Source organism: Rhamphochromis longiceps, linkage group LG13 (genome assembly GCF_057381845.1).
Source record: "Rhamphochromis longiceps isolate RC_006_pf linkage group LG13, R_longiceps_female_GT1.1, whole genome shotgun sequence".
Lineage (NCBI taxonomy): Eukaryota > Metazoa > Chordata > Actinopteri > Cichliformes > Cichlidae > Rhamphochromis > Rhamphochromis longiceps.
In genome coordinates, this window is record NC_140569.1 from 25,021,017 (window position 1) to 25,125,597 (window position 104,581).

The 104,581-nt window shown below is 43.6% G+C and overlaps 2 protein-coding genes across 13 annotated transcripts; both read left to right on the plus strand.

Moving 5' to 3' along the window:
* The first annotated feature begins 6,589 nt into the window (after positions 1-6,589).
* On the plus strand, positions 6,590-27,448 carry klc1b (kinesin light chain 1b). 12 transcript variants are annotated; one of them, XM_085428652.1, is made up of 16 exons: positions 6,590-6,697; positions 12,620-12,887; positions 13,209-13,439; positions 14,309-14,390; positions 14,614-14,842; positions 14,934-15,021; positions 15,579-15,680; positions 16,220-16,393; positions 17,015-17,114; positions 18,586-18,635; positions 18,895-18,962; positions 19,176-19,293; positions 19,655-19,807; positions 25,615-25,739; positions 26,048-26,105; positions 26,198-27,448. In XM_085428652.1, exons 2-16 carry the CDS (start codon positions 12,639-12,641, stop codon positions 26,270-26,272), a joined length of 1,902 nt encoding a protein of 633 aa, XP_085284778.1. In that variant the 5' UTR covers positions 6,590-6,697; positions 12,620-12,638; the 3' UTR covers positions 26,273-27,448. The 12 variants fall into 12 exon arrangements, with proteins under 12 accessions (XP_085284778.1, XP_085284784.1, XP_085284782.1 ...); XM_085428658.1 differs by having other exon boundaries at positions 19,655-19,780; XM_085428656.1 differs by having other exon boundaries at positions 19,176-19,284.
* Positions 27,449-29,030: 1,582 nt separating this feature from the next.
* Positions 29,031-104,301, plus strand: ptk7b (protein tyrosine kinase 7b). Its single transcript, XM_085428665.1, has 20 exons — positions 29,031-29,654; positions 82,659-82,955; positions 89,113-89,215; positions 89,316-89,500; positions 91,066-91,213; positions 94,950-95,080; positions 96,386-96,652; positions 97,064-97,200; positions 97,316-97,451; positions 99,337-99,456; positions 99,761-99,910; positions 100,284-100,431; positions 100,878-101,005; positions 101,736-101,936; positions 102,229-102,390; positions 102,485-102,717; positions 102,822-102,902; positions 103,214-103,365; positions 103,462-103,640; positions 103,729-104,301. The coding sequence occupies exons 1-20, from the start codon at positions 29,534-29,536 to the stop codon at positions 103,887-103,889; spliced, it is 3,240 nt and encodes a 1,079-aa protein (XP_085284791.1). The 5' UTR covers positions 29,031-29,533; the 3' UTR covers positions 103,890-104,301.
* The last annotated feature ends 280 nt before the right edge of the window (positions 104,302-104,581 follow it).

A 104,581-nucleotide genomic window follows, 5' to 3' on the forward strand; every position in this document is an offset into this window, starting at 1 on the left:
TGTTCCATTAGCTTCAATTTTTATCATTTTAACAGTCTGGTCACACTGGAGCCCATGTTCAGCATGTGAACGTGGCATGAAACATATTTGAACCATCTTAGCTGAGGTTTTTGGGCACATTGGCTTTGTGTGGCCCTCTAACCCACAGAGGTAACAAACAATCTTTTTTGAATTTTTTAATGGTCTGCCAGCAAACTGGTTCTCACCCACAGGAGTTTTTTCTGCTGACAATGGCCTTTGATGATACATCTGGGCTGATTTGGGGCCTTCCTTTGGCATTTTATTTGCATTACAGGTCCAAGGTTGCCCTTTCCTCCTGGCAGCTACAAACACTTCTGCCAGCTCAGCTGCCTTCGCTGCAGAAGACGGATTGTGCTCTCGAATCCAAACCTGTAGCTCAGGGGACAACATTCTCAAATATTGTTCAAGGATGATTATTTCACCAATTTCTTGGTTCGTTTTACCTTTTGGCTGAATCCATTTCCCGTACAGATCTTTAAGTCGAGCATACAACTCCTTAGGGTTCTCATCAAGCCTGACTTCCAGTGAACGGAATCGCTGCCTGTAGGTCTCAGGGTTAACATCATATTTGGACAAAATTGCAACTTTAACTTTGTCATAGCTGAGAGAGTCATCAATATCCATATGAACGTATGCCCCTCTTGCCTTGCCCGTTAGCAGTAGTATTAATTGAAAAACCCAGTCTGTTTTTTCCCAACGATATGCTAAGGCAATGCGTTCAAATGTAGTCAAAAAAATGCTCAATATCATCACTATCAGTCAACTTTTCCAGTCTGGGTTCATGCAATGAAAACTGACCTGATAATGACTGACTGGATCCAGCTTGAGGAGAACTAGGAATGTGAGGTAGCTCCCTTGACTCTGGTGACTCTGTGGTAGGTAATGGTAGCTCTGGTACTGGTGATGTCCGGGACTGCACCTCTAACTGTAAAAGCTGAAACTGATGTTGCAATGCTTTGAATTTTTGTTCTTGTCGTGCAGTTACCTCTTCTTGCCTTGCTTCCCGAGCCTCCTGTTGACCCATATGAGCTTGCAATATTGACATCAGATCTGACAGAGATGGCTCCCTTTCTTCAACCTCAGTGCTCTCCACCATTTCAGAGACTCCAATTTCCTCCTCAGCATCAGCTTCCTTCTGAACAGTTACTCCTTTCTTCTTTTCCACCTTTCCTCCACGATTAGGGTTGCCAACTCCCTGAAAAATAAATAAGGGACACCTCGTGGCCAGGGCCGGGCGACCCAGTTGTCTTCACCCTTCCCAGTGTGGTGAATTTTCTAGCTCTTTTTTTGTGTGTGAAATTATTTTTTTAACCATTTGACTTGAAGTTGATTTAAGTAGATGCATATTCTATTCTTTGTGATATGAACACATGTGAAACAAATGATCATTTAGCCATTTATTTTTAGCTCAAAATGACAACATTAACACAGTAAAACAGGTCTCTTTCTTAAACAGAAGCCTGTCATGCTTAACTTTTGAGAATATAAGTAAATCTTTCTTTAAAAGAACTCTGTCCTGCTTAACTTAAAATAATAGAAAACAATAGAAAGAAAAATATTCTTGTAACAGTGCACATTTAGTGCATTTAGTACAATTGGCTTCAGTTGAGGTATTATTTCAGCTTTTCTAATGCTAATCAGCTGCTCCTGTTTGTAAACCCGCTTGTTCCCATGATTACGCATCATAACTCATCATCATTATTCATCTATGTATTACTTTTATGTATTAGTCATCTATTTGTTGTAATCATCTATCCTTGCAGTTGTTTATTACACAAAATAAATTATATTATCACACTTCTGGCCACATAGCGCTGATATTCACTGCACATGCCCATATTAACGTTTTCCAGCCAGGTGTTTTCCTTTTCCCATTCTTCCCTTTCTCTGAGGGGAACAAACATTGCTGCTCTAACGCTGGGCTCACACTGTGCGATTTTAGGCCCATTTTGAGCCGATTTTTGAGTGATCGGACCGATTTTGGCCTTCATCGTGCATCGTGTAGTATACGTGGGGTAACGAGAAGTGATTAACACCTCACGACCAGCTCCCGATCATCAATCGCTCGTGAGGGTGTCACCACAGGCGCTCACACTGCTCACGCGCAAACGTAAACGTTGGTGAAAAAGACGGCGCAGCACGGCTGTGCAGCGTGTGATCTGGACACAAGCGACGGAGGCACAACTTGTAGAACTTTGGAAAGCTCATCCGAGCCTTTTCGATGTGGCATCACAAAATTATCACGACCACAACAACCGTGAAAATAGTTGGATTACATTGCTGCTCAATCACAGCTGCCTGATCAATGTTTTTCATTAGCAATTTAGCAAAGTTGATGGTAGTGGTGTGTGTGTCTGTGTGAGTGAAAGACGGAGAGAGAGAGCGACAGATTTTCTGTTATAACCTTCATTTTATGGACGCACAGTGTGAGCACTCAGGTCGCATCAGAGCATCGGGCCGTATAGTGTGAGACCCTGCATCGTGACCTATGAACGTCTAACCCCTGTGAGTCAATCGTGCAGTTTGAGCAGGAGCTGAATAACGTGACTGAAAAAATCGCACAGTGTCTGCCCAGCTTTAGGTGTACTGTCATCCGAGACTTGCACCGCAGAGTCGGCGTTTGTTCCCCTGTTGACCATGCTTCTTGTTGTGGTCATCTGTTGTCTTCCGGTATTTTCTCCGCAAGCGACCTTTCCTCGACCAATGAGATGAGCGGTAATCTGAATTGTCATACGTGTGCTGTCAGCTCATTGGTCACAAAGCAGGAGAGGGGCTGGGAATTATGTTTTCAAACAAAGTGTTAATTCCATAAACATTTATAGACTACTTTTGATTCTCACTGTATTACGGGACAAAGTGCGTCCCTTATTAGCTCAATACGGGACGTGTACTTTTGTTTCGAAATACGGGACGATTCCATATTTTAAGGGACGGTTGGCAACCCTATCCACGATGCATTTTTCTTTTTTTTTCTGGGGGTGAAAAAGCCTCAAAGAAAAAAATACTGTGTCCTCAACTGGCAGATCCCACTGCTGCCACCAATTGTGAGGGACCAAGCAGCTAAAGCAAAGAGGACACAAGCAAAAATATCTTCAAAAAGGGTTTTCTTTATTTTAACCCTCAAAAAGTCCAAAATTAAAAACCATACTTAGCAGGCCCATAAAACAGGTCATATAACTCTACAAAAAGTAATTTCCAAAACTTAAACAACAAAGTGAGACACAACTTAACTCACAAACTGACCTAATTAAAAAGACACATGAGGGTAGCTTTTATAATGATTTGGCCAAACCATTTGAACACAATAGGGGGGAAAACAAAAACACACACTAATATTAACTAAGCACAGAATAACCTAACTAAGCCTAAAACACCCCTGCTCCTGGTAAGCCCATGGTTGGTCCTGCTGAGCAGGCATTTTGTCCCCAGAGTCCTCAGCCACGCCTTTTGCCCAGACAGGAAACAGCCACCGCCCAAACCCAGGTAACTCAAAGAAAGAGAAACATAATTAATATAACAAAACATTTTAGAAAAACCACACAATGCTACTATGTGCGCGCCTCATAATACCAGTGTTAGGTTTAACCAAATGATTAATGAAGAAAACTGCAAAGCAAACTAATAAAGTGAAAAATGGACTAATTTACCCCTGTGTGGCTGATGCCATCACACCCCTATGAGCAAGCACTTTGGCGACAGTGGGAAGGAAAAACTCCCTTTTAACAGGAAGAAACCTCCGGCAGAACCAGGCTCAGGGAGGGGCGGCCATCTGCTGCGACCGGTTGGGGTGAGAGAAGGAAGACAGGATAAAAGACATGCTGTGGAAGAGAGACAGAGGTTAATAACAGATATGATTCAATGCAGAGAGGTCTGTTAATACATAGTGAGTGAGAAAGGTGACTGGAAAGGAAAAACTCAATGCATCATGGAAATCCCCCGGCAGCCTATGTCTATTGCAGCATAACTAAGGGAGGATTCAGGGTCATCTGGTCCAGCCCTAACTATATGCTTTAGCAAAAAGGAAAGTTTTAAGCCTAATCTTAAAAGTAGAGATAGTGTCTGTCTCCCGAATCCAAACTGAAAGCTGGTTCCACAGAAGAGGGGCCTGAAAACTGAAGGCTCTCCCTCCCATTCTACTTTTAAATACTCTAGGAACAACAAGTAGGCCTGCAGAGCAAGAGCGAAGTGCTCTAATAGGGTGATATGGTACTACAAGGTCATTTAGATAAGATGGGGCCTGATTATTTAAGACCTTGTATGTGAGGAGCAGGATTTTGAATTCAATTCTGGATTTAACAGGAAGCCAAAACAGGAGAAATCTGCTCTCTCTTTCTAGTCCCTGTCAGGACTCTTGCTGCAGCATTTTGGATTAGCTGAAGGCTTTTCAGTGAGTTTTTTTGGACATCCTGATAATAATGAATTACAGTAGTCCAGCCTGGAAGTAATAAATGCATGAACTAGTTTTTCAGCGTCACTCTGAGACAGGATATTTCTAATTTTAGAGATGTTGCGCAAATGGAAGAACGCAGTCTTACATATTTGTTTAATATGTGCATTGAAGGACGTGTCCTGGTCAAAAATGACTCCAAGGTTCCTCACAGCATTACTGGAGGCCAAGGTAATGCCATCCCGAGTAAGAATCTGGTTAGATACCATATTTATAGGCTTTTCAGGGCCGAGTACAATAACCTCAGTTTTATCTGAATTAAGAAGCAGAAAGTTAGCGGCCATCCAGGTCTTTATGTCTTTAAGACATTCCTGCAGTTTAACTAATTGGTGTGTGTTATCTGGCTTCATGGACAGATAGAGCTGGGTGTCATCTGCATAGCAGTGAAAATGCATAGCAGGTCAGTTAAAGCTGACCCTTTGTTGCATTTGTAGCTTCTCTTGTTTAAATGCTTGCATTAAGGACAGCTAGATTAAACTCCGCCTCTAGAGGGCAGGCTTGCCTTCATACAAATATCAAACCATATGACAAATATGCAAAGTTTTGATTAATACATTTCTCTGTATCTGGAGAAAATGGAGTAGACATTCCTTGCCTTTAAGTTTATTTTTTAAAGCACCTAATAAACAAAAATAAAAACAGAATAAAGTTTAAAAAAAAAATTAAAGCAAGTATTAACAATACAAATAAGATTCTGAACAACAAAGAAGTGCAAACAATGTCAGCTGGCATTGGTGTCAGAAGCCTTACCTAACCAACTGGCCTCAGTCAGTCCCACTTGGCCCCCACCCTACCCCCTTCTGTCACTATGCACCAGATGCCTGCTGGGCCACGTTCTCAGCCCTGTACACCAACCCAACCAACCAACGTCATCATCAAGTATGCCAATGACACCACCCTTTCTGATGGAGATGAGACAGCGCACAAGGCAGAGGTAGAGAACTTGTACCACTGATGCTCAGAAAATAACCCGATGCTTAACATCCTTAAAACAAAAGAACTCATAATGGACTTCAGGAGGCACAGACAGGTCCACTCCCCCCCTGGAGAATGGGTAGAATCTGTCTCCAGCTTCAGGTTTCTGGGCACCCACCTCTCCACCAATCTCACCTGGACCCACAACACCAACACCCTGGTAAAGAAGGGCGTTGGTTCTGCTGCTGGCCTTCCACTGTTCTTCAGTGGAGAGTGTGCTCTCCAATGCCTGGGTGTTTGGTACGCAGGGGCCCTACTGAGAACAGGAAGGGTCATTGAAACCGCTCCAAAAAATCACTGGCTGCCCTCTGCCACCCCTGGAGCCCATCACCAGATCCTCCTGTCTCAGAAAAACCAGGACCATCATAGGTGACCCCGTGCACCACGTACAGTTTGACCCACTGCCCTCTGGTCGACGCCTCAGGTCAGTCAGGTCCCACACCTCCAGACTCACTAACACTGAGTAACCCTAATCACTCAGGGCACTCACAGACACACGGACTCTATTCAGGCCAAGTCTTTTTCTTTGCACTACCTCCAAGCACTTTGCAACTTTTTCTCCAATGTGTGCCTTTCTATTGCTTGTATATATCCCTCTTGAATGTATATCTCCTGTATGCTACTTATTCTTGCTGTCTGCCAATTATATTTAATTCCAACATAGTTGGTGTGGAGCAAACACAATTTCGTTGTACATGTACAATGACAATAAAGGGCTATTCTATTTTATTCTATTGTAAAAGCTTGGGAAATGAACTATTCATCCAGCCTGACAACGCACATATTTCTATCTAGTGTTCAATATCCTTCATACTGTGATTGAAAGAGACCTATTTGTCTGTCTGTGTGTCTTTTTCCTCAACAAATTCATATTTTCAGCTTCTTCATCTGACCAAAAATATACTAGAAAATGTTTCCAAACTGCTACAGTTTAAATACTCATATCCACCAGGTGGCGCTACATCCTAATTTGAATTCTGCTGTAGAGTCATTTATGGGCTTTCATAGCGTACTGGGATTTCTTTGTAAGTAAAAAAAATTAAGCCGAACAAACCACACTTATGTCCATTTGTTGTTCTGGGGTTATATGGGTGACCCTATCTTGTTATGTATTAGATAGATAAACGAAAAGTGACGAAAAGTAAGCATGACGTCACTCTCGGTCTGGCCAGTCGCAGAGGCTTCTGGGTAGCTGCCGTGTCGGAGACATTTTGGATTTAAAGGGGCTGAGCTAGCCGTCAGTCCCAGCTCTCGGTAAGTGAAAAGCTGTATTTCCTCCGTGAAACGTTAGTGTTGTGTGAGCTTGTGTGTGCGCTTGTGTGCGGTTGTGTGCTTCGGGAGCATGGATTTTAGATGCTGCGTATAGAAATGAGCAGCTCTGCGCTTTGAAAAGGATGAACTTGCGACATTTAGCCGGGGAGTGGTGACGCTATCGCTGGCTAGCTGAGAGCTAGCTGGGCGCTGAGCGGAGCTCTACACAGATCGGGCAGTAAGAGCTTTCAAAACTAAAGAGTCTTCGATCATTAAAAAACCCACGGTAAACCCATCAAAATTCAAGTGTGACCCTAGAGATCATAACGAAATTGGTAGGTGAAAGAAGAAAATGTCATGGATGGCTAAAGCTATATGAAATTGTGTTATTCTAGAAAAGCGTCAGATGTCAGATTACCTGGTGTGTTTTGCGCTTTGAAGTGATGTCAAAATGTACACAGAGCTTTCTGTCCACATTAGCGGCAGTGCAGTGCTATTAACATGTAACTACCACGACTTTAGGATGGCGCCTCTGTTTTCAGCTGTTTCCCGTCATTATCTTCTCGGCTTGTTTGTGGGGAACTGCGATCTCGTCACAGGTGTCTGATTTTCCTGAATAATACTCCTCGGCATGGTACGATGCTGAAGTGAACATCTCTTCTTTTTTCCTAGCAATACGCAGGCATATTCATTTGTCAGACAGCCATTAGTGGGAAGCAGCCCTCCAGCTGCTGGTTTTGTGTAGTGATGGATGACTGAGGACAGTCAGTGGCACCTCCCTGCTGGTTGTTTCCAGGCCCTGCCACACCCTCTGGGTTGGCTGGCTCTCCTTTGTGTCTCTCACAGTGATACCGACACTGTGTTGGATTGCTGTTTTATTGTGCAGGAAATAAGGATTATTAATCCGGTGGTGTCAAACTTCACCAAGTGGACAGGAAAGGCGTCCCCTTGGGAGATGGCTTTGGTTTCTCCCACTGGCTTGGCTAGGAAGTTGCTGACTCCTCTCTGCCGTTTTCCCCCCATTTCCTCTCCCAGTATGCATCACACCCTTTCTCAAAAAGGGTAGGCTAGTAGGATTGTTTACAACTAAACACAGACAATTTTAAAGAAGACTAGATTATTATCTTAAGATGAGAGTTTTTAACCCTGCCTCACAGACAAAACAAAATGACTACGAAATTAAAGTTGGTAGCAGAGCGTCCACATTTATGCCAGTTGTTATTGCGTTAATCCACTGTTGTGATCTCAGTGGGGGGGGGAAAGCACTACCTTCACAAGTGACGGTAGTGATGATAGATGGGTTAGAAGAAAAGAGACGGAGTGAGGATGGTGTTGGCCGAGAAGTAAAGTAATAATGTGAATCTTAAGGCATCCTGGGAGATGGAGACGAATGAAGGCTGTAGCTTCTGGATGAAGGTACGAGGCCCAGATTTCCACCGGTTAGAGGGGAGTGAGCCAGTCAATATGGAGTACGCCGACCTCTGTTTAAATTGTATTTCATTCAATACATTGTTCCCTGCTCTCATACTGGCCTCGTGGTGGGAAGTGCTGTAATTGCAGTTGTATGACCTTTGAGCCTTCTTCAAGAATGACTCATCTAACTTGTCTTCCCGGTCCAAGTTGGGTAACAAGAGCTAAATCGTGCCTATTCTGTTTATATTTTTCAGATTATTTTTAGGCTGCGTCTGTACATATGAGTGTAACTGGTGTGAGTCACAGTTTAAAGTCCACACATCACATCTGTTGAGATCCTGGAGTTTGTGAATTATGATTTTCTTTAATCATAGTATTCAAACCATCCAGTGCTCAACTGCACACCCCTGCTGCACGAGTCAGCCTATGAACATCGCTCGGGCGAGGCGACTGTGTGAGTGACGTATCATGGCAGTGTAAATATTTTCTGACGTGCTGAAGGTAAACGGTATATGAGGCATTTCATTCTTAGTGCCATGATGAGTATTATATGTAAATAAGCTCAGTATTGATATAAGAGCTCCTAGGATGCCAGACCATTTTGAGCCTGTGTCACTGAGGCTGTTCTGTTGTGCCTCATTAGGTCTCTTCCTTTGTGTGTGATGAGTATAGAGGAGAGGAGCAGGCTCTAGATCGGGATGACTCCCTCCCCCATCTGACCTGCTCCTCTGCACTCCTCTGTTTTTGTCCCTCTGTGGGCGGGCCCGTCTCCCGACGTGCACCCAAGCTGATGCTGGTTGTTCTGACGAAGCACTGGGGAAGGTCACATCATCCCGCAGGCAGCTCCTCGTCCTCATCCTCACCAAAATTAGCATTCGTCACTCTCATTACTGTCCAGCTTCATTTCCATTCGCTTCATTTTCACACTGAACGTTTATTGTGTTATTTTGTGTTTGTTTGTTTTAAAAAAACAAAACAAAGGATCTCTCTTTGGATTAGGAGGGCAGGTTTATGATGCCGTTTGCTGGTGTGTAGCGCTTTTCCTCAAGGAGGAGGACATTATTTCACCAGCTTTTCCCCGTGCCAAACTGTGAGGTTCTGCACTGCTTCTGAAACCCAGGTTTGTTTTCTGGTACAAGCTGTAGCAGCAGAAAATATGATGAATGGCTTTTAGCCTTTAGCAGCTATTTGTCGCTTTGTTTAATGACTTTGTCATGCATCGCTCTATTATTCCTCTATATATTCCACCTCAGTTTTTGTAAAGCTACATTTCCTTAAAAACTCCATCTGCTTTACCATGGAGCGAGATGAACGTCTGTTAAAGCAATGCGTGTCGTGTGCTTATTGAAATGGCAGGTCATGTAGCTGTGGGCTGGCAGTTTTGTTCAAAATGCTTTCCTGGTATGCATTTTCTAGCAACCTGACTTAAGCTGGAGAACCTTCGGTCATACTTGACCCTCATTATTCTTGAACCCAATGATGAGGTCACTTGTATTGAAGCCTGCATCGAGTGAATGTATACTGCTGCGCACAGTAACGTGTGCATCACGAGGGCACGTAAAAGCACCGTTGGCCTTTTTGTTGGTATAAGAGGTCATAAACTAGATGTGTTGTCTTTCATTTATTTTGCTAGCATACTGCATTTTTGTGTTTCCATTTGATGATATCAGCTATTTCCCTCCCACATGATCTCATAAAACAAAGTAAATGTTAAAGATTAATCCAAGGGCAGAGAACAACAGGACTGCTGGACTTCTCATATACCTCTTTAAACACTTGGGGAAATATTAACTCGAGCCGTCTGAGGAAAGAAACTCCCTAATTGGAGTGCTTTATTAAAAGTAAAGATGCTGGCTCACATGAAAGCACTTCTCTTGTAGACCCGGCTTTCATCCATACAGGTGTTAAACAGCTGAGTCGGAGGAGCTCTACAGGGTAATAAGCTGTTTGATCTGCGAGCAGTGTTGATCTTTCAAAGAAAACATTTCATATCGTGCTCGCAGGAGTGAGGCGTCTCACAGCCAGACTTTCAAACGACTGCAGGCACAGATGAAAAATATAAAGCTGTCTGACACGCCTTCATGCAAAGTAAGGGTCTCTGCAATATTTGCTTTGGCTTTAATGAAGCCTCAGTCCTTTGGCATCTCTGTTGATCGTGCAAATAGAAGTTCTAGTTGATTTGTTTTTGGCATTTGAGTTTCATGGAACTGAGTGAGGGTTTTTCTTTTGTTTTTGTTTTCTTTTGAGTCTTTTCTGTTCGCTTTCATGTTTGCTTTCGCCTTCTAAAACCCTTATCTTCTAACGGCTTATTATTAGATTTTATAATGCATATTATATAATGTATTATATAATTATATAATGTATATTGTGAAAGCAGTTCTAAGCCAGCACCAAATACAACACTACAGAGTTAATATTTCTGTAGGATTGCTTTTGTACTTTTAATTAGAGTTCAGTCAGTTTGGGATAGAAAAGGGGGCTTCTCTTAAGAGGTTGGCTGTCTCTTTGAATTTTCCATTGTACTGCTCCCCGATTAGAATAAGTATAGAGGGGGTGGTTATATATGAAGTCGAGCGTGCTCCCCTCGTGGTACCATAGCTAATAAGCTCAGCATTGCTAAATACCATTGTTGAAGTGTTTTAACAGCTTAAACAAATGGCTTCATGCTTTACCTGGGCTGTGCAGAGAGTTCAGTCATTTCTCTCCCTAGAGATAAATTTGTCACAAAACAGAAAATTTTGCTTTTTTTTTTTTTTTTTGTATGTTTTGAATTCGCAAATTAATTTAATCTGTCGGATTCATGAGGATAGCAAAGGTTTTAATTAGAGAAAAATGGGTGGTGGGGAGAATTAAGACCGTTCTGTGTCCCCCCCATAACATATAAAATAGTTTTAGGTCACCCATCTCTTATCGGCCCCTGCTGCTGTCCTGCCCAGCCGGAGACCCCAGCAGTTGCTTATTTTGTTGTACAGCAGCTGACCCCTGGCTGGCTGTTCGGCGTGGTACATATTAGTATAATGAATAACACCCTCATGACAGAGCCCAGCTGCGGTTACATGATGTGACATGCACAGGAGGGACATGATTGCCCAAAACTAGCTGTAAACCAGCTGGGTTTGTTTACCATGTTTGATTTAAAGCTGAGTCAAAGTCCTCTGAGAATATGCAAGCAGATAAAGTCATCTTTACAGGAGGTTTAAGGACATAAGAAAGCAGCAGTTAGTCCACCAAGAGAAATTAATCAGCAACTATCTTGATAACTCATTAATGGTTGTGCCTGAATTAAGCCAAATACGCCCCCGCCATCATGCTTCCTGTTGTCACAATACAAAATAAAGAGCTCTTCACTGCAGTTCTTTGGGCCTGTTTTTAGTCTGTTTATTTTCTCTGCTGCTTTAAAAGACAATTGGAAGTGGTAAAGAAGGGAGTGGCTCACTAATGGTGTATTTTTATTTATTTATTTTTTACTGCGGATGGGTCTCAGCTGGTGTTTTTGTTACTGCAAGCTCCCGTTTTTCCTTAACTATTTCTCCTCAGTGCTGTTAAAACGCAGAATGCAGTAGTTCCAACACTGGCTGCACCCCAGCTGGAAGGGCAGGGCTGCGTTTTGCACTGACATTTGCATGATGTAGCCAGTAGTGATGTGGCTCATTGAGTCATAAGTTATCTTTATGTTATTTAGGTAAAGTGTTCCATGGACTCGCCCGAGGGCTGACATTTCTAAAAACGACCATCACATTACTAACTCGCAGAGGTGTTTTTAAAATCTGTCGAGTTGGCCAGCTGCTGTGCTGCTGAAGCTTTTGCTACATCATTCTCTCCTTCAGTCGCCAGTGAATCATGCACCAAGCATGGCTGGCCTCTGTTTGGGTGCTGGCACCAGAGAGAAACCATACTGCAGAAGCTGTGTGCCCTGTGTTACACAGCGAGCTGCAGCCCTGCTCCCAGCCTGAGCTTATTATAGGTGCCAAGTCCCAGCAGTCGCTCCATCAGCATGATGTGTCCCATGGCTCTCAGCTAGGCAATATAATATATATATATGTTATGTTTTATGTAGCCACCCTTCTTTCTTTCTGTTTGTGCTCAATTTGTGTGCTTATACAACTGCTGACGTACTTCTCTTATGAAATTTGAATCTCTAATCTGAGCTGTAGCAATAAACATGCATTCATTTCCCCTTTTATTGCCATCACCTTGCTGCAGGATGAGGTTGTGATCTTATTAGCAGAGTAGCATTTGTCAGAATTAGGAACATACATAATCAGAGAATGCCTTAAGTGCTAATTGTGTAAATGATCATTAAAAACTAAAGATGCATTTGGTTAAAGAGAGGAACTGTACTGAGACGTGTTTTGACATTTGCAGTGAGCTGAGCCAAATCAGCTGTGCTCTTAGGTTCTGTTCTGTGTTAAGCAAGCACAGCTGTATGTTTGACACATCATTATGAAATTGTTACAGCTGCTGCTGGAATTTTCCTACAGTGTCTCAGGCTTTTCCTCCAATCTTTTACAGGTTTCCCTGAGCTAAAAAGATGTCCACCATGGTGTACCCACGGGAAGAGAAGCTGGAGAAGCTTTCTCAGGAGGAGATCATCTCGAACACAAAGCTCGTGATCCAGGGTCTCGAGGCCCTGAAGAACGAGCATAACTCCATCCTTCACAGCCTCCTGGAGACCATCAAGTGCCTAAAGAAGGATGAAGAGGCCAACCTGGTGCACGAGAAGTCCAATCTTCTCCGCAAGTCAGTGGAGATGATTGAATTGGGCTTGGGAGAAGCACAGGTATGACTGAGAAGTTACAAGGATTTACAGAATTGTATGTTTGAACCTAAAGAGGAGATTCAGTTTAACCACGCTGATGATATGAGTGAAAGAAAAATTTGTGTGTTGTCAGACAAACAGAAGGGTTTCTAAAGTGGTAGATTTGTTTTATTATCTTCTTTGGTTGTTCCTGCTTCCTCACAGCTTCCTCATTCTATACTGAGCCTGTGCTGTGATCATGATTCACTGAAATTCAGACCCAGTTTATACTCTGCCGCCCTGTCACCGTAACATTTTGTCCTTGATAAATATCGCTGCTCTTCAATGTTGTCTCTATCCCAGGTGATGATGGCCCTGTCCAACCACTTGAACGCGGTGGAGTCGGAAAAGCAGAAGCTGCGCGCACAGGTGAGGAGGCTTTGCCAGGAGAACCAGTGGTTGCGGGATGAGCTGGCCAACACCCAGCAGAAGCTGCAGAAGAGTGAACAGAGCGTGGCCCAGCTGGAAGAGGAGAAGAAGCACCTGGAGTTCATGAACCAGCTCAAAAAATACGATGAAGATGTCTCACCCACTGTAAGTAATGATTATACAAAGATTATAGGCCTTAATGTGGGATTAGATTGGTACATTGAAGAGAACTGATTTTTGTGTGTATATGGTCTGTATTGCAAGAGGCATGTAGGAAATATATTCGTCCTTATTTATGTTCTTAACTGGAACATTTTCAGCTAAATAGATTCAAGTTGGATTTAGCATAAGAAGGGAAATGGAAAAAGACTTTAGTTTTTCTTGTAGTTGCTGATATAACTCTGAAGGACACGAGACTGTCAGCATAATTGGCCGCAAGGAAAAAAAACTCACTGTTTTCGTTAAAACAAGAAAACTTTGCATTCCTTCCTGGAATGAGCCATTCTGGTGTGGTCCTCATTGATCTGGTGTCAAGGATAAATCTCTCTATTTTCTTACCATATTGTTAGTCACAGATAGTGGATGCAGGCTATTACAGCCTCTAACTGCTTAGCTCAGCAGGGGCCCATCCAGCCAGAGCCGGAAAGTTCTTGTCTTCCATTTTCCACATTAAAGAAATCTTTTAGTGAAGACGGATGAGTGCAGTTTATCCTTAAGATCTCATTTATCCTTTCAAGGGGAAATAATTCTTGAATAGTCTGTTTAATGTTCCCATCCTAATTGTTTATGATGATGATTATTACCATTTTTGTATTTGTTAAAATAATTTGTTTTGTTCATCTTTGAAATTTACTCCTTGTGATGTATTATTAAGGATGATGGTAAATGAAATCTTCACTTTTCTAAATAACAGGCTCGCCTCATCTCTCCCTGTTAGACGTTAACACACATTTCACATGTCTGATAAAGGCAACTCTTGAATTATACCTGTTGTTCGTTAGAGAGTCTGACTGGCAGGTTTTTCATCCTCTCAGCAGGAGGAGAAAGACAGAGAAACACCAAAGGACTCCCTGGATGACCTCTTCCCCAATGATGAGGAGGAGCACGGCCAAGGAAGTAAGAACAAACGGCAACAACGACTCATCTGATTATCTGAATAAGAGAGAGCTGTCTTTCTTGGTTTGCTGTCGGGATAATATTGAATAAATTGTGTCATGCATGATCTCGGTGTAAAATAACCTGGCTACCTTATTCCAGGACAGTGGTGTGTGTTACAGTTTTCTACTCACTAGAGCCAATCTGACCTTTTGATTTTGCACGTTTCCTTTGTCCCCCACAGTGCAGCACCAACATAACAGTGCAGCCGTGGTCGCAGCCCAGCAGGGAGGCTATGAGATCCCAGCACGTCTGAGAACCTTGCACAACCTGGTCATCCAGTATGCCTCTCAGGGCAGGTACGAGGTGGCCGTGCCCCTGTGCAAGCAAGCTTTGGAGGACCTGGAGAAGACCTCGGGGCATGATCACCCTGATGTGGCCACCATGCTCAATATCTTGGCTTTGGTGTATAGGTTAGAAAACATACTGTGTTTGGCTTTTCGGTGCCGTGTATCCTGTTTTATTTGAGCTACACATGGTGTTCTCTGTTTCTCCTTTGCACAGGGATCAGAATAAATACAAAGAGGCAGCCCATCTGCTCAACGACGCTCTATCCATCCGTGAGAAAACCCTGGGCAAGGACCATCCTGCTGTAAGACTTCACGGTTGCCATGGCTACCATATCTTCATATGGACTCATCCATGTTTAGACAGATCAGATTAGTTATCTTTTGTTTGTTCATAACTCCCAAAGACTCAATAGGAAGGCAATATTCTTTTTTACTGTCCTACTCAATCAGCCTGTATAGATTTTTCTGACTATTAAAGTATGGATTTCTGACCATGTGCCTGCAGGCTTGAAGAGATCAGTCATCAGTGTTCAGTGTCTGCCTGTACATCCGGCATTAACCATTGAATCCTTGCAGTTTTAATACAGCAACCAAAAGGGAAACGTTAAAAGACACAGTTTCCTTTTTGTGCACAGATGTGTAAGACTACTAACACCGAAGCACTAAAACTCCCCACAAAGGAAGCCTGTAAAGCTCAGCTGCACTGTGGCCTTTGCAGTTTGTCACAAGGCACTTACTATCTAGGTTTTTCTGAGAACACTGAACAGCATACATTTTCGGACTATGATAATTCCTTGAAAACAGTGAATTTTGAAATCTAACCTGCCAGTACAGTCATTCTGGTTTTTATTTTTTCCAGGTTGCTGCCACCCTGAATAACTTGGCCGTGCTGTATGGAAAGAGAGGGAAGTACAAGGAGGCCGAGCCTCTGTGTAAGAGAGCTCTAGAGATCAGAGAAAAGGTAGGCCATATCCCTGGATTGCACCAGCAGGGCACTGCTATCGAGGTCTCATCTCAAGGCTAAACCAGTGAACAATTAGCCCATTGTTATAAAATAATTAACAGTGGTAACATTTCCAAAATGTCAGTCAAAGCTAGTGTAATACCAGCTACTATAAATAGGAAAAAGAGCAAATGATTTTCTTAAATTGTCTGTGAAGTTTCCACTGGGGGCCATTCCTTTGCCAGCAGGGAATTAGGGTTTAATTGAGAGCGCAGCTGAAAATGGATAGCAGGCGTTGGGGGAGCGAGGAAGGAGATGGATAGGAGACATGACAAAACTACCGAGCTCAGCATGGTACAAAGAGTCTCTCTTTGCCCGAAAGCTCTATTCTGTAGCCTCGCTATTGATCGCCCAGCCTTTTATTAGATCTCCTGAGTGCCTGCAGCAGGCTGACGTGCTGCCTGGTGAAAGCAGCAACAGGATTTGGAGCTATAGAAAGGAGAGATGCACTGAGGCAGAAAGACAACCTGAACATATACTTTTCTGATATCCATCAGGTCCTGGGGAAGGACCACCCAGATGTGGCCAAACAGCTGAACAACCTGGCCCTGCTGTGTCAGAATCAGGGCAAATATGAGGAGGTGGAATATTACTACTGTCGTGCCCTGGAGATCTACGAGTCCAGGCTGGGCCCAGATGATCCAAATGTGGCCAAAACCAAGAACAACCTGGTGAGCGAGAAGTTGACAGGAAATCCACTCGCATGGTCCTTTTTCTCGTCTTTCTTTCAAACCTTTCACTTCTAATGCTGTACTTGTTGATAAGAACTGCAGTCTCTGTTGAGCTGTGAGTGTAACGAGGTAAACGCAGGCAGAGTTTTCTTTGGTTGCCAACAGACTCGATCATTTGTTCTGTCAGCCTTGGTCTCTGCGGAGGTGTTGAGCTTGTATATTGGTGCCAGCCTGCAAAGATTCCACTTGAAATGTCTTTTAAACTCAACTGTTTTTTTGTTTTTTTTTTCCCCTCCCTTTTTCTTTCAAAAGGGCACGACTTACTTCAACACAAGATTTTTATAAAAGTTAGCAATCAATTTACTCTTGCAGCATAAGATTTGTCACCTCAAAAGGTGTTTAAAGAACTGTTTCGTGTCACTTAGCATTGCTTAAAGAGCACAAGGTTAGTAGTCTTTTATCTGCTGTTCTGCTGCATCTTCAAGGCTTTCCTTTTCACTTATGTCCGCACTGCCTCACTGATGATGGAGAGAATTTATGTACAGCGAGGGAGGCAAAATCTGATCCAGTAAGCCCGTTTGGTTCAACACTAAAATCCCCTTTTACCTCTTTGTTCTTCAGGCATCCTGCTTTCTCAAACAGGGGAAATACAAGGAGGCTGAGATTCTCTACAAAGAGATCCTGACTCGTGCTCATGAGAAAGAATTTGGATCTGTTGATGGTAAGGTCATATAATGGCTACTGGAGCGTGCATGTATAGCAGTAAATGTTTAATTATATTAGTACAAATGAGAATTTTTATTCTTACCAGTGAATGACTATAAAATGATCTCAGGAGAACTGCAGCTCAGTAATTCAGCATTATTTTGTTGTTGTTTTTCACTTTTCTTATCCATCCACTGTTTGTGCCACACCAGCGAGCAGTGATGGACAGGTGGTTAAAAAGTGGACTTGTGTCTAAGCACGGTACCAAGCTTCACCATTCAGAGGACTCGATCTTTCTGAAGAAATAAAGAGTTTGCTTTGAAAGATGAACTCTTGCAATTTTCTTCTCTTTAGGTTTAAAGTAAGCTTTTTTGTTGGCTTTCCTCCATGGATTAGACTGACTGCTTTGAAAAAGGAATAAAAGTCACTTGGCACAAAGCAGCGCTCTGACGCCTTTTGACAAAAACATCCAACTTTTTCAGAGAGGTTTATTCTTTGTGTGTCACTTACCTTGATAATATTGTAAGATTTTTTTTTTCTTCTTTTCTTTTCTTTTTTTAATACTAAAGTGCTTTGAAGGTTAAGGTGACGCAACTTGAAGCAGCAACAGTTAACCATAAATATTCTTTCTTCTTAAGGTGGCAGCACTTTATGCAATAATCATGTTTTATCTTCTTTGTCTTTATTACCTCAACAGTAGTATCGTCTTCCTCTCTACACCATTAAAAACAATTTTAATGGTGCTTTTGTACTGTCTGTAATTTGTTTGGGGACGAATCTGCAGTAAATTTATTAAAGCTGTTACACTCGTACTCTATTACTAAACCACCAGCACATCAAGCAGGTGCAGATGTTTGCCTAAACCAGTAATGATCTTTTAAATGAGTTGCAAGTTTGCAAACAAAATGTCATAAATAAATTCCCTTCTTTACACCACCTGACCTGGAAACCCGAATCAGCCCAATATTTGATGTGCTCGCACATGCACAGAGGTATAAGTAACTGTCCCAGGGTGTCAGCAAGATGGGTGCTAGACTTTCCTCAGAGTCATGACCTCACTTCCTGTTAAGTCTTATTTCTGTTGGCTTAAATAGTTAAAATAATGCTTGACTTTTTTAATGCTTGGTCAGATCTACTGTGCCATCAGTCTAAAATCTTAGATGGATTCTGGTGAATACTTGGAAAAATATGAAGCCTCAGAAATGTTATAAAATCCATTATGGTAGTAACTGGAATAACCCGTTGAACCCACATTCATTTTCGACCCACTGGTGGCGGTACAGCACTTGAATACTTAATAATTCCTTTACCCCTTCGCAGCTCTGCCTCCTTCTGAAATGGCTCAGTCACATGTTTCCAGATTCACTCTTTAGCCAAAGCGACACACGTTCACTCTTCCACCACATGTAGCTGATTTCACTTTTCCAGGCATGAGGCTAATTATTTAAAATCCCAACGCATACACCATCTCTCCTGTCTGTCTGCAGCTGACAACAAGCCCATCTGGATGCACGCCGAGGAAAGGGAGGAGAGCAAGGTGAGCGGCTCTCTGTAACCGTCCTCGCGTGAATTTGAGCAAAAGCTAAACAAACAAAACTTGTTTCAAACCGCTTTTCTAACACAAGGCTGAGAAATGAGTAAAGCATGCCACTTCGTCATAATAGAAATGCAATCCTTGAACTAATCCCCGGAAGTTAAATGATAGTTAAACATAAACACAGGAACACAATATTGCTCATTCATTTGAACCACACCCCTTCACGTTTTTCTTCCTCTTCTCTCTTATTTACTTCCAGGGCAGGCACAGAGACAATACTCCATACGGAGAGTACGGAGGCTGGTACAAGGCCTGCAAAGTCAATAGGTGAGGCGGAGACTGATAAGAGTGTTTTATACAACATGGTCACGTGACAAAGGCAGAAATTAATTATTTAATTTGCTTTGTATGTCACTAACTTGTATCGGAAGCTTTTTTTTTTTTGTAAAAATATTATTATTTTTAGACTTGTGTAACTTATGTAACTTACTTTATTTGCTTTGTTCAGATTCAAATAACGAAACTTGTCTGTGCATCCAGCCCTACAGTAAACACCACCTTGAGGAACCTGGGGGCTCTGTACCGCCGCCAGGGCAAGCTAGAAGCTGCTGAGACCCTGGAAGAGTGCGCTGCGAGGTCTCGCAAGCAGGTCAGCATAGTTTTCTACGTGAAAATAGTAATATGTTCCCCATGTTAGCACAGTGAATCTCATGATATTTCTTTCCCTTTCCCTACATTGCTATGGATCCAGAGCAACACAGTAAGTTGATTTGTCTCTAACTAGAGCCTCCACTTCTCTCCCCTAACATCACTCCCATCTCACAGTCATTTAAAACGTGTCCCAGTGCTTTGAAAGCATTAATAGGGGAAAGGAAACATGAAATCACGTTTAATTCCTCCATTTAACTTTGCACTCCTGCCAATATTGACATGCTGACGGCTACATCAGTGCTACTTCTGACTGTTTTTGTTTTGTTTTTTGTTTATTTTTTCTTGCATCTGTGTGTTGCACCCATCAGGGCATCGACCCAATCCACCAGACACGTGTGGTGGAGATCCTGAAAGATACAGAGGGCGACAGGCGGAAGAGCAGGGACAGTCTCGCCAGCGTTAAGTATGAGAGCGGCTCTGAGACCGGCGAGGAAGTGAGTATGGGCGTGGAGTGGAACGGGGTGAGTACAAATCCACTATGGTTGAGTCAACGTGTCCGCTGGCCTCTCTGGAAAAACGAGGCTGTGTTGGTAATATCACAGCGAGGGTGTACTGGTACAGGATGCTCAGAATAAAGGACAAAGACGTGTTATGTGTTTAAAAGGAGAGCCGAGAGGGTTCCTTTCTGTTAGGTTAGTGCAGTGAGGACAGCGACTCCGCTGGCTCAGAGCCCGTCAGGAAGCCCTCAATGAGTCCAGACTTTACCAAATCACCTGGATGACCTTGTAATTATGCGAGTCATCACATTGAAGCACACTTTATTTTGATTTAGTGGATTATCCACTCAAAAGCCTGTTCTCGATTTGGGCTCCACCCAGTGAGCTATACCTGTACCAGTCCACCATCTCCCTGTGAATATACCACCATGAGATTTAGCTGCAAGTTCAAAGTGTAACGCTGATTGAGTGTCTTGGCATGCTGCACCCTCTTTATTTTGACAGCATCAAAACTCAGTTTTGGACTCCATGTTAACCTTTTTAATAAAGGCAATTTTTCTGGCGATGCTTTTGCACAAGTGAAGCAGTAACTATGAGGCACAGGTTTAGACTGTGGCACCCTGGCAACACATTAAACATTCATATGCTCAGAGATATAGCCTGTCTAAATCTCTAATAGGATGTGTCATGTTTCTGCCATTAAGCACAACTGACAAGGTTCCTGATATCGTCGGTGCTCGTGCCTCTGCTTGTCCCTCTGCTCAGTAATCAGAGTGGATGATATGTAAGAGTTCATCCTGCTGCCTTATTGTAATGTTCACTCTGGCTGTTAGCTGCACTTTTGGCCTTTTACAGTGAGAAAATAGGCTATAAAACATGGCGCTCTATGCAGTCAAATTGGCACCGCTGTTGCTGGGGCGCAGTTCACCCCCAAATAATGAGACTTGCATAAGGCATGAGAGCGTTGGCAGGGATGCCTCATCTGAGCCTGTGCCTCACCCCTCACTTAAGTGCAGCCACGCCCTCCGCTGCGCCAACCCAGTCCAAACATGCATGCAGCAATGCCAGCCCGCTGGGCCTCCCCTCCCCTTAACAACACACACTAACGCACGTCATGTGTTCAGTGTGTTTTCACTTAGTTGAGAAGTGTCTTTTCTTTAACCTGATGTCTGCTGCTCTGCACATGTTCATAAGCGTAACACGGCTACTCCACACTGCTTCACAGCGCACTGCAGCAAATGTTAACGGCATGTGTGTCTGCATCTGAGCGTGCACCTGTCTGTCTTTGAAACATGGCCTGGCATCCAGAGGTGTCTGTGTGTGTGCCTGCATTTCATTAGCCAGCGTGTAGCTATAGCAGCAGGAGTTAAACTGACTCAGTTCAAACAGAAAATGTATTCATGACATTCTCATGCTTTTTCTGACTATTTTCTAGTCATGTTAACTTCTGCTTTTTGACTAAGCAAGTTTTGTTTTTATTTATAACAAATTCCATCCATCCATTCGTTTTACACAGCTTAAAATGGTTATTGTCTTTCAAAGATTAGTGTAGGAAAGAGTCTACTTGTGTCTTGCCGCGTGGTGATGTGGTTCAGAGCTGTCACTCACCTTTGCTTAAAGTCTCATCTCCTCTTTCTTCTGCACTCAGTCTGCTGTGTCATTAACGTTGTGGAAGTTGTTTACATGCTTCAGATGTCTCAAAAAGCACTTCCTGTTTTGCTATTAAAGTGGCGCTTGTCTAGGAAATAACCATGAGACGACAGCTTGTCAGCGCGTTTGTGCTTGTGTACAGGTTAATTACTGACGTGTATGTGTGGCTCTTGTTTAAAAAAAAAAAAAAAAAATGCATGATTCCACTTCCTGTGTGTCTGTAAGTGGTCTGCTTTAATATGCTGCCTTTTTAGCTGCATGTTTTCCAGATTTCACCTTCTGACTTTTTTTTTTTCTCATCCCCCTTCCCCCCCTTGTGTTTGTCAATAACGTGCCTCCATGTCGATTCCTCTTGCCATGACAACCAATCAGCCTGTCAGTCAAATTTGCTCTTCTCATTCAGTGGATTGTACTCTCCCCCTCTCCACACAATAAGCTTGGGTGGGTTGGTATTTAGGTACTCGATGAGTAGAATAGATTAGTTTGTTAGTCAGGTGAGGACGTAGGTGGAGGATCGTGTGTTAGATGCAGCTTCTGTGAAATGTATACTACTTAGGTTTATTCATGTCCCACCATCAGTGTGATAGTTATCGAAGTATTCCCATTTCAGTGCTGCTGCTTGCAGATGTCTCACGTCTGCAGTGCACAGTCACCGGCTGGGCACTGTGTGCCAAGTTCAGCCTTTCTGGTACCCCAAGAGGAAAGAGAAACAGCTGAGTCACGGTGACTGCAGCCAGCACCTACTGCTTCACTTACCTGCTAGTGTAGCATCTAAGACAGATGTAATCTTTCAGAGAGAATCGGAGACTGATGCTCCCGTATCATTTACCGTTTACTAAATTAGGGTTTAGAAAAAGAATAATCAGCCTCCAATCTGCAGGAAGTTACTGAATCTAGTGCAAGTCATGGGTAATTTATCAAAGCGTAGATGTCTAGAGTAGGAAGCCCAACCCAGAGCTCTTAATCTTACGATGTGTGCCTTCTTTTTTTTCTTTTTCTTTTTGTCTGTTTCTCTCTTTTATCAGGCCTAAGCCATCAAGACTATTCCTCCATCCTTCTCTCCTTCCCCAACACAATAGCAAAAGGATGTGTGTTGTCATTCCCTCTGGCCTTCTCTGTCCAACAGCTCCTCTGCCATTCCTGATGCTCCCCCCTCTCCTGCGGCAGAGACTCAGAAAGCCCCCCTCCTGGTTGTCACCTCTCTCCCCTGTTCAACTGACAGCTGCTGGGACGTTTGGTCTTCTCACCTCTGCTCTGTTTTCTCCTCCTTACTTTCTCTCTCCCTGTCCTTCCCTCTCACTAACCTGCGTCACCCCTTCCCCATGTCGGAACTTCAACTCTTTCTGTCACAAAAAAGACAAAAAAAAAAAAAAAAGAAAGTCATTGTGTGTAATCTTTCCACGTGAGGAAGTAACTCGCACATTTTTCCTCTATTCAGACCCGTGTGTCTTTACCACAGGGGCACAGCAGATTTATTTATTGGCTCATAAGAGGAGCAGCCATTTATTGAAACAAGGCAGAATAGCTCCAGACATCACTCCAGCACATAACCAGATAAAGCGCTACAGATAATGAACTTCCACGGTTACTCTGCATTGTTCTCACTCCAAATTTGTTTGCCTTGAGCACTACAAATGACAGCTAACATCAAAGCTAGCATCCAACCCGGTGCCTGTATTTAGCCATAATTGTATCTTTTTGGGTTTTTTGCTAGTGTGTATTTGCCAGTTTGAACTAACGCCTGCGATCAAATGCTTAACAAGTTTTAAAATGAATGGTACTGTATAGTTTGACACGTTGACAGTCAGCGGGAAGAGTAAAGGGAGTGTTGCCAATTTTGTTTTGGGGTTGTTTTTTTTGTGTGTTTATAGATATATTTGCTATTAATTTGTTTTGGTTTATTTTGTATGAAATTGTTTACATTTTCTAAATACTTTATTATTATGTGGCTCAATATAAAGGCAGTAGTATGTCAACATTGCGTTGCCCGCTGTGACGGGACCGGAACAGGATGGAGGCCAAAACGTGACGGCAGATTAGCCAGATCACAGCAAGCTGTTGTGTCGCCATGGTAATTTCTTTTCAGCTTCTGCTTACTCGCTTCAGTGTGACTGTTTCAAGCTTTAGCAAAGGCTGTACAGTCACGTGCATTTACAAAGGGAATTAGCAACATTGGCTGACACTGTGAAGCCCACACAATAGCAGAGACCTACTAGCACAAACACTGGCCACCTGAGTGATCTCTATATAGTTTAATAAATGGGCATAAATGCCCACAATTGCCTTGATCTGTTGGTGTAGCAGTAGAGGATAGCATCGTAAATCAACAGAAACCTGGATCCTACAGTAGTTGTAGTGTGTATTCATGTGTATGTTTGGTGGTACAGTCGCAGCGCCCACTCTGGCTATGGATGCTGTATTTTGAACACAGTTTGATGGACTTTTTCTCACACAGTTGTTTGCAAGTAAACAGTCGGTGAATCATGTTTTTAGACACCAGGAGTACAGTGCGAGTGTTTCCTCAAGATCAACATTATTTCAGATGTTTAACTAACTGAATGTAAATGATTTCACATCTTGGAAGTGTAATAGTAGGCTGTATTAATAGTTGACAAGTGCATTCACTATATGGCTTTTCATCATGCTACTCGCCTTGATTCTTCATTCCTTCCCATGCGAACACCTATACTTCTAATGCAACTATGAACAAAATAAATAAATAAATAATAAAAGACTGTCCATCACATAATTATGGCAATATTGTTGTGTTAGTGGAATGCTTATTTATTGAACTGTCTGTTCTCGACATATGTAGTGTGACTTTCAGTTTCCTAAAGAACATAAATGGAAAAGTCTATAACGCACTTAGTAAGTAGGATTGCATTATAATTACCATTCTGCATTGTGAAGGTTATTGCATCGACACTTGTTGGTATTCTCAAATAAAGTTTTTCCATTTGTGAATTCTGTCTTTTCTCTGCTTCTGATGCAAACAGACACACACACTCCTGCTTTGAGGTTTTTAATGTCAGCTGCTGAGCCAAACAAGCAACAGAAATCGCATCTGTACACACAGCTCCCTCTGCTGGTACTCCTGTAGTAGTGCAGTGTGACAGCCACTTTATAGAAAAAGTTCCGTTTTATTTATATTGCACCAAATCACAACAGCAGTCGCCTCAAGGAGAAAAGGACACACTGGGAAAGCAAGACAAGTACATGTTGTATTTGCTGATTAGAAATTAAAACAGACACTTTACAAGTTGGTTGCTATTACACTTAGACACACACGCACAGGAGAATCTAACAAATGAATGAATGGATGGATTATTGCAATTAACTTTAAGGTCATTTTAAAATTTGTCTGAATAGAACATCCGGATTTTTATTAGTATGCTACTGACAAAATAAAACTGTCATATTTAAGTAAATCTTACAAATAAAGCTATTCGTTTAAGGCAAATACGACAAATTAAACTGGTTACGCTGGTTTCTATTGGGCTTATGTAGAAGTGTGTCACAGTTTGTGTATGAAGATCATCAGATGTTTGCTGTGTTACCAAGTCCCAGGAACCTAAAACTGCATATCTACTCCACTCGTGTAACCATGGTTACATATCTTCTTAAAATCAATCTCTGCTTTCTTTCTGCTGAAAATGAACTTCAGATTATTCAATTTATCAGACTGCAAGGTTGCCGATTTCCTTCCAACATGAAGTTTCATGTTTGTTTTCCTTATGAATCAAACCAGCAACGATACGACAGATCTCTGTGTGGGAGTGAAGTAATAAGTGCACAGTGAGAATATGAGGTGTCAAGAAAAGCAGCAAAAGCTAATTGTCTCAATGAAGATGTGCCATGTGTTAATAATGACTGTATATATATATATATGGCACTCAGCACAACCTTTGGATCAAGCTATAAAGACTTGCATGTAAATGGAAGTTGACTGATTCTGGGTAGATGTTTCCAGCTCCGTGACACCTAATTTAATTGTGTGAGGCACCACGAACACGTCGTTTGGCTGGGAGCAGCCGATTAGAACGCGTCGTGATGTGCTACACGACTCAAGCGAAACACAAACATGCATCTTGATAATTGATGATTACTGGCTAATGATAAGAACAGGCATGTTTGCAGCGGGGAGTGTGGATGAGCTAACGAGCATCTGTGTGTGTCTGCAGGATGGCAGTGGAACCCTCTATCGCAGTGGCTCTCTGGGGAAGCTCAGGGATGTTTTGCGTCGCAGCAGCGAGATGCTGGTGAAGAAACTGCAGGGCAACGTACCCCCTGAACCTCGCAGCACCAAGTAATAACTCAAGCAATCCTCTCTTGTGATGGATGTTTTACTTTATAAATGATTCCAAAGAAATGTACTGCTTCTACAAGTTCTCAGAGGGCTTTTCTAGTCTTAATGACACCACAGAGCCCTTTACATGATAAGCCACATTAAACCTTTCAACATATGTTCTTAGTGCAATTTCTCTCCACTGAATTTAATTAGCAGGTCACACTTTATTGGACATTTACTCCCCAAACGTGGTCAGGCCTGGTTTTGTGTGTGTGCTCTCCTCTCAAAGAAACAAATGCCTAATCTTTGTTTTCTTTGTCCATCAGTATGAAGCGAGCCTCTTCCTTGAACTATCTGAACAAATCTAGCGATGAAACGTTCCAGGTGATGATCAGTTTTTGTAAAGATTTGCATTTTGTTGTTGTATTTATTTATTTTTGAATGCTCCACTTGAACCTGTGTTGTTTCCTTGCCAGAATCGAGGGGGCAGTAATTTCAGGGAGAGCCGTGGGCTCAGCTCCAGCACTGTGGATCTCTACTCTGGAAACTGAGCAGCAGGCGGTTCTGTTCACCCATCCAAAGACACTACTCCCCCTCCTCTTCCTCCCTTTGGCCTTCGGCAACAGAACCGTCGGACAGTGTCGAGTCCAGCACGCATTTTGTCCACACGCCTGACCCAAAGATCCTCTTAGATTCCCACTCATCAGGATGAATACCTACGTAACCAGTCTGATATTTTTCCCGTTGCCACATTTCTGCATTTCCCTCGTCGTAGTCCTAATGTCTTGTTGCCTTGGAGCCTTGGTGCATCCTAATTGTGGCCAAGAAAACCTGCCGTACCTCATCTCTGCCCTTAATTCATAATCACTGACTCTGCACTTTGAGTTCGCCTCTCGCCATAAATGCCACCTTTTGACAGTAATAACCGATTTTTAGTTAAGATTACGTTTTTCTTACATGTAAATAAAAGATACTTTGTAGACTGTAGATTTATTTTTGCCTTCGACGGTAGATAAAGATGAAAAGGTTTTGGGTTTGAAATGACGACATGTAACGTTTTCCTTTTAATGATTTGCCCGTTGAGATTTATTGCGATGTTAGGGGTGTAGCTTCAAACTTTGGGAAACAGGGTGAAGATGTTTATTCTACTGACGTGACTGTAACTGAAATTATAGCTGCTGCTTTAACCACTACAGTTGATCTCGTGCGTTGCAGAGAAAGACACAGGTGTAATCGTGTAAACCATGGAAAGCACTCCTTAAAAAAAACAACAACAACTTGTGTATGTACATATATGTGTGTGAAAAAGTAAACCAATCAGGACTGAACTGTTCATCCTGAACAGTGGTGCCATGCAGGACTTGACTGCTGTATGTTAGTCCACTCTGCAGGTTTGAGTTGCCAACTCTGAGCACATCTTTCTGTAATGCTGTGATTGGGGATGTGTGATTTGAGTGTGTTGTTTGATTGTGTTTTTCGTGTCGCTACTCAAAAACAACTGGAATGGGTTTTTTTTCTAATTCCCTTATTTTGCCTTTGTTTTCATTTCATTCTATGTAATAAATATAAAGGATAGAATATGATCAAGTGCTCAAATTTCAACAAGTAGAAAGCGCTTTTCATTTAAGGGGACAGTTGCACACGCGTCTGTTTTGATCTGATACTTAAAACGACCCCAGTTGGTGTCTGATCTTGATAAAAGAAATAAAACCATTTTCTACTCAGAATTGAATTCGCTTGAATATCTTCGTCTTATCCACTTACGCTGTTCCACCAAGCGAGATCTTACAACGTCAGACTCCAGTGTGAGTGTGGGAACTCGGGGAACATAGATGTCTTACTAAGATGCGAGACTTCTGAGTTTTCCTCCTCCCACCTGGTACAAATCAGCGTGGAGGGGGTTTGTCTGCTCGCTGCTAATCTCTCAGGATGTCAGAGCTTTAATGTGGAGCTTTATATGAACCCATACTCGTGGTTTTGGGTTCTGCTGAGAGCTGCCGGATTCCCTTTTTTCCTGTTTCTAAGAGGTAAGTGACTAGCAGCAGAGTTAATTATTGCATGGGAGCTGACACCATGCCCTCAGACACTTCAAATAAGAGTGGGACTACTGCCTCTCTTTCCTCCCTCAGGAATTCATTTTGTGAATGAACTTGTTTTCTATATCTGCCCCCTTGAAAAGGTTTTACTAACCCTCTATTAATCCTCTAAAGTGTTTCTGTCAGCCACAGTCATCCGTGGGCCAAGTGGACCAGCAACGTGGCTCTGGGCCCACACATATCCCCAACGGTGGCGCCAGCAAGGGGCCGTCACCTCGTGGTCAGAGTGATGTGAACTCACAGAAGGTGTTAACAGGGACATGCATTCCTGCTGAGGTCTGTGAGGTCCCCTCAGTATTGTAGAGTCTTTACTTTAAGCTATAAAGACGACTGTTGTTGTGAATCGATGCTTTTTGTATGCATAACACCGAACTGAGAGATAGTACAACATTAATTAGGTTAGTAATATGCAAACACGTAAAAGCGTGCAGGAATTACAGAGTGAAAAAAATCTGACATGTGTTTCTTTTGGACCAGTTATGTTCAATTTGTAAATCTTCTGCATAAAAACAACTTTAAGATATTGAAAATATAAAACATTTGAATAAAAATCTGAATTATTTGAGTGATATGTAAGGTTTCTGTATAAGGTAACAGTGCTCAGGTTGAACCAGAGGGTCGCGGTGTTGTATTCCTTATCCCACATCAGGCACGGCCACCGGAAGCTGCACCCGAGGAAAAAGATGGAATAACCCGTGAAGTAACCAGAGTGATACGGGAAGTTTAATTTCAAAATAATATACATTTGTTTTTCCATGCCGGTTACTTAACAGCATCAATGGCATAGAAAACAGTGTCTCGATAATATTGAACACGTAATTATTTAAAAACACGAGTAAAGTTAATAAATAATAAATTATTTATTAACTTATTAATAAATAAGTTAATAAATAATTAACTTATTTATTATGTGCAGTAGTAATATAAAAATATTACTACTACTACTACTACTACTAGTAGTAGTAGTAGTAGTAGTAGTAATAACAATAATAATAATAATGATAATGATCTATTGGACTATTACTGGCCTCACCCAGCATGAAAAGACTGATAAACTAAATTAAAATACATGAATTAAAGGTTAAAATATACAAATGAGAAATTGTGGAAAACTCTGTATTTAAAGTGGTCCTTGTTGTTACATTTATTTTGAAAATTCCGACAGGAACTATCGTATGTTGTTTCCGCCCACTTAACTCTGGAGTAAAAAAATCACCCAGGCGAGTGGGAGGAAGCCAACTTGGAAACACGGCGGAGAGAAACTCCCTCTTGTTGGAGAGCGAGGTGGTCCAGCGGCTCTAAGAGCGGGCACACGGCGGGCAACACAGACCGGGCTGTAATGAACCACCGCAGCCTAAATTCACAGCAGCCCTCCCCTGCGAGCCACCTGGAAGTTTAAACTTCGCTTCAAACTTTCGGCGGGGCATCTCAGTCTGAACTCGTTCACTCGTTTTGTGTGAGCAGCCTGAAACCCGAAGCGTCCACCCCACATGTTTCTGTTGTGCTCTCGCTAGTCTCCGGAACAACCAGGTGAGCAGGCCGTCTCGCTTTTCCCGGGAGGAGCCGCGCAGGCAGCGGTGTTGGTTTACCTGTAAGCACACGGTGACGCACGGATCTCTTTGACGCTCACCCCCCTGCTCCTGTGTTTCGCGCTGCGGCTCTCCCGTAGCCGCCGGAGAACAGCAACCCAGGAAGCCGCCGAGCACCGGAACGGTCATGGATCAACGAGGAGGGAGCGAGACCCGGCGGGGGGAAGGCTGGAGAACCCCCGCTGCGACTACCAGGAGGAGAATGCCGGTGGATATGATGTATGCTGTGGGCTTTATCTGCCTCCAAGGTTGGTAACAAGCTCCTCTACACTCCTACTACGAGCAGAGCACATATGGGTTTTATTTACTCCAGAGCATCCAGATACTGTAACTCCAGAAGGAGTTTAAAAACATAAATAAGTGCTGGTGGAGCCAACATGGACCTCCATGCTTTTGTGACTACTTATGTAGCTGGTTGAAGTTGGTGCACTGTTGGAACTCCGTGCAAAGAAGGGCTGCTACAGAGAGTCAAAGGTGATGCTTGATGACTTTTTCATTCATGCAAGGAAAGTGTTTGTTGTACGTAGTGGAAATTTAAAGAAGTTAAATTTTGTTGGGCAGGGAGCGGTGGTCAGTGAGGAAAAGGGGGGTACCCCTCCCCCACTGAGCCCGTTTTTTTTAAGGGGGGGGGGAGACTTGATTTTATGAGTTAGAAAGGCAGTTTGTTCCAGGACTGAGAGAAAACTTTAGGGAAGTTAGAGTGCGGGGGGGATGAAGAGTAAAAATGCTTTTAAATTGAAAGGTTTGAAATTGTTAAACACTTTCTTTTTCTCACAATGCTGCAGCTCTTCTGTTTGCATATCACTGTAATTACACAGTGATTAAATTTCTCATCTGCAGCAGCAGAGGGGAATGATGGGATGATAGCTGGTTGTAATCTATCACTGAAGCAGCCCTGCCATGTCATTATGTGTTCCCTTGAGTATACTTCAAACCTCACACAACACACTGGATACGCCATTCCTTGATTATCATATTCATAACTCTGTTTTGGGTGTTTGAGCTGCCTCTCAGCTTTGGCACGCTCCATCATGGGTGACGGTGGAGAGGAGCTACAAAAAGTGGGGTAAAAAAAGATAGTCACGATCCTTCTCCGTGGCCTCCCATGGCGTGAAGCCTCTCCGGAGTTCATAACCTCAGCCGCAGAGCGAGAAGAAAGCCGCAAGAAGATCCTTCCCGAGTTTGTGCAGAGGAATGCTGCTATCCTGCCGGGGGATCGGGATCAGAGACTCTGTGTTCCTCGTGTCAAAACCGAGTCAAGTTTTATCTGATCTGCACAGATTGGGCTTTTGCTCGCTCTGTCGGCGCCGCAGTGATGGTCAAAAGTGGCTGAAAAATTCCTTGAAGTTGAAGTGTGTCTGGTGCCCACCCCCCTCCGTCCCTTCCAGTCTCCTCATGGTGCCCGCTTTGGGGGATGAATGTGTCCTCTGTGTGCAGGCAGCAGCAGGGGAGACGGAGGCAAGCAAGGCAGTGGGTTTATGTTTATAAAATGAATGAATAGAGCCAAGCCAGGTACCTTCACGACAGCCATGCTTTTTTAACCCAACCTTAGGAATGCCCTATTTTTGTATTTTTTTTTTAAAAAAAGGGGGCCTCTGAATGGGTGAAAGCGCCACAGAGATCTTTACTCCCCACATGAAGCAGTCCGCACCAAACACTCCATGTTCCTGTGGCCAAATATTTACTGAGATCTGTCTTTATTTTGACTTGGCAGTCATAACTCTTTGCTCGGCTCTCTGCTCCTCTGTTGATCTGGTTTCTATTTGTAGCCGACGTGACGTGGCAGCCCTCTGGAGTACATGAAAGCCACTCATCCAGTCAATGTCCATAACGTTAATGCAGCATCTCTCTTATCTGCTCATCTATGGTGTATTTTTCATCATCTTTGCCTCTTTGTTTCTCTCCCCGTCCTGAAAGATTTATGTGAAAAAATGACTGGGCTGGTTGCAGAGGAGCGGCTCTTGTCAGGCCCTCGTCTTTGATCTTTCTCCCTCTCTCTGTCTCGGGCAGCTGGAGAAAATCACTTTATCACGCTAATAATCATCATTTTGCGATGATTAATGCACATCCTGTCCAGCTTCTTCTTGGGAATCACTTCTGAGTTTAGACTTTGTTTACTGTGTGGATGTTCTCTCCGGCTTTTAGAATCTGCTATAAAACAAAACGCTGTTGCTACACTGCGCAAAGCACAGAGCACGGCACTGGATCTGTTCATCTCTCAAAAAGGGGAAGAAGGTTTCAAGTAGAAGGATGCAAGATGTCAGTATCCCAAAGCTCTCCTATCCTGGAAAGTCGACCAGTGGCTGTGAGGATGCCTCGCTGGCGTACCCACCTGCTGTTGCTCTATTTTAAAATCCATACGCTTGCCTCTTATTAGCCCTGCTGGGGTTGAAGGCTGTTTGGCTGCACACAAGGCGGATTCTCCGAATGCTTAAAGTCAGAGGGGATGGAGGGATGTAGACTAAACAAAGACAGAAGTGCATTGTGTTGAATTTGGAATTTGTCTGTTTACTGTCAGAGGCGTGCGCAGCTGTTTCTAATAACTGTGTTGAAACTGAGCCATTGAATGTGGAAAAAAAAATAAAAAATCCATATATATTTGATTGGATTGCAGTACAGACCGCAGCATGATTGTCTTCATGCATTTTGAAATTTCATCACAAGATGATATTGAGAAAGACCGATGAACATCTGTGCTGTGCAATGCATCACCTAACAGCAGCCTTTCTACACGTGTTATATTATTCCACTTATTTAATGATCTGATGGTAAATTTTCTTTTCAGTAATAAAAAACTCCTCATGCCTCATTTTGTAGCTGATGGGTGTTTCAGAGTTCGTTTAGGTGGCCTTCTAATGTAATGTCATTACCCTGTTTTCTGTCATCTCTATTAACAGTATCAGTCACGCCTACACAAAAGTGCTTCAGTCGCTCTCCTTGAAGTTTAGAAAACATTAAGTTGCGTTGCCATTGGTAATTTGGCCTGTTGTCGTTGAATGGCACTGACTTTCTTTTGGTCTCTGGGTTGCCTTGTTTAGTCCGATCCCCCGATTTAGGATTTTTAAGACCCATACTGATATTTCTTTCAGTCGCACTTAAAATATACAGAGTTCCCTAAAATGTATTATGTGTAGTTATTTATTTACTTGTTCACACTCTGTTGATCAGCCAGTTGAAACTTCCCAGTGTCCATGGCTGACCTTTATCTGTGTGCCTTCAGTTTTGCAGTTAGGTAAGATATGATGAAAAGATTAAACACTCAAAAAATGTTCTTTTTTTTTTTTACTCTGTCAGAAATAAATATCAGCAAAAGCAAAATAAACACAGAAAATACAAATATTTGTTCATCTCCTTTTTATCGTAATTGATTTTTGAGAATCTCCCAAATACCCCAGTGACAAAGACAAACGATCTGGGTTTCTCTTCTCCAATTTATGTTATTTATTGAGCAATATACTCTCAATATAAGCTGATGGTTATCAGTTATCAATACCTCGTGTTAATATTGGCCACAATACAGCCCCAGCCGGTTTACCGGTTAGTCAATAAGAACAAGAATCAAGAACAGGTCCAGTCTGTGACATTCATATGCCTGTAAGTGTTATAAATGGTGGCGTGTCACAACAGTGAAGCTTTTGCTCATCTGAGTCACACTCGCACCTTTTTTTCCTACTATTTTCAGTTTCTACTGTTAATTAAACAGTTGTGTTGACACTGAGAAGCCTCGATGATTCCCGATCAGTTTTCTGTGAGTGGGAGGGGGGAAAGGGAGCAGCTGAAGTATTGATACGCAAATGGACCCATAAGCAGACTTGATAAAACCCCTTGGAAGCAGTGAAATAGCACAAACCATTCCTGTTAGAGCATAGACCAGCGATACAAAGCAAAGAGGAGAGGAATGTCCCAGCAGCCGTTTAGACCTTTAAAGAGTAGGTAAACAAAGGCGTGCAATGAAAGTAATGAAAGCTCTGCTGTATTTAGCTACCGGGCCTTAATGAATATAATGAGTAACACCTGTGTTTATCTACGCTCTCGTATCAAAATGTCTTCCGTGGATTTTGTCTGTACAGATCGGGGTCTCGGCGCGTTTGTGCATATGGGAGACTTTAACTGGTAGCACTGGTTGTGTGAACAAGGGGGGAGGATTTCTCAGCGTCTTCGGTGGCTCTTATTTCTGGTCGTTTATCAGCCGTGTTTATTCAGGTTTAGGTGAAGCCTTTTGAACTCCACGGTCCCCTGTTTTCCTAAGCCGGCTTGCATTCACTCCCATTATGGAAGGCTCTTTTCCCAGGGGGGAGGATCTTCTTGCACTCTTGCAGAGGCTACACTCATGGCAGCCCACTGGGGTCCATGTCATTTTTAAATTGATGCGTCTTCATCATCTCGGTTTTCCGTCCTTCCAGCGACCCCGAAATCGATCTAGGTGTGCCAGCTTTAAGGATGCTGGGAACTGGAGGCACACAGCACTGTTGAAGATTTGTCAGCTGGCAAACGCATGTCACTGTGATGCCTCTGCACATGGTCTCTCTTGTGTCAATAAAAGCCTTCTTTTTTTTATGTTATTTTTCTTATGGCGAATAAGCTCTTTTTCATTTTAGTTTTCCTGCCAGCTAAATGAGTTGTTTGGAGTCATTTTGAAGTTATGGATCAGTGGTTGCCAAAAACAACACTCTCACCAGCCCCAGAGGGAGAGTAAAGAAAGAAAGATGGATGTGATAGCTTATAAGATGTAGTGTTGACTACTATTTTCCAGGCGCTGACATTTAATGTTTGGTATGTGCGCCTAAGGAAGCTTACCTGCTGATATGTGCAGGTTTATTTTCTTTATACTGACCACTGCTCTTTGCAGCCCCTGTTGTTTCTGTAATGACCCACTGAGTGCTGCGTGCATGTCTCTGTGATGCTGTGCATGCGTGTGGTTGCGCTGGCTCCTGCTGCAAGGCCCTGTGGTCGTGATTGGAATCAACCCTTGTAGCTCTCCCGTCTCCTTTTCCTTGTTTCCTGTTGCATTTGGTTTGTTGCTTCTTGTGCTCGACCGTCTCATGTGGAAGGATCGCTCTTGTTTATCGACTCGGTGCCTCTACGGCTCTGTCTCCTGTCTGGACTGGACTAGCGGTTAACCCCCCCTTTACTTATTTTGTGTTATGCACAGAAATTATAGCGTTTTCAATTACTTGCCTACCCAGTTGAAATCTTCCAATCAGATGGGCTTTTTTGTTAGTTTATACACACACACACACACACACACACACACACACACACACACACCCCTAGAAAGCAGTGATGAGTGATTAGTCACCAATCAACAATCAATAGACAGAAAATAAACTGCAAGTCTTAATTGAGTTATTTTCATTGGTCGCCATTGACTTGTTATAGATCCTGTAATAAATGAATCTCATTTTGACTTCTTTTATTTGTGTAACCAGCAGACATCTGTTTGGGCTCTACTGGTAAGTCTGATTAGCCAAAGCAACACTTGTTAAAATGTCTTATTTTAGAGGATTGGATCTAAATTAGAGGTTTTTAAGATTTAAGGTGGGAAATGTTTGAGTTTGAAAAGGACAAGCACACACGCACCTACTCAGCTACACTTTTTTCCCATCTTTTATGATAATTAGGCGTCATCTGGAATGAGCTTTCACAGCCGGTCGAATGCCTTCACACATTCCTGGAGAGTTACTTTCTAACAAGAACGCTAACTTTGTGCTGTTTGTCTTGCAGTCGCTGCAGTGAAAGGGAAAGTAATCACTGTTGTGACAGAGTCTGGAAAATCCACCTTATAAAAGTAAAAATGTGCAGGGTCTTTTGTTTTTTTGTTGAAGGTTTGGCCCACATGAGGCCTGCCTGAGATTGCATTGAGGGTGTTTACGTTGGGGTGTTGTATATTATCTTATCTCCTGATCCTTTTCCCAGGTCCGGTCTCACTTGTGAAGGAAAAGGTGAAAGAGTGAACTAACTAATCTAATAAATCAGATCAGGTTTTCTTCCCTCGTTCACTTGATGTCTCACTAATGTGACATTATTATTCTCTTATCAGATGACGTGCGTGACATCTTCTTGCCATCCTTCACCTCCACCCTGTCTAATCTGCCGTGGCTGAAATCACCCTTCTGCTTTTAGTGATAACCTGTAGTATCAAATTTACCTTAAATGATGAAATACATGTGTTTTTACTAGCCTGACACACTGCAGCTGTAACCCGCTCAGACGGTTGTAAATCCTTACAACTTTTCCCCCTGCAGGGCAGGTGCGAGGCCCTGGCGAGGGGAGGCTTTGGAGTGAAACAAAACCCCTGTTTTGTTCTCGCATTGGTGCCAAAGCATGCGCGGAGCTAACGTCGCATTCAAATGCATCTGATTGAAACGTGCAGGAATGCCTAATTTGGCTTGCGCCCCGTTTGAAGGGGAGTTGGGGAAGAAAAAGGAGGGCAGGAGAGGAGAAAAGGCGTCTGGGGCGCCATTGCATAATCCCAGCAGCCATTAACTCTTTGCGTCCTGAGGCTGAATGAACTCATCATAGCGATAGGCCACAGGCAGAGTGACACTGGGCTCTCAGTCACCCCTCAGCTCCTCCTTGGCACGGCAGCGGATTTAAACAGATTGACAAGGCCACTGGTGTTTATTGAGAAAGGCCGTTAGCGATGTTTGATCTTCAGATCTCCAGCTGGCTCCGACTGACCCTGCGGGCAGACCAGTTGTTGTTTCTGAAGACTTTCTTTTCTTTGAGTAGATTGCATATTTTTGTTTCTATCCTAATTTCTCGTATCGTCCAGCCTCCTCCTGCTATTTTTGGCCGTGTTCCTGCTGTTGCCGTTTCATCTTCCTGCCGTGGCTTCCAGGAGGGCCACGTCTGTCTCCATGGCAGCCTGTACAGTGTTAACCTCCTGGACCCGGTACCTGACTAAAGCTGAGCAGCTGGGATTTACTGATGTAGCCAGCATAATGTATGAGTGAAGCTGGTGGCTTTATCAGCTCTTGGCACAGGGTGGCTGTGAATGTTTTAGAGCTCCCCGGTTCCTTTGAATCCGCGCTCATACATTTGAGGTGCAAACTAGAGTACCGCTCATGTTCTCCGAAGCTGTGAAGAGTAGAAGAATATCTCAACACAGCAGTGTTTCTCAAAAGCGTTTTCTTTAATACCGCACTGAAAGAAATATGGGGACAAAGTTGGGGATGTCTCACTTAGAGATTTATGTGTGTGTGTGCAGACGTGTTTACAATTAACTGTAAGAGTTATTGACCCAAAGTGACAAACAGGGACAGCTGGTACTCCTGAGCACCAGGGCAGTCCTTGTTAATTGAGTCTTTGAGAGCTGAAGACATTTAGATTATATTACCATGCATCTGTCACAGTTCGCTCCAGCTTTGCTTTTATTTTTGTCTCTGACTTTGTTTTTGTCTTAGTTTCGACTCCTTTTGCTCTCGTTGTCATTCAGCGCTTTACTGTTACACACTGAGGTTTTTAATGCAACCGGTTCGAGTTTCTTTGCAAAACAGTGGCGACTGAAACTGAGCTGATCTCACTGAAGCTAATCGATACTGAGCAGTCACAGCGCTACGGGAGCAAGAGAGACACATGTGGCTACATTAGCAGGATGATGGCTTGCATTAGCATCGTGCAAGCCAGATGCAATTACAGCCCATTACACATGACTATTTTGATTAAAGGAGGCATCGCATTTAATATGCTTACCAAGTGGACCAATCAAACCGACTGAGGTCTTTGTTGCCGTGACTCGTATTTACATTTCTGGCAGGCGGACTTCAGTCTGTGGCGTAGGGCGAAGAAAAATCCAGCTGCTCATTTCTGTGTGTTTATTACTGTCCATCTGTAGCTGGTTTAAATATTGCAATGGATAGCGGAAAAACTAACTGGTCGTTGCCTTTGTTTGCATCTTCTACCTCCAGCCAAAGTTCTGCTTAATATATTTGCTTATGGTTTAACTTTACAACAAACTCTTTCTTAGTAATTGACCTCTTTAGGTTTGTGTCGTGTTAGTATGAAAGGAATTGGTTTGTATTTTCTCATAAAGTCTAGCTAGTGTTCAAAAGAAAGGTGACTTTTAGCCAGAAGTGTAAGAAAGCTTTGTTGGCTTTAAAGCCAAACATCAGAACAGCCCCCCCCCACCCCACAGGCCCTGTGAGTAATTCATTCATTTGCCCTCTTGCAGTTGACGCTTTTAACCAGGATTAAACCTCTGCTCTTTGCACTGCTTTGCCGTGCTCAGTGGGTATGACACTATGGGCTTCTTAACAGCGTGAAAATACTTCGAATTAGATTTAATCTTTACTCTGTTAAGGCCTCTTTTTCAGGATTGCACACACTCGATTAACTTTTGTTCATTTGCGTGGGATTTGCCCTGTAATCAGACCCTTACAGCGAAGGCGGTCGTTCACTAGATTTATTTAATGGCGACATAATCGGCCAGTGAAACCTCTGCTGACCGGAGTCTCGGTACGCAGGCGTGCATAATTACAGCCGTACATCCCCTCCTGCAGCCGTGCACGCTCAGGCAGCATTTGCACATTATGGCCCGCATTGTTCTGTGTTAGCAGACAGTAATTGTCACCGCTAGTGAGAGAAGCTCATTACACAACAAGCGTAGTTATTTTGTGGTTTTTAATTATGTTAAACAACCTCCACGGCATCCCCAGCTTCATCTTGTTCCTGCTCTGCTGCTACTGCTGCTGTACCGTTTCACCCTCCTCTGCCCCTTTTCACTTTTCTTCCTTCCAGTCGCACAAACTATGCCAAATGCTGAAATCCCTTTAAACCCCCGTCCTCCTTTCTGCTGTCCTCTATCTGAACCTCCCTCCGAGTCTACGTTAAGCCAGACTTCAGTGCTTTTTTTTAAAAATCGACTCCGACAGAGGGATGGCACAGCACAGTCAGAATAACTGAGTAGGTTTGCAGCATGATGGTTTTTTCCCCCTCCCTGTAAAACTATGCCTTTGTTCGATGTTTCCTCAGCTGAAATGAGCGTGCAGCTGTGTTTTATTCAGACAGCTGCTTTGGGGATGTTGTTTTTTTTGTCCAAACAAATTGTCTGTATTGATTCAAAGGCGTCTGGTTCCTCACTCTGTTTCGGGGCGCTGGCTCATGTCCTCCTGACCAAAACACCTCCAGGCTGTCCAGCAGCGAGGTGTCATGTCAGGAGCGGAAAATTCAGTCGGTTCGCTTGTTTTCTGACTTGTTTTCACCAGTCTGGAGCATCTGCTGCAGAAACATCCTTCCTGTTAGTCTACACTCCCTCCTTCCTTCCTCACTATTCTAGCTTTTACTGAGCAGACTTTGTGATGAATGGGTCAGCTCTTGAAGTTTAATTAAAATTTAATTCTGTCTTGTTGTCTTACTGTATATTTAATGAAAAATTCTTGTGTTTTCAATGAATTAAAAACATCTCTGGGTTTCCCTGGATGCCTATTTTTCACCAGTCTAAAGCTGTTTTTTCCACTGCCAAGAATAAAATTCCTCAGGGGCAAATTTGATCCGAGTATCCCTTTTTTTTTCTTTTAGGAATTGTGCTGCATTAAGAGAAAATAAGAAGTATACAGAATCTCTTCATCCCTACTCCCAAATACACCAAAAATTCATAAAAGCTTTCCAACATAAATTACTTCAGTCCATCTCTTCTCGGTTATCTACACTTGGGGTCTTAATAGTTGGATCGGAAACCTTTTTTAACAGGTAGTAAGTACTGAAAAAACACAGTACCCCTTATGCTCCGTTATAATTTCACAGCCCAAAATAAATGGTTTGAAATCTCATTTTTCTCTATAATACTACAAAACATTACTGGCTTTGACAAAATGTCACTATGATTTTCTTTTTTGGACTTATAACTGTACATACATCAATGTAAAATCAACATTTCTTCAATTAATTTCATTTTCATGATGCAAGAAAATATTAAACTTTGTAATTTCCCCCAAAACTGCAGGAGGTTACAGGGTCTTCTCTCAGTGGTTTGTTACTGTGCACCCACTGTTATGCTATATATGTATAAATAGTTAGATTTAAAAATTGCTGCTTTGGTCTGATGTAATTTAATCTGGTTTCTTAAGCTTCTTTCCCCCAACTACAGAGAACAGCTTCTCTGTAGGGCCATGAATTCGAAAGTTTTCCTCATTGTTTTGGGCTTATCAGTGCTCATATCAAGGGAAGATAGCAGGGCCTGCTGGCCTTTGTCTGTCTCTGAGCTCTGGCTCTCCTTAGCTACAGCCACTTTCACGTTTTATCTTCCTCAAACTGAGCATATTCAGCTGGTTGGTGCTGTTTTAAGTGAATGATTAGATTTGTTGTCCTGAATGTTTTTGTGGCAGTTCCCTCCTTGAATACTTGCACTTATTACAAACTTTGTGTCTTTTAACAGCATGTTGGCATGTGGGTGTTAGCGTGCACGGACTGTGACATTGCTAGCGTCTCACAATCGTGAGATATGAGAAGATGAGAAGGTGCGTGAGACTGACCGCTCAGTCAGGCAGAGTGCCAGCTAGGGCGCTGAGCATTGACCCTGGATGGGCAGTCAATGCATCTCTGTGAAAAAGGAGGATTAAAGTTATCATTTGTAGAGGCGGGGAAAAAAAATCAGTGCAGCATTACTGGATACACTTTCTTAATTAGCTTAGCTTGACAAAGCGAAGCTAATTCAGTGCAAGCTAAGACTGAGCCACAGGAGTAGAAATTGGACCGCGCAGCTGGCCTGGTAAAAACCAACCTCTCCGCAGACAGTTGCAGTCTGACTTGGACTGACTACAGTCACCCTCAGAGATTTTTGATGCTGTTTTAAATAATCGAAGCCTAGTTTATAAATGCATACAGACTGCCAACGTTTGTCAATGAACACAACTCGAAGGGACTCGAGTCAACTGGCTGCCAGCTGGTTGTGTTCTGGTTATATTTTACAGGGCAGGAAGTTGCTTGTATCTGTTAAATGTGAATTTCTGTGTATGCAGACAGCAGCAGATGTACAGTTTTTGATGATTTATAACAGTTCATTGCTCTATTATTAGAAATGGATCTAATTACCAGCATGTAATTTCCGACTTGACCCCATTTAATCGCAGACTGATGGCAGACCTTTGCAGCAGTCCTTGCACCTTTTAATAATACCAAGCCCACACGATGAATGCTGTGCATGCACTAACAAATCATCCAATCTGCAATGTACCATTATGTGCCCATTTAATCGCAGACGGACGGCAGTGCGAGTGACAGTGTTGTATGCATGACAATCTTATTTTGCACCAAATAAACCAAGAATTGAAGATAACTTTGTCCTCTTGGATAAAACCCCCAATAATATCGTATTATGAGTGAAGTGTTGTGATAACATTGTACCATGTGGTGTCTGGTGACTCCCACCTTTTATTTATTTGGTTATTAAAGAAGGTCAAAACCACCTAGTTCTTCATGAACACCTGCAAAACAGTGCTGTTATGTTCTAGTAGAAAGTATGCACTAAATATTTTGGCACCAACTATTCCTTTGTTCCTTGTTTGTCAGCTGTCTGTGGGTGAAATGAAAATGGAAATCTAGACATTGTTATTACCAGCCTCAGTCAAGAATATCTGTATTTGCCCTGAAAAACCCCACACCACTCAATCCCTACAGAGGACAAACATTATACACACCACTACAATAGGCTGCTCTGTGCAGGTGCAGCCAGCCGACACAACCTGGCCGATTATGGAGCGCAGGACAGTGTTTCCTGTCCTTATCTGTAGAGGTGAGGATAGACAGAAATGCCCATGTTGTGTCTGACAATTGACAATGGTCCTGGGTTTGTGCCAGATAGCAGAGGAAATAGATGTTTTGTTGTGGTTGCTTCCTCCTGGTGTTGCGTCAGAGCGGATGAGGATCTCCGCAGAGTCCTCTCTGTCCCCTGCTGCAGCTTTCACCTTTGCTCTGTGTCCTCATCCAGGTTAGGACCCAGACAAAGGACCAAGGTCCTCTCTTTCCTCGCTGAGCACTGTGTGGCTTTGGTTTTAGCCTGAGCGTGCGTGTGTTGTCAGGGTGGCGGGCGAAGACTGCAATCTCCCTACGGGTCTGGCCAGGAGCCGTGGTGACAGGAGAAGGCCAGCGGCTGTTTGGCTGTTGACTTCCTGTGGTGCAGATGGGGACCGTGTGCTGTGGGGTTTCCACTGCCACTGGAATTTTTAAACTATGTAAACACAGACAATAGACTTTTTGTTTAAGTGTGTGTTTTACATCACCGCATTCATGTCGCTTGTGCACCTGCGAATATTTATCTGTATGTTTACATCAAGAGCTTTGTTTGTGTTGAAGCAGGTCGGCGGAGGAGCTTAGTTCAGACTTGCAGTTTTCAAACTGGACACCTACTTTGCTCTTTTTTTCTTGTTGCACTGAAATGATGTGTTCTCAAATAATCTTTTAGACCTTTGCAGCAGTCCTTGCACCTTTTAATAATGTCCAGCCCAGATGATGAATGCTGTGCATGCGCTAACATATCATCCATGCGTTGTAGCATTATGCGCCCTTTGCTTTCTCCTGCTCTCCCTGTCTTTGTAATCGAATGCTCCTCTCACTCGTTATTCAGAGATGGAGCCGCGTATTTCTGCCCGTTGCGTTTTTGCACCATGACTTCACCGGTGCTCTTTCATCTCCCCATGGATGGTTTCCAGGCAGACATCTTACTCTGCCATTGTGTGCACACATCCCCCCTCCCTCCCTCCCTCCCTCCTCTTGTCCTGTCATTTTGCAGGAAGCAAAAGAAAAGGTTGTAGTGAAAGCTACACCTCTGCCTTCCCTGCAACCTCCCGGGTCCATCTCAGAAATGAGGTCAGATGACACACGAGCCCTGGGTGAACCTCCTTTGCTATCCCTCGCTCAGGCTCTTTGAACATTCTCACAGACGGCAGCATGCTGTCAAGGGATAAAAACCAGCCCGGCTCTGCAACCATGTCTCACGCTCTTGATGTAAAAATGGCGAGAAATCCCGTGGCGTGCTTTCAATAAATGTCATGTTCGTACTGTAGGTGTCTCGCAGAACGATCAGAAACGCCCCCGCCGAAATCTTTCAAAGTGGAAAAAACAGAGCTGTAGTATTTTCCGGTTGTGTGCTCCTTTTCACATAGTGTTGTTGGGATGTTGCAATCGCAGCTCCCTCATGGTGATTTATACAACACCTCAAGGGGAAGCTGGCACACCTTTCCACTTAAATAGTCAGGTTTGACAGACTGTTGCGCTTTAAATCGATTCCTTTAAATGTTAAAGCGCGGCAAACGCACTGTATCCTGATGAAACCTCAGCTATCTTTACATCAGCTTCACTCATTAGACAATCAAGGCTTCAGATTTTCAGCCTGCCGGGGCCAAACTACGCTGCACCTTGCAGAAAAAAACGAAGCTAGTCATGAATTAAACAAGCACTGCTATTCATAGACACAAATGTTTCTCATTTCTTAGGAGAGAGAGGGAGAGCTGGATGTCCTGCAGCTTTTTTCTCCACCTCACATCCTTTGTTTGATCTTTTTTCTGGCATTGTAACTCTTCCTAAAACTCTGCGCCTTTTCAAAAGGCATTAAACATGAGCGAGTTCCCCAAGAGCAAGGAAACGTTAAGAGAGGTTCAGAGAATATGCTGAGTGGATTGAAGCCATACGACGGGGCCTAAGTCTCTCAGAACCGCTGGTCTGTGCGCCCTGTTTATTTCAGTAAACACACACATCTACAAACCCACACTCAGGTTACTTATTTTAAGTCCAGCCTTGTACACAAATGTTTAGCGAAGGTAGCAGAAACCCCCAGCAGGCTTGGGTTTTATTTTTACGCCTAGTGGGAACACATTGACAAACAGCTGCATAAACCAAAAGGCTTAAATATGTCTCATTTTGTGCAAAAATACATCGTGGAGAGCTGGATAAAGCACTGATTTTGATGTAAATCTGGATATAGTTTTTTCCCGCCTCTGAAATAACAAGCGGAGCCTTTTAACTGACACTTCAAAACCAGACAGCCACAAAGCAAAGCCGCCGCCGCCTCCTTTTCATTCCACGCATGGAAATCACTGTGAATCATAGTGAAAGCCGTTAGTCGTTAGGCCATAAATTCAGACAGTGTTTTACCGCGCTCCTGTAAATGTCCTAATGAAGACTTAAATTTGTGGCAGGAGTGTGGGCAATCTGGCCAGCCGGAGGATATCAGGCCACGAGAAGGTGGAGGGTCAGGGAGAAGCTGAGGTCGCACCCCTAAAGACCTGCTCAGGTTTCAATGCAGATGGACTCTAATGAGCATTAACCAGCTTCAGAGTGAGGAAGAGCTGCAGGTTTTAAACCACCACAGATGGAAGTGGGAGCTCCCGAGTGGCACTCTGGAAGTTTTAAAAAAAGTGTAATGAATGATTAAAGGTCGGGGTCACACACCGGGGGATCCGCTTGCTCCAGATTCACTTTGTTTTACAAATGGCTTCCTGAAACATCACATTTCAGCGGGCGCTCTTTGGGTAGGCGGGCTGCAGAGGAAATGCAGAGCAACTGGTCAGCGCAGCTGTGAGCTAACGATAGGGGAGCGATTGTTCTTGCTCGGATCAAGGACTGTCCCAAAAACACGGATCTGTAAAGGGAACTAACCTAATCAGTCCCATGAAGAACTGCGTGTGTGGGTCCGAGTAAACAAAGGAAGTCACTCACTCCGCCGAGGCGATCGTATCTTGGCACTCGCCAGCTTCGTCCTGTGATCCTGATCTTCTCCGCGGTCATGCGATGCGACAGAGATAGGGCCCGTGTTTCTGTGCTGACAATTAAATTAGTTAAGTACAGGCTGTAAAATTCGCCCCCTTCCAGGTGTTTTCACTGCCTTTTTCTCTGTTGAAACTTACAAGAGGGGGGAAAACTCAACCGTACAAGACGAGAAGCTTCATGTTTAGTGTCGCCATGATATCATGTTGCTCTGCGGTTACAGCGTCATAAAATCACAGCACTAATTTGTTCATTACAAGAGGCTGCATGAGTTTACTTGTTGTAAGTAAAAAGAGGACATCGCCACACATTGCAGGTTAGCGCGCTATAACTCTGCGCTCATGTAGGACTTGCATGCAGGGTCTTGCTTCGGCTTTTCAGACGCAGGATTGAGTAGTTTTAAAGCACATGTGGGTTAAAAAACAGATTTTCATTCATAGGAAGTCATCTGTTACTAATCCCACGTTTCAGTTTTATTTAAGTATTTGTAAGTCGACAATTTGAATAGGATTGGACGCTAAAATGCAGTTGTGATTTATTGCCGTTTTTACAGGGAGCTCAGTGGATTGACTGTCCTCGCTGTGAGTCAGACTTTAGTCATTTTTTTCTGCTCTATGCCCACAAGCTCTACGTTTCACAGGATCTTGTGGTGCGTCTGATGTCTCTTTAAGGTCTGTTTTTACGAATGAGGTCTGCTTTAAGGTGGCTAGTTCCTGAGGTCGCTATGGGCTGTGGTGAGATGATGCCTCAAGATGTTGTTTAGTGGAGAACAAGTGGTTCTTTTAAAATGAGAGCTGGAGAGAAAATGGCAGTAATTGAATGTGAAACCATATGCTTCTTATTTTGGTAATATTTTTTTTAAAGATCTTGTTAGAGTTAGTGCCAGCGCACACTACTCGTTTAATAAACAGGGGCCTTTTTTAGGATGTCATGGTGGAATATGAGGACGCTTCAGTGAATGAACATGAAACAGTTGCTGATTTTTCCACTTTGTGATTTAAGTGTCCTTTTAGCTCCGTTCACTCGCAGTTTGAGCTGTCGGCAGTCACAAATGTCATCAGTGCTGCACTTGGGTTCTGTTCGAGCTTGCCGTGCACCTCCATGGTTTTTTTGAAACTTGGCATGCGCAGTGAAGTTACAGTGGTGAATGATTTAGCCGACCTTAATAAATGGACATATGGGGAGTCAGATGAACAAGTAAAACAGGTGTCAACTGTTAGATTTGGTTCTTTATTCCATTCATGTGTAAAAATAGTTAAGAGGAACTAAAGCTAACAGGATACACTACCAAACTCAGCAGCTTTAGCTTTTGTCTTTAAAAGAGTTGGTGTCTCAGAAGATCAGACCTCTGGGTTTGGATGGATCCAAACCCAGATGGATCCATCCATCCAGTTCAGGGTCACCAGGGTGCGGGAGGCTAACCTGCCTTCCACCCTCAAGCTCAATCATTTGGGAGGGACTCAGAGCGGAGCTGCTACTCCTCCACATTGAAAGGAGCCAGTGAAGGTGAACATCGACCTTCACAGACATCTGCTCTTAGCTCGCGCTTGGAGTTTTCATGTGATTTCCATCCTCGCAGCACACGGTCTTATCAGACCTTATCTTATCAGTTTAACATCAAAGACAACAACACCACCTTTGACTGTGCTCCAGTCTTCAGACCGGAAACGACAGGAAATTGCTCGCAATGCCATTTTCTCTTAACTCGTTTAGCGCACGGAGCAGCGAGCAGGTGGCCGCGTGAATGTGAAAACAAGCTGACTGAAGGTATTTGAGGAGACTGATCTCCAGCGTGCTGATCTTCTTTTTTTGGTTTGTTTGTTTTTGGCCTCAATCCAAGAAAGCTCTGCTAATCCAGATGGAATCATGGCTTCATGCAAAATCAACAAAACATCGCACATACCTTTCAGCCAGCCTGTAGGTTTTTTTCCCTCCCTCCCTTAATGTCAAGTGTTTTCTTTGTAATTTGTCCGTTCAACAAAACACTGATGTTGCAAGAGGTTTACATTTTCTTAGCCTCAGGAAAGAGGCGGGTTCTTGTAATAGAATACATTCAGAATATTGAGTTGCAAAGCTCGGATATTTTCCTTGTTGTAATCCACAAGTGGCAGAAAGCTGTTTTTAATGAAAGTCACGCAGGGAGGCTGGGTGTGCCTCAGAGTTTAGTTTGTCTTTGTTACAGCACGGGAGAAAACCATTATCCTGACCCTCAGCTGTAAGCCACGGCAAACTGTAACTGACATGTAAGCCAGAGTCGGAGTCTGTGTAGCAGGGCTGAACGATTATGGAAAATAATCTAATTGCGATTTTTTTTGCCCCAATATTGCGATTGCGATGCGATATGCGATTATTTTTTAAGGTATTTGTCTTCTGTATTATTAAACAAAGACAAGCAATACATCATATAGTATGGCCAATACTATATTACATTAATTTTAAACTGTTCTTTCCTGGAAGACAGACCTCTGTTATGATGACATGAGGTGATGCATGAATTGATGACTGACATTTTTATTTAACTTCTTCAATCACAACAGTATATTTGAACATACACAATAGTTTATTTTTAGCTTACAAACATCTGAGCATAAAGTGCTGACAAGGAACCCTGGTGTAAACATTAAAATGAAAGTCAGTACAATGTGCAGATTGCAGAAATATACATAAAAAAAATCAGTGGCTTTACCACACTCAGTTTTTCGACATCTGTGAACTACTAGACAGTCATTCAATTAAAAAATAATATTAAATAAATAAAACTAATAAATAAAAAATACACACATCTTACTGATCTCTGCAGTCAGTAACATTACACATAAAGTGCAAACATAATAGCAATTGTATAAACACACACACAAACACACCTTTAAAGTTTAAAGGCGTGAAATTGGACGGTCTAGTTCTGATTAGCGTCACCGCTGTCTCGGTGGAGTTTAATAAACTCGGCCGTCTGCTTCTTGCTATCTAAAATATAACCAGACACTGGTGTAAATTCTCGACTGTCTCATACTTCTGTTTAATAAGTTTTCTGTTTGACGTTTAGTCAGCTGTGTGAAAACCAAGGAGGAACCCACCCGGGGGATTAATAAAGTTTTATTTTATCTAATCTAATAACTTTAATCTCAGCCAAACCGATTTACTCACGAACAAACAAAACACTGAAAAAAGCCCAACAATAACATTTTTAGGTTGTCTAAGTGACTTATATATTACGTTTAACCCGAGCAGCGAAACTCCGCGGTGATCTGAAAATGATGTGCCGGGAGTTGTGCCGTTCTCGGCCGCATCAGTAACCCTCGAGCTCCCGGCTAGCTGTCGAGCTGGTGGGTAGCAGACGCCTCTGAAAACGTCGAAGCACTTTTGCAAATATGGGATATCTTGATAAACCGAGCAGATATTTGATGTTTACACAACTACTTTCTCGCCTGAAAATATGTTAAAAGTTTATTTTGTGACCCAGAAAGATTAGTATGAGTAATTTTAAAACTTAGTAGCGGCCGCCATTGTTGGAAACTGGAGTTTGGCTGGGCCGCGCTATGAATTCTGGGATATGGTAGTAATTTGGACAGCCTTCGGCGCGTCGCTGTGACGTAATCGGTCTACAAATGCGGCCTCAGGAGGATGCAGCCCATGAATTTGGACATGTCCAGAGTATAATCGCAGCCTTTGCGGTTAGAAAATTGCACTTGATCATGTCGCGATATTATCGCAAATGCGATATATCGTTCAGCCCTATTATGGGTACATATTTGCACATGTACTGTGCTTCATAAATGTGTAACAAATGTAGTACATAACAATAACCTACAGCACACCAGAAAAATAGATTCAGCCTACCTTTTAGGCTCAGGTGCAGCGACACGGCTTTAACAAGAAGAAAAGTCAGTCATTCACCATCTTTCTCTTCTTCCTGCGCTCTAAAACCACCAAAGTCCTCTTCTCCAGTGTCGGAAACGAACAGGCTCAGGATGGCTTCGTCATCCACTCTCAGCTTCTTTCCTTCGTTGTCACTTTCAAAACAAAAGAAATCCTCGTTGTCAGTGTCAGAGTCGAACACCCTCAGAAGGGCCGTGGCGGTGTCCTCCTCTCCATCATGCAGCAGTCCAGCCCTTCGAAATCCGTTGGTGATCGTGGATGTTTTCACACTTTTCCACGCTGTCAGATTCCACCGGTGGAGTTGAGCATAACTTGCTTTTCGCAAGTTTATCGCCGCTGGTCATCCACGACTCCCGCTGAACACGTAGCGCTACTTTGAAGTTTGTTTTTCGCGCTACTTGTACGGCACTATGTTGCCTGGCGGATGGACATGTGACCAACATACCACTCTTGAACCCCGATCCTTCCGCCAAGCAACGTAGTGCCGTACAACAGCGGAACAAACAAAACAAATCGTCTTACGATATGACAACAATCATGGACAATCCATAGAAAAGCCGCACCTGACTAAAAGCCGCAGGGTTCAAAGCTTGTGCAAAAAGTAGCGGCTTATAGCCCGACAATTACGGTAGTTAAGAGGAACTAAAGCTAACAGGATACACTACCAAACTCAGCAGCTTTAGCTTTTGTCTTTAAAAGTGGTGTCTCAGAAGATCAGACCTCTGGGTTTGGATGGATCCATCCATCCATTTTCTTCCATTTATCCAGTTCAGGGTCACCAGGGTGCGGGAGGCTAACCTGCCTTTCACCCTCAAGCTCAATCATTTGGGAGGGACTCAGAGCGGAGCTGCTACTCCTCCACATTGAAAGGAGCCAGTGAAGGTGAACATCGACCTTCACAGACATCTGCTCTTAGCTCGCGCTTGGAGTTTTCATGTGATTTCCATCCTCGCAGCACACGGTCTTATCAGACCTTATCTTATCAGTTTAACATCAAAGACAACAACACCACCTTTGACTGTGCTCCAGTCTTCAGACCGGAAACGACAGGAAATTGCTCGCAATGCCATTTTCTCTTAACTCGTTTAGCGCACGGAGCAGCGAGCAGGTGGAATGTGAAAACAAGCTGACTGAAGGTATTTGAGGAGACTGATCTCCAGCGTGCTGATCTTCTTTTTTTGGTTTGTTTGTTTTTGGCCTCAATCCAAGAAAGCTCTGCTAATCCAGATGGAATCATGGCTTCATGCAAAATCAACAAAACATCGCACATACCTTTCAGCCAGCCTGTAGGTTTTTTTCCCTCCCTCCCTTAATGTCAAGTGTTTTCTTTGTAATTTGTCCGTTCAACAAAACACTGATGTTGCAAGAGGTTTACATTTTCTTAGCCTCAGGAAAGAGGCGGGTTCTTGTAATAGAATACATTCAGAATATTGAGTTGCAAAGCTCGGATATTTTCCTTGTTGTAATCCACAAGTGGCAGAAAGCTGTTTTTAATGAAAGTCACGCAGGGAGGCTGGGTGTGCCTCAGAGTTTAGTTTGTCTTTGTTACAGCACGGGAGAAAACCATTATCCTGACCCTCAGCTGTAAGCCACGGCAAACTGTAACTGACATGTAAGCCAGAGTCGGAGTCTGTGTAGTATAGGATGACCTCTGACCTTTAAAACGAGGCAAATCTGCTCCTTACAAGATCATTATCTGATTTTTTTCGCCTCTTCCCCACCTTGTTATTTCACACAGGAAACCCCATTGCAACAAGCTGCATCCCTGTTGTGTGTTTAACAAGATTTTAAATTCTGACACAGTGTCACTATTCTGTAAAACGGTCTCAGCTGCTTTTAATCGTGCGTGTACTCGGACAAAAGCCGCACTGTTAGAGTGTTGATAACTCTCAGGATGTAAATTTTTGGGCTCTTTGTGCCGGGGGGCAAAAGTCTCTACAGAAATTGTAGTTTATTCAAACTTTACAGAACGAACGCCGCGCTGACGCAAACGCTGTCAGCCCACCTTGACCCTATCTCTTTCTGTTTGTGTGAAACTCAAACAGAGGCCGTGTCACCTTGCATACCTTTGCGAAGTTTAATTGATTTTTTCTTTCTTTTTCTTTTCATCACGTTAAAATAAAACACATCATTCTCAGGGCCGAGGGAAATGAGGCAGAGGTGAATATAGGCGGGGTCCTGGCAACGTGTTAGTCTCTCTTTGGCGAAAGGCAGCTTTCCTGGGCAGCTTTTCAGCGTGGAGGTGTGAGTCGGGGAAACAGGCAGAAAAACAGGTTCCAGATTGATAAATGGCAGGGCTGCTTTGGAAAGTGTCTCCTTTCTGACAGAGGATTGAGCTTTGTCTTGAAATGCGAGCTGCCTCTCTGCAGCCAGTGCCAGCTTCTCGGGGGCTGCGACTTTCAGCAGCTTAGAGCGACGGGTGGAGAGCGAGATTTATGTTACAGGGGATGCCTCGGGGTGACATGGAGGGATGAAAAAGATTTGGGTAGCTGTTGCTGTCTGTTAAAGGGGATTACCATTTAATTAGAGCCCAGGTCAAAGATATCCTAATCGGTGCATTTCAGCATGAAGAGCTGTTTCGGTGTCCTGTGCTCAAACCCCGAACATTACCAAGATGCAATAAAGTGTAAACTACTCTTTAATGCATCCACAGGCTGTAAAACCACCTGGCTAGCTCCAAATTTAATAATGTATAACATTTTCTTTTCTCCTTCAACAATCAACAGCATCCAGAGTCCTAATGTGGGAAATTTTCATGCTATAATTGAGATGTACACTGTAACAGCTGCTGAGCTTAAACTTGCCAGACTTTGCTTGAATTTATGACTTTTTAAAACTTTTTTTCCCCCATTCTGTTTTAGAAATCCCCTTTAAAAAATTTAACTAATCAAATGACATGACACAGATTATAGAGCTGGGAACAGTTTTCCTTTCTTCTTTCACACAGCTACACCATTTGGAAGAACTGGAAATTCCAGCGGCTTAGGAGCTTCATCTGTCACTCAGTTAAAAAAAAAAAAAAAAAAAAAAGTGCTCTTGCCTCTTTTAAATACCTAATGTGCAGAGGCCAAGTCGTCCATTAGAACTGGCAGTTATTATGGACCACTTGGTCCTTGCAGGAGATGTGTTGAAGCAGACATTTGTAACGAATAATTCGGGCAGGGAAAGGCTGACCTTTCGTGTCTTGAGATCTGCGATTTGCCTGATCCCTGTCTTTGCTCATCCTGTGCAGCTTTTTGTGCACGGTGACTATACATGTGATGTTCTTGCATGCAGGTGATGGTTGCTATGCCAAGTAACAATTTGAAATAGGGATTTTTTTTCATTTATTTTTTTGGCAGCGACAGGCTGAGTACACAGCGTCCCTTTTCATGGGTCACAGATCTAATTTTCTAGTTCCTATGCTCACAACTGCCCAGAAAACACTCACAGATGTACACACAGAGGAGGGAAACTGAGTGCTCCAGATCTGGTTTCCTTGGAATATAAAGCCTGTAGGAATAGCGTGCATTGTCAGGTGATGGATGCAGTCCATCTAATCCGCCCCCTGTGTGTCACTGATGGATGCAGATGACTGGTAAGGAGATTGTGTGGGCTCATTACCAAGTGTCAAGAGTGCCTGGACTCAAGCCTTTTGTGATCCATGCATGCACATACATGCATGGAATAGCATTTGTTTGTTCTCGCAGCGGGCTTTCATGTGCTAAATGCATGACACGTAGGTGTTAGATCCGTCTTTGGAAATGCATGTAAGCTTAACAGAGGTGTGACTCACAGGATTCAGTGATTTTCATTTAAATGCCTTTTCTGAAGCCATGACTTGTTTTTTGGTCACTGTGAATGTTTACCCCCCAGCGCGCCATTAAAACACAGACAGAATGAAACACTTAACCTGTGGCTGATACAGCTGGGAGATCTGGGGGAGCTGTGGGAGATAGAGGCATTGTTTGTCTGAGATTCTTGCCAGTGGGAGTGTGGTTTCCTGGGCCTATTAATATTAGCTGTGAGGTTAGAAGATTACAGTCTCAGCTAGTAGAAGACTTTGATCAGCCAACAAGATCCAAGAGAGAGTTTAGCCAAAGTGGACCGTCCTTGACTCATCAGAGCTTTTAGTGAGTAAATCCCATTTGCACTAACAGAACAGCATGTTGCAGGCATATCACCACTCTGAATTATAAACTTCCTATAGGAAAATATGCAAGGTTATTGGGTTTAGCTATGCATGCAAAGGAAGTGTGGGCTTTCTTCACTGGAAGAAGAATAAAGAGACTGATATCTAGTTTTCAGCAGCATTTTTTAAAGTTTTTTTTCAGACTCGCTGTGAAATCTGCCCCCCCCCCCTCCCCCCCCCAATAGGAAAAAAGCACTCCATAATAAAAATGCAAGAAGAATAATTTGTAAAGTTTAAGTATAAAGTCCTTCCACTTGGTTAAAGCTCCTTTTGCAGCAATGTAACCTTGAGATTTCTTGGAAGTGATCCTACGAGCTTGGCACACCTTTTTTTTTTTTTTTTTTTTGGAGGTTTTTCTCGTCCTTCTTGGCAGAATTGTGGGGAGCGTCAGTTGAAAGCCGTTATTAAGTCTTTCCTATGTGCTGTGTGGTGACCAGGTTTGGATCTATTCTGGGACTTTCACAAAGATTTTCAGAGGCACTGTTTTTGGGCTGCTGTCTTGTTAAATGTTAACTTTTGTTCCAGCCTGAGATCCTGAGCACCCTAAAAATATTTTCCTTTCAGTTCTGTCTGTTTTGGATCCATTGTAATTCTTTTCCACATTCCCTTTGCCGAAATACATATATTACCTCATACATTACCTCAGTGTGAATGTTCCTGTCAGTCCAAAAACTGCTCTCAGACACAGTTTAATGATTGCACTTTGATTGTGACCTGATGATTTTGTGCTACATGTAACGTTGCACCAAATGCTATCCATCAATCGAATAAGTGTTAAGATATTTCTGAGAAAACTACAAGTAAGGGGGGGGGGGAGTCAGAGATTTACCAGTGTTGCATCACATGGGTTAGCTGTCCAAAACATAATGGAAGTCATGATACATTTTTCTATGCAATCCTAGATTCAAAAATGTCAGAACGTTGCATAAAATGTAAAGAAAAACAGAACAAGAGAGGCAAAGTTCCAGAGAAGTACAGAGGCTCACCAATTTGCAAAAAGCTGTTGCAGATTGTGGAAAAATTTCAGAATAATGTTCCTCAATGTAAAATTGCAAACAGTTTGGAAAGAATATCTCATCATCTACAGTTCATAACGTCATCAGAAGAATCAGAGAAGGCGGAGAAATCTCTGTGCGTGAGGAACAATATTTGATATCCACGATGTTCAGACCGTCAGACGGTGCTGCACTGAAAACAGTGACCACTCTGTCATGGAAATCACTGCGTGGGCTCCGGAAACACTTCCACAAATGATTGCCTGCGAACACAGTTTGCTGCGCCACCCACGACTGCAGGTCAAGGCTCTATGATCCATAGAAGCAGCATGATTCAGAAATCACCATCTTCTCTGGAATAAAATATGAGATGGTTTATGAGATTTGCATTCTGTTTGTATTCATATTTTACACAGCATCCCAATATTTTTGGATTTGGGCTTGTAGAAGTCGGTCTCATTGTTTTCAACAGACTGAAGGAGTTGAAAAGGGGCTCCAGAGCGAATGTGGCTAAAGGGTGGTGCGATTTAAACTAGAGTGGGACCATTAATAATGGGCTGCTGTATAATAATCCCTACTAATCCACATTATTCACATAGCAACACACACACATGCAAGTTGTGAGTGAGCAGAACATCATCATACATAAGGATTTAAATGAACCATCAGCACATTTTCCCTCATTAATCAGTAGTGGTGATAAGAACGTATGATCTGATTTTGTAATTACAACTTTAATTTATTCACACAATCTTACGTGTGTACTCAAACCGACGGCGGTTTCTGGAGTGCTGTTTAATTGAACCATTTCATTAGTGCTCGCCAGCCTCGTTTCCTCTGCGCTGTTTTGTTTCTGTCATGTATGTTGGCCGTCCCACTCTGAATGAGTGGCTGTCCATACTAATGTCGAACGGATTTTAGCGGAACCACTGCAGAGATCTCATTCAAGGCGGGGTTTTTTACTGGGGTTTTTTAGGGCTGGGGGTTGGGGTAGCTGGGTTTCTGCAAGCCTGTCACTCTCTCATTGAGGAGCCGAGAAGCGCGCCTCAACACATCTTACTCCGATACAAAGAGAGGCTGTGATGTACATACAAATGAGCCTATAATAGGTGGTTTTGTCACTCAGTTCCTTCTTAGTTTAATCTGACAAACAGCCCCTCTGTGTTCCTGCGTCTGTGTGTCATTCCTGTGTTCAAGCGTGCACATTTCACACACGCATGTTTAGGAGTGCGGTCATCTCACGCTCCTCGGCGTCTTCATCACGTCGCTGCTGACACGGAATCCCGGGAAAAAGCAAAAACATTGTTCGTTCTCTGCAAGCATGACCTGCAGGAGATGGTGTGTGTGAAGCAGGAAGTTATTAGAGCTAATTATTCTGCTTTAATCATAGTGAAAAACTCCACCGTTGAGGCCTTACCGCTGTAGCTGGCTAACCAGCGTCTTCACCATATAATTATTGCTCATAAGCGGTTCATTGTTCAGTCAGAGGCAAAGGCACAAGATGCCCTTGGTTTACAGCCACTCGGTCTTCTGAAAGAGTGCCAGAAATCTCAGATAAACAAGCTGGTATCAGATGGCAAATAATTTTTACATCCAGTAATCTTGTTGTTCTTGCATTTGTCTGATATTATCCAGAAACCTGCAGTCACAGTGCATGTGTTAATAAATCTATAGGGAACATTCCACATTGCTTAATTATTTGTATATGTACTTCCCTAATGGTATTATCTTTGGATAGGTTGCCAAAGCTGTTTTTCTTACTAATATTGGCCTCCTTTACTTCCCGTTGTATCCAAGTAGTGTAAGTACCAGGGAAACAATCCATCATGTCCTAACGCCCTGTAGACAACTAGCGGACGACAGGTGGAATCTTGTCCTCGTGCCACGGCTCAGTCGCAGGAGAGTCGGCCCCCACGGCTCGTTCACAAGTACCTGGGGGGGAAGTGAATCCTAATTGCCAGGGGAAATGGGACAGCCTTACAGGGAGGTTTCTATTGTAGCCAAGGCAATTAAGTTGCCTGCTTTTATCTGAGCTTCTCCTTTGAAAAGAGACATTGTATTGAGCTTCTCAGTGAGCACCGGGATGGGACCGAGCCGTTAGCAGCTACATTCCACTGCAGTGCCAAAATGAGAGGTGTGTGTGAGAGCGAGAGAGAAAGAGAGAGAGGGTGGGGGTCTTGGGATTGTTGTTGGGACGCCACAGACTTGATGTCCCTGATTGCCTGAGCGTGTCGCGTCCCTTTGCTTAGTGAAAGAGACCTCCAGTTCTTCAGAGCTGTCAAGACCAATCTGCTTTGTGATCCCTTAGTTAAGTCTGTTTTGGCCGTGGGCTGTATGTTTGCTCTACAGTATTTCACCTCGGAGCAGTTAGCACAGAGTCTGAACTCACTTTACAGGCCAGTTGTTGCAGTGCACTGCTTGATCTTCTGCCTGAATTCTTATAGCTCTTTTTTTGAAGCCAGAGAACTGTTGAAATGATTGGATATATGCCTGCAGGGACTTGGCTTACTGTAACGAAGCCCGGACCAAAATCTGCCCAGCTCTTTACAGCTTTGAAAGAAGTAGATGGGGTGTGCTGAACCAGGATTGAGCTGGTACCAGGGGGGTCTCGGCACATCACGCCAGACAGTAAAACCAGGTTAAGAGAACAATGGAGAGCTAAGGAGGAGGAGATGAGACTGCGGTCTGTGAAGTCTTGCAGCCAAGCATTTACGACAGTCCTCTGCATGTCTGCTTCCCAGTGGAGTGGAAAGGAGGCCATGCAGGGCTGAAGGGGAGCCAAGCTGCGCTGGGCCAAGGCATGTGGAGGAAGCGGTGGGATCCAAGGAGAGGTGGGGGAAGACGCCCCATACCCTGAACACTACACTGTGAAAGAGAAACTGACAACCGCAAATTAATTCCAACTTTTCACTGAATCATCTCTTCATTTAGTTTCTCTAATCCACTGCTCCCTTATTTTTCTCCCCCCTCCCTTTACTCCCTCTTCTATCAACCTCCTCCTGCACCCACGCAATCCTTTATTTTTTATTTTTTTCACCCCCTTCCAACTATTCAAACTCCTAAAGCTCCGGGACCCCCGGAACGAAAATTGCTGCAGTGTTGCATATCTTTTTCTTCCTCCTGCTCATCTACATTTAATTAAAACATCAGAGACAACAGACAAGAGTTTAGGAGTGTGAACAGTGCTGATCTTTTGGGAACATATGGCACTGTAGTCCTCTGACCTACTTTTTCATTAGCTGGTATACCCTGCAGGAATTTTATATTACTTTTGGATAGATACTGTAGACAGAAGACTGATTAAGCTTTTAATGTGTTTGGAATAAAGTTGGGATTTTGACTTTTTCTGTAGAGAGCACCCTGCTGTTTGGCTGAAGCGTTGCTTTTGAGAAATAAAATGACTTTAAAAAAGATGAAGCGGGAAAAATGAATAATTCTCTCCAGATTTTTAGAAATCGGGATAATAAAACGCTGCATAATTTATTTATTTTTTACTGTAACATTAATCACCTTAGCAAAGAGGCAAACTGTGAAAATGTAAACAGAACAGACACCAGTAGGTTAATCTAACTCACTAAAAACAGATGACTGCCTTGTTTTTTGTTTGGTTTTTTTGGCTGAAATGTTGAAAAAATACCATGCTGGAAACGACTGAAGGCAGTTAACTGAAGGATGTACATTGTGGCTTTGTTGCCTGGCTGGGATTTGTGCTTGTGTGGCTGCACGGTGCCAATATATATGTCGGAAGCGTGTCTCTGTTGAATGCTTATGGCGGCCAAAGTGGTTCTTTAGACCTCTCTTACCACAGCCTGAGCCGTCTTCCTGCTCTTATGCTGCTCACTCAAGGAGAGGAGCTTGACGGTCCAGTGCCTCTCCCTGTGAATACCTATCATTGTCCCCCTGGTCCGAGGGAACTCTAGAGGCTGGCGTTGGACACGCTGGCTGGGGTTCAGGAACTCTGCAGGGCCAGAGATTAGCAAGGCATGGCAGGATCCCTGATAACTGACACCCTCCACGCAGGCATCTGAGCCCCTCTCCCATCCTGCTAAAGACTACAGCCACAAAGACGCCTTTCAGCGCTGGGCACGGTGGCGCTAATCCCCTAAGCACAAAGACCCGAGCCACCGATAGCATCTAAATAACTCCTCAGTAAATGTCATTTGCCTGAATTAGCTGTATAGTATCTCATGATGTTGGTGGATTGTGCTGCAGGGCGTGCAGAAATATTTGTGCCTGTTGTGATTTTTCTTGATGTGCTGTTGAGCGCTGGCGGTTTAATACGCCTTGCATACAGGTCGCCCACTGAGCTGGTTGGCCGCTGGCTGCTCGGCCCAGGGCTTTAGGTCAGTTTAGCTCTGCGGCTTTGTTTAAAAGCGTCCTTAGCATTCATGTGGCATCTAGGAGTCTTACTGTTGGCCCTCACTGACACAATAGCATTTTAATCCTTAAACAAGTGCGTCTGGATGGGGCATGCCCGTGTGGGTGAACACTTAACCTGCATACAGTCGATACCGCTGTAGATTTCTCATATGTGAAACGCCTGTGGGCATCGCTTCGACTGTGGGCTTATTTAGGTCACCGAACATGGTTAGATTGTCCTTGTAGTGCTGTTGTCATAAAATGGGTAAAGAAGTGGTGATGCCCCAGAGGAGATTGAGGGCTAACAGTGTAAAAAAAGAAGCTGCCCTTTTCTGCTATCGTTTACAACATCTGTAGTACAAGGAATTTGGGGAAGTATTAGGAAAGCAGCATTGTATTATGCACATATTTTAAGGAAATTTGGGAAATGCGCACTGAAGCGAAAGTCAGTCTGCTGAACCAGAGGGCTTCTGGGTAATGCTGCTGTATTTTATTGAAGCAACAAAATACAGCAGCCAGAGAAATCAGTCACTGGTGGATGTTTGAATATCAACACTCCCTTTCAAGTGAAAGCATGCTAGTAGGGTGGCTCGTTGAAGATGGAAAGATTATTGATTTTTCTCAGCAAAAATGTATTAACCTTAATTGACCTTTGACCTCAGGCGAGGCGTCTTCTCCACAGTTGCCATAGAAACGCCTGTTGAAAGATGAATGAGGGATGTTTTGAGTGCTACGCATTGTTCACCTTTATTGCTACCACACACAAACCACCACCTCCTTCTCGTCTTTTCTTGCAGAATCTACATATATGATGTATTTATGTGGACATTTATCACCGGTGGTTCGCCGGTAGGAGGATCTTTTCCATCTCTTGGTAATGCCGCTCACATCCCATCCTTGTCAAAAGCTCTCAACCCATTGCAAGGGCATGTCTGGGTCTCTGTTAGACAAGACCTTCAGCTGCACGGGGCTGCGGATCAATACATGCCATCGAAATGAAGAATAAAAACAAACAGGCTGTGTGTACAAGTCTACAAGGGTTGAACGATCCCTATCCTGGTGGTTTTGTTCTCCTCCCCTGCTGTCCCACTGGTCCTGGATCTGTTTCAGAATATGAAAGGAGGCGGTGGCCCGTCCCGCCTGGCTTTATTTCAATAGGACTGACACCTGAGAACTAGACTGGGGCTGTATTAGCCCCTGTAGGCTGGCTTCTGGGGTTAGCCCAGATGGAAAGATGGATCAATCTGAGGTGGGTAGGTTTGAGAGCTGAATTTAAGCATGCACATGCTCCTGTGTTTACTGTGTAATTTGATCCATTATTGTTTGGCATTTGCTGGTAAAGCATGGCTGTTTTTCTGCTGGGAAAGATCATTTTGGTAGCAGCAGGCAATTTAAAAGGCCAGGCAGGGCTCAGTTACTGAAGCTCACCCAGCCTCTGAAGCCTGAGAAAAATCATTAAATCACTAGGTCTGGAGGCAGCGGTCATCATTGATGTGAAAAGAGGCAGAGCTGCTCTCTGGGCTACTGATGCAAGGGGTGAGGAGCGAGCCAGCTGGTGATGATGCTCGAGAGCAAGAGTTTCCTTTTCACCTTTGAAAAGCTGGCTGAGATGTAATAGACATCCTTTCTTTGAAGATGCGTAAAGACAGGGGGAGTGGGACCAGAGTTTAACTGGGGACAGTGCGGTTCACTGTACACCGCCTTCAACGAACTCTACCCAGACTTCATCCAAGGTCACGTAAGGCTGCATACATGTGCCGCATTGTCCCTGTAACAGGTCCTCCCCTCAGGCTGTGAGTGCTGGCAGAGACCAAAAAACCCTCCTGCTGTCTGTCTTTCTTTACTTAATCCTCTTATAAATAGGCCACTGTGTCTATTTTACAGGCAATAAAGCAATGTGTTCACAGGGTGAGCAGAGGGGCATGGGGTCTCCCATGGTGGCAAAAGGTCTGGTCTTAAAGAGTCTTCAAAATGGATATCCATGCATGTCTCACTTTTTGGATCTGCTATCTGTTATGTAGCTTTTGCTTCTTTCTTTTTCCATCTTCCTGTGGTGTTCACACTGAGCCAAGATGAACCCAAAACAGTGGGGAGAATATAAATGTGGAGACGGAGCCAGTGAAGAGGAAAAAAATGGATTTATGTTTCAGTGCTTGTGGGGGCTTTCAGTATGTAGTCAGTGCACCTTTTTATAGATTGTTCCTTTGAGGCTGAGAGAACTCAAGAGAGGAAGATGTGTTGACCTGAAACACCCCCCCCCCCCCCCCCTCCTCCCATCAACCACCCCTTGAAAGCATTACCCAGAAGCCCTCTGGTTCAGCCCACGAGACCACTCCTGTTGTTACTGCCGAGGTTTATGCCGCCAGCAAAGATCAACTGTGAATCCATTGCAGCCATTCAGTTTTGTAGGAAATGGATGAAGGATGAATAGATAGCTTTATGTTTACACCTGGATTGATTTATTTTGTCCTGCTTTCCATTTAGGCGCTCAGGGGGCTTCTGTGCCAGGAGGCTTCACGCTGTTATAACAGTGTTTCTGTACAATGCTTTTATATTTTTGTACTTTTGATAGAGGTACAATGACAAAGAAAGGGGCGAGACTATGGTACGCCACATGCTATACCAGGAGAGCGCCTGAAAAACATACAAAATATTCTGGTTGCCTCAAAAACGAACAAAATAAATCAAGAGGAGAAAGTAGAAGCGAGCAGGCTGAAACCACCTCTTTATTGTGCCGTTAAGTCTGTGTTGACATTGAGCCCATGGTTAACATTCTTGTTTTCTTTCCTTCTCTCCTTATGTCTGCTTGGACATGACTGATGTTGGCATTTCCATCAAAGGTAAGCTTAAATATATTCCTATATTTCCACTACTTTTTTTTGCACTGCAACCCAAACACATTGACTTTGTGGTCATGGGAAATGGCCAGCTGATTGCTTCCCAGCAGAACTTGGATCAGTAGGATTCCCATACTCTTGAATAGAAGTACCGACTTTGTTTACTTGCAAATTATATGAGTTTGTCCATCATGAGTTTTTTCATATGAGTTAATGATTAGGCTGATTAAAACCCTAATTAGATGTGTGTCATTTGATTGGGAATAAAAGATGGACTCAGCCATCATAATGTCACCCAGTGGTTAGTGAAGGCCTAATTTGAAGCCTTGAGCTGAGCGACTTGGCTGAACTTGGGGTGATTAAGGAATACAAACAACATGTTTACATGGTAACAACTTGCCAATTGCAAGGTAACCCCGCCTTAAAGTATACCCACATATTTTAATCTCCTATTTAATTGTAATGCTAACTAGGGCTGGGCCATATTATACCGTTCACGGTAATACCGGTATAATGTTAGGCAACGATAGGAAAATGAAATATCGCGATAGAATATGAGTAAAACGCACATGCGCAGTGCCTTTGTTTTCATACGCACATGGCCGATTGTTGAGTGAAACAGATGAACCAGAATTGGTTTGTAAAAATGGTGCAACTTCAGTGATGTGGAACTGGTTTGGTGTTTGTCCGTCAGATACACAACAAAGCACATTTTTTTGCAGAACATGCAAGCGGCCGTTGTTATTGTCATATTTGTCGGACTAAGATGCTCTTAAATGTGGGAGTAATCTGGGTCCTAAACTCCGTATGCTTCTGGTCAAACGAACACTGCAGCATCACTGAGAGTTAAAAACTGTCTAAATTCTTTCATCTTTAATAAAACGATCAGCATTGCTGCTTTACCAGGTGTAACTATGAAGTTTAACTTCCAGGCATCCATGAAAACAAAATTTATTACATTTAACGGAGTTAGAAGTTAGCAGGAAGCTAGTGGAAGTTAGCTCGCTAGTTTCGCTAGTTACCTAAGCATGATATAGCATGTTCTGACTGAGAGATTTCTGAAAAAATTCAAACGTACAGCTCTGCTATCACTTCCAACATAAATGAAGACAGGAAACTAAACAGCAGTGACGTTTGTAGGGTTACTGAAGTTGGGCTAATTGGTATATAATGATGTGCTACGTGATCGCTAGCGACACAGCTATGTTAGCATAACATAAACAGTGAAGCTGGAGGACGAACACTAACACTTTTCCACTTATAAAAGTTAACGTTAAGGTTCCTGATAGTTAGAGACAAATGCAATCGCATGGCAGGATGCTGTAAACGGATCAAACTTCAGTCAGGAGAACAACTGAGATAATCCATCCACAATACGAGGTTAGTCATTAATATACTGCAACAACATGGGAATAGAGCAGCTGCCAGAGAATTCAACATTAATGAATCAATGGTACAGAAGTGGAGGAAGCAAGAAGAATGAGTTTAATAAAGTTTGATTTATCTGACTGCTTTGTTTCGCTTAATGTGCCTTATAATCCCGTGCACCTTATGGTCCGAAAAATACGTACTGCACACTGCAGTTTAATGTTGCAAAGCACCTCTTTTTAACTTCAGTGGATATTATACATGGTTATGCTCAGTATATGTCAGCCCATTTCTACTGGAAATGCCTTTTGGTTAAACTTTCAGCAAGGAATTTGCATTTGCACTGTTAAATTTTTATAAAGCTTTAATGTACATAAAAACCAGCTTCTTGTTTAAGTGAAAATAAATGGAAGGTTGTCTTTTTGCGCTAGTAAGGTTGTGGAGTTGTATTTTGTCTCGCATCAATTATATCGTCGGTTAAATCGTTATCGCAAATTTTCAAATATATATCGTGATAAATATTTTTGGCCATATCGCCCTGCTCTAATGCTAACCATAATTTACCAAATGAACAACATGATGAATTCAGTAAGAGATGAAGCTAGTGCTAAAGTGTTTATTAGATAACAGGAATCTGATAGATGGGTTTCCCTTTAAGCCTGGATTATACTCTGATATGGACACAGACAGCTGCAGATCTGACGGCTGAGTAGCCATTCCTGTTTTCCTTCTTTGAAGTTGGGTAAAACTCAATTATGCAAATTGATATTTAATTCCCCCTTTTTTTTCTTTTTTGTAGGAAGGTTCAGTAAACACTCAAAAATTAAAGTTTTCTGGCACTTATTTCATGGTTCAGGCTTTAAGACCTGTAAATCTTATGTATACAGTAGTCTGTTGATTTTAGGCAGTGTTGCTGGACTTACAGAGTTGATGTTGACTAAAGAAAACTGGATTAAAAAAACAAAACAATAACTAATCTCAGGGTGACTCAGTGGATAAGTGCATAAAACATGAGTGCCAGTGCCCTGAGCAGTAAGTCCTCAGCTGGACGCCCTGCATGTTCTTCATTTATTCTCTTCCCTCATATTTCCTGACTCTCCCCCACTTTACTGTACATAAAGAGGAAGAACATGCCTAAAAATGTAGCAAGTAAAAAGAAAGAATTAAGAAAATAAAAACGAAACATTCAACTTAAAAAAAAAAAAGTTCTGCAAATGACTCAACCTAGTAGGTTTATATGCCAAAATATTCTCAACTGGGTAAATAAGATGACACAATAACAAGTCACTTGTCAATGCGAAACAAAGCAATTACAGACATGAGAGGCAGCAACATTTTATATGCAAATGAAGTGTCTGTATTGATGCTGGGGGTGAATCTGTCCTTGGTTTTGATTCTGGGCTTTCTGAAGACACTTTCTGACAATCTGTTCCATCTGTGATCTTCCCTTCAGCTAACTCAAATCATTGTTTATGTGTCTTTGCTCAGAAGTTGTTGATTTGTTATTCATCAGTTAGCACCTCCGCTAATAAGACTTGTAAAGAATTCTTCAGAGTCTTATTTCTAGCAGCTACATGTCTAATCATTAAAAAGAGCTGTTTTTCTTTGCACTGTGGAGTGTAGCTTAACTCTTTCTGCCTTGGATGTAATTTCTCTCATATTTAAGACCTGCTTCCAGAACAAAAAGACTAGATGTGAATGTGAAGTTAGTGAGGGGGATTCTTGGAAAAACCCAGAAAGTTTGCAACATGTTTTTACGATTAAGTGAGGAAAATCATTCATCCGTTCTCTTCCGCTTATCCTCGTCAGAGTCCCAACTCCGGGTGGTGGACCCCATCCCAGCTATCATAGGGCGAGAGACGGGGTACACCCTGGCTATTACAGAAAGACAGACAACCATTTGCGTTCACACCTATGACCAATTTAGAATCGCCAATTAACCGAACCACACTAACTGCATGTGTTCTGGTCAGGAAAACCATTCAAACCTATATTACACATGGACAGGGCACTTTTTCTCTTCCATGATGTCAGACTGTCGCTGTTAAAAAGGGGTCAGAATGCACTTAGGTGGCCGATAATATATCTGGGCAGTTCGCCCAGCTCAGTCTGTATGTGGAGAAACTCAAAACTCCACTATAGTACAAACTGTCTCCTCTGTAAAAGGAAATGAAAACAGACTAAAGAGGCCAAGGAAACAAAATGATCCAAATGCACTGATGTGTCAACGATTATGGGATAGACGGTGGTCTCCCAGGAAGTCAGGAGAACGCAGACAGGAAGCGGCATTGTCCAATCGCGCTTAAAGACGAGACGAGCTCTGACAGAAAGACAAGGGAGGGCTCCGGCTTCTCACACAGGTAATTGGCTGTCGGCACGGGAGACAGCGCAGCGTGACACCAGATTCTTTATTCCTCTCACACACAAACTCTCTCCCTTCCTCTTCCTCTTCTCTTCCGCCCTTCTTCACCTTTGAGAGAAGTGCCTATAACAACAGCTGCTGCCCCGCACCCAGTTAGTATTCACACACAGCCAAGCAGGCCAATTAGGGGCCTTATAGCATATAATTGCGTGTCTGAGACTTACTCCAGTGTGTGCGTGTGTGTGTCTCTCTGAAGGTGTCATTTCGTTACGTCTCAGGGGGTCGCGCCACCTCCTGCAGCGAGGTGTCTTTCCCCAGAGTGTGAGTGACAGTTCACTCGGAGGGAGGCCATTGTGGCAGTCAGGCCTGACTGGTTTCTAATGCTGTTTACATTTAGGGCAAGAAGAAACCAGTATGTTATCTTTGTGTGTCTGTGTGAGTGTGTGTGTCTACTAAAGACTCCACAACACACTCATTCCATAAGTGGTGGGAAAGTTAACTTTTATGTTTCAAGTTAATGGACCTGAGTCTTTATTTTCATGTTTTAATAAAAATTTAAAAACCAATAAAGTGCTCCATGCTGACCTTGATGACTTTCACAGTTTTGTTGTGGTTTTAGAGAAACTCCCCCCCCCTCCACCCTCCCTCCTGCTTCTACACCCTCCACCTTCCTACGTGATATATTTCAGCAGCTCTTGCAATTTCCTCATTTTCTTTTTGTGTAGTAGGATTTGTGAGCAAATTCTGTCTCTTTAATATACGGGAAATGATATAGAGAGGAGTGCTTCCTGTACTCAGGAGGCAAACACGTCTCTCCATTATGAGAGGAGAGAGAGCTGTGGATTAGATTTCTTGTCGGAGACATTAGACTACAGGGCTTCCCTCACATATTATTAGGATATTCTTACTTAAGTAAAGTGGCTGCATAAACCATTAGATATCTAAATTAAGCTCAGCACAAATCCTTCACTAATACCATTAAAAGCAGGCACTAATGCTTTTAGATTCGGAGCTCTCGCATATTTCACATTAACTGCATTAATTTTTCAACTGAGTAAAACACAGGACACAGATTACTGTGGGAATTTAATTCTGCCCTTAAAAGCATCAACTGATAGCTGGCAGCGACAGACTACTTTCAGATTTGGGAAATGAAAAAGCAAATGTGATGTATTTATAGCGAGTGACTCAGATGATTTTTCTTCGCTCTCGTCTGAAAACGGAGTTGTGAATCCCTGCTGAGCCTGGAAGGAACTCGCGTTGGCCGGTCGGGATCTCGGTCTGTAACTCCACACACTGGTATCCTCATCAGACGTGAGCCTTGAGGAGAAACTGTACATCTAGCTGAGAGCACGCTGTCCATTTGATCCCCGGGGCGCTACCCTGAATCATCCCAGAAAACCGCCAGCGTCCTAACCACGACCCAACAGGCAGACTGGAAAAGCTTAAAGGCAAACACTTCCATTTTTGTTTTGTCTGTTTCTCTTGAGGTCGATTCATCCTTCTCGCTCTCTCTAGAGCTTTGGCTCCCTCACTTCCTGTCTCGATCAATCTTTTTTTTCCGCCAGTGTCAGTACACTCACTCAACATTAACATTTGTAGAACAGATGTAGCGATGGATGCCAGCTGCAGTTCTCAATTCTGCTCCGAGGGCTTCTTAAGGGAGTCCTGCACCTCTGCAGCAGACAGATGGAAACCTTGTCTGTTGTTTGTACGTTTTTTTTCTCTCAGTTTGTTGATAGCTTTCTATAAACCCTTTGCTGACAGAATGGCGCCTTTTAAGCTGTTTGAGCTGAGAGGTCGTACGTTGGTCCAATCGGCTCCGTCGTCTGAGGCCCTTTGTGTCTTTGTGTTGCCGCTTATCGGTCACGCTTATCCCAAAGGAAGTCTGACTTCCTGTCATATCTTAGATCTTTGCTTAAAGATCGGCGTGTCTAGATGCCTATCAACAGGTGCGGTACCTGGACAAACACTGCACACAGTCGCGACGCCGAGAGATTAAACATTTCATTTCCTGTCCCCGCACCCTTAATCTGCAGTGCGTACGAGGCAGTGAGCCTAGAGTGATCTGGTTTTGGTTGATACACAGCGCCTTATTTTTTGCGTGCCAGCAGTGGGAACACAGAGCTGTTCTTTTTCTTAACGCAGAGGTGTGAAGGGCGAGTGCTGAGCTGTTGAGTTGTTCGCTGAAATAACAATCACCTGAACTGTGTTCAGCTCAACCTGAGTGGGAGGAAACATGACAAGTGGCTTGTGTTGCCAAGTAACACAGTCAGTTAGCGGCTGTGTGACGCTCCGTACTAATGGTGGCTGTAAGTGCTTGAATAAAGCTACCGTGCTGGGCGACAAGACATCTAGAGCGCTCGTATCCAGGATTCGCTGTATTTTTGGAAAATTGCAGTAATTTATTCTTCGGTTTGATTCATGTGCTGCTCTCCTCGGTGTTTACATCATGAGCAGCACACACCTGAGTGCCTGTTAATGATTTCAGCTAAATGGTACATAGATTATACAAAGACCTGCTACACTGGAAATTCATTCAAACTGTCTGGCAGTGAAGGACACGTTAACCGTTTGCTTTTGTCGCTCACATTTCTTCTGCCGTCTGTATTGAAATGCTGTCTATGCAAATGAAAACGTTGACATTGCCTTTAAATTCAAAGCGAGCCTCGCTGGGGGTCTGCTGGATCCTGCCCCATTCCTCTGTTATTCAAATAATCAGAGTCATTGCAAATGTCACGGCCCCCCTTTGGCTCCTACAAAGTCGTCACAGGAGATTTGAAAGTGGCACTTATAGCCGAGTGTCCTTTAGAGGCACTCCACTGTATATGAAACCTAACAAAAGAGCCTCTCTGAATGTTTTTCTTAAACTCGCTGCATACAAAGATGTGCACTGGTGATGCATTCAGTCTCGCATAACTTATTATGTGATCGTTCTTTGGAGGTAGATAGAAATCTGCTTCCTTGTCCCAATCTGAATTCTTTTTGTCTGTATTATAAGATAAACTCCAATTTGAATTGTTAAATAAACAACTGAATGTTTGCACCAGCCATGAAGTGGAGTACTGGTGAACTGGTGATGTATTTTCTTTAGCACAGGACCTTATAAACAAATGCTCTCTAAGCCACAGTTGAAATGGATTCTGCGACCAGGTGTGATCTGCAGTAAAATGTCGTTTGCATCCAGACTTAAGATGGTCTCACCGTGTGTGTGTAGAAGAAAAAAAGCCTGAGCAGCCATAAGAAACAAAGATTTAGTGCACCAGTGGGTTTTTCTAACCCCCCTGCACTCCTCCTCTTCGTGGCGGTGCAAGCAGACCGCCTGCCAGCATCCAAACATGATGTCACAGAGTGGCTTGCTTAATTAAAAGATTATACAACCTAATTATTATAATTTAGGCTGCAGATGCATGAAGAACACTGGGCTCAATGCTGGAACAACAGACTCACGAGCTCTTTGCAACTCGTAATGGGATTCTTTTGATGTCAGATTTTATTAAGATGACACACGTTCTCATTAAGTGTACCATTAGTTCCTTGTTTACTGTGTGTGCTTTTAGCTCGACTTCTTTCCTCTCTGTCCCGGTTGCGTGGTTTCAATTAGTGAGGCAGAGGAAGGTGAAAACACTGTGTTTTTGTGTTGTTGCTGCTTATGCATAACTACGTTAGTCGTTGTTGTATTGCAGCGATCTGTTGTTATGGGGTATTTTTGAGATTTTTGAAATTGTTAGTCTGAAAAAATTAGATTAAGTTCAGATTAGCTGTGTTATCTCGTGCACGTCAGCATTTACAATGTTGGATTTGTAGAAATACTTCTGGGATCAGTGTTGAAAATAAAGCGAAAGCATCTTTGCGCACTCGTAAAGACTTGCATTAAAAGTTCCTGCTGTAGTGTTTGCTGAGTCAACATATTTCTAAAAAAGCACCTTCTCGCACCCATGTGGTCCAGAGTCACAGAGGCTTTTCTTACAGCACGAGAAACGCCAGTTACTGTACTTACAGTAGACGTCTGTCCAGGAAGGTTGTGGCTAATTAATTTGTGGTGACTGCACTAATCCCGCTCTGGAGCGCCAGCCAAGCTCTGCCAGGAAACCTACACCACAGAAGCTGACTGGCAACTAGCTGGAAACAGCCTAGTTGCCAGGTTTGTTTGATTCCCTCCTGCCAGCATCAACATCTCTGTGTGTGTGTGAAGGAAAGCAAAGAAAGGAAGATCCAGAGAAGCCCATGGGCCATCCATGTCCTAAATCTGTTTTTGTGAATGAAATAAGAAAGGTAGACACACACTCTTTCCTCTCTCTGCTTCACTCAGGCATGTGAGTCCACGTGCTAGAACCAAAAAACCCACGAGGATAATACAGATAGCCTTTTTCCAGAAGTATCCAGGAAGCTTTTAAAATACAGTTCTGAAGGTCAGTGGCAAATGTGCTGTAATAGTGTGATGGAGAGAGACAGCAAAACAAAACAGGAGAGAAACGGAGGTTTAATGGAGTAGTTATTGTCCTCTGGAGCCTCATTGAGCGACTGGAAGAATCCGACTCTTAAAACTGGGCATGCTCATTCATCCATCTATCATTAAGAGTTCCTTCATTTCGTCTCTGCAGTTCCCCTCATTAGATCACGTAACTGAGGCTGCCATGACAGAAGAATCTAATTTCAAACCTTTTTTATTTTTTTATTTTAATTGTCATGCTTAGCATATTAGCAGTTGGACGTCGTAGCGGAATCTGAAATTGAATTGACCTAGAATGAAATCGTCAATCGTCACTGGGTTATATCCTCACACAATCTCCGGTCCTCCTCGAAGCGAGATAGAGTAATGACTATAGCAGACTCTGTGCTCTCGCCTTTATGAAGCCAAAAGTCCCCAAAGACTCCAGCCATAATATACACTGTCAGCAGATTGATGGAAAACAAGCGTTCAGGCCCTCATCTTCTCTTTTTTTAGCACGAAAGCCTTCTTATCTCAGCTCGCTCTCATCGGCGCTGGGGCGTCTGCCAGCGTACCGAAGAGCGCCACCACCACATTCCTGGCTGGCACGGATGTCTGGACATAGCCGAGGTGCAGGCATCAGCCAGAGCCGCCTGCAGAGGACGGGGCTGGCACAGGCAGTCGAGAACTCGGCGCCCATCTGCTGCTGGAGCCAGCAAGGGGAGCCATCGTTTATTACGACTGATGTGAAAAGCAGCTCCTGTCAATCTGGAGACATATTGTGTTGTTCCTGCACTATATAAGATTTCTGCACCAAGTCTGCATGTTTGGCTTTGGCCTGTATAGTCGGGGTATTTTTATTTTTTCTTTCCCCTCTTCTCTGTTTTTAATCCGCCGAGGTTATCCTTCATCACAGATCACATTTCAGAAGACGGAGACTTGGAAAGAGCATCCCACTTCTTCAAACTCTGTTTTATCTCCTATCTGTCACATCACTCTGCAGCATCCACAGGCCTGCAGAGCCAGATTTAACCATGAAGCCAGCTTCAGTTCTCAAACTCCCACCTAAACAGCAGGCTCTTTTTGTCTGCAACGTCTATCAGACCTGCGTGTTTAGCCTGGCTGCAAAGTGCCGAGCTCCTCTGTTCAGCTGTGACTTAATCTTCCATCTTTGGCTCATACTTCAGGAAAAATATTGACGGTGACCCCAGATGTTTGACATTACCGTTGCTTTGTGTTTCGCTTGATAACTCTGTGGTGATGTTGCCCATGACCCCTGCAGGATAGTTTGAGCACTTATTGCGTAAACCGTTAGCGGTAGGCTTTCACATGCTCGCGTGGAGAGCCTTTTGTTGTGTTTCTGTACTTAAAGTAAAGTAGAAAAATTCCAGCCCGTTTCAAGTTTTCTTTTAAAAGTGTTCTTACTGGATTACCGCCGCGTTTTTCAGGACCAAAGAGACAAAAACGGCCCAACCTACTTTGCCTGAGCAAAGCCTAATCCGTCTTAATCTAATAATTGCTCCCATATTTTCTGTCTCCTAAGAGCACAGCTGCAGGGGACGGCTGTGGCTCCAGGTCGCTGTGCACCATGGGTAATAACACCCAAGGTCGCTTTCATGGTCACGACGAGATCTGTGAACTGTCTGAAAGGTTTTTCCCCGTCGTCATCATGTGGGCGTTGCAGACAGATTGTTTAAAATCTTATCACAGCTCGTTCTTTTCTTCCCCTCCGTCTCTGCTGGCTCGCGCTCTGTCCTCGGTAACGTGTGGGTTACGCAGAGATGCATTAGGCCGCCTGTGTTTCAACAGCCCGCCTTTTATGAGTGGGTGTTGAAAATTGGTGAGAGCTGGCTGTGCTCAGATGTCTCTATTTTAGATGCAGCATGACAGTTATGAAGCCGGGTGTCGAGGGATGAAGTCGAGGGGGGCGATGAGCGACGTGGCACACATCATCTTTGAAAGGCTTCTTTGCATACTGGAGCTGCATCTGCCATAAAGCAAACCGATCAGTCTCAGTCTGCGGCTGTTTACACATCCTATGATAACGAGGAATCGCTTTACAACGTTATACTGTGGTAATACTTAAATAACCTCAGCAGTGGAGTGGGAAGAAGACAGGCCTTTGAATTTCAACACTTTGTTTTAGTCCTAGAACTAAACTGTACTGAATATGCAGTGCTGTGCAAAGCTAGCCATCATTTCTTCATGTTTTGCTAGGAAAATAATAATAAGGGCAGTAAATAAGCGTGTAAGGCAAAAGTAGAGTTGTTATGACCTTCAACACAGCCTGAACTTTTTGCACAGCTTTCTTATAATTAAAGTAGTCTTCAGGAATAGTTTAAGGCTTCCTAAAGGTTTTTGAATGTTAGTTGCATTTTCTTGTGTCCTGTCAAGATGATCCAACACTGTTTCAATCATGACAACATCCGTTACATGTGGCTTGTTTCAAAATGGCTTGTAAATTCAGGTATACTTCTTTGTGTGTTTGTATTTTATGTATAAGTGGTTGCAACGTTGGGCACTAGCAATAAAGGTCAAAGCCAACCTCGATACTTGCATGTCCCTAGTATATTATTGGGAAGTTTGAAAATGATCCATCAAAAAAAAAAAATTGTGGGTAATATAACATTTTTATTGATTTTTCACATTCGGTGTGACCTTGATCGTGACCTGACTTTTACCAAAATGAAATCAGCTCGAGGTGTTATTGGTATCTACTATCACACGAAATTTTAAATGGTATCTTGGAGGCTAGACTGCTAACAGATAGACAGACAAACAAACAGAACCAATTCCCCTTCCAGGGGAGAATTGGGCTGCTTGGAAGCAAAATACAACAAAATGAGGTCTGGCTCAAGATTTTTGCACAGACACAGATAATTTTTCCTACTTAAACCATGATTAGGTTTCTTTTTGCAAATGGAGCTCCGCATGATGCCCCAAACTAGTCCGCATCCTCCGTCCCAGTCTGAATTGTGCTTCGGGCCTCCTGGTATGACTATAATGAGGCAGTGATGCTGTGTGGCCTATTAAAACACTGTTGGGAGTAATGTTTGGGTGGGGCATAGCCAACACTTTGATGCTGCTGACCGCCTCCCAGTGTGCTTATTAAGAGATTTATGGCTCATGCACCCCCCTCTCTCCTGTTCACACTGCCATTTGAGTGTTGTTTTTTGTCTCTCCTGTCATGGATACCATATGGAGTACTTCATTTGAAAGAGCGAGCTGTGTTGGCAAGCAGCGGCTCGTTAGAAGTGATGAGAGAGCTTTTCATTGCTGCATAGGAGAGGTGACATACTTCTGTCAAGCCCTCTTTTTTTCTCTAAGACAAATTAATTTCTGTCATCTGGAATAATTTGGTGAAAAAATATTCGAGAGTTTTCAAAATGGGAATCAGTTCAGAAGCTTCTTTTTTTTCCTCTTTCTCCTTTTTTTTTTATATAATGGAAGGAGTGAACCAAGTCTACCTGGCGAGGTTGCATCCCGGTTGCCATGCCAGTGTTGCCTGGTAATAAGTTGGGGAGGAGGGGGGGGGTTCTTTGTGTAGTTGGTGCCGTGCTCGCTCCCTGCCGTCAGCGACGAGATGGAGTGAAACACACACGAACCGATAGGGATCTCAGCGAGGTTTCTTATAATGAGCCCTCTCTTTGCACACGAGCAAGCCGCTTTGCAGAGAGAGACCCTTTCCACAGGGCAATTACCCGGTACAATAATGGCAGCGATTGAATTTAGGTAGCGCGCGTGCATATGAGTGTCACCGGTAAAAGGGCAGGCTGGCTTGGCTGCTTGAAGATGGTTTTCAATTAAAGGAGATGAATAAACGCAGGAAAGCGCTGTGCTGATGTGCACCTCGCAGAGAATAAAACACTACCTGGGGTCAGTTTTGTGGATTTAGTGGAAAGAGTCAGCAGGGTGTTATCCTTTTGTATTACTTTGATTCATCTTGACTTGATGGAGTTTGGGAGCCTCTGTAATGACTGGGGTTGAACACTGAAAGCTGCCTTTTAAGAGGCTCCGATATCATTTAAGAAAACGTGATCACTCTGAGGTTTGTGTTCACGTTGAGAGAAACATTATGGAAAAGTAAACTGCTTAACTTGTATTTAAATCGGCTTTATCTGCAGGGTCCAGTTAATCAGATGTTTTTTGTCACTTCACAGCAGATCTTGAATATATTTCTTGTGCTTGTTGACCTTTTTTGTGTCCTCGTTTCTGGATTTTTCTGCAATAAATAAATCCGGGACATTGACACCCAGTTAAGCGTGCATATCTGTCACTCGCGTTTCAGTGAGCTGACAGGGAAGTCGTACCTGGTCTGACTCGATCTTGTTTATCTTCACTCCTGTCGAGTTCAAAAAGGCAACCTGACCTCTTCGTTTGGCGCCGTTTCTGTTCCGTGTACGGGCGATCGCTCTGCGTCGTTCACGCTGGAGAAGACGAAACTGTTGCTGACAGACAGAAATGTTAAAATATTGGCCAAGAAATCAAAATCACTGAAGCTGAAATTTCCTGGATCACCGCAAACAAAACGCCGATATTTGTCCGTGATCAACATTTTCCAACCCTGCGATGCATGACTGAGACGTACTGGGAATTTAAACTGTCACGATATAAGTCACAAGATATTAATCACCCTCCCTTACCTGTTTCGTGCTCTCTCTTCCCTTTTTTCCACAGCACTTATTAATAAACCATAAAGTCAGTTTTTAGGGAAGATCTTCTGCCAGCCGGTTTTAAGTCAGGCAGCCAGTGGAAAACTGAAAAACACACACCCACACACACATAGACACAAATCTAGTAATTTGTTGACGGGCATTGAAAGTTCTGTCAGTGGGCGTCAGAGCTTCCCATGACTTTGCCACTTATTCTCCTTTCCATTTGATCGTTCTGACATCTCGGTCCACCCAACCGAGGATGAAGCTATCACACTTTTCCATCTGAGGTTTTACTACAGCTTGTAAAAACACACTTGCCTGGACTCTGATAGATGGTTATCAGCATGTGTGATCCCAGCATGCCAGTCATTAATGAGGTCACCTGAGATTTCTTAAAGATCAGATTTTTCTCCCAAGTATTTTGCTTATGCTCAGGAAAAGTCGACTTTTATCACTTGGTGCCGTTTAAACGGTGTTTAGGTTCAAGCCCAGAGGCTCTTTCCAGATACTGTGTGCAGGTTTCTGTTTTGTGTTTGCCACACTCTGCATCTGTCTTTCTTCTCATAACCGTGAGGAACATCTTCTTCCTTTGCTCTGTTTGACATACAGCCTAATAGGAAAGCTAATCTTGTTAGTTTATCACTCCAGTGAAGCAGTAGGAATCTGCAGCAGCTGCTAAATTTCAGAGCAAATAAGGTATGGTCCTCTCCCCACTGCTGGCATGCATGTCTGGCTGGTTTAATGGATTGCTGTAGGTTTGTATTCATAACCCCAGCTTGAAGATGAGGACAGTCATCCACCTCTGATTTTGATTCTGTTTTTTTTGTTTTTGTTTTTTTGTCCTGTAAAAATGACCCCGTGTGGAGCATCGCCATATTTACTCGTGTAGCCATGGCAGGGCTGCGGGGACTGAACCTACCTAAAGTGGATGCTTTTAAAGAGGGAGTAGTTGCATCAGCGTGCCATCTTTTGCATCCTGAAAAATTGATGACATCTTTTTCCAGTCTGTGCTTGTTGCAGTGCTGCTTGTCTTACCTCCTGACTGACATTGACTGAATAAGATGTTAAACCTACTTTCAGATCGTATGTGAACTTTTGGAGTCATGAATTATTAATCAGACGGAGTCTTATTTTTATTTCCCCCCCTTTTTTTTGGTGTACTCTTTTGAAGTTTCACTGTTTGTTGTCGGCGTGTGCTGCTTGAGCTGGGAGGGCTGATGTTATCAGCAGTCTTGCAGGTCTTATCCGTAATTGGGTTATGTAGATATTGCGATTTGGGAGAGGATGGAGTAATGAAAATGGAGTGATCACGTTAGATAGTGCCGTTTTCATGGGTTATGGACTCTTTGTTACCAAGTGGCGCTTTAAATTGGTTACTCGTAGTGTAAAGAAGTGCGAGCATTGGGCACACCTGGTGCTCTGCTCTCTGCAAAGGATGCTCAAATATTGCAAAATTTATAATCACAGGAGGTTTTTTTTTTCTTTTCAATATTTAGACCACAATTATTGCCATGGCAACCCAACTTTGAAGCTCTAATGCATTTGTGTGTGTCCAGTTTTATTATTTGACCAAAGCCTCTGTCAACCTACAAAAAAACCTATTATTATTATACATTAGATTAGATTAGATTAGATTAGATTAGATAGAACTTTATTAATCCCTCGGGTGGGTTCCTCTGGGAAATTCGATTTCCAAAAAAAGCACAGCACCGACAGAAGTTACAGAGTTACAGAATATTATATATATATATATATATATAATACACACACACACACACACACACACACACACACACACACACACACACACACATATATATATATATATATATATATATATATATATATATATATATATATATATATATATATATATATATATATATATATATATATATATATATATATATACACACACACACACACGAAGGGGATAAATAGAATAAATAGGAATAAAAATTAAAATACAAGTGAATTGCACATTTCAAGTATTGAGTCTATTGCACCGTTGACTATTTACAAAAGTATTGCACAAAAGGTATTGCACAGTGAGGTGAAGAGGCACTACAGCTTAGTTGTTCCCCCCTCCTTTGTCCTCCTGTTTCCCCTCCCTCTCCCCTCCAGGGAGGAGTTAAACAGTCTGATGGCGTGTGGGACAAAGGAGTTTTTAAGTCTGTTAGTTCTTGTCTTTGGGAGAAGCAACCTGTCACTGAACAGACTCTTCTGGTTGTTTATGGCCGTGTGCAGAGGATGTCTGGCATTGTCCATAATGTCCATCAGTTTCTTTAATGTCCTTTTCTCTGCCACTGTCACCAGAGTGTCCAGCTTCATGCCGACCACAGAGCTAGCCCTCCTGATCAGTTTCTCCAGCCTGGATGAGTCCCTCTTTGCTGTGCTGCTCCCCCAGCACACCACAGCATAGAAAAGTACTCCAGCAACCACCGACTGGTAAAACATCCTCAGGAGCTTCCTGCAGATGTTAAAAGACCTCAGCCTCCTGAGGAAGTACAGTCGGCTTTGGGCTTTTTTATACAGGTGCTCTGTGTTGCATGACCAGTCCAGTTTATTGTCCACCCACAGCCCGAGGTACTTGTACTTGTTGACCACCTCCACCTCCTCCCCCTCTATCTGAACCGGCAGTGGACCTGCTCTAGACCTCCCGAAGTCCACAACCAGTTCCTTAGTCTTTGAGGTGTTGAGTTGCAGGTGGTTTGTGTGACTCCATGCGACAAAGTTCCTCACCAGACTTCTGTACTCCTCTTCCTGATCATCCCAGATACACCCCATGATGGCTGTGTCGTCTGCAAACTTCTGAATGTGGCATAATTCAGAGTTGTAGCAGAAGTCAGAGGTGTACAGGGTGAAGAGAAGAGGGGACAGCACAGTTCCCTGTGGTGCTCCTGTGCTGCTGACCACTGTGTCAGACGTGATGTCCTTCAGCCTGACGTACTGTGGTCTGTCGGTGAGGTAGTCGGAGATCCAAGCCACCAGGCAGGGGTCCACCTCCATCCTGTTCAGTTTTTCTTGAAGCATACAGGGCCGGATGGTATTAAAGGCACTGGAAAAGTCAAGAAACAGGATCCTGACCGTGCCTTTTCCCCCATCCAGGTGTGAGTGGGCTCTGTGTAGGAGGTACAGGATGGCATCCTCCACTCCGACACCCGCCTTGTATGCAAACTGTAGTGGGTCCTGGGCATGTTGTACCTGTGGTCGGAGGAGGTTGAGGAAGAGCCGCTCTAGTCTTCATAAGATGTGACGTCAGTGATGTGACATGTGATTACAAATAAAGTTTATTTATGTACACAGCCCTTCTCTGCCTTAGTCCCCTGCTTGAAACCTAAGAGACTACCATAGCAGAGCTCATGCACAGCTTTCAGCCTCCAGAAGAAGTCATACTATATGTACTAAATTCTATAAAGTAAAGTGAATCTGAGTCTTAAAAGCTTTGTAAACTGTCAGCGGCAGCCTTTGACTGTGCTTTTCTTGAGTGCCTTTTTTTTATCTTTTGAGGTTTTTTCATACTGTTCCCCTTCATGCTGAACTCTGCTGTCACTCCTTTTCCTGTTCAGGCCAGTTCTTAAACATTCAGTGTCACCGTCAGGCTGCGCACACATTTGATTGATTTATTTGAAGACTGCACACATGCGTGCCCACACTCCTTCGCTCTGCGTAGTCAAATGCACAAACAGACACAAACATGGCACCATTTATTTCATTTCAAACGTGGTGAAAGAAAGAGGAGAGTCAAAAACATCTGGTACTCCAACGCTGTGCTTAAAGGAAATGAGTGCGCATAAATAAGGATGGGAAAGAAAAGCATAATTAAAATACTTTAAATACTAAATAATTCATCACCTGCTGATCACCTTTGTTTACCTTTTTAATTTTTTGACATTTCTGAGGACATAATAACCTCACTGTATATTTTAATAGCAAACAGGCTGAATTACAGAACCTTTAACGTCTTAAATATTTATCAGTGTTTTGCTTGGATACAGCGTATCAGCTGCAGTTGAATGTTTGAGACTCTGCGATATGCGTGTCACTTTAAGGATTGAGATTAATGTCTAATGTCAAACGCTCCAATCACTGTCTCACGCGCCGTCAGCAGCACTCATTTCTGCGACTCCAAGGCTCCTTGTTCTGCTGTCCTGTCATTTGCAAACATTTCAGCGCAGCTGTCTCGCTTTGACACGGTCCACTGAGAAGCTGTTAAACCGCACACATATGGGGCTATTCGAGCTCCCACAGTGGGTGTGTGTCTGGTGCCACGTATTTGTGGCTCCTGTGTGTGTCTCTCTTTAACCTCATGGAGCCTCGGGCTCGTGTGTCATCCTTGGATGTCGTCACCCTGCAGAGGCATGTTTGGGGAAACTTTCAGAGATAACATTGTGGTGTGTGTGATGGCCTGGTGGAAACACACAGTGCTCATCGCAGGTTTTTTCACTGATAACATCTCTGATGCTGCTCATCTCAAAGAATTCATTTTTCTTTTTGAATGCAGAAATGTGAAATCTTGTTTGTATTCATTAGATTGTGTTATTAGAACACTGATTTTGCCCACACATCCTCCGTCTGCATCTTGCATCTGTTCTTGAAAACTGAATCGGCTCGGCCAGCCCTGCCTGTCAGTGCCAGCAAACAAAGTTGGGAGAGACAGAAAGAAAGGAGGCGGTGAGTTTCAGATGAACCTATTATGGTGGGTTCTGGCTGTCAGGCTGACTTAAAGGCGACTCCCACCTGACAGCCATGACAGCCGTGCCAGGCTTAATAGGGTCGGCAGTGCAGTGAGCTGAAGAGGCGAATCCCCGTGTGCAGATATTTCACCCTCTCAGCAGTTTCCTGCTATATCTTTAACCCAGTTTTTTTGAAATGTGTCAAAAACACCCATGTGCTGTGATTGACGTGAAATATTAACAGGGCTGCAAGTTTTTTGGGCTGCTGATCGGTATCGAAGCCGAGGCGTATTTTTGTGGATGCGGGCTGAAAGATATTTCACTGTTTTAATGGCTTTCTAGCTTAAAAAAAAAAAGTATTTGAATAGTAGAAACTTTAGGTATCAGTTTTTCAACACTGTTTACGCTTCTCATATGTCAGGACATGCAGAATTTGTTTCACTCATACACTGCAGCTCCTGAACTCCGAGGTTTTCCAGTCATATGGCAACGCAAATGCGTGACACGTGTGATCTCGATGTGATGACAGAGCACCAAATATTCATCCAGTGTTTGTGAGTGAATGTCACGTGTGCTGCTGATCAGGCAGCTCCTTCAGCTGAAGCACACAGAGCGTTTCCAGTAAGGCGAACATGTGTGAAGGGGACCGTTTCCTTCTGTGTGATTCATATGAGAAAGAATTTCGTTGAAAACATCCCGGCTTGTTTGTACAGAAATTGCACACATTTTGGGAAACATATCCCAAACTATTTTTCAGAAATTGAACAGAGTTCGTGAGTGAAAAGAACTTTTATTAATGAGCAAGTTTTAAAATGAAAACTTGAGTATAAAATGTAGTTTTTTGTTCAAACGAGCGGTCTAAACCAAAATAACACACTAATGCGTCATTAATGGATATATTGGTTTGTTAAAACTTTGCTAATTGCATCTTGACCAAAAGACGGTGGTGCGTTGTTTACTTGCAGGTTTGCTACCGTGTGACGTTCCTTCTCACTCCTTCTGATGGCACATTGCTAGTCGCAGCATTCTTTGTGTTGAATGTTTTTTGTCATAAGAACAGTCCCGTCCTGTGTTCCTCAGTCTCACTCTCTTTGCCTTTTATCTGCAACTCTCCCTTTCAACTGCTCTCTCTTTGAAGGGCCCTCAGTCTGAGTTTGGATAGCATTTACCCTGCTTATCTATCCCAAATGCCACACAGCGAATATCCGAGCATTCCTCTATTCTGCAGCCCTCTTGTGACTCACTGAAAAGCGTGACCTAAATTATCTGTGTCGATCTGGCCAGACTGATACAACTTCAGTGAAATTTGGGTTCCTGAGTGAGTAAAGTGAAGGTAAAAGACAAGAACAGGGATGGCAGTTGTGATGCTTTGTGTGCATGACTGTGTTTATACTGTTTGTGCACGTGTGCCCTTGAAGTCTGCTCTTCTGCGCCAGTTTAGAGAAGCAGGATTGGAGCGCGCTTGATAGATGTAGGTCACGGCACCTTCTCTGTTTGTTCAGTACAGTAAACTTGGCAGACTCGCGCGCCTCACTCTACCCACCTCACTCTCACGTCTGTCACTCCGTGGAATGTGAAAACGCCTTATCTGTCTGCGCCGCATCTGCCGGGACTTTTTCCGGAAGTTGTTCCCTCTGCGTCTGCGTGGTTCTAAACTCACAAACTCGCGCTGTTTGTCAGCGAGCATCTCAAATGAAACCATCAACCGCGTGCCTCCGCCAAAGCTCGTAACATTGCTGCGCAGAGGAGGTTCGGTGTGATGGAAGCTGGCATGCTACCTCGCACCCCAGCTGTAGGCTTGGCACGGAGGCGGAAGGCTGTCTGCGAGCATAGATTGTCTGAGGTGGATGGCGAGGATGACTTCGCTGGTGTTTCCAGCCCATCTGCTACCTTTTATCCCAGTTTTGCACAGATGGAACAAATTCTCAGTCCCACAGGAGAATTGCTGGAGACCATTTGCTTATACAGACGAGGAGTTGTTACAACCCTTTGTGCAATAAATCATGGGGAACCTTCATGGTAGAGCTCGTTTCAGAGGCTGTGGGAAATGATTTATTAACTATGTCAAAATATTATTAATTGTTAATCAGTGAAAAAGAAGAAATCATACATTTCAGAAGCTGAAAGAAATACAATAAAAGTATTTTTGCTCAATAATATTTTTTTGCCTGAATAATAGTATAAGAGCGTGACTTCTTATGATTATTATGTCTGGCATGAAGTCACGAGGAAAAAACTGAAAAGTAGATGTGATCATATATCAGAAACTGAGTGAAAATTATGCAGAAGCTGGTCATGGAGGAATGATTCGAGATAAAGTAAAAGCCAATCATCGGGCCTTTGGTGTCTTTTCTAGAACTGATGAAGTCGTCTATATAAAAATAGATTCCCCAAAGAAGAATAAAAAAACAAGAGTCTATTCAAATGGAAAATGACAAAATGAAAGCATACAGTCATTGAGCCCTCCATTCTTAGCTATTTTAACCAGCTGATAAAGGTGTAGCCAGAGCCGAGGTTTTACTGGCGACCGAAAAGGTTTATACGATGGTCTCAAATATTCAGTTGTTTTTCTCTGGATTTTAAAGAAGTACTGCTTCAATTTATTTGATGTCAGTGTTGAGAGCTGTTGCTTAGCATTTCTACGAGTAATCTTTTCTCTGATCTTCTGCAGTGCCGTGACCTTGTCAGAGTCGGCACGCTTGAGCCTTGGAGAGACAAGTTTATTTTCCAGCGTGCTTTGCACAACCTTCCTAGCAATTGAAGGCTATTTGCCCACCTTTCATGTAACATTTAGATGGAATTTTCTGATTTCGGTCTTGCTGATGCAAATAAAAGTCCATGACTTAAGCTGACACACTGTTTTCTTTGAAATGCTGTAAGTAATATTTGTGGCCATATAAGGCAATCTGATTTACACTGAACCTGAACCTTACTGCAGGCTCACCAGAATGGAAGTCTTGTTTGACCATCCTTTCTAACTCGCTGTGTCTTTTCCCGCCTACCTGCCTGTCAGCGCTAACCACCTGCAGGACAGGAGCGGTGGCATGTTAGAGGGTCAAAGATGGGAGCATTTCATTGGCTCATTATCAACATCTTCCTTGATTTAACTTTATTGAAAGATCTACCTTTTTTTTCCAGCCAGACACAGGCAGACACACACGCCGTCACACAGGTGTAGGTATGGTTAATCAACTCTGGTGGTGGACCGTTACTTATCATAACAAACCCCAGACAGGCAGGATAACATTGTGTTATACGGGGCTCATGAGGGCCTGCCTCGACAACCTTTGCAGATGGCTATTGATAAGTGTTTCATTATGGTGGTTGTTCAAACTAGTAGGCAGCTGCTGAGTTTAAATCAGGTGCACTCTGATAATGTCATCTGTATGTTTACACTTGCCAACAATAAAGAGTGTAGTTTGTCATAAAAAAACATATTAGTGAACCGAGATTTACAGTATAAACAAAACTGAATTGAATGAGAGGAAAAAAATACTTCCCATGATGTTGGTACTCTGAGGTAGACACAATAGTCTGGTAAGGATATGCATGACTGTATTTAAATGAGGGTAGAAACTACCAGCTGTGGGACACAAGTTTCGTGATCTGAATCTGTATAAAGTCATAAAATATTATGTAGTATCAGTGTGTTCTTTTTAACTTGACCGACTGTACTGTCAAAAAGTTTTGTCTACACATAGTACATAACAATCAACTTAGCAAAAAAACATTTTTAGGCACTTTGTTACTAGCAGCAGTTACAAAAACACTTAATCTTTCTTTTTTGGGTTTAATCTGTGACAAATGCTGGTCAGCTATTGGCTGAAAAGTGTGCATATGTCAACAACGGTGTGCAGTATGTCCTTAAAAAAAATGTGAGGAAGCTGGACAAGCAGAGGACACAAGAAGCTGTAGCAGATCTAAACAAATGTTTGTATCTTTAGGCATTTTGTTACTAACTGGATGTTACAAAAACACTTAATTTGAAGAAATAATTTCAGGAAAGTGGGTGACCTACAGATGTCTGCAGCAGATGAACAGCATCTGGAAGTAATGTTGTTTCAGGACATGAGATATCAGTCTGGCCCTTTAGTGTTGGTCCATCTACTGCAGCCACATCAGGAATGGCGTCAGTGGGAGGGTGGCTGTGAAGAAACCACTGAATAGCCTGTTGTATGATGAATTACAAAGAAATGGACTAAAAATCAGAGCTGTCTTATGAAGTGATGAATCCAAATTTCACATATGCTTCACAACAGTATACAAACAGTGGGTCTGCTTTGTCTTCTGTTTCCTCCGTCTGTTTGGCAGAGACTTTTGTGATTTGTGCTACAACGGTACTTTCACGTTTAACTGAGAGCACGAAACAAAACTGAACGGACCGATAATCTTCTGAGACGTGGATTAGTAGAGCATAAAACATGTCTCACACACAAATCTTGTCCGCAGCACCACGAGGGACAATAAAAGATTCAAGTGTACGTGAGGCTGTGTCTTTGTGTGCGAAGCACATCACGTCTAATTTAAGAGACACGTCTTCCTGAGCCGATGACAGCATGTGACCGTGGGCGTGTGATGTTTGAGTGTCAGAGCACCCACTCACATCAGTCTATCTAACAGGGAAGGTATTTTCCCCCGGCGCAGAGGCTGATGAGAAAATAATTCACAGCTAGCCATTATTGTCTAAACATCACATTCCTCCACAGGGCTAAGTGGTTGCTATGGCGTACACTTAATGAACGGAAAAAGCAGTAAAACGTTAACAGCAGCCCCATTCTAATCTGACTTTCCCCTCTTTCTCCCTTTTCTCCTCCTTTCCAGTTCTGTCCATCCAGGCCGCTGCCATTCAGTTCACCAAGGAGCCCAAATCCCAGGATGCCTTGCACGGCCGCAGCGCCATGCTGCGCTGCGAGGTCAGCGATCCGACCGACATCAGATACAGCTGGCTTCACAACGGCCAGCCCCTGGAGAACAGCGAGAGGCGCTTCCAGGAGGGCAGCAACCTCAAATTCAGCGCCGTGGATCGGCGGCTGGACGCAGGAAACTTCGAGTGCGTTGCGGAAAACACGGCCACAGGAGAAGCGCTCCACTCCAACAACGCCTCCTTCAATATCAAGTGTGAGTGTTGAGTTTCAGGCCATTTTCCCTTCCTTTGACGGAGGAAATAAAACAACCCTCTTAAGTGAAAATTACCAACTGACAGGGTTTCATAATGGCAACAAGGGTGTGCATCCAGTTTCTGGATCAAAAAAGCCAAACAAAAGTTGCAGTATAAGATGACGGGGTAGTGTAAGCTGAAGGAATGTTTCCACCTTGTTGCCTTATTCTTCGTGGCTTCTCCTCTCTATAGGAAACTGGATATGTGCGCCACCAAGCATGTGTTTTTTTGTTGCTTGTCTTTCCTCTCCGTTGTGTAACACTCTCTTTCCCATATACTCTGAAAGGGCTTTTTTGTCAGGAAATTACTGAACAGTCTAGTTCACCTTAAAGCAGTATAATTATTTCGGTTTAGATTAGCACAGGTCTGTCTGCTCCAGTTTTTTTATTTGTGTCATGCTTTTCACATCTTCAGCTTCTAAATGTGTTGTCAAATTAAGGGGAAGCACGCTAGTGTCTTAATTTTGTTATTTAGCCTCATAACCAAACCTCAGTGACCCGCTTAAGTTTCAGAGCAGAGGAAGCCGGGAAATTCTGCACAGCTCTGTTTGGGATAAATAACAACCTTGTTTGGGTCTCGTCAGAGGCCCTCAGGTACCAGTTGTTACTGTAAAGCCTTTGTGTCATACAAACAGAGTTTTCAGTGATGGTAGAAAGAGGGAAAGGGAAAAAAAAAAGCAGGCAAAGCGGGCGAAAAATGATTCCATCTGGAATATGTTCCCCTCTCTTGCTACATTCAGCCTGGAGGTTTGTCTTTGCTGTGATGGTGCTTGTTCAAAGGGTGATTACAAGAACAGATGAGTGTCCAGACCTCCTAGTTGTAAACTGAGAGACGGATGGAGGGAGAGAGCAGCGGTTTAACTCCCTCTCTATGATGTGTCTCCACAAGTGGATATTTGAGGCGTGTGATGTCGAGCACCGTCTCTCTCTGAGTGCTTGCAGTTGTAGCCAAAAGACCAAAGAGGCCCATCGGTTTTTCCCAAACCCTGTCCGATCTGACGGGAACCGCTCACATGTGTTGCAATTGAACATGATCTAGTGTGTGAATGAAGCTCAACCGACTTACTCCCACAGACTTAATAGAAAAGAAACAAGTTAGACATGAAGCACCAGTTCTCCAGAGCAGAATAAACTGCATTATCTGCCAAGCCATTAACATTCCCACGCACTGGAAAAGCAAGGCATAGTTTTCTTGAAAGGAAGGGCATGCAATATAAATAGGCTGAACTCATTTAACCGTGGAAATGTTTATATAAGAGTGGTCGTACCTTTTTGATCGGTGTAGATAGCAGTCGGGCTCACACAAATGTGCCCGTTCTTTGACGTGAGCGCTGACGCTGCACAGTCTGGTCCCGGTTCATGACACACATCGATCGTAATAAACATTAGTTTGCTTTTGTAAATAGATTTTTCTAGAAGTCTGTGCGTACGTTTGGATGCGAGAACTGGCTGCTAAGTTGTCTGCTAATGCTACCAAGCTAAGTTAGCAAGCTACATCTAAACTGCCATAGAGTGCTGAGCAACGGACCAATTAAAGACCTGAATTTAGCTCACAAAAATTGGGGCACAGACTTTGTTGGTACCAGTCTGTAAACATGTGATTTTGATGTAAAGTTAAGAATGTTACAGGAGTCATTATAAGAGACTTTCTGTTGTTGACTGCCACTGGGGGCGCTGTTCAGTCAATAAAAAACTAGAGACACAGCGGTGTCTGCGGCACTGTTGCCTCACAGCAAGGAGGTCTTGGGTTTGAATCCAGTCTGGGCCTTTTCTGTGTCGGGTTTGCATGTTCACCCGCGTCTGTGTGGTTTCTCTGCGGTCACTCTGGCTTCCTCCTAGAGTCCAAACACATGCATTTGGCTAAGTTATTTGGTGATTTTTAAATTGACCGTAGGTGTGAATGAGAGCGTGTGCGTGATTATCTCTGTGTGTTGGCCCTGTGACAGATAGGCGACCTGTCCACGGTGTCCCCGTTCACTCTATTTGATGCATGGATGACAATGAATGAATGGATTCTCAGTGGTTTATGTTGGAGCATCATATTAGGCACTTTTTACAGACAACCTAAGAAACCGGCACACAGCTGAGATGCTGGTTATGAAGTTATTAATGCACCGCACATTACCATTCCTGTAAAAATGGTAATAGCCTGAGTCAGCTTGATAAGAAATCACATAAGTGGATTCCTCAGGCATAGCTTCAGATAACAAACATCTACGAACAAGAAACAATGTTATTTAAGAGCTTAGTGCACACTTTTCTCAACCAGATGCTCAAACTGCAATAGTAAATCATCCCTAACCACTTTCGGATGCTACGTCTGTGTGTGCGTATCAACACGTTTACCTCTGCATCATTATCTGCGGTTTGGCTGTCCGGCTCACTTTAAGTGGATCAGACCACGCTATGGTGGCTGTTGTCATATTTCCACTCATATACAGTTTTAACAAGCGGTCAAGCTCGTGCAGCTTTAAAGTAGACGTCTTCTGGCATTAATCTTGACCGTGCACTCACTCATGTGTACGCTACTTTGCGTGCTTGGTAGTGAATGTGGACTGTAGGGGGTGGTGGTGGTGGGGTTTTCCATATGTACTGTATCAGGGACATTTCTGGAGTTCATTCGTCCGCCCCTCCCCCACTGACGAGAGAGGGTTAATTTATTTTTCCTTTCAATGGTGGGTGGGCAAGTCCTGCCAGCTGAGAATTATTCAGAGTAATTATCCCCCCTCTTGTTTTCACCAATAGAGGTTTTAACCCCCCCCTCCGCGCCCCCTTCACCCTTTTGTCCCGCCCGGTCACTGGGTCTCCATGGCGAGACCGGGCTCAGGCGTCGCTTTCGTCAGCATGCTTGTTGCTCCTGGAGGCACGGCTTTCAGAAGACACACACGGACGGTGTTTTTGGATGTCAGTGTCATACAGCAGCACGCAGCAATGAGGAGAAGATTGAGTAGAAACACATTTTCCTCCCTATTCAGTCACTCGCGCGTGAGTAGGCATGCGCATGCCGTCTTGGCTTAGTCACACAGCATGTGTCCTTAACCCACATTTGTTCAGCAGACACATTTTTAGAGTCTGTACAGACCATGAGTACAGCTCTAGTTTTCCCCCATTTCGTTTCTCACAGTTCCTACAGAAAGATTTTTTTATTTTTTTTTTCTTGCTGTCTTTTGTGAGCTGACAAAACGCAGCTCTTCATGTTTAATGACCCGGGCTCCATCCGTCAGCTTCTCTCCTGTAGAGTGACTTTGCTCCTGTGTCAGCGTCTCATTTTTCCTCCTCCTTCCTCCTGTCTCTGTCTTGTCGCTGCAGCAGCATCTCTCCCCTGCAGTTTGCAGCCTGGCCTGCTGACCCCTGTCAGCCACAGCTGATAAAATCTGACACCTCGTCTAACACCGAGCTGGCTCAGTTAACAATTTTCCCCTGGAATCTGCCACACCACTGTTTTTTTGGGGTTTTTTGGTTTTATAGCAATGTTTACAATACGAGGACACTATGCCATATGTTTTGGTTATTTTCATCCCCATATGGTTTTGTCAATCAAATGAAATCCCCAGCCGTTTTGCAGAAACCCTTCTCTATGGCAACGAATCAGCTCACTGAGTGAAAGAGACGGACACGCATTCAGCTGCTTTTCAGAGTGATGACTGAACGAGCCGTCCGATCATCTGTCTTGATGATATCTTCATGTTCATCCGTTATCATCCCCGTGTTGATAGCGCTTCCTGTTCTGCCTCCAACATAATAATTATAGGCTCCTAATTATGCCGTTAGCTGCCAGGCCCGCTCCAACACTTAGTCATGCATTCTGAGAGGGATTATGGGGAAGCATTTGCCACTAATAGGTTATGAAAGAGTGCCTTCTGTTTGTCGAGCGGACAGCTGGAGAAACCTGAGCTGTGAATGGAGCTGTGAGTGGTAAGAACGTGAGGCTGGTTTAAAAAGAAAGAAAGAAAATCCAGGTCAAACTGAAAATTAAGTGGATAGCCAGAATCGGTTTTAACGTGCCACAGAAGAAAATAGGTCAGGACTGGTAGAAACTTTAGATACACAAGGCAGAGTGTGTTGTCTGCTGTTGTTTGCAAATCTCTGTTGAAGGCTCTGATTAGCCAAACAGCGCGTCTGGTATTTCTCGTGCTGCTCGCTGTTTTATTCCTGAACATGCAAATGAGCATCTGATACATGAATTCAGATGACACCCTCCCTGATACTGAACCCACTCTCCTGTTCCTCCGGCCGAGTCGATACAATGCTTCGTTTGCAGATGACGTTTATTCCGACTGCCACTCGTACTCACCCTCGCTAATAAGACTTGTTATTCCGTCAAACTTTTTCTTACGCCCTCGTCTTCAGTGATTCATCGTCTCCCCGTCTGGTTTTGTGGGTCGCTTTTTGCTTTCAGTTCGCTAATAACAGGTCTGAGCGTCGGGCCTTAGGCCTCGATAGCGCAGTTGCCCTTCATTACCACCTCCTCCTCGAGTTAGTGGAGCTATTGCCTGGAATGGCCTTGAATGAGACACACAACTAATTTGCATCTGCTGAACTGTCAGATATTTGAGGACACTTGCACACATGCACTCAGGCTCGCAGGCAGAGGATCGTCAGCTGTGTTTCGCATACACCATTGCATGTACAAACAGATGTATAAACACACGCACATACTTGCTCCACTGCTGAGCTATGCTTCCACACACACACACTGTTGTCGGCCGTCTGTGGTAGGAGGGAGGTAATGAGCAGTGCACGGCTCAGATGGGATATAAGGAAGGAGAATGGAAGCCCTGTTGCTGTAGAGATGGTTTCCCATGATCCCCTCAGGCTGCACAGCACTGCCAGTTCCTGAGTAATTCATTGTGACAGTTTTCCCTCTAGCGCCCCTTGTGACCTCACAGGGGTGCTGCGTCCTTCCTCCCTCCCTCCCCATCGCTCTCTCAGGTGGGCTCATACCATGCATATTTCATACATGATCCACACTGCAGCAGCACTGTTCAGCCAAGGGCCATAGGAATGGCGCAGCGTTAGTGGGATGTCTTACACTAATACACGCACAGCATACATACACAAAACCCCCACGGACTCGTGTAGAAATCGGGGGCAACCGAAACAAACATGCTCTCTCAGTGATTTCACCCACTAACCGCAGTGTTTACACAGTCTCTGCACATCATACCTCAGCCTTTATACTGTCACGTAAATAACAATTAGCCCTTGTTCTCATTCAGTGTAAACACCAAGTGTTTGTGTAGTCAACAGTGGGAGAAGGGGAATTCCAGCAAGGTGTGCTAAGATGGTACTGCAGCTAAATCTAAGCTGTCACTAGCTAGCTTTTGTCTTTCTATGTAACAACTTTTTATCTGTCTCGCCAACCTGAACATGTTGAAGAATCTTGGACTTGAGCAGGATGAAGGAAAGCTTTGTTGATGTCAGGTTTGACACACTATCTGCACATGTGTACTGGGCGAAATCCTTAATGTGCTCTTTGTTTCTGCCTGCAAAAGCTTGCTTCCATGTATGGGACTAATGCGGATCACTTTCCCACAATCTGTTTTTCTTCCTTTGTTCTTTTGTTCATCTATCACCGAGACGCAAGCGATCAGCCTTCTTGTCTTTCATCGCGTTGTTGTGGCATTCATTTCTCCCTTGATGCAATAATGTAAACACACATAATTAGTTTTGAAGAACTGTTTTTTTTTTTTTGATGGGCGCTCAATTGAAGGATTACTAAAATTATAACTAGCAGGTGCTTTGTCACAACATGTTCACTGCTGCCTTATTTCATGGGCCGCTCTGACAGCAGAGTGTTGCTATTAGCAGTTAATGAACTTTTCATTTGAAAAGCGCCTCAAGGACTTGAATTACTGTGGTGAGTGCAGGACTGTGGTATGCTGATGTAAGCTGACCCACTAATGTGGTAGATGTGGAGTCATAGTGCTGTCGCAGCGATGTTCCCCGCTCTCCCCTCGTCCCTGCTGCACTCATTAGCGTCGTCATATGTCGCATGAGGACAGGGCGACCACTTAACTCAATTTTTCCTCCTGTCCCTCTCCTCAGCTGTTCCCCCTGTCCTCTTGTGCTCCCTTCCATCACTTACGGGATTTTTCTGCCTCTTCTATCACTGCAGGGTTGGAGAGCGGAGGTGTGATTTTGAAGGAACCCGTCTCTGACAGGGAGATGGAGAACTCTTCGCTGGTCACGTTGCGCTGTGATATTGATGGACATCCCCGGTGAGTCTCCTCCCACTTCAAGATCAAAATTCAGGTTTATGAGATGGTATTCAGAACGATTTCTCTTCCTCTTTCTCTTCCTCATCCTGCTGCTTCTCAGGCCGACATGCCAGTGGTTCAAGGACAGCGTGAAGCTGACGGAGAAAACTCATCAGATCAACAATAAAGAGAGGACGCTCACCTTCAAGAATGCCAGTCCGGATGATAATGGCCTGTACTACTGCTGCGCCAAAAATGCAGCTGGGCACGTCTGCAGTAACACCAACTACACTCTTAACATTATAGGTGTGTGTGTGACCTTGTGCAACAAATATCAGATCTGCAAGAATATAAAACTGACATATGATATATTATAGAGAAACATTAGGGCTGTAAGATGATACCATATTGATTTTACTTTGCTGTCAGGTGTGCTACTCGATCCACTAATTGATTGTAGGTCACTAATCAAAGGTTTTCAGGATGTAGTGAGTTTCCCACATTTCCGCACCTGGAAATGGAGACGACCAGGTGTGTGTGGTTAAAGAGCATTAGTGGTGAGAGAAAGCAGGAAGCAGAAAAAAGTTACAGTGCGTGTAATGTGATTACCTTTAAGTCTGTTAGCGACTTCCTCCCACACCACCCACACATACAATATTGTAACATGTCTTAAAAGAACAATAACAGCAGCTCCCTCAGCATCAGGGTCTCCTCCGTGTGTCTAACAACAACTACCTCTGCTACAGTTTATTCTACAGGTAGGTTCTTTCCTACAAGCTCTCGTCGTGTTGTTTGCTCTGTTTCTCCCCCGTGTATAAGGTTTGCAGCACAGCACCCAATCAGCATTAGAAACCTGACGCCCTGTTCCGCTTCACATAGCCACCTGCAACACAGAGACATCGGATTAGCACCTGGGTTGAGAAAGAAAGGATAATTGTTCAGTTTCAGGTTATGGTGTCACCACCCTCTGCTCTTCTATAGGGCTTAACCTTAAGGAAAAGGCTGACAGATTTAAACTGGTTTTCAGTGCATGCTCTCAGATCGTAGGCTGAGGCTTCCCGTTGACGTCCTGGGTGGGCCAGGTGTGCTCTGAATGCACGCCTTTCTTTATCTTCACTCAAACCACTCGTAATGTCCTATAACTGCTACTGGCACCATTCCTTCAGCAGCTCTGCTGATACTCACGTGTTTTCCCGATCTCTTCCTAGTGTGTGTGCGTTAACTCGACGTCCTTCTGCTTTGCATCCGGAGTGTAACAATTTAGTAAAATCTGTGTAGCTATTACTCCTCCTTTAGGTTGTACCAGACTTAATCTGAAGTTTTGGCAGGTCTGAGCAGTGTTGGCTAACACTGAGAGGTCTGCTTGTGGCTGGTAGAAAGGGCCAAATGAAAGTGAACATAAGGAAAAATGCAGCAGCGGAAGCATTTTTCAGGTCATTTAAAACTCAGTGATTGATTTAATATGCAATTTAAAACTGGGGTTTGTGGATTTTGCACTGAGTTTTTCTTCTTTCCTGTGGAGCTGTTTCTAACCCTGTTTTCCAGGAATAACTAGTTTATGGACCATTGCAGAAAAGAAAAGGATTATCTCTTATGTGTGATTCTACGATCTGTAAGAGCGAAAAAAAAAAAAGAGAGAGAAAAGGCAGGGAAGCTGCTGGTTCTGTTTTCTGACCTCATTAAGTCTGTCCTAGGGGCCCCTGTGGTGTTGACACACTGCCACCTGAACACTGCTGGCTCACCAGCCTCCTGCTGCTGTTGGCAGCTTTTAATAAAGCCGGAGTAGTTTGGTGTGATGCACGAGCGTCCACGCAGATGGAACTTGATGGTCCGTTGCCTGTAATCATACAGATGTTCTACCTCTCTAACAGATAAGAGCTTCCCGCGGCCGGTGGTCACTCCTGAGGACCAGGTGGTAGTGAGGAACGGGGAGGCTGTGTTCCACTGCCAGTTCACTGCAGAGCCGGCGCCCACGTTGGAGTGGTACCACGAAAACGAGCTGCTGGCAAACAAGTCCAGGTATGTTGAGTGCTAAATCTTTCCCTCTGTGTCACTTTGTTGTTTCTCATCATACAGTATTGTGTAAAAGTCGTGAGTCACTTTTCATTTCTTTATTATTCTTCCTTCAAGGAGCAAGACCTTGGTATAATTTATTAAAGTGACCTTGAGCAATAGTTCTCCAGACTTTAATTTTTCTTTCGACATTGGCTCCTATTTGACTTTTTTCCCCTTGTCCATGGCCATTTTCAAAGGAAGGTTTGTTTCTTAAGCCCCTTAACATTCATATGAATCATTCAAGCACACAAAAGACACCTAATTCCAGGGATGAACCAGTGTAGTGTTTATATATAAGAGATAACCGAGCAAAGAAAAAAAATGATGACAGTTTCAGGGATAAAATAGTGTTTCCACACCAACAAAGTGAATCATATTTCAGCACAGTTTGATGTGTGTTCTTACAAATTTGAGGAAACTGGACAGAAGGAGGAAAGAAGTGACAGGCATGTGCAGGACTTGAGAAATGCATCTGGCCCTTCTGTTGATCCATCTACTGTTTACTGACGCCTCATCAGAAATGGCCTCAGTGGAAGTGTGGCTGTCGTGAGTGCCTACAGCCATCTGTAAAATGTGGTGAAAGAAAGCCTGAACAAGAGAGTACAGGCTTTGCAGCATGATTCCCAACACATTGCCAATGCAGTAAAAGCACACCTGGATAGAAGAACACACACTGGAACACTATCAGTCATGGATTGGCCTCCCGAGAGCCCAGACCTGTTGAAGAATAAAGGTGGTCACACCAAACAGTGACTGATAATTTGATAAATTGGGCTGTTTTTGCCTTATATACCTTATTTCCATTTATGCTTATGTATGTTTAACTAAACCACTCTACCTATTATATATCTTTTCTAGTAAAATATAAAGAAATGAGATGTGGCTCAAGGCTTTTGCTCAGCGCTGTACGTCTTAATTACGATTCCTCCTCTTCCATCTTGCATCCACCCCCTTTTCACCCCTCTTCCTTCTCCTTACCATCATATAAGCATGATTCCTGTGTATCTGAGTGTGCAGTAGGGCTGCCACGATTAGTCGACTAGTCACGATTATGTCGACTATTAAAATCGTCGACGACTAATTTAATAGTCGACGCATCGTTTGAAGCTTTGTAAGATCACAAAGGACGCAGGAATGAGTAGTAGGATTTAAGGGTGTAATAACGGACTGAAACAGAAGATGGCAGCACTGCATGTACAAGGATGCCAGCTGCCGTTAAACCCCGAAGAAGAAGAAGCTGTGTCCCAGAATTCATAGCGCAGCCCAGCGCAGTTGTCAACAATGGCGGCAGCTAGTTAGTTTTAACTTTACTCTTATTATTCTTTCTGGGTCACAAAATAAACGTTTAACATATTTTCAGGCGAGAATGTAGCTGTGTAAACCTCAAATATCTGCTCAGTTTATCAAGACACCACATATTTTCAAAAGCTCTCCGACGTTTTCGGAGACGTCTGTTACCCACTAGTTCGTTAGCTAGGCGGGGGCAAGGCTAACTAGAGCCGTGAGAACACCGGACTCCCGGCAAATCGTTTTCAAACCCACCACTGTCTTTCGCTACTCAGGTTAAACATGATATATAAGTCACTTAGATAACTTAAAATGTTATTGTTTGGCTTTCTTTAGTATTTTATTTGTTCCTGAGTAAATCGGTTTGGCTAAGATTAAAGTTATAGTTTTTGCACAGCTAAATAAACTTCAAGCAGACAGCTGATTATCAGAAGTGTGAGACGCTGGATAATATACTCCGGTGTCCTGTTATATTTTAGAAAGCAAGGAGTTTATTAAACTTCACCGAAACAATCTGCAAATTTCATTAAAAATTAATAAACTACCATCTTGTCTTTATTTTTAGTTAGCACAAACACTTCAAGCTGTAAGCTAATGATAGTTATATAAGACCAGATGCTGCTGGTGCAATAAGCTGTACGCTGTACGTCCAATGGATGATGATCTGATTAGTCGACTAATCGCAAAAATAATCGGTGACTAGTCGACTATCAAAATAATCGTTTGTGGCAGCCCTAGTGTGCAGCCATTGGTATTCCTATGAGCCCGATGAGGTGGAACCCCAGCATCGGGCTCTCGCCTCTCTATGTGCTGTTTCAACACAAAGCTCAAGATAAATTGCACATTGAGGAATGTTATTACTGGGAAAAAAAGCACGGTAAAGTTTTTTTTCTTCAGTCTGCACATCACTGGAACAAACCCATTCTCTGTAACCTATCAGAGAAGTCTGCAGGTCTCCAGTGTCCACGCTCTGAGAGGAAAAGACCCTCGAGCTACACTCAGATTACCAGCATATCCCCCGTCTTTATAAATAGGACTTCATAATAAATTTCTATATATCATGCCAGCTTTCATAGCGCCTCATGCTTATACATGAGCCCGTTCCGCACGTAGAGTACAATCCTGCTTTTCTATTTTGAAGTGATTACTGTGCTCTTTGAGCTAGGCAGGGTGAATGACTCCAATATCAATAGTTAGTCATTTGTGTAATGAGCCTGTCAGAGGCAGGTTTGGTCACCTAGGCAGTGATGAGGACTCAGTAATAAGCATGGAAGCCTAACCTCTTTGTGGCTAGGTTATTCCACAGCAGCCTGGTGTTTTGTGTGATTTAGTTTATTGATCTGGGCTGATTATAGTCCCTAAGTTACGCAGCTCTCTGCAGTGATATCATCTGTGTCTGCACTTAGGCTGTTTAGATAACCTCCCCTAGCGAATGAATGAATAACTAGTGTAGACTGTTTTTCCAAATGTGTGAAACCAAGAAAAAAAAAACCCCACACACACCATCTGGAGCTTAAGGCTATTTTTTTGCAGCCAGTTTCTGCCCCACGGGTCAAACGTGTGAAACCATACTCGTGATTGCCTTTAAAAATCGCTCTTTGCTCATTTTGTTTTCTAGTTATTTTGGCCTGTTTCCACAGACTAGTTCTCCGTCTCTCAGGTGGAAATGTACACCAGCTCCCAAAGCTCATTTCCCTCTTTCTCCTAAACAAAGAAGAAGGGATGACACAGAAATCTCACTTTTCCTGAGGGAATCCACTGTGGAACTAGATATTCTTATATGAATCCCCGCTTTTGGAAAACTCTTCTGAGGGAATGCAGATCATTCTGCAGTGGCTTTCCTTTTTCCTCTCCGAGTATTTGTTTTTCCCATGAGCTCTGCAGTGACTTGGGATCTTCTGTTTTTGCTGTGCCGGATGCTCAGCTCCTTTTCTGTCATCCCCGAAGCTGGCTTAAGGTCTGCCTTTAATTACTCCTCATTCTGTCCATCACTGACACTGATACTCCCATCGGCCTGATAGACTCCAGGGGCCAGCTGTCAGGACAGGCCTCCTGAAGCACGAGATTTTTTTTCTTTTTAATTAACTCAAAATGTAGGACACATTTGTTTCTTTGTTTTCCGTGGACAGATTCTTAGCATTTACCTCTACAGATTTAGAGCAGCAGATGGCTTGGGTTTACTGAATTGGGCCAAATTAGAATGGAAAGTCCAAATTTTCGGGCAGTTGACTTGCAGGTCAAAGCGAAACCTCTAAGAAAGGTTTGCAGATGCAGACTGAGAAAGATTTGAGGTTCGTTGGCTGTATCTGTGCAGAAATCTTCTCTCCGCTGTGCTTTTCTCTGCGAAGAATGTGCGAAATGTTGTTTGTGGATCAGTGATTGAGAGAGATTGTTTCTTTCTCTTCTTCTACAGAGTCTTCCTTCTATCCAACGGGACGCTGCTGATCACCCAGGTCAAGCCCAGGAACACGGGGACCTACAGATGTGTCGGTCGCGGCCTCAGAGGATCACAGGTTACGCTGGAGGCCTCCCTCCTCATAGCTGGTGCGTCACACACGTACACACATACAAAACTCGAGCGTAAACAATTAGAAACCCCTGTTATCCTATAATCTGAGTGGAACGGGCTACATATGAACACTGCCCTCCATCTCTCCTGCTCTAATCCCCCCTCCCTCCCTCCTCCTCCTTCTGCCGCTTTCACTTAGTGCCCAGATCTCTCCGATGATAATCACATTCCTGTATTGACATCCGGCCCAGCTGCATCCACTACCACGCGCCGTACAGAAGCATTTTGCTGCTTCCCCTTCATATTGTTTCCCCTTAGCGTCCAGCTGTTTTCCAAGCTTTTTTAACTCATCAAGTTTCCTCCAAAGTGAACAGCACCTGGCACTCGCTTTACTCAAGCAGTAGATGTTACATTAGATAACTCATCAGTGTGACTCAACCAGGGTAATGAGCAGTGTAATTAGGAGGTTGTGAAATGCCGAACGTCATTAAAACACGCTGCAGCTTTCCTTGCATGAGATGACTGTTTCTAAAGTGTTATAAATCAGTGTAATGTGAAAATGACATTTTAAGACTACAACAAATAAAAGTCTTTGGTGGTGCAAAAGAAGAAGAAGTTAAAAGGAAGGGGAACCAAATTATATACAAGTCCAAACACAGTGAAGCTGTTTTAATATTGTGCATGCACTAACAAAGCCGGCTCTTTCCTTGCGCCGCGTCTTCCCAGATAACCTCTTGAAACAACTTTAAAACAGCTCATTGAGGTTGAAACTACAACAAGATGACTGTAGTATCTTCTCATCTTACTAATCAGCCAGCTTTTTGAAATGCAAGTGCACGCACGTCAAATATTTTGAATAAGCTCAGGGCTAAAATTTCTTTGCATTTCAATGTCCCGGGCACTTTTTTTTTCCTTCCCCTCTCCAGCAGCCCCTTTTCTCCCCCCAAGGGTTTTGGATTAACAAGGTACAACTGTATCTGCAGTTTTAACCCAGTGAACCACAGCTCCATTTAAATACCTTAATTCACTTAATCTGATGCTAATCCCTGCAGGCATTATAGGGGATTGTGTCACAGTAGAATTCAGTGTTTAGGGACAAGTTGAAACAGTCGTGGCTCCGCCTCATTCATTTCAGTGCCCTCCCTCTTCTCGCAGCTCTGCTTCTCTTTCATTTGCTGAGAAATGTGTTTTCTTCTCATTAATTGATTTAGATCTTAGGCTCGTACAAGGTTAAAGCACAGGTTGATGATTATTAGCGGTCCTCTAATGAACCAGCGTCAGCATTTGAATTGCTAAGTCAGTTCGTAACATTTGCTCGCTCTCTCTGGTTCCCGCTACAGAAATAGAAGACATGGTGCCCCGGGCGTCGAAGGTTTTCACAGTGAACAGCCTGCAGCAGGTAGAATGCAACGCCCCACATGGCAAACCTCCGCCAGTGGTGTGGTGGGAGAGAGAAGGTCAGCGGGTGCCCACAGAGGGCCGAGTACACCAAGATGGGAAATATCTGGTCTTCAGTCCCACGGAGAAGGGAGATTCGGGCACCTACACCTGCGTGGCCGAGAATAAGGCTGGACGCAGGATACAGGAGGTCACCTTCACTGTGGCCAGTAAGTCCTACAAAGACCACTTTAAATGCACCCTAAATTCACTTTAACTAAGTACAGAAAGTACTTTTAAAGTGGTTGTTTGTCGTTTGTATGTATACACGGAGATGATCAAAGTTTAGATTGTAACTGTGGTGTTGCAGGCATTTAAAAGGAAGATGGGATCTTGAGAGCTAAGAAGCATGATGCGTAGAGCATGAAGTGAGAGGGCAGAGCGCAAGCTTGCTAATGTTAGCAGGATACATCCAGTATCCCAGATGTATCCTACAGTAGGTTTATTAATGCTGGGAGCATTGGGTCCTCTAACAGAAGCTAATGTGTATTTTGTCTGTTCAGTGAGCCTAGGTGATTGACACATTGGATATTCCTTCAGGGCAGCGATATGTAGCTGAAGAGTTGTCTCTTTGTCCACAGCTCCCCCAGTGTGGGTGGACATGCCTAAGGACAGCCATTTAGAAGAAGGTAAACCCGGTTACCTCCACTGTCACGCTCAAGCCAACCTCCAACCTGAGGTCACCTGGTTCCGCAGCAGCAACATCATTCAGCCCGAGGTAGGTTTTCACTTTCCTCACTGTCTTTTTCTTTTAACGACATACAGAAGAAAGCTGGTCTGTTTGTACCTTCACAGTTTTACTAAAACTTTTTGTCTTTTTTTTGTCTCACCAGGACATCCGGTTTAAGATATTCCCTAACGGGACCCTCAGGATCAACAATGTGGAGGTCTATGATGCACATGTGTACAGCTGTCAAACCAAAACTCTGGGTGGACAGCTGACGGGATATGCTAAGGTCGCTGTGCTCGGTAAGATGCGTGGGAATCACTTAGCTGATCAGTATATACTAGAGATGGCACGATACCACTTTTTTATGTCCGATACCGATACCGATATCATAAATTTGGATATCTGCCGATACCGATATGAATCCGATATAGTGTTTTTTAATCAACAAAACTGTTTTTTAAATATCTTGCTGCATTTTGTATAAGTTCATACTCAAGTTTAAAACAACAACTACACTAAAGCTATTCTGTTATACCTGTATGCAAAAAAAATATTTCATAGTTCAGCAATACTGATCAATCTAATAAACTTAAACCTACACCATCCTCCCTATTCTGGTATTTTAAAGAGTACTTAGCATATATATTAAGCAACCTAACTAATAGAGTTCCAACTCCCAGCAACAATAAAAATAAATAAATAAAAAATAGGGAACCACCCCTCACGCTCCACCTCATGATGCTTAATCGACGTAATCAACCTTAATTTGATGCAGTGTGAAAAAAAATGCACAGAAATCAATTATTTTTCAAGAAATATTAAATAGATTCAACATCTTTCTTCAACAAAATTGCAGACTGCACAGATGGTACCTTCCCAAAGGAAAAAGTACTATAGCTTACTAGGGTATATATTAGACTTAATAGTCACTATATACAGTAATTGACTTCTATTCATTTTACATCAAATTAAAACTTTGGGTGTCAGATAATTATTTATTAAAAGCTAGACATTTTAAATGAGAATAAGAAAGAAAAGTATGTCTTTGTGCCCCCTTTTCCCTGTTAATGCCCTATCGGCCCCCCTGGCTAAACTTTGCTAGATCCGCCCCTGCACAGTTACCAGCCGTCAGCTACGTAGAAAAAGATCCTGGAGTAGAAAGTAATAATAAATAAATTCTAACAACAGCTGATCAAGCTTAAACGTGCTGCTGTTGTTCAGCCGCTGGTTTCCTCTGTCTGGTGCAAAGTGGGCCAAAAGCAAACTAGAGTCACGGACTCCCGACAGAAAAGCCGATCAGCTGATCGTTAAGCAGTTTCATGATTGAAGTAGCAGCAAGAAGAGGCAGTCGTTTGTTAAGCTTAACGCAGGAATGCTTTACAAACATTCAGAGATGGACTTACACACTTGCTTTACTTCTCTCGGGGATAACTTTGTCGGAGATGAAATGCCGGGTTGCTAGCGAAGCTCCAAATGCTATCCAGACCACCGACAGGTCCAGCATCCCACAGCCGCTCTATCACGTGATGCATACTGCTCCGATGTGCTAACGTTCTGAGGTGAGTTACGGGGTGTTGCAAGTTTTGTGAGGTGCTTTCGTGATATTTAATGGATCGGATTACATTCTTTATTTTTCTCCGATATCCGATCCAGTAATTTAGGTCAGTATCGGACCGATACCGATACGTAATATCGGATCGGTCCATCTCTAGTATATACAGTGGATTATCCTTTGTTTGCTCCGAATCTATTTGAAGATATTTCCCGGAGATAAAGATGATGTGTAATGAGCGAGAGAATGATGAGCAATACGGCGCTGAGATGAAAAATAAATGCGATGTGGTCATGGCTGTGGGCTTGTGTGCGTGGTTTTCTATAACTGTGTTGTGGATCTGGGGACCCTGCAGGACACCCACAGAGATGTAAAATATGACTCACACACAACAGCTTTAGCTTAGCCTCCATTTGTAACGTGGTATCTCCATGATCAATTCTTATCTGATCTCATAAAAGGTGTGACATGCCATGATCTCAACCTCTGATAGATCTCAGCTTTTACGCTCATCAGATCTGTGTGCTCGTCGTGCCTGTTGACACATTTTTCCCAAATATGTCTGAACATGATTTGCGTCAGCTTAGTGTCATCCGTGTGTGACGTGTGCTGTGCTTTTACTTGTGTTTCAGAGAAACTAAAGTTCACCCCAACCCCGCAGCCTTCCCAGTGCTTGGAATTGGACAAAGAGATCCCCATCCAGTGCTCGGCTAAAGGAAGAGAGCCCCCCACCATCCGCTGGTCCAAAACAGGTCTGCTGCCACTGATTCCACTTGCTATAGCTTCAGATCTGATGAGGAATGGCTGTTGAGCAATATTTCACCCAGAACCCTTTAGCAGGCATTAATTCTTCAATGCTTATGATGACAAATGTCATTTCCGCAAGAATATGTAGCAACCTGTGTAGAATAAACACAACGTGAGGGCGATTTATCACCACAGATCACTTCCCTCCTCCATCTGCAGTAGCCATAATAGTCTAATTAACCACTTGAATCCCACATGGATAACCAGACCAGCTCTTGTCCCCGTGTGTCTCTCTGGCTCCCCCTGCAGATGGAGGAGAGCTGCCGCCTCACGTCAAGCAGAAAAACGGCCAGCTCCGTTTCACCAAAGTCACTCGAAGCGACGCTGGCAACTACACCTGCATCGCCTCCAACAGCCTCCAGGGGGAGATCCGGGCCTTTGTGACCCTCACCGTAGCCGGTAAACCACTGTCTCATCGTCATGGAAGCAGGGAGTAGTGAAAGAAAGGGTCCACGCTACTGTATTAGTCATCAGCCCCACATCAGGAGGACTTGTGGTCTTGGTGCATGTGAGGGTGGTTTTATAGCAAGGCGGTCACTGATCATTGCCATTAAGTTTCAAACACAGCAGCATTTATTGTGTAGTTGGTGGCCTTTTTACAGTCTGGTTAATGAATTGCGTTTGGGTTGTAGATTATCTGGGAGGACAGTGACCACAATCAGCACAAGCTGTAAAAGAGGTGCTGTCGCCCCAGATGTGGTTAAAGTGTTGTATTAATATGATTTGTTTGTTTCTGTGCGTGTTTGTGTGTGTGCTTTTTGTGCACAAACAGTGCACGTTCGCTTCAAGGTGGAACCAGACAACACGACGGTGTACCAGGGTCACACTGCGATCCTGCACTGTCAGGCAACGGGCGATCCCAAGCCTCACATCCACTGGGTGGGTAAAGACAAGCCGCTGGACATCAGTAATAACAGAAGGTAAACGAAACACATTTGTCTTCTCCACAGCTCAGCCTTCATGGATTAGGATTACACAGTTGACACGACTGATTAAAGCTCCATCTCCACACATTCGTTGTGGATTTAGCTTGTGCTAACATAGAATTATAACCTTGGAAACAAACGAGTATGAGAGTTCACGTTTCATTTGCTCCGTCAGAATGTGCCAGAGAAAATAAAGCTATTATTTAAACACGCTTTCCCCACTTTCCTGTGCTGGGCCAATCATAGCCCTGATGGTCTAATTTGGTAATGTTAGCTAAATATATTAATGTATTCTGAAAGCACTGCATTTCTTGACCCTGAATTGCACAAATTATAGCCATTATCTTTAAATCAGATGATTTTTAATGATGCAGATATAAAATCAGATTCAGATTGGACACTGAGACCTCTGTGTTTTTCTGTCTCGCTCCTTCTTCCAGGTTCCAAACGATGCCCAATGGCTCCCTAGTGATCAGGGACGTGACTACGGATGACACCGGCAAATATACCTGTGTGGCCGGAAACAGCTGCAGCATCAAAGACCGCGTGGCTCAGCTGTATGTAGTGGGTGAGTTTGGCACACTCGTACATATTTGCATACACAGGCTTTGCTTTATCAGGAGCAAATGGGCACAGAATCACAAGTGTAGGATGAAGGCTTTAATTAAACCTTCAGCCTCTGTCTGTCATCCGTGCGGACAGGTTAATAACCACAGGCGCGTCTCTGACGCCACGGCTGTCACCGAGGTGATGGGATCGGGCAGACGCTGGATCTAATAAAGCTTCGCACTCTGTGGCTCCTTGTGTGCCGACTAAAGCTGAAAATTACAGTCACGCACTAGCACTCGTGTCCCACATCACCTCATTTTCTCCCAAAGTAGCAGGATGGTATTCCAGCTTTGCTTTTTTGTTTTGGAGACAATTAAATTTAGATGTTTGTCGCGCCTTGTAAAAGACAAGTAATTGACTGTAACAGGGCAGCTCAGATAAATGGAAGGACCGTATGTATGTTTGTAAGTCGGTTTGTGGTTTTAACTGTGTTAAAATTCACCACAAATACCTTTTCTATCATCCGCTTGTTCCAATCTTATTTTTAAAATCCTGTTCTATGAAACGTTTACGTTCGTGTTTACACTAAAGTTGATGCTTTTACCATCAACTGTGTTGCATCTTTCACTGTGGTGAAAGATTTAGCGTTCTGGTAACACAGTCTGTTGTGTGTGTAAGACTTAAATCCATGCACAGTGTACTTCTTAGCCACGTTTTAGTCAGCCCCAATTTTCACCTGTGCCAAACAGACAAACCGGTGCATTTCCCGACTGAAGAGGATGAAAAGGCTCCTTACAAGATGATCCAAACAATCGGTCTGTCGGTGGGAGCGGCTGTGGCCTACATCATTGTGGTCCTGGGACTCATGTTCTACTGCAAGAAGAGACGCAACGCCCAAAGAATGCAGAAGGGCCAGGATGGAGAGGAGCCCGAGATGGAGTGCCTTAATGGTATGATTGCTGATAAAGTTGTGGTTACAGTTACACAATAATCCTGTATGCTATTTCAAGATCTTTGCTGCCACCCTGTGTTCATTTTATTGATTACACTTAACATGTAAAAAGGCAAAAAAAAGTTTTGAGCAGAGCAACAAGTATCAGTTTGTTTCCTCCGTTCTATATTCTGTATATACAATGCATTTTAACATATTATATAAAACATGTTCTAAATCGATCAGATTTATTCATATTTGTACTACGTCTGTGACCTTTGACCCAGTAGAATATTTGTTGTGTTCATCAGGCGGAGCAGTCCAACAGAACGGCCACACCACTGCTGAGATCCAGGAAGAGGTGGCGCTCACCAACATGGGTACCATCGCAACCACAGAGAAACGCCACAGCCACGTCAACAACGATAAGCTCCACTTTCCCCGGACAAACCTACAGACCATCACGACTTTAGGTAGAGTAGTCTATGCATCTCTGTTTTCTGTGAAAAAAGTGTATTGCGCTTCTGCGCTCACATTTTGCTGTGTGTCACGTGAATGTTTGCTCAGGAAAAGGGGAGTTTGGGGAGGTGCTGCTATCCAAAGCTAAGGGAATCGAAGAGGGCGAGGAGGAGACGGTGGTTCTTGTGAAGAGCCTGCAGACCAGAGATGAGCAGCTCCAACTCGACTTCCGCCGGGAAGCAGAAATGTTCGCCAAGCTAAGCCACCCCAACGTCGTCCGCCTGCTGGGCCTCTGCAGGGAGGCGGATCCTCACTACATGATCCTAGAGTACTATGACCTGGTAATCTCACACTAACACACATACAGACACAAACGCAGAAGAAGTGCAGAAATGTTGTTTTGTACCTGACGCACTGCTCTCTATGTCTGCTTTTCTCATGCCAGGGAGATCTAAAGCAGTTCCTGAGAATTTCCAAAAGCAAAGATGACAAAGTCAAGAGTCAGCCTATCAGCACCAAGACCAAAGTAAGCAGTGAACTGTGCAGCATGAGTGACATATAACAGCCTTCTGCACACCAGAAGCCATTGAAATAAACGGAAACGGAAATAAACTGTTATACAGAGCTCTGTATTTTTGTCTTTGGGCTCTGCTGCAGTATCGTGTAGGCCATCCTGTCTGAAACAGGCCATTGTAGCTTGACCTTTAACCTTCTGAACTCATCACTGTTAAGTTACAGTAACCATTGAGGAATTGTTGAACTTTGCTCACTTTGAACTTCTATGTTCTTATCAAAGTCTCTCTACCATGACCCCCCCCCCCCCTTTTCCCCCTCCAGGTTTCCATCTGCACTCAGGTGGCTCAGGGCATGGAGCATCTTTCCAATCACCGCTTCGTTCACAAAGACCTCGCCGCCCGAAACTGCCTGATCAGCAGTCAGAGGCGTGTCAAAGTGTCGTCACTCAGCCTCAGCAAGGACGTTTACAACAGGTCTGTTCAAAAACATACAATAAAGTCTCCTCTGAGTAGAATCATCTGGTTAATATTTCCATCCCTTTGTTATTTCTCTGGTGTTCACATGTGTAGTGAGTACTACCACTACAGGCAGGCGTGGATCCCGCTGCGCTGGCTCCCAACAGAGTCTGTGTTTGAAGATGACTTCTCCACCAAGTCGGACGTGTGGGCCTTCGGAGTGTTGATGTGGGAAGTATTCAGTCATGGGGAAATGCCATACACCAAACTGAGCGACGACGAAGTGTTAGAAGGTGAGTTTGACGCTGCAACACATTACTGTCTTTACCCCAGGAAGAGGGAATCGCTCTTTAAAAGGCATCTCATCCCATTTTTCTGCAGGTCTCCAGGCAGGAAAGCTGAAGCTACCCCTTCCGGACGGATGCCCCTCTAAAATCTACAAGCTGATGGTCCGCTGCTGGGCACTGAGCCTCAAAGAGCGCCCCTCGTTCACCGACATCGTCCACGCCCTGGGAGAGCTGCCCTCTGACAGCAAAGTCTGAAGTGACCAATCATCTCACAGCAGAAAGGAACTGTTACCAACTCTGCCCCGCCCCCCTTCCCCTAAAATACAGACAGGAATGCTGGATTATTTAGTCTCACACATTTCAGGGAAGAGAGTTGAGGGGGAAGAAAAAAGAAAAAAAAAAACTTTAATTTTTTATGCATTTCAACAATTTTTTGAGTGTGGATTAGACTTGTTTGCTATATGAGTGGAACTGCACTCACCCTTTGTATGAATGGCTTCGTGCGAGCAGTGCCAGGAGTTTGCCTTCACCGCAGTATGGACGATCCTCCCCCACCTCCAGCCTCCGCCTGTGGTTCCACTGTGACCCCGCCCGTCTGCGGCCGTTTTCGTTTCACGGAGCCTCACAACCTCAGTGCCTCTGCCCCTTCACACACACTCACACACACTCTCTAAGTTTGTAGGAATGATGGTGCATTCGCTGGCTCTGATTAGTGCAAAGGATTTGCCTGAAATGTCACGTCACCACTTAACTCCTTGGAGTTTTCTCATTAATCTAAAGAGGATATTGAAGAGAAAGTGGGGCACAGTGGGACTGCAGTGGAGCGATGAAGCCTCTGTAGATAATCAGCCACTTTACTAGTGTGTCGAGTGAGGTCGTTTAAACTGGTCTGTTCCCCTCGCAATTACATCGAGCTGCATCCCGAGTCCGCCACCCTGACCCCTCAG

What these genes read in the sequence shown, in the direction of transcription:
- klc1b (XM_085428652.1), top strand. Translation starts at nt 12,639, where the DNA reads ATGTCCACCATGGTGTACCCACGGGAAGAGAAGCTGGAGAAGCTTTCT. An exon ending in ATGAAGATGTCTCACCCACT is followed by an intron (nt 13,440 to 14,308) that starts GTAAGTAATGAT and finishes TCATCCTCTCAG; the next exon opens with CAGGAGGAGAAAGACAGAGA. An exon ending in ATCTTGGCTTTGGTGTATAG is followed by an intron (nt 14,843 to 14,933) that starts GTTAGAAAACAT and finishes TCCTTTGCACAG; the next exon opens with GGATCAGAATAAATACAAAG.
- ptk7b (XM_085428665.1), top strand. Translation starts at nt 29,534, where the DNA reads ATGGATCAACGAGGAGGGAGCGAGACCCGGCGGGGGGAAGGCTGGAGA. An exon ending in GATATTGATGGACATCCCCG is followed by an intron (nt 89,216 to 89,315) that starts GTGAGTCTCCTC and finishes GCTGCTTCTCAG; the next exon opens with GCCGACATGCCAGTGGTTCA. An exon ending in TCCTAGAGTACTATGACCTG is followed by an intron (nt 102,718 to 102,821) that starts GTAATCTCACAC and finishes TTCTCATGCCAG; the next exon opens with GGAGATCTAAAGCAGTTCCT.